The sequence below is a fragment of the Aphelocoma coerulescens genome, chromosome 6 (assembly GCF_041296385.1).
Source record: "Aphelocoma coerulescens isolate FSJ_1873_10779 chromosome 6, UR_Acoe_1.0, whole genome shotgun sequence".
In the NCBI taxonomy this organism is placed as follows: Eukaryota; Metazoa; Chordata; class Aves; order Passeriformes; family Corvidae; genus Aphelocoma; species Aphelocoma coerulescens.
The window spans coordinates 36,149,714-36,291,094 of record NC_091020.1 but is presented as its reverse complement, the minus strand read 5'-3'; the positions used below and the strand labels follow the sequence as shown (position 1 = coordinate 36,291,094).

Sequence of the window (141,381 nt, the reverse complement as noted above, 5' to 3'; positions counted from 1 at the left end):
AGGCTGGAATAACGCTCCCATTGGAATGGTGGGAATTGCACACTGGGGGTGAGGCTGGACAAGCTGGATAAGACAGATGAGTGAGGAAAGCTTTAGCTGGGGTTCTGTCCAGCCCCCTCACATCCAAATACTTAAAGTTCATCAGGTTTGTCCTGAACAGCAGTTACAGTGATCATAACAGAGCCACAAATCCCTGGCGCTGGCTGCAGACCATCCATACTCATCCCATTAAAATTCAAATGAAGGTAATTTGAATTTGGCGTTCTAATGCAGGTAAACAAAAGAAACGCCCGCGTTAGGTGGCAGCCCCTACTTGTTTTTAATGGATTTGGCAGTTACTGAGATGGATGGGTTTGTACAGAAGGGCTGGGCTGAAGGGCTGTGAAATGAAGGCTGGGGATGGGGGATTCCGAGGCCTGAGCTGGCTCCTTTCATCCTGCACCTCAGCTGTCACAGCAGGCCCTGCACAGCTCCTGCCCCTGCAGCCCCGGGAGGATGGCAAAATCCCGAGCTCCCTCCTGCCCAGCTGCCCCGAGCTCAGCAGGGCAGTTCTGAAGGACAGGTTGTCATTGTCACCCAGCCTGCTCCATGCGACACGCGGCGTTTTCCTTTGGAGCCCGTGGTGGTCCCAAAACAACCAACCTGACCTGGCACAGGGTGCCCAGAGCAGCTGGGGCTGCCCCTGGATCCCTGGCAGTGCCCAAGGCCAGGCTGGACACTGGGGCTGGGAGCAGCCTGGGACAGTGGGAGGTGTCCCTGCCATGGCAGGGGTGGCACTGGGTGGGCTTTGGGGTCCCTCCCACCCCAGACCATTCCATGATTTGCTTTGTCCCCAGGCTTTCCCAGGCAAAACCCTCCAATTCCATTCTGAACACCTGGCTGAGTTTAGCAGAGCAAGGCCTCAAATCCAGGCTGCTGCCCTTTCCCAGGGCAAGGACACAGCTCAGCTGCCAAACAACAGAAACGAGATCTCCAGTGATTTCTTGTCCTAAATTCAAGCAACCCAGACCGTGTGGGGTAAGCACCATCCTTCATTCCTGTGCTCTGCTGTTCCCTTCATGCAGCTCCAGCCCAGTTTGGGTTTGGCCCAGGGCATTTTGGCTCAGCACATCTTGGGTGGGACTGGTTAAACCCTGCCTGACACTGAAAACTCAGTTAGAGGGAGAAAAACTCTCAGTTAGAGAGACTTGGGTAAAAGTACAATACTGTAGAGCACGAGGCTCTCACCTGTATAGTTTGTAAGGCTGGGGAATCCGTTTAAAAGATGAATTATTTAATATTAACACCACCCTTGCCCTATAAGCAGGAGAAGTGGGTAATGTATAGCAAAGACTCTGCCTTCCCCTCCAGCCAGAATTGCCAGTGTTTATTTATTGCCAATATCATCAGCAATGTCCTGAGCCTGTGTGAGGCTGCTGCTCACAAACCACTGGAATGTTTCTAGATGAAATAGAAGATGGATAAAAAGGATCTTTATCCTGTCAGTTTGATGAATAATTACAGTATGGGAGCAGCTAAAGAGCTGTGCTTGGTGCAGGTTCCATCGTCAGAGTTAGGGCTGACAGAGAAATGGGGTTTTTTACTAGATTAACAAAAGCCGTGTTTACAATCCAAAAATTGACTGGATGGCCCCAGTCCTTTATGGGAGTATTAATGCATGTTTAATTCAAATATATGGCATTGATCTGGGTCGTGCTGAATATAATGGAGCTTCCAGCATGATGGGCCTCTCCTAAAGCCTCAGACTCCAAGTGCTTGCCTGACTCCGCTCCTTCTAAGTCTGTTTTTCTGCAATTAATGACAATCTGTGAACTTCCCTCGGCGCAAGGGTTGTCATTGGAAATCAGTGTCTGTGATGAAGCTGTTCCACACCAGGAAAGGTCCCTTTGGGGCCACAGCTCCAGCCTCGTGCTGTGTCCGTGTGCGTGTTCCTGGAGTTCCTCTGGGTGACTGAACACTGAGATCCCGATTGGCACCCCGGGAGATCCCAGCTGTAAATACAATCCTGGAAATGAGCGTGTGCTTGGAATCACTCAGTTCTGTAGGGAAGGGCTCTGTGCAGTCAGGGCACAAAACCCCACTGAGCTCTCCCTGGAGTGTGGGAGAGCACAGGGCCACGTCGGGATGGGACAGGGGGCACGGCCTTAAGCTGAGGGAGGGTGGGTTTAGAGTCTGTATTAGGAGAAATCCCTCCCTGTGAGGGCGAGGAGGCCCTGGCACAGAGCAGCTGGGGTTGCCCCAGCCCTGGAACGTCCAAGGCCAGCTTGGACAGGGCTTGGAGCACCTTGTGAAGCAGAAGCCCCAGGGCTGGCCCAGTCTGTGCTCCTGAGTGCTGTGACCCACCAGCTCTTTGCTGAGCTCAGGACTTTGCTCTCATGGTCCAAAATCGGCCACCATCAGATTAGAAAAACTATGGGCAAAGTGACCCCACCAAAGCCTCCAGGATGAGGTGGATTTAATGTGATGTGTGCTAAGTGCCTCCTCACTTTTTGAAGAACATTTAGGTTGGAATTTAGCCCAGAAAGTGCATCTGCCCCAGCAATTTACACCTCATTGGCTAAGCCTAAGGAGGGAGGAAATGAAGGTGATTAATTAAGGAAAAATAAATGAGTCTCACTTTGTGTGGACCGTGGCTGATTTGCCTTTGTACAGAAAAGCTGTTTGGGGGCTGGTGTGGCCCTGGATTGTGAACTAAAACTCCGTGTGTGTGATGGACTGCCAGGGACCAGCTCAGGGGAGCTGAGCAGGGTTGTGGTAAGGAAGGAAAATGTGCAACACAGCTCAGAAGGGCTCTTCCCCCGTGCTGCCATTTGTCTTTCCATAAGGTTTTGTTCTCACTTCATTCTATGCTAAGGATGATGCTAAATTTGCTATTTTCGAGATGTAAGAGTCCAAAGAAAAGTTAATTGCTCCTGAGAGTGGATAAAACGTCTCTGAAAGTATATTTATTTGGGAAAAAAAATCTTCTAGTGGTGCTTAGGCTCTGGGTGTGATTCTTTCTTGATGCTGGTGTAAATCAGGAGCAAATCAAGACAAGTCTGGTCTGCCCTCCGGAGCTGCTGAGGGGAGGTTCCTCAAGTACTTTATATGAACCCCTGTGTTGAAAGTGGGAAATGCACTGGTGTCACCAGAAAGAGGAAACAGTCCTTTGTCATGGATTATTTGTTGTTTAGGTGCTGCTCTGGCAATGTTTAGACTCTGCATTAGCAATAAATCTGACCGGGATCATCCCCATCAGCTCCGTGTCCCTCATGCCTGGCCCAGAGCCTTCCCTCGGCTCCTCTGCCACACTGGAATGTGGAACTGAAGCAGCTCCTGCACATGCAGGAAAAGCCAGATTAAAGCAGGAATGGCACCAGGATCTGTATTATGTGCAGCAGCTGAAGAATAAAGCTGTGGTCGAGTGAGAAATGAGAGGTTTGGCTGGGTTTTAGTGCCAGCACCGAGACTTTGCTGCAGTTTTCTAACAGAAATGGGTGGAAATCCTTCTCTGCTGTCTGAGCAGCCTGAGCAGGGCCCGTGGGCTCTGGTGTCAGGTGTGGGTGGGCAGGGGCTGCCAGCCCTGAGGGGTGGGCCAGCTCTCCCTGGGCCCTGCACAGGGATCTGTGCAGTTCCCAGCTCCCGTGGAGTTCAGGGAAGGAGCTCCCACTGCCTGCCCAGGGCAAGCCTTGGGTGCAGCAGGGACACGGGCCCCGGCTCCCTGAGAGAGGAGAAGCCCTGCACCCCGCAGTCCCTCCCTGGGTGCTCCCGCTGCCCCGTGCCCACCTGAGCGCCCATCCCGCTGCCCCGTGCCCACCTGAGTGCCCATCCCGCTGCCCCGTGCCCACCTGAGCGCCCATCCCGCTGCCCCGTGCCCACCTGAGCGCCCATCCCGCGGGCTCCGGGCACTCTGGGGGCTCCACGGCGGCCCTGAGTGTGGTCATCTGAGTGTGTTCATCTGTGATCTCCTGTGGCTGTCAGGGCCTGACTGCCCCAAGGCACCAGCCCTGACTCTTCAGAGGTGAGGACATTTTATTCTTAACAAAGCACTCACAGTCTTCTCTTCTCATTTTAGATTTTAAAGGGGCTGGATTCTGTTGGTGGTTGGTTATTCTGTGCCCCTCATTACAGGGAAAAACTCCTCTGGAGAATGCATCCAGGCTCTCCTTTGTGGGACACCAAAGGTTTGAGTTCATTTTGATACATCACAGTTAGAAAAAAAAAAAGTCATGAAGATTAAAAGACTTATGACAATCTCCTTTGGACTTTGCTCTGCCTTCAGCAGCAGCATCTTTATTGGCTCCAGGAGGAGGAAAATATTCTCTGAGCTAATGAGACTGGCAGCTTCCATCTAAATGTTGTGGCTTTTGCTTGGAGCAGGGCAGAGATTGCCTCATGCAAATGTCGGCAGTTTCACTGCCCAACCCTCAAACTTCACAGGAGAAGTTCTCACCCTCGGACGAGAATGAGCAAGAGATGTCCTGAGATGGGGAAGAGGAGCAGACTTGAAGCTGGTCAAGGCTTTTGAAATGAGTTTTGTTCTAGCTAGACTGAAACTTGTTTAAAAATCAGTCAATTAAGGTAATAGGCAGCACATTCTTGTGCTAGGGAGAGCCATAAAGCAGCAGCACAAAAAAGAGAAGTATTTCCTTCTGTGAAGCCACTTAGATGAAACAGATCAATAACACACCTGTATCACGGGAAAACAGCCATAAATGACTCAAAATTCCTGGGTTTGAAGAAATCTTCGGGCAGATGGGCACAGGCAGAGCTGCTCTCGCTGCTGCTGGAAGCTGTCCCTGCACACGGCGGCGTTAATGACCCCGGCTGCTGTCACCAGGAAATGAGGGATGGGTGGGAAATGGGCACACGGGGAGAAAGCCTGGAGGTAACACAGAATGAAGGAAGTCAGTAGCAGTGTGCCATGCAGTGGATTTAAAATCCAGCCTCGACTCCGGGTGGGAGAGTGGGAAACTCCATCTCTCAACACATCAAACACCTCCACCGAGGGAAACACCGGCTCTGAATCCATTCACCTCGGAAATCTGGGAATGGCAAGTGCTGTCTTCCTTCAGGTGGAGGGTTTATTGCTCTGCCATTCCCGGGCCTGGGTGGGTGCCGAGGAGGGATGTGGGGGCAGTGGGCCAGGTGCCAGCAGCTCTGATTTGGGGGCAGTGGGCCAAGTGCCAGCAGCCCCAGCAGCAGTTCCGTGCTTTCCCTAGGAAAGCCCATTTCCAAGCAGAACTTGGCCGGGTGCCTGCCATTCCTTTCACACTTTCCAAACGAGCTAATGGGAATTTAGAGCAGCGAGCTCGGCCCTTTGTCCCGCTGCCAGGCTCTGTGGCTGTACCAGCCCGTGCTGACAGCTCCGAGGGTTTTCCTGCCGCACGACCCGCGCTGCGAACGGGAGGGAGCGCGGAGAGGAACACGGGCTGCGGGAACGATAGCAAAGCACTCGGGGAAGCAGAGCTGGTTTTATCTCCCCTGCTCTCCTCGGGATAACAGGAGCTGCTGTTTGCAAAACAAACGAGGGCTTGCTCAGGTGTGGATTCCCTGTCCCGGGGCTGTGCAGCTTCACTCCGCTCCTTCTGGAGCAGAGAAGGCTCCAGGGAGAGCTCAGAGCCCCTTGCAGGGCCTAAAGGGGCTCCAGGAGAGCTGGAGAGGGACTGGGGACAAGGCATGGAGGGACAGGACACAGGGAATGGCTTCAAACTGAAAGAGGGGAATTTCAGGATAAATATATGGAAGGAATTGTTCCCTGGGAGGGTGGGCAGGCCCTGGCACAGGGTGCCCAGAGCAGCTGGGGCTGCCCCTGGATCCCTGGCAGTGTCCAAAGCCAGGCTGGACAGGAAGGTGTCCCTGCCCATGGCAGGGGTGGCCGTAGGTGACCTTAAAGGATCCTTGAAGGATCCCTTCCAACCCAAGCCATCCTCTGGCTCTGTTCCTTCTGCTCTGCAGCCCAGCCTGAAGAGATGCAGAATTTTTTCAATCTGACTTCTGCTAAATGAAATTTGATGGCAATACTGCATCAATGAGCTCGAAGGGTTTCTGCTGAAGATGCTTTGCAGAGCTGAATGATTCCTCGGGGGGATTGCTCCGCACTTTGCAGACTCCTCCTTGAATCTCTCCTGTGGCTTTAAAGGGAGAAGCAGCAAAGGGGAGGGTGGGATTCTCCTATCAGCAACTTTATCAGTTACTTCCAAAGCCATACAAAGAAAATGTTTTAGAGGTGGCTCTGTTATCTGCTGCTTCATCTTCATATTACAAGAAATTTCTTCACAGGATATTTTAATATCACTTTTTCTTTGCTTATCAGGAAGTCTAATACCGGGCAAACAGGCCCCAGCTGCTTGGTGGGGTTTATCTGAGCTCAGAAATGCAGTGTAATAACAGATCTTTAATAATGCAGCACGGGGCTGTGCCTGGCTGATTTATAAACTTCATAGCCACAGCAAGTCCCAGCTAACAGGGATTTACTGCTCCCTCTGCACCAGCATCCCAGGAATAATGGGGGAGCAGATGCGGAGTTAAAAGAGCGTCACCATTTGTTTCAGCAGGGCTTGGGATAAATCTGTCCTCCCGTGTCAAGGATCTCAGCTTTGCTCCTGGGCCAGGCAGAGCCTGGAGACAAGAGATAAAACACAAGTGCTGGGAGGGGCAGGACAGTGTTTGCAAAGCAGCTGTGGGGTGTCTGTTCAGAGCTCAGTGCCCAGGAACTTCTCGTGTCCACCCTAAACCTTGTCCCTTTTTCATCCCAGCACGTGAGAGCTTGGTTTAGCAGTGGGACACAAGTGCCAGGACCCCTGGCTGAGACAGAAAGGCCACTGGGGTCCTCTGTGCCTTATTGGTCTGGGCTGGACCACCCTGCAGAGCCCTTCCAGAGCCTGATTCCACCCCAAAGTGCTGCCCGAGGCTCCCACCCAGCACTGACCCTCCCTGGCCAGAGCCTGAGTGAGGGGAGGCTTTGGGTGGGCAGAGGTGTCACCTGTGGAGCTTCCAGAGAACACCAGGAGGGGTCTGGGGAGGGAAGAGGCTTTGGAGCAGCTCTGGCCTGGAGCTGCAGGCTGAGCCCTGGGAGTGCCTGGGAGCACCGAGGGGCCCTGTGGGACCCACCTCACTGCAGCCTCGCTCTGCACAGTCCCAGCTCCTCAGCCCTGCTTTACAGAGCCTGAACGTTCTGGATGTGTGCAGCCAGCTGGGCTTTCCCTGTGGGATCATCCATCATCCCCGTGACACTGCTCCTAACTGCCTAATAACAGCTCCAGATGGCACGGAGGCTTTGTGGGAGCTCCTGCCCATGCAGTGGCAAAAAATCTTCAATATTGTCTTTGAATATGCCACATTCAGTCCTTTCCAGAGAAGGGTCAGTGAGGTGAAGGGGTTAAATGTCATGCAAAGCTTGGAGATCTCAAGATCTTGGGCCTTTTCCATCTGAAGGGGAAGGAAAGCTGCACTTGGAGATTCAGGACAAACCAGGGTTTGGGGGTTTTCCTGTAAGGAGGTTTTAAAACACCTTGGATTATGTTAAAGCATTTGTATAAAGTGATGAGTGGGGAGGTTTGTCAACATCTTCAGTCTCAGCTGCCTTCAGAAATCCAAATGTCACAGCCAAGAAAAACACAGTGAGAATTGGCTGAAAACTTTGAACTTTTCAGGGAAAAGAAAGCAGTGACGACATTATCTCCAAATTCCCCTAAAAGAGACACTCCCAATGCTCCCAGGGCTCTTGAGAAGGAGGCATCTTTCCCTACACTGGAGCAGAAAGGAGTTAACTGCTGAGGGGGTGAGCAGAGCTTTTAAACAGACTAGGGAGAGAATTCTTCATCCACCTCTTTTCATTCTTCAAATGAACAAATGGCAAAAAGCTCCATGTTATGGTTTCTCAGCCCATTATTCTCCCCTCGTTGTCAGGGCAGCTGCTCGCTCCATTACAAAGCAGGGGAAGGGCTGTGCTTGCTCTAAAGGGCATCCTTTCACTTCTTCTGTTCCTGCTGCCACTTTAAAGAGAGATAAGGAAAACGAGGTGCTATTTTTCCCTGCGAATACCTGTTTATCCTCGTTGTCATGTCTCTGCTCTGAACTTCGGAATGCGGTGGGAGGATTTCTCTCGCTCTCCCTTGGGCTGTTGCACAACTAAATCACAGCAGAAGGCAGAGGGTTCTGGCACAGCCTCCTCAGCTCGTGTGTGTCTCTGCAGGGAAAAATAGAATCGTGGAATCGGGGAGCCTGGAAAAGACCTCGAGGATCATCACAAAGAGGCAGGGTCCTGGGGAGGAGGGGTCATGCTGAGCCTGGAATTTGGGGAGTCTGGAATGGGTTGGGTGGGAGGGACCCCAAAGCCCACCCAGTGCCAGCCCTGCCATGGCAGGGACACCTCCCACTGTCCCAGGCTGCTCCCAGCCCCAATGTCCAGCCTGGCCTTGGGCACTGCCAGGGATCCAGGGGCAGCCCCAGCTGCTCTGGGCACCCTGTGCCAGGGCCTGCCCACCCTCCCAGGGAACAATTCCTGCCCAATATCCCATCTCTGTCTAATCTCTGGGTCACTCCTCTTCCAGAACCCCTTGGCGGTGGCTCTGCCAGCATTTTCTCGGGCATGTGCCTGCTCCTCTCCCTTCCCCAGCCCCAAACCTCTCCCCTGTTCCTTTAAAGGCAGCTTTATGCCCTTGGTTCCAGCAGGAGGGCTCATTCTCCCTGCTAGGTTGGCTTTTCTCTCAAATACATGGTTGAGAGCTTTAATCTGCTGCAAGCAGGTGCCACTGCAGGTGAGCTCTGCTAAGAATGTATGTTTAATTATGCTGCTGAAGTCAGAAAAAGCTGTTATTTTAAAAAACTTCCTTTAATAGTCTGGGTAAGTGTTGGCAGCCAAACATTCTCAGCTGCAGATGCATTCAGCTTATTATTTCAAAACAAATTTCAGACTTGCAAAAATATTGAATTGAAGGAGTTTAAGTACAAAGGAAAAATTAGAGACGTTTCATTCAGGGAGCTGCGGTCAGCTCCCTGCATCCCCCAGTTCCCAGGAACTGAACTGAACAGGGAAGCCTCAGCCCTAGAGGGAAATCTGGGATGAGAAGCTCTGGGTAAGTGGGCTTTAAGAGGTCAAAGAATGAAGGTGTGTGCTTGGAATCAAAGAACCCACGGCTTCCATGTCCCCAAGTGCCACAGCCACACTTAAATCCCTCCCGGACTGTGGGATGGGGACTCCTTGGATAGACTGTGCTAATGCCTGACCACCCTTTCCATGAAGGAACTTTCCCAATCTCCAATCTAAACCTCCCATGGCACAGCTCGAGGCTGTTGGCTGTTGTCCTGTTGTTCCCTGGGAGCAGAGCCCGGCCCCACCTGGCTGCCCCCTCTGTCAGGGAGCTGCTCTGCCAGAGCACCACGGCTGGAGGGGTCAGGAGGTGATGGGGCTGGGGGGACAGGACACCCCTCCCTCCAAAGCAACTGGAATTTCCAACAGTTCTCTGGGAAATAACAATTCCCAACTGACTCTCTCAGTGAAACGTGTCTGTGCTTCCCAGGCAGCCTTTGGATGGAGCCTTTGGATGGAGCCTTTGGAAGGAGCAGCAGCCTTTGGAAGGAGCAGCCAGCCCACGGTGGGAGTGCTCCAGCAGGATCCCATTCCAGCTGCAGGGAAGGCTCTACTGTGCACCACTGCAGACTCAGTGACTTCAGGGGAATTTTATTTATGGGTGAATAATCCTCAGCATCGATCTCCCCAGCATTAATCTCAAAGCAAGGGCTTTACTTCCACATTTCCTGCTATTGTAAAATAACTGCCAGGTGGGATGCAGCGGAGGATGCAGCAGAGGATGCAGCAGAGGATGCAGAGGGCTGCTCCACTCTGCAGCTGTCTGGGTTTGCTGTTTACAGCCACAGCTGCGCTCCCAGACCTCTCCCCAGGCAGATTTCCTGGGAACCTTCGCTGTCTCTGAGTTCAAGCCATAACAACCAGGTGCAAATCCAAGGTGATGTTTCAACTGTCTCCTCTCCCACTGAATTAGAGCCCTCTAATGATGCAACACTAAATCCATCCTGAAGGCTTCCAGCAGGCAGAGTTTCACTGGGAAGTGTTGAATCATCACACCAGGAAAGTTTTGCTGGAACAAAAAAGGTGATTCTGTCTCTCTGAATGTCAGTGACCTCGTTGCTCCCAGTGCAGATGGATCAAATGTCTCCTGGGGGTGTTGGGAAAGGAATTGCCAGCAGGGCTGGGAGGGGCAGGGCCTGAGCCCAGCAATTCCTCTGCACAGGAGGCAGAACTTCTGCCCTGGGCAGTGCCCAGCCCTGAGCAGAGCCCAGAGAAGGGCTGGAGTCTCCTCCTGGGGATATTCCAGACCCCTCTGGACACAGTCCTGTGCCCTGTGCTCTGGGATGGCCCTGCTGGAGCAGACGCCCCACTGGGGTCCCTCCCAGCGTGACCCAGTCTGGGATTCTGGGAAAATGAGCACTGCCAGCCTGCTTGGTGGGAATTCCCTTCTGGTTCTCATTTTCAGGAGAAAGTGTCACTGAAATGCCACCGTGTGAGCAAATATCTCCATTCACCCTGCTCCTGCCTTCAGGGCTGCTCCTGGACTGCAGGGTCCTGCTGGGAAATGCCCTCCTGCCAACGCTTCATTTCTGTCCCAAACCCCTCATTCATGAGTGTCAACACTTGTGGAGATCAGGAAGTAAAAGTGGGCTCTAAACCTGAATTTGACCACCTAATGCCATTTGTGATGTTCCAAGTGCCCGGTGTTGAGCAGTTTCATTGATTCTCAGCCCAAATCAGCAGTGATGGGACAACTCCCACCCCTGGCATCCTGTCCCCACCAGTCATGGGAAGTTTCCACCTCATACAGACCCGGGGTTCACAGCTCCCAGACCCACCCATCCACATTTAGAGATTTACTGGGCATTAACCTGTCTCAAAATGGCTTTTAGCTATAAATGTACTCATTTACCTTTGTGGTGTGATGTGACATTTGCTTGATCCTGGTGAAATAGGGAAGACTTCCAGAGATGAATCGAGCGAGGGATAAATTATTCATATGCAGTGTCTGGAAATCTTTCCATTGGTTTCCTAAATCGGAGACACAAGGAAAATTGGAAACCTCAGCTAATACCCTTGTAATAATGTGTCATCCTGGAAGGAATTAGAGCTCAGCTTTTGTCACTTTTCAGCACTTTCTGTGGGCGCTCCGTGCTCACGGAGGGAAGGCTCTGCAAGGCACAGGCTGGCCCTTGTGGAGATTGCAGGGCAGGGAATATTGCAGGCTCACATCCCAGAGCCAGCCCGGGAAAGGATTCCTGGAAGGGCATCCTCACCCTCAGAGTGGGGGGGAAACCAGGCCCCGGTGAGGGGCAGGAGGAACTCGGGAAGGGCAGGAGGAGCTCGGGAAGGGGCAGAAGGAGCTCGGAAGGGGCAGGAGGAGCTCGGGAAGGGGCAGGAGGAGCTTGGAAGGGGCAGGAGGAGCTCGGGAAGGGGCAGGAGGAGCTCGGGAAGGGGCAGGAGGAGCTCGGAAGGGGCAGGAGGAGCTCGGGAAGGGGCAGGAGGAGCTCGGGAAGGGGCAGGAGGTGCTCGGAAGGGGCAGGAGGAGGTCGGGAAGGGGCAGGAGGAACTCGGGAAGGGGCAGGAGGAGCTCGGGAAGGGGCAGGAGGAGCTCGGGAAGGGGCAGGAGGTGCTCGGAAGGGGCAGGAGGAGCTCGGGAAGGGGCAGGAGGAGCTCGGGAAGGGGCAGGAGGTGCTCGGAAGGGGCAGGAGGAACTCGGGAAGGGGCAGGTGGAACTCGGGAAAGGGCAGGAGGAGCTCGGGAAAGGGCAGGAGGAGCTCAGGAAGGGGCAGGAGGAGCTCGGGAAGGGGCAGGAGGAGCTCGGAAGGGGCAGAAGGAACTCGGAAGGGGCAGGAGGTGCTCGGAAGGGGCAGGAGGAGCTCGGAAGGGGCAGGAGGATGCTCCGGTGCGGACCAGGGAGAGCCCCCGGGGAGGGAGAGCTGAGCTCTGACCCTCCGGGCTGGGGTCATGCCCCCAGGCTGTCGCTGTCCCAAACGGAACTGCAGGCAGTGGCACACCGATGTGAACCGGGGATTTTGCCTTTGATGTTCTCTTCTCTGCTTCCCTCTTGTAACCTTTCTGCAGACGCGGGGAGGATGAGGGGCCCCACTGAGGGTGTTCCTCAGGGCACGGGGATGCGCCAGGATGCAGAATGGAACTGGAGCTCTCTCTTTGATCTTTCCCTCGCTGTTCCCTGCAGGGTTGGGAATTAGCGTGTGGGGATGATTCCACAGGCCCGTTGTACTCCAGGGATTACAAACGCAAAGCTCCATGTTTGTTATCCATACCCTGGCTGCCCTCTCCGGGCAGAGCTCAGCGGAGATTCCACCCTGGCATTGGGAGGCACAGGAGCAGCAGCGTCTTTGTGGAATCACAGTTCTGTGTAGAATCAGAGAATCCCAGACTGGGTTGGGTGGGAAAGGACCCCAAAGCCCACCCAGTGCCAGCCCTGCCATGGCAGGGACACCTCCCACTGTCCCAGGCTGCTCCCAGCCCCAATGTCCAGCCTGGCCTTGGACACTGCCAGGGATCCAGGGGCAGCCCCAGCTGCTCTGGGCACCCTGTGCCAGGGCCTGCCCACCCTCCCAGGGAACAATTCCTTCCTAAATAATGCACCTGCAGTGCCTCAGGAGGAAAAGGCCCCGTGTGACCCCCCAGTGTCACCTCAGGTGGCAGCAGTGACTCGGGAGCAGGCGGGGCAGGGCTGTGGGAGCAGCTGGAGCCTTTTAGCCGCAGCAATGATTCCTTTAAAGTCCAGTCTGTCCCTCCAAGCCGCTGTTCAGGAGAGCCTGAACCAGATGGAAGCTGATGAAGTAAACATGGAAGTAAAAAGCTCAGAAATGGCTTTAATGTTTACTTTGAAGCAAAGTTATTTTAATGAATTCCAATTAACATTAAAAAAAAAATCACTTTTGCTGGATGGTCCCTATGGTTAACAAGGGATGCAGATGTTTTTTGCACTAATTGTTCTAATCTAAGTGTTTCCCTACTTTGCATTCTGAGGGCACCAGCTCTCATTGCCCCATGGTATTTAAATAGGAGAAAGTGATTCCATGATGCTTTATTTCCCCAAAAAGCAGAAAAAAACCTGTTATACTTTTCATTTTGACATTACCTGGCAAATCTGATGTCCTTCTGAATTGAAAAAAAAAAAAAGAACCAGTATTTCAAAGATCTTTTGCAACACAGAAACCAAGACATTCCAATTTAGAATTTTGTTTATTGTCAAAAAATTTATTTCATCAAACTCTTGTACTGTACCCCAAAAACTCCTCACTTGGATCTCCTGTTAAGTGAGGTCATCAAAGATATTTCATGCAAAGAAAAGGTAAACTGGAGGCCTGGATCTTTAGTTGTTGAAAAGCCATTGTAAATCAGAGAATTATGGAATTGGGTGGGAAGGGACCCCAAAGCCCATCCAGTGCCACCCCTGCCATGGGCAGGGACACCTCCCACTGTCCCAGGCTGCTCCCAGCCCCAATGTCCAGCCTGGCCTTGGGCACTGCCAGGGATCCAGGGGCAGCCCCAGCTGCTCTGGGCACCCTGTGCCAGGGCCTGCCCACCCTCCCAGGGAACAATTCCTTCCCAATCTCCCATCCAAACCTGCTCCCTGTCAGTCTGAAATCATGACAACCAGTCAGGAATTAAACTCCTGTGCTGCAGCAGAAATTTCTCAGCTTCACTTGACATCTTCAGTTGCTGTAGACAGGCGAATGTTCCTGGGGAATGTTCCTTAGCTAGAGGGAGGTGGTTTGGCTGCCGAGCCCCGTGAACCTGTCAGGAGCGCCGCAGTTCCACTCCTGGAAAAGGGAACGTTCCTGGTTTGTCTCGTTTTGCTCAGATCAGTGTCAGGAAGGAGCAGCTCGTGCTGCTTCCCTCGGGCTCCCGTTTGTGCTGGATGTCCTACAAATGGCATTGCTGAGGCTCCTCTGGCAGCTGGGGAATCAGGGAATGCTGGAGCTGGGAGCGACCCACGGGGACCCTCTGGTAAAGCATTCCTGTATTTACAATAATCCAGTCGGTGTCTCCTCTGGTCCTGGTCCCAGTTGTCCATAAAAGCCTGGTTAAATAGAACCTTAACCTGCATTTGCCCATAGGTGTTCATTTACAGGTGTCTGTTTATGTATTGTAAGGTGCTGCTGCTGGTGACCAGAATTTCAGAGGAAAACCTCTCTAAGCACAGACACATGGGATTGTTTAGGTTGGAGGAGCCCTCTGAAACCACTGAGCCCAGTTCTTAACCAGTCAGCCCCAACCCCCCTTGCATGTGTGCTACATGTATCTATCTATCTATATAACAAATATATATACCATATATATATAACAAATATAGATACCACATCGATATATATAACAAATATAGATACCAGATAGATAAAATAAATATATATACCAGATATATAACAAATATATATACTCTCTATATATGGTTATAAGTATGTGTGCACATAAACACACATGAAGTGGGAGCTGGTGGCTCTTTTCACATTAATTAATTGCACTGATCTCTCCATTATTTACAGTGGAGTGTCTGGGCTGGTTCATGACTCCAGGCCTCTGCTCTGCCTGTGACTCCAGGGGCTTCCTGCCACACTCAGTGTCCCCTCACCTGCCCCAGAATGACATTTCCAGGAGAGCTCACGGGGTGCTGACCCAGAGCACTTGAATTTGTCACTGGGCATCAGTGTCAATTAGGGTGTGCTGAGCTGAGGGCAGCACTGACCGGTCCCCAGAGGGAATTAGGAGCAGCCTGAACAGACAGCTCAGAGCTGTCCCTGCCTGGGCTCTGCCCCCGAGCTGGAGGGCAGCACTTGGCCCCCAGCACCCCCCCAGTGACAAAGTACCAGGCAGGGCCTCTGCAGGGTCCCCAGCTCCCTGGGACACACGGATGTCACCGGCAGTGCTGCCAGCTGGGCTTCCTGCTCAGCTCCATGGGGTCTCTAATCCATAAATCCCTTTGTTTTCTTCATCTCCTGGTTCTTTATGGTGTTCTAACACTGTGCCCAGGGACATGGGGATGATTCAAAGACCTGCAGGCATTGTGACAAGGGCACGTGGAATCATGGAATGGGTTGGGTTGGGAAGGACCCCAAAGCCCACCCAGTGCCAGCCCTGCCATGGCAGGGACACCTCCCACTGTCCCAGGCTGCTCCCAGCCCCAATGTCCAGCCTGGCCTTGGACACTGCCAGGGATCCAGGGGCAGCCACAGCTGCTCTGGGCACCCTGTGCCAGGGCCTGCCCACCCTCCCAGGGAACAATTCCTTCCCCAAATCCCACCTCAACCTACTCTCAGTCTGATGGAGCACTACAGTTAACTCTAAAAGTAGGGAATGTACCTGGAATGAATGTGTATTCCTGCTTTTCCCACCTAACGACACAGTCAGTGCATGAATTGTTGCCATGACTCAAGAAAAAGCTAAACCCACCTTAGACCTCTGCTTCTGCTGAGCCAAATTCCTTCCAAGAGCTCTGAAGGCTGGGTTGGATGGGGCTTGGAGCAACTGGGGCTAGGGGAAGGTGGATGGGGTTTCAGGTGCCTTCCCAGGCGGGCAGGCTGTGATTCCATGAGTTCCCTTCGATTCCATGAGTTCCAGGCACGCTGCCAAGCCCGGAGCTGCACCCACCCAGAGAATTCTCTGTGCTGCGCCTCATTAGCACCGAGCAGCTGCTGGTTCATTCACAATTAATGGCAGGGATAATGAACGACACCCACCGCAGGAAGGGCTGGAGCTGCACAGGGCTCCAGGCAGGGCTCTGGCGTCAGTCGGGAGCTGGGCTGCAGCCAGCCAGGCTTTGGGAATGCAGGAGGGATGATGGTAAAAGGAGGGAAATGTCCATCCACGCTCCTGACCCGGCAGCCCGTGGCCACAGCACGTGTTCAGCTGGGAATTAATGCAGCAGAGGAAACTGAGGCCATTGCTGGGATGATTTCAAACATCAAAACCTAAGAGATATATATTTTTATATATATTTATATATATGATGCTGTTCATGCGTGAGACAACCTGACTCTGCTGCTGCTGCATCAAAATTTTGCCCCGGGGAATATTTGCAAAAAACAAACCCTCCTGAAATGAAACTCACTTCATTTGTTTTCCACTTCTGAAAATATAGGAGAGGAGTTTACAAATCCTTAACCATTTTTCTGCCTTTTAGGAATTCAGAAGGAAACAGTGGATCTGCAGTGGGGGTGTTCATTGTGCTTCAAACCCAGAAAACATAAAAGCCAAGCAAAGTATTTGCTGGAGGAAATGTGTTTTTGTACAAATCACAATGTCTATACAAATTACAACTCCTATACAAATTACTATTTTGATTCAAATTAAAATATTTTGCAGAGATAAACAGTGATGGTGCTGCTGAATGGAGGGCAGGAAATCTGAGCAGCAGCCCAGGGTGAAGGAGAAAAGGCCTGTACACAGGGGTGGGATGGGGAAGGAAGGAGATGGAGCCATGGGTCAGGGGGCTGGGAGTGCTGCACAGGCTTGGGGGGAGCTGGGGGCTCCAGGGTTAATTTTGGGACCAGCTAAGGCTTTTAAATGTCTCCACTCAGCCCTGCAGAATGATTCTTTTGAGGTCAGGCCCCCATGAGAGCACTCTCTTACTCCTGGGACACTCAGCTGTTCTTAATCCAGGTTTAGAGAAATGTGTGGGTCGTTGGAATCACAAGAAGCAGCAAACAGCCAAGAAACCTTTAAATTAAAGCTGTAAAAGGACCAAATCCTGCACACACAGCCCCAGCCTGGTGTCATGCTGTGCCCTAGAGCCACGGTGACCAGTGTCACACTGCCTGGCACCCTGGTCTCTCACCCTCCTGGCTGCTGACAGCTGTCACACCGTGTAAAGGAAAAACAGATTAAAGCAACAATGACTCTGCCACTTAAAAACCCATTCTGAACAGAAAGGGGGTTGGTTTGGGTTTTTTTTTCTCTGCCAGCTCCTCAGCTCAGGCAATTAAGATCCTTTCCCTGCTCCAGGAGCTGAGAGTTCCTAAGGTAGAACAATTTCCATGAGCAAAACCCTTCCCACCTTTCCCTGCCAGGGGCCAGCCCCAGTGACACCCACAGGGGTGACAGCCACAGGGTTCTGGTGCTGATTTTGCCGCAGGATTCCGTGCTGGAGGGATGCTGGATGCCGCCTGTCTGAGGTGCCAGGGCGGTGTCAGCCCCTCCCGGGGCCTGCTGAAGAACCCCCTCTTCTCCCAGCGCCGGCTGTGCCTGGCCCGTGTCTGTCACTCTCGTGGGAGTGAACTGGGACCAGTTCTGGCTCAGGGCTCTCTGAAGGGTGTCCCTGGTGCTCTGTGCTGGGCGAGGGGCCCTGCAGTGCTCCCTGTCCCTGCTGCTCTGGGGCGTTTTGCTCTGTGGTGAAGGAAACCACTCCCCAAATTCGGGGTGTGGGGGAATTTTGGCCACTCAGTGAGTGCTGTTTGCTTTTCCTTTCGGGTACAATGCTCTCATGAACTCATTAGCATTAGCTCCCGCCACATATTTTATGCAAATACTGGATTAATTTATAAACTGCTCTTTCTTTTCAGTTTAGGGTGGGATAGTTATAAATACCCAGACCAAAAATAGGCTTATTACAAAAGCTCTGGGCTCATTAGGAGACTCAAAGGTGTGTTGATTTTTCCTGTACATATATTAACTTGTCTGGTTTCAAGGATTCTCAGGGAATAATGTTATGGCTGGGTTTAGACCGGGGATCACAAGTGATGATGGTGGTGGAAAAACCCCAATTTTTTTCTACATTGTTAATATGATAAGAAATTAGAACGTCATTTGAGCATGCAATGGGTTTTTAATTTTAGTTTTCTGTAGCTCTGTGCGTTTTCCTGACGCCCCAAACCCCTCTGGTTTTGGGAGAGGGGATGAGGTGAGGAGGGTCCTTTCTCAAGTTGTGTGTTCAAGCTTAATGGGAAAAAAAAGTTCCAAATGAGAATGATCTCTGCACTGCTCCAGGTGAAGCACTGACCCCAATGACCCTGATTGGACATTAAACAATGAAGATGTGGTGAAATTCCTTTTCTGCTGCGTGTGTGGGGAGGAGCAGGGCAGGCAGGAGAACAGTGGGAATGGCAGCATGAGCCAGGGGGTTCTGGGCCTCACTTCTGGCCCATAAAAATGATGCTGTGTGGAGGAACAACACGAGGATGGTGCTTCAGCAGCAGCTGGTTGGGATTTTATTGGCACAAGGCTGGAGCTGCCCATGGCTGCCCGTGTCAGGTCCAGCCTGGACCTGGCAGAGTGGGGAGAAGCAAAAAAAGTCAAAATACAGTGAACAGTTAGACTGGGTCTGTGCTCAAGGGTACAGGAGATGAATCCCATCCCTGGCAGTGCCCAAGGCCAGGCTGGACATTGGGGCTGGGAGCAGCCTGGGACAGTGGGAGGTGTCCCTGCCCATGGCAGGGCTGGCACTGGGTGGGCTCTGAGGTCCCTTCCAGCCCACAGCAGTGTGTGAAGAAGGGCAGCAGCAGTTTGGATACTGAGTCACAAGTTTCCTAAAGATGCCCAATGCTGGAACTGGACTGGAAGTTTTAAATTTGCCATTTCAGGAACTTTGATGAGTTTTCCTCCTGAGCACGCCCTTGTGTGGCTCGGGCTGTGCTGCTGAGGCTGCAGCCGTGGCTGGGGGGTGCAGTGCAGTTCCCTCTGATGGAGCCACAGCCACCTTTGGTTTCTCTGCGTGAGGCCCCGTGAAGGCTCCGAGGTGCCTTCGTTGGCGGCTCCATCGCTAATTAGGTGCCATCAGGTAATTATCCACTGGCTGATCTGTGCAGCCGGCTGTGAAGCGGTGCAGGAAATGCAGCGCTGAGAGGAGACCTCAAGGTGGGTGAGCTTTGCTGGGAGTCCCAGGGAGAGGGGCTGCGTTTCCCAGGGAAATTCCCTGTGCAGGTGTGTCGAGGGGCTGCTCTGTGCCCGATGTGCGGGAATGTTCCATCCTCATCGTGGGCGAGTGAGGAAGGTGAGCCCCATGGGCAGCAAAGGCTCATTAGGAGGGTCCCGCTGCTGTCGGGCTGACAAAAGCGAGTGGAAGGCTTGAGCAAAGCAGCCGCGAATAACAAAAGGTAGCAGCAGTCACGGCACGCGTGAGGGAACCTCTGTCATTGTGAGACTTCTGAATCGCACAACTTCCAGAGCACAGATGGTTTTTTCATCGATCCAAGGCCTGTTTTACTCATTCCTGCTGTCTCTCGGTGAGAGAGAGCACCGCTGCAGTGTCTGTTTGGATGTGCCAGTTTTACGTCTGCTCTTCCTGCCATCCCCACCCCGATGGCTCTCAAGTGATGGGGGCAGGCAGTGGGGCCGGGGTTCTTTTATTTTCCGTGTGATTGCCGTGATCTGCTGGAGCCGTGTGGGGCAGGCATCCTGCTCGGCATCTGCAGCAGCTCTATTAGCACCAGGCAAATAAGTAACAGGTATTAACGCTGAGGGGGACTCCTAAAAACTCTTTCTTAGAGAAGGACAGCAAGCCCTGGGCGCGGGCAGGTGTTGGGACTGAGCCAGAGGGTGGGGTGGGCTCGCTGTGGGATGGGGGCCCTGGGCACAGGGAGCTGCGGTGGCTGCTGGAGGTGAGCTCTCGCTCCCTCCCATTCCCATCTGTCACCCCACATCGAGCAAAGCCCCGTGTGTGTTTATCCCCTGCTCGTGTTGCGCTGTCTCGCCTATTCTGAGATGCTCTGTGTCTCCCGCTGCTTTTGCCTGGGTGTCCCACTGTGAGTTAAACAAGCGCGGTCGGGGTCTGCGGGGATCCTCGGAGCCGCAGCCCTGGGGCATCCCCAGCCGGGAGATTCCTGGTGCTGTTTGTTCTATTGACTTGCCGGGGATTTCAGTGACCGGAGAGACAGAGCAGAGGCAGGGACTGAACTTGGCAGGAATCCTCTGGAAGCCGATGCCTCACAGTAAATAATTCCAGTGTCCCAGTTACCCCAGAGGGAAGGCGAGGGGAGGTGTGGGGAGCCTGGCAGGCTGTGCACCTACACTGGGTTCTTCCAGGTTGGGAACCTATTTCCACACACCTCAGGAACTGGCTACATCGAGGTTTGTGTGAAGCAGAGCTATCAGCACTAACAAACTCTCTCCTATCAGTGTATGAACATCCTCCCTCCCAGCCCGGCTCCTCAGCGAGCGTGGGCCACAAACCACGGGCTCAGCAGGCTGCTCCCTGCCCCACAACCAGGCACTGATTACCTGAATGATGCCTTTCCACAGCCTGCCCCAGTGTCTAATGAACTCCTGGATAATACTGATTGCAATCAGTCCTCTGTCCACAGCTCCCAAAGCGATGGCTCTGTTCTCCTGCAAAACAACCCAAGATGTGAGCATACATCTTCTGCCAACTGTCCAATGAATATTAATCTGCTCATAATAAACTGTCTCATAAATAATTCCAGCTTCACAAAATGAGGGAGTTTAAGATATTGCAAAGTTAAATGAACCATTAGTGATGTGTCTCTTATAAGTACCAATGATTGGATGTTGTTTCAGAGAGTTTTCCATCATGTACTTTTATTCATTTATGAACGTGTGACAAAGAACCCTTAGCTTTTGTTCCTTATCTATCTTTTTATTGTTTCGATTGAAAGGTGAGATGGGTTTATTTGGATTGCAGTGGTTATGGCCCATTCTAAGTATGAAAAGGCTGCAATGCTGCCAGGCAGTGAGGAACACAAAGCAGGAGATGGCAAAGCAGCTTCATAAAATGAGGGCTACGGATGTCTGAGTGGAACTTTTTGGATCTTAAATTCCCTGCCTTAGCCAGGACAAGACTTGCAGCTATTCTCAGTTCCCCATATTACAGACTAAGGATGCCATTCCCTATTATGTTTGAAAAATCCTTTCTTGCTGAGAATTCTTGGGCATGCCTGCCCTTTCTGCACGAGTGTGGAAGAACTCAGGGCAGGAAGTTCTGTTGTGTGATTTTGTTAATACCGAAGAGTTGGCCAAGTTTAATCAACTTAAGCTTAGATAAGTAAAAAATGAAATAAAAGCCAGAATGGTTTGGGTTGGAAGGGACCTTCAGGACCATCTCATTCCACCTCTGCCATGGGCAGGGACACCTTCCACTGTCCCAGGCTGCTGAAACCCCATCCAGCCTGGCCTTGGACACTTCCAGGACTCCAGCCCTGCCCTGGGCAACTGTGCCAGGCCTGGACAGCCCTTTCCATGAAGAATCTTTTCCTATTCTTCCCATGTTTCCATTGTTCTCTTATTTTGAAATAGAACACGTTGTTGTAGGTGAGCGTCAGGTGGGCGAGATGAAGATTTGCCTTTGAAATCACAGGAATAGTCAAACCACACGAGCTTAATTATCAATCACTGAGAAAAAATTGTGAAACTGCCTCCTCCAAAATAAAAGGTCTAATAAACTGTGGAAAAAGCAATTTTAAGGGAAATGTTTATCGCAGTGAGATGATTTATTCCCTGGGAACCACTCTCAGCTTGACTTTTTGGAAGCTCTCAGTACAAAACAATAAATTGCTACTTTAAGCCATGAAAAATTTTGAAGTAGACAAAGTCACAGTGACAGTGGCCTACTTTAATCTGCCATTTAAAGCAAATTAAAAGCTACCCTCTTTGTAGGTATAGGTTTTAAAGCTGTTGCCATGTCTGGTTCCAGGAATACCTCCAGGATTGCTGGGATTCTCCCCTTTTTTGCATGGAAGGACACGGTGTCCATGTGGGGAAGGAAATGTTCAGGGTTTTGTTTGCAGGGTCTGATCCCGGGATGGAGAGAGGTTTTCCTTGAGTGAGCATGGAGCAGGAAGGTGCTGTGTCAGCACATTCCCTCCTCTGTCTGTGCTGCCTGGGATTCCCAGGGAGTGTCAGAGCCTGGCTCTGTTCTACTCACACCTGGAGAGTCGATATTGTGGAGAGTTCATCAAACCCAGCTGGCTGAAAACCTCACACTAATTAGGAGGCAGCTGTACAGTGGCCATAAATCCATTTCCTCCAGGAAACGAGGTGAGACACGAATCTCTGGGCTCCCAAACCGTGAGTGGTTAAGGAATTCAGTTATTTATAAAAATATGCAAGCTGTACTGAGAGAGATAAGCCTTGCTTATGAATAACATTACCCTAAAGTGCTCAGCTGAGCTCTCATCCCTTCCCTGCCACTGCTACGCAGATTGGAGAGGAGATAACGACCATTTGTAAGCCCAAGGAAAGGGTTTGTGTAAATTATTCTAACATTTCAGCTTGGTTTTTCCTTTCCCACGTTGTGTTAATTTGGACCTTTTCCCAGCACTCTTGGTGAGGTGCCCATCTCTTGGTGCCACCTGCCAGGTGCCCATGTTGGGGGTGCCATGTGTCCAGTGGGCTGTTGGGAGTGACCTCTGGAGAATCTGGGCATGAACAGCAGTTCAGGGTCAATCCCTCTTTCCAGAGGATTGGAACTTTATCCTCATTATTCCTCCCTGGGAGGGTGGGCAGGCCCTGGCACAGGGTGCCCAGAGCAGCTGGGGCTGCCCCTGGATCCCTGGCAGTGCCCAAGGCCAGGCTGGACATTGGGGCTGGGAGCAGCCTGGGACAGTGGGAGGTGTCCCTGTCACTGGCACGGGGGATGTGAGATGGTCTTCCAGGTCCCTTCCAACCCAAACCATTCCAAGATTGACCTTGGAGGATGCTGGTGCTGGGCCTGAAGAAAGAACAGGTCACAACTCCATAAACTCTGCACAAACCCAACCCCTGCAGCCCAGCTCTGGCCACCTGCCCTGGCCTGGGGTGTTTGTCCATCCTCCCTGAGCGCAGCCATGGGAATGCTGGGAAGCAGCAAAGATGGAGTTGGTTTGTGGAGGTGATTTTTCTACTTTGTTCTCTTACAGAAAATTAATTAGGCCATTATCAGGGCTCAGCAGCAGCAGGTTGCCATGTGGCTCTCGGGTGTGTGGGTGTAGTCCTGGAGGTTTTCTGAATCTTTTAATTACCAGTCATGAGTGTAGCAGAGCCTGGAGGAGATTTGTGCCCATGGAGGGAAATGTTAACGCTGTCTGCATGGGGGGCTGTGGGAATGTCTCCGTGCCTGCAGCCAAACCTGCTCCAAACAGGCTCGGGGAGAAATAAACCCAGAAAGAACAATTCCAGGGCTTTGAATCATCATTACAGAAGCAGTGGGGATATGTACATTCTGCTTTTAATTTTAACAATCCTATCAAATCTGCCTTCCACACAGGGGGGTTCACAGGGCCTTTAGCACTGCCAATATTTTTTCTCCACTAAAAGTAAACTTTTATGTGTTCCTTCCCGAAAAAAACCCCTTCCTGTTTTCACTGGGCTCATCTGATTTCTTATACAGATTTTAAAGGTTTGTTGCTTGTTTGGATGGGGCTTGGAGCAGCCTGGGACAGTGGAGGGTGTCCCACCCATGGCAGGGGTGGCACTGGGTGGGCTTTGAGGTCCTTCCCTGCCCAAGCCCTCTGGGATTCCATGATTATCCCCTGTAGTGTTCCCTGTCGTGGTGTGGAGTCTCTGGCAAATCCTAAATGCCACAAAGATTGTTGAAGTTGGAGGTTTTGAACAGCATTTGCTGCCCTGAAAACCCCACCAGCTCTTTTTGTTTCTTGGCAATCTCTAGATCATCCCTGTGCAATTGTGGAGAGAAATTGCTGCATATAATTTTGATTCTGAGGACAGGCATTAGTTAACAAAAGAAATGAAAAAAACCCTCCTCTAATAGCCTGTAATAACTCATAATGTCAACCCCTAAATTGTGTTTCTGTGGCATTGAGATTGGCATTGAGATTGCACAAAGGTTTTCTCCAACAGAGGCTCTGGGAGACCTGAATATTCCATTGTGTTGATGAAGACAAATCCTCCCCGTGCTCAGTTGCATTAGGTTAATGTCTGAGTGTGTTTCCTCAGCAATATGATGATAAATTAAATGGGTTGGTGTTGGGCAGGCGTGTGCAGCTGATCAGGGCAAGGTTCTGGGATCACACACAGACCTTATCTACCTGTAAATATATTCTGTGTTTAACGTGCTGCTGCCATCACCTCTGCTGCTGTTCCTCTCTCTCCCAGTTCAGCTGTGGGGTTGGAGCTTTTCCAGACCTGCCTTTGCCCAGGAGTTGGGCTCAATCCTTGTGGGTCCCTTCAAACTCAGACATTCTGTGATTCTGTGATTCACCCCTCCTGTGCAGAGCTTCAACTGACTTTGAAGATTCCTCTGGAACTTTCCAGTTCTGTCCAGCCTGGGTTTCCTCATGTAAGAAATGTTCATTTGTGAGATGGTTTAAAACTTGTTTTTCTTTTAACTGAGTTTTCTTGTTCTCTGTGTTTCATTACTTTCTTCCCATCATCTCTTCTCGTGTGTTTTATTCATCCATCTTCCCCCATGTTTTACTTATCCTTTCTGTTTCTTACCTCTCTTGATGATAGGACAGGACACAGGGGAACGGCTTTAAGAGAAAGAGGGTGGGACTAGATTGGGTTTTAGGAGGAAATCCAATCTAGGGTGAGGGTGGGCAGGCCCTGGCACAGGGTGCCCAGAGCAGCTGGGGCTGCCCCTGGATCCCTGGCAGTGCCCAAGGCCAGGCTGGACACTGGGGCTGGAAGCAGCCTGGGACAGTGGGAGGTGTCCCTGCCATGGCAGGGCTGGCACTGGGTGGGCTTTGGGGTCCTTTCAAACCCAAACCATTCTGGGATCTCCCAGCAGTCCTCTCTCTCTGCCTTTTCCTATCATTGCTCTCTTTGCATTTCCTTTTGACACCATTTTTCCAGCACTACTTTCTGGATACACAGTTGGAAAAGCTGGGAGAGCGCCAGGGTGGAGGGAAGTCCTTGGAATGAGGTTTCATCCACTCCCTTTTTTCCATCCAAGCAAAAAGCCAGTTTCTGCTTCCAGCCTTGAATCCAGCTGTGCCTTCCACAGCCTTGCAGCCCCCCCCAGGGTTCGAATTGAGAGGTGAGCCTTGGTGGCAGTGAGGTGACCTTAGTCCCATCCAGGCTCTTGTGGGGTTGGAAGCAGGGAAGGGTGGCCCTGGTGCTGCTCCTCTGCACTGGTCAAGTGCTGGCCAGATGTTCATGGAATAATTTCTCCTAATGCCATCTCCTGCCATCAAAAGGAGGGAGAGAGGGAGAAAAAAAGTCATTCAGAATGGGTTTTACTCAAGAGAATGCTGCTCCTGCCTCAAACACAGCTTGACCATCTATGGAAGAATTATGATCTATTTAGTTTAATATTTCAGCCTTCTTCACTTTCAGTGAGTGCAGCAGTAATGAGTCACTGACCCTGGAAAAATATCACTGATTTGATTAATTAGCACTTAAAAAGGACTCCTCAGAAAGGCAACTTTCAAAGGTTGGCAATAATGCTGGTATTTTATTTGTCTTTTCATTAGCTAGAGCACTAAGAAATTCTGACAGGAGTTTTATGTGATTACTTTCCAGTTGGTGCAGTGCAACCCCTGAAATATTCCTACATGTAGATCAGAAGGAAAATTCAAAGGGAAAAAGATTTAATGTCTCTTTAAATTCAACTTTTTAAAACAGGGAAGCAGAGGATTATTCAGGGTGGGTAATGGACACTTTTCTGCTCTGCTGCCCCGCCAACCCTGGGGTTGGTAACATTATGGACTGGTTTGGGTTGGGAGGGACCCCAAAGCCCACCCAGTGCCAGCCCTGCCATGGCAGGGACACCTCCCACTGTCCCAGGCTGCTCCCAGCCCCAATGTCCAGCCTGGCCTTGGGCACTGCCAGGGATCCAGGGGCAGCCCCAGCTGCTCTGGGCACCCTGTGCCAGGGCCTGCCCACCCTCCTTGTAAAACACTTCCCTGGAGAGTTCCCAGAGTCTCATCAGTGGATCCAATGACTCAATGAGGTAGGAAAAGCTTCCTTTGAGTGTAACAGCAGCTCTGCTCCGGGGAGCCCGTGGGCCTGGCGTGAGCCCATCACCGCGTGCCCCGGGAGTGCTGCTGGCAGGGAAGCGTCTCCCGGAGCACCTCGGGCTCTTCCCCCGGGCAGCGTGGCTGGCCTGGCAGTGAGATTTAGGTTTTTCTTGCTTTCCAGTAGAGCAGAGCAGGATTTTAAAGGGATCAGTGCTGGGGATTTGGTCACCCTTTAGGACACTGGACTTGGATCGGGTCTGATCATCCAAGGGGGATGAGCCAGGGAGGGCCGAGCCCATAACCAGGCCTGGGGAATATTCTCATGTCCAATTCCAAGCACTGGTATCAGCACTCAATGATTCAAGAAGCCCACAGATGGTCTTGGATTAATCAACACCTCTGGATTTCACGAAATCCATAAATTCACCTAATGAATTCTGATTTCCAGCCGTCTGCCTGCGCCTGTTCTTGGAGGTTGCTCGGAAGGAAAGGGAGAAGAGCAGCTTTCCCTTTGGTTCCATCTAGGCCTGGCTGTGCTCTACACTAATTTAGGATTTAATCTGAAAACACGTTACAGCGCTATCATTGCGTGATGTAATGTTATTGCCTGTTAATTAAATTAATTGGAATGTGCTCCCTGGTGATTAGCCAGGCACTCTAATGGGATAGATGGCGTGGGGGCACAGGGGATAACGGGGCACAGGCGTCCTGCAGAGCCCTGCCTTGGGCTGGCAGTGTGAGCAGGAACAGCCTCGGCATTTGCTGCGCTGAACTTTACCCGAGCGTTCCTGTGCCTCTGGGGCCTCCTTTGATCCGTGCTGTTTATGTTTGATTGGATTAAAACTGCTTTAATAACTGTGCAAAGCCCTGTTTGGATTAAGGAGCGAAATTAATGCTACGAGGAGGGAAATAATGAGACTGATCCCACGCCTCGTGCCTCTGCCTGCAGCCTCCTCGCACGAGGAAACGGGGCTGGGGAGGGATGGGTTTGGAGGGGGCCGGGGTGCTGCTGGGTCACGGCTGCTCTTGGAGGGCTCTTCTGAGCTGAACAGCTCCCGGATCCTCTGCAAGGCTGGGCAGGCTTGCCTGGCTCCTGCAGGGTGTCACAAATCAGCAGGGAAAAACGAGCTGTTTGTTAAAGTTTTCTGAACTCTGCAGAGTTTGTCACTTGTCATGGGGGCAGGAGTCAGGGCAGGGTCTCTGCCTGTCCTGGGCAGCTGGGCCTTCACCCAGCATCGCTCTGTGTTTGGAGAGAATGGGCAATTTCCAGATGCAAACTGTACAAACTTACATTTTCCACAGTGCTTGGGTCCAGCAGGTCCCAGTTCTGTGTGCTGCTTGAGTGGAGTTCAACCTGGGGAAGAGAAGGATCCAGGGAGACCTCAGAGCCCCTTGCAGGGCCTAAAGGGGCTCCAGGAGAGCTGCAGAGGGACTGGGGACAAGGCATGGAGGGACAGGACACAGGGAATGGCTTCCCAGTGCCAGAGGGCAGGGCTGGATGGGAGATTGGGCAGGAATTGTTCCCTGGGAGGGTGGGCAGGCCCTGGCACAGGGTGCCCAGAGCAGCTGGGGCTGCCCCTGGATCCCTGGCAGTGCCCAAGGCCAGGCTGGACATTGGGGCTGGGAGCAGCCTGGGACAGTGGGAGGTGTCCCTGCCATGGCAGGGCTGGCACTGGATCCTTCCAACCCAACCCATTCCATGACCCTGTAAGTCTGGAGGAGCAGTTTGAACTGCTGTCAAGCCCAAGGCTGATGTGAGATGCTCCATCACGGGATCTATCAGGATCAGCTGCTCCAGGGACAGACTGGCCCCACACTGATGCCCACCAGGACCAGCAGTGGAGCATGGGGGGCTCAAGGAGCTCGTGGGAAATCCTCCTGCTCATCCCCATCCCATGGGAAAAGAAAAATCCCCCATGTCCCCTGTGCTGGCCCATCATGGCACATCCTGCTGCAGCAGGCAGTGAAAAGTGTTTTTTTAAAGCTTTTATTGGTATTCAACAAACAATAATAATGTAATCAGAGCGATCAAATCCTCAAGTACTGTCAAATTATTTCTGGGAGATGAAAGCATGAAATGTTCTGTGCTCCTGGCAGTTTGTGCTACAGAAACTGAGCAAACTGGAGAGTTTGATAATGCATTAATGGCACTGGTTTTAAGAGGAGCTGCCCGAAATGCCACATTTCCCTGTCACAAGAGTGCTGGGGGTGTTTTCCTTTCGTTTGATGTGTTGGGGGTTTTCTCTCCCGTCTCTGACCAACATTCTCAGCCCTGGCACAGGGCCCTGAGTGTTCCCAGCAGTGCTGCAGCACCCCCTGGTCCCCTCGCCCTGCCCCGGGCAGGCTGAGCTTCACTCACAGCCTGGGCAGGCACAGAAACTGCCCCTCACAGGGACACCTGAGAGACCTGGGGAACCAAACTCTGCTGTGGTTGAAGGTTTGGGTATTTTTTATATTGAGTTTTCTCTGGAAAAGCCCATGGAAAACCTTAAAGGAACCAAGAAAAAGCCCCAAGCCAAAGCCCAAAAGAGCCCACAAAAGACTGCGATACCTCAGGGACCTTCCCCCCCACTTTCTCGAGGGTCACAACAAGAGACAGAGAACTTCATTACTAAGAAGAATTCCCGTGGCAGCTGGAATTGTCATCTGCCAGCAGGATCCTCTGCAATTGATTCCCTTTTCCCTTTAGGACTTTGCTTGTCGATTGAGCTTTGCCTGCATTGAAACACTTCTTTTTTCTTTCAATTTTCATCTGCTCAAAAATACCCTAAAAAGAAACTCAGTTGTTTTTTTCCTCTCTAGTAGAATGGCACTACCAGCAGTTGCTCAGGCTATTTTTAAATTAAACAGAGCAGAGGAATTTTCTAATAGGAAGGGAGGATTTTAGTCATTATTAGTCCCCCTTCCAGCCCAGGCCCAAAGCAGGCAGCTTTCCCCATCCCCAGCTGTTCCATTTGGAGAGGGAAGGAACAAGTCTGTCATGCCATGGTGTTGGCTTGGGGTGCTTCTTATTGTAAAACTTCTGTCTTAAATTTGCAGAGTTCAGGTCTGGAGAATCCAATGCTTGAGGTCAATCACGAGTCTTTGCTGAGCAGTAACAGTGACATTTTTAGTGGCTTTAAGGGTATTTCCTCAAAAAAAAAAGAAAAGCAGTAATTGTTTTTTAAAGTTGCTTAAAAATCACAGAACCAGAGAATGGTTTGGGTTGGAATGGACCTTAAACAACATCTCATTCCAGCCGCTGCCAGTTGGGACTTCCAGGGATCCAGGGGCAGCCCCAGCTGCTCTGGGCACCCTGTGCCAGGGCCTGCCCACCCTCCCAGGGAACAATTCCTGCCCAATCTCCCATCCATCCCTGCCCTCTGGCACTGGGAAGCCATTCCCTGTGTCCTGTCCCTCCATGCCTTGTCCCCAGTCCCTCTGCAGCTCTCCTGGAGCCCCTTTAGGCCCTGCAAGGGGCTCTGAGGTTTCCCTGGAGCTTCTCCTCTGCAGGCTGAAAGTCCCTTCTCCTCATGGCTGAGCCCCAGCTGCTCTGGAGCCATTTCCTCTGCCCAGCTCGGGGCTGTGCCCTCCTGCCCATGGCTCTGCACGGCTCCACAGCAGTTTGGAGCGGGGGTTTTGATGCAAGTGTTTGTTTCCAGGAGAGCTTTGAGTCCTTCCTAATTCCTTGATGGATGGCTGAGCCCTTCCCAGGTGTGCAGCCCCGGGCTGGGGCAGGGGACTGCCGTGTCCCTGTGTCCTGCAGCTCATCCTGGAGCCCACCAGCCCCTCCAGGACCAGGAAAGCTCCGGTTCAGGGGGAGGGAAAAGGCAGCGTCCAGCCCTGCTGCAGGGCTTGCCAAGCCTGGATTGCAGGAGAAGGGACTGGGGTGGGATAAATGGCCTAAGCCAGAGCGACTGCAAAGGAAAATCATCCCTGCAGTGGGTAATTAGGCGGGGAGGAAAAGTGGCTGCAGTGAGGAGAGGCCGGGAAGCTCCGTCCTGGAAATGCTCCTGCGGGAACAGAGCAGAGCCCATTTCAGCTGAGTGGCTGTGCAGCCATTCCGGGGGTTTAGTGCTGGGGAAATGAAATGGGAAGGGTTCCAGATGGAATAATTAGTTCTTGGTACCTTTTTTTGTAACTTGACACTGCTCTTCCCACATTTGGTTCCTGCAGTGGTTCTGGAGGAAGTGTGGTGTGTGATTTGGGGCCCTGAATCCAGAGTGATGGTGATGTTACTTAAGAGCAATAATCTGGGAAGGGAAATAATTAGGAAACAAAAGTGTATTAAAGTTACTGCAAAGAGGATAAAGCCCATAAAACTGTAATTGCTCGGCTGATAAAGTGAAGTTTAAAACTTGCAATCAGCTTTGACATAATCGCGTTAAAGTGGGGAGGTAAAAACACCTAATTAAGGAGCCAAAGCCATGTGTTCTACCTTGGGATAACGGATGAACTGCAGAGGTGGGGATGATTTCCCTCCACTGTGTGAGGCACAAGTGCCCATGAATCCCCTCCCTGCACTCATGGATTTAATTCCTGAGGCTGGGTCTGGGATCCTGGGGCAGCTCTGGGCCCCTCCTGCCAGGAGAGTCCTGGAGGGGCTGGAGCGTGTCCAGGGCAGGGAACAGAGCTGGGAAGGGGCTGGAGCCCCAGGAGCGGCTGAGGGAGCTGGGAAGGGGCTGGAGCCCCAGGAGCAGCTGAGGGAGCTGGGAAGGGGCTGGAGCCCCAGGAGCGGCTGAGGGAGCTGGAAAGGGGCTCAGCCTGGAGCAAAGGAGGCTCAGGGGGGCCCTTGTGGCTCTGCACAAGTCCCTGACAGGAGGGGGCAGCCGGGGGGGTCGGGCTCTGCTCCCAGGGAACAGGGACAGGAGGAGAGGGAACGGCCTCAGGCTGGGCCAGGGGAGGCTCAGGGTGGACAGCAGCAGGAATTTCCCCATGGAAAGGGTGCTCAGGCCTTGGCAGGGGCTGCCCAGGGAGGTTTGGAGTGCCCATCCCTGGAGGTGTCCCAGGAATTCCTGGAGGTGGCACTCAGGGCTCTGGGCTGGGGACAAGGTAGGGATGGGGCACAGCTTGGACTCCATGGGCTGGGAGGGCTTTTCCAGCCTCAGGAATTCTGGAATTGTGATGACATGACCATGGCTCAAGGAGCAGCAGTCCCTGTCCATACTGGAAACAGCAGGATGTCTGGGGCTTCTCACACAAATATTCTGCTGAAATTCACGAAAGAGTTAATTTCCAGATGAGTTATTTGGAGTGAACTCATTGATCTGACTCCACTGAGAAGCTGCAATGCTCAGAATTTCTTCCTTAGCTCCCTGAGGTTCCTGGAATGCTTATGAGAGGAGTGGTGGTGCAGAGGACCAGTTCTCCAGGCTTTCAGGGATGGCTGGAGAATGTAAATGAGGGAAGCATCCCTGGAAACACCCGGGGCTGTAGCAGCTGCAAACTGTCTTTTCCTCTTGATGCCACACTTGTGTCTTGCTGTTTTGGAGGGCTGAAAGGTGCAAGTCTGACTCTGAGAATGCTATGTTTCTGCAGTGTCTCCTTGGAGATCCACAGAGCCCTCCAGACAGTCTGTTGGCTCTGGAAAGATGGGAGGGAATGAGGAGATTTGTCTCTTTCTGCTGTGGGCAGCAGTGCCTGCCAGGAGTGTCTGCCATGGAAAGGAGAAGTGTTGGCCCCAGGGAAGCCCTGGGGGCCCTTCTGGAGCACTGGACCAGCCCCAGGGCAGCAGATCCATGGAATCAGGGAACCCCAGACTGGTTTGGGTGGGAAAGGACCTCAAAGCCCATCAATCCTGCCATGGCAGGGACACCTCCCACTGTCCCAGGCTGCTCCCAGCCCCAATGTCCAGCCTGGTCTTGGGCACTGCCAGGGATCCAGGGGCAGCCACAGCTGCTCTGGGCACCCTGTGCCAGGGTCACTGGCATCAACAATGCCCGTGTTCGAGGGAGGCACCCACCTCCCTGGCATCTCCTCCCTGAGGGCATCCCTGGGTGTACTTTGTGAATTCCAGGTGGGAATTCAGGGCAGGTTTAGCCATCTCTGGCTGTAGAGAGGAGCTGAGTTGCTGCATCTACTGATTGCTCAGCCCCCACTTGAGCATGGAAACTTTTCTGGAGTCTTTTAAATGGATGCCCAGATCCAAGAAAGCTGTGTGTGCTCTCAGGAGCGCTCTAGCACAAAGGGGGGCAGAGGCAGATATCTTTATCCTGGTTTTCTTTGATCCTTTTGCTGCTGTGGAGTGGCACTGGGACTGCCTCCCCAGAAGGGTTAAATCCCTGGACTGGAGGTGTGTTCCAAGGAGCTGTTACAAAGCAAACCCTCCCTGGATTGACTGTGCTCTTTATTCTCCAATTCACAAAGAGAATGTTTCCAGCCTCTCCGTCTCTCTCTCATGCACACACAAAAGATGCCTTTTTTTTTTTTTTTATTTCTTTTGGTTTGAATGTTTTCTGTTTCTTCTCACAGCTACCGAAGTGATCTTCCTGTGTGCAAACCCTGCCGAGCCTCACCCTGCGTCTGGACTGGTTTTAAAGAAGAAAAGTGCCTTTGACTTCTGCATCCAACAGGATTAGAAGAAATTCAGGGTCTGAGTGAATGAATTTAGATGTTGCCCAGAGCAGCTGTGGCTGCCCCTGGATCCCTGGCAGTGCCCAAGGCCAGGCTGGACATTGGGGCTGGGAGCAGCCTGGGACAGTGGGAGGTGTCCCTGCCATGGCAGGCCTGGCACTGGGTGGGCTTTAGGGTCCTTTCAAACCCCAACCAATCTGGGATCCTGTATTTGCCTTTGCCTTCTTGTTCTGCCTTCAGCTGACCAGGAACTGAAGGGCAGTGATCCCTCGATTGTTTTTCCTTCCTAAACTACCAGAGGTTGAAGTTTTGGTATCAATAACTCTGACTTTGGATAAAACCAGCTTGTGAATATTGTATAAATACCAGAAAACAAATTGATTGAAGTCCAATAGAATGGAAACAGATATTTTACAGAAGGAATTTTACAGGAGGAATGCTGCTCCATCCTTTTCTCCACCCAGTTTGCCAGAGGTCACCTCCTGCCACAGAGGTGGGAGAGGCTCCCGAGGAGCCCAAGGCAATTCCCACCATCCCAGAGACTGAAAAAGGGCTCCTGGGGAGGCTGAAGTCCTGCATCACACAGGTATTCCTGCGGTGATTTTTATTGCACTGAAGCTACTCTTCATTTACCTCCTCTTTTTTTGGTATCTGTTAATGGGGTTGTAACAGGGCTCGTGGAAATCAATGGAATTCAGCAAAAATCACATCAAAGACTGGGTATTTCACACGCCAGGAGCCAAAACAAGGGGTCATTTTATGTCAATCTTTGATTTGATGTGTTTGCCTGGGGCTCTGCTCAGTGGAGGCTTGACTTGTGCTCCGAGGAGCAGCGGGAGCTGCTGCACCACCCACCAAGGACACCCTCAGCAGCCACGGATCCCACGGGAACCCCGGTGCTGGCACCTCCAGGCCCTTCAGAGGCTCAAACGTCCCTGGCCACAGCTGCGCCTGCCCTCAGGGTGTTCCACGGGATGCCTTTGGAATGCGCTGTGGGATCTGGGCTGTTTGTGCCACCGCACCAAATTACAAGGATCCCTGTGGACGGCTGCTGATCTACAGCAGCCCTTCCTTGAAACAGCTCAGTGCACCAACATCAGCAAGTTTGGTCATTACCCGAGATTGTCTCACCACACAACGGCGGCGTGAGGAAAAGTGGTTAAGAATGTCCTCAGGGAGGGAAATCTACAATGCAGATATTAACAAAAAGGATGTCTCTTTGGAGTGCTCAGACCCATTTTTTTAAACTTAAAAATGAAGATGATGGGTCTAAACCTTTTATTTCAGTGCTAAATTGGCTTTTTGGCTGCCTAAAGTGCTCTTTGCAGTATTCAAGGGCCAAGGTGTGCACCAGAGGCGATGCTGATGAACTCTCTCAGGTGCCTTTTCCCCCCATTGCGTTCAAACCCAGCTTCTCAAGCACCAGTGCATTTCACAGGAAGCAGCCCTTTTCCTGTTTGTTGGTTTTTTGCTGTTGATTTTGTCATTGTGTTTCTGTTCCTCTGCTCAGTCCCAATTACCAGGATGTGGTTTTGAGTTGTACAAACAGCCACACACTAAAACGTTTAGCAGTGATCCTCTGCTCATCAGATTTCTGTCGCTTTGTGCTTTACTCCAGTCTCCATTTCCCAGTGTCTCTCAGGGTAATTATAAGCACTGTATTTCCCTGATCTCGTGCTTAGCCGCAGATCATCATCATTTGATTCCAAAACTTCTTGGCTATTACCTTTACTGAGGTATTACCTTTACTGAGGCTGTTTGCTGCCATGGGAGATCCAACTCCTCTGCAACGATTTTAAACCGTGAAGCTGAAACATTTGTGAGTTCTGTGAACTCAGGCTCAGCCCATTTTGCTGTTATTCATCCCTTTAATTTTTTGCTGGAGCTGCTGGAAGCTGTGATGCCGTCAGCAGAGGCTTGCTCATCTCCTTCATTTCACAGTAGAGAGGAGACGGCAGCAGAAACAAACCCACAGGTTGTAAGGGAACATTGCTGGGCCTGGGGCGCTCAGCCCGGAATCACCTGGGCTGGGCTGGGCTGGACTGGACAAGGGAGGTGCTCTCAGGCAGCAGCAGCGGCACCAGGCTCCTCTCCTCTGGTCTGCCAGGAAATTCCCAGGATCCCAGACTGGTTTGGGTTTGAAAGAACCCCAAAACCCACCCAGTGCCAGCCCTGCCATGGCAGGGACACCTCCCACTGTCCCAGGCTGCTCCCAGCCCCAATGTCCAGCCTGGCCTTGGGCACTGCCAGGGATCCAGGGGCAGCCCCAGCTGCTCTGGGCACCCTGTGCCCCAGCTCACAGGGAAGAATTTCCTCCCACTATCCCACCTAAACCTGTCCTCTGGCAGTTTAAATCCATGTCATTTTCATTGACGGCAGAAGGGTCTCGGCTGAGGGGCAGCCGTGGGATACCCGACCCTGCTGCTACTCTGACTCCGTGGCACTCGCACGGCCTGGGAAAGGGGGAGACTGGGGGGGTCGGGAAGGTTTGGGGGCTGCGGCTTCTGGGGACGGCGAGGAGGTTGGGGAGCTTTGGGGGTCGGAGGTGTTGAGGGGGTTGGGTGGTCCGGGGAATTTTAGGGGTGAGGGGGGCTCCGGAAGGTTGGGGGTGTCGGCAGTGCCGGCGCACCCCAGCCGTCTCTGCCCTCCCCACGCGTCCCCCGCGGGCAGGGGCTGCCTCCCGCACCTGCGGCCGCTGGGGATGACGCCGAAAATCCCACTCGTTCCTCCGCCGACCCACAGCGACCCTGCCCCGGGGCCGGCGCCCCGTCCCTCCGCCCGTCCCTCCGCCATCCCTCCCCTCCCCGGGGCGGCCCCGCCGCGCCCCCGCCCCGCTCCCCCCGCGCCGGGCGGAGCCTGCCCGCGGTGCCGCGGGCTCGGAGTTGCGCCGGGCGGCGGAGGCGAGCGGAGCGCGGCGCTCCTGGCCCGGGCCATGCAGGATGCTCCCGGCCGCCGCCCCGCGCCCGCCGCCGCTGCTGTGGCCGCCGCCCGCCGAGCCCCCCGCTCCCCCCTGGGCCTGGGTGCTGCCCGCGGCCGCGGGGCTGCTCCGGGTGGGCGCTGCCGCCGCCGGGGCCCCCCCCCCCTCCTCCTCCTCCTCCTCCTCCTCCGCCGCCGCCGCCGCTGCTGCTGCTGCCGCCCCCCGCGCTGGTGCGGCCCGGGCCGGGCTGGCGCGGCCCCGCCGAGCCCCCGCTGCTGCCGCTGCTGCCCGCGGCCGCGGAGCCGCTCCTGCACGGCCAGGTAAGGGCGGAGCCGCCGTGCGGGGACACAACTTTCCCGGAGCCGCCGGCCCCGGCACCGAGATCCCCGCCCGCGGCGGGGACGCGCCGGGCGGGATGGGGGCGGCGGCGGGACAGACCCCGCGGGGCAGGGGGGGCTCCCCGGGCGCTGCATTCTCCCTTTCCGAGCTCCGCATCCTCCCCTTCCCCGGGCGCTGCATCCCCCTTTTCCCGGGCTCTGCATGTCCCCTTCCTGGGTTCTACATCCCCCTTCCCCGGGCGCTGCATCCCCCCCTTCCCAAGCTCTGCATCCCCCCTTCCCCGGGCGCTGCATCCCGCTTTTCCCGGGTTCTGCATTTCCCTTCCCCGGGCTGTGCACCCCTCCCTTCCCAAGCTCTGCATCTCCCCTTCCCCAGGTTTTACATCCCCCTTCCCCGGGCTCTGCATTCTCCCTTCCCCGGGCTCTGCATCCCCTTCCCCATGCTCTGCGCCCCGCGGGCTCGCTCGCCGGTCACGGCCCCGCGCGTGTTGGAGCGCGGCACTTCCAGCGGCTCTGGAAACGTGCGGCGGGCATTTCTCCGGGAGGAGAGGGGCTGCCAGAGGTGCTGGGGGTCCGTTCGATGCGGCCGGGGGGTCCCTCCGGCGGGGCTCGGCTCCTCGCCGGCTGCAGGATGCGCTTTCCGCAGATGCAGCCGGAGCGGGAGGGATGCTCCGGGCGCGCTCCGGCAGCCGGGGCAGCATCGCCGCTGTGCGCTCTGTGAATATTTATAAAGACGAAAGTTTTGAGCCGTGTCACTGGAACCAGCGTGTCGCGCCAGTGCTTTCCCTGATGAATATTTCAATTATTAATTGCTGCCATGAGGCTGCTCGCGGTAGCGGAGCCTGCAGCAGCCGGGTGTTCGTCCCGTCACAGCGGAGGGGTCGGAGCTGTGCGCGCAGTTTTGCCTCGGCTTCATGTTTTTTTGGTAGACAGTAAAAATAAACGCGAGCTGTGAGCGCTGTGGTGTCCGCTCGATTCGGTGTGATGATTTCCAGCCTTTTCGAGCTCGAGCGTCTCTTGTGGTTCGGGAGAAAACAGTCGGTGCTGCTCTAATGAAACGGGAGCATCAATTATTCCCCAGCGGGAGACCACTCGACGAACCTGCAGAGGTGGTTTTGCTGTGGGAACCCACTTGCCAGGCGAATTTAAGTTGAGAAAAAAACCATTTCTGCCGTTCCCTTTGGTTCTCCAGACGCGTTTTAAGGCACCTCCTGGTGCTGTTTTGGGTTCGCGTGTGAGGTTCAGTGTGAGCAGAGGAAGCCCCGCTTGCCTGGCGGCTGCAGCCATTGCCGGTGCTGCCCTGCTCCAGGTTATGGGTTTGTGGCTTCCCGAACCGCTCTGTGCCGCCAGTGCCGCTCGCTGCTCACCCTGCGATGCCCAAAGAAACACAAACCCTTGGGCTGAAGGGACATTCCTGACATTCTCCGTGCTCATCTGTCACGTAATTAGGAAATCATGGAAAGCATCGGTTACTCAGGGTAAAAATCCTTTTGTTAACTCCTCCTCCTGTGGTTTTTTTTCCCCTCCGAAGTGGCTATTTGGAGCTCACTCCCCGGTCGTAGGATTTTCCCCTTCTTCCAGCGTGGAGTTTGTTCCGGTTTTGCCGCCCGTGTACACAGCCACGGTGCCGCCTCACGCCGGGAAGAGCTGGATTGATAAAAGGCTGCCCAACTGCAAAGTAAGTGCGGTCCTGGCGTGCTGAAGGGTTTTTAAGGCTGGAGCATATGAAGTACATAAGCTGAAGAGTGTTGTGGGCTCAGTGAACTGGGGAGGGCTGTGAGAGGTCGGTGTTTGTCAGGAAAACCCTGCGGAGGAGGAATGTTGGAAGGGGCAGGTGATGGAGCAGCAGTTACAGCCTCACTGTTCCCGAGTTTTAATGAGACTGAAATGTCTTTAGTATTCATTCCTTTGAGTAGAATGTCTTCATTTTCCTACAAGATGTGATTATGGGGGTTTTCCATCTCCCCTTTCTCCCTGGTTTTCCCACTGCTTGTCCCTAAGGGGTGCCACAGTCCAGCGCTGGCAGAGCTGCCACACCCCCGGTGCTAGGGTGTCCCTCGGGGTCCCGTGTCCCCATCCCGCCTCCATTCCCCACATCTGCCCATTTGCCAGCTGTGTGCTGAACAGCTGGTTTTGTCCTTTGTCCCCTGCTGCAGCTCAGCTGTTTTGTGCCTTTGTCCTGCCCTGTCCCTCATCCCCATGTCCCGGTTGGGGACGTGACCCTGGTGCCGACGGGGTCACTCGGAGCGGCTGTGTCAGGACAACACTGCCCTCAGTGATTCCTTGCCTCCTGTGCTGCTGCAGCAGCTGATGAGTCATGTCAAAGCCAATTAATTTTTAAGTGGTCTCTTCGATTCAGCCTCGGCAGGGAGGGAGCAGAAACCCACCTGGTCTGGGAAGTTTGTCCCCAGCTGAGGCACTGCCTGTTGTAATATTGAGTAAAAGACGCTTCGTTCTCACTTGTATTTCTGAATTTTGGATCTCAAACTGTAACATTTTTCTTTCTTTCTGTTGGACAGATCTACTTGAACAATGCCTTTGCCCTGGATTCGGCCTGGATCCAACCTGAGGAGTCCAGGCTGTTCCAGGGGGCTGAGAAGCCTCTGCTGCTGAGCAATCAAGTAGCCATGGCTGTAGCCAGGCCAGCTGCTGCCTCCAGGCCACTGCCCACGCTCATCTTGGCCCCTCAGCTGATCCCAGGTCAGGATATAAGCGCATCAATAATTAAGTACCTGCCTGTTTCTTGGTGTTTTTCCCTTAATGCATCCCCCAGAGAGGCAAAGCTGCTCTCCAAAGTGAAGGTTTGCTTCCATTCAGCTGAAAATCTCTTGCTTGAGCAGACCCTTGATGGCCAAGTGCAGTTCATCCTCTGAATGACTCTGAGAGAAGGAAAAGGCCGCGTGCAATTATGGCAGATTGTGCCAGGCTGTTCTGTAGCTGCTTGGTGACCTCTGCAAGGAAGGGACCAACCACTCCCCATCTACTGAGTTTGTTTTTTAAACAAGAAATCGCTGACAGCCTGAAAGATCCTGTGATTCTGTGGCACAGCCCATGCAGGATTCTGCTGTCTGCTCATTTTAAGAGTTTGGTGGGGTCTGTGCAGACAGCCAGCAGGAGAGCAGAGCAGTGGATCCGTCATCTCATTACGGCTCAGTCATTTGTGAAATAAATTCCATTAATCTGCGTGACTTAACAGAAGAACTAAAAGCTATAAATATAAATATTAACTGTGTAAATATTCTGTGATGCTTTAGGTAACCAAGATTTATACCTGGAAAAGAACATTTATCCTTGGCCAAGAGCAGACCATGCATTCCAGTAGGGTTGGAGCTCTGTTTTGTTGCTGCAGGAGTAAATTAAAATAGCAGTTGTTCTATACAGAAGATTGAGGAGTAAAGTGTCACTGATGCTTCAGCCCCTAAGTACACTCTTAAACTGGGAATTAGAATTACTGATTGCTGCCAGTTGTTCCTGCCCTCCTCAGAAGGTGCTGTCCCTGGGGTTGAGAGCAGAGGGGTTGAGGCTCCCTTTCCGTGGCCTTTCCCCAAAGTAGTTTGTATTTCAGAGCTGTGCAGCACTCAGGATGTTGTGTTTGCCATCAGTGCTGAGGTTTGGAGTGTGTTGGAATAGATCCTGGCTCCTGGGCTCATTAGCCAGCCTGATTAATTAGCAGGGAATACCCTGGAACGTGTTGGCCCATTCAGTCTGGGTCCATGTTTTGGTGTTTTAGCAGAGCTGTGGCTCAGCTGTCCTCTCCTGCTGCCAGGACTGCCTGGGGCTCAGCTGGAGGAGGCACTGCTGTGACAGGGGAGACCCTGTCATTAATCCATTCCTATTTATTAGAGTATTTATTGGTATTTATTACCCATAAAAGCAGCTGTGTGCCCAGGCTGCCTGGGGAGTCACCGAGCTGTGCTCCCAGGCAGGAGGAACAGGGGCTGTAAGGATGGGTGTGCTGGTGAGGGAGGGGGTCTGGGCAGGGGAACCACAGCCCCTCCTCTTTCTGCATGTTTAAAAAAGTCAGTATTTTAAGATATTTCTATATTTTAAATGTGCACAAGCATATTTTATCACGTGCAAAGTGTCAGATAGAAGGCAAGAGCATTCCTGGGCTCAGGGACAGTGCCAGGCAGAACAGGGACACTGCCAACCTGGTGCCACGTCTGTGGGCTGCAGGGAGCACCGGAAGGGAAGGGTTTCATGCCTGTGCCCATGGCTGTTTGCTCAGGAGCCCTGCAGCTGGATCCTGCTCTTCCCCCAGCAGCAGGTTCAGTGCTGGCTTCCACCTCTGAGGTGGGAGAAGGGCAGGGAGAAGCATAAATCCCCCCAGCCATCTCTGTAAATAATGGAATCACAGAATCATGGAATCCCAGACCTCAAAGCCCACCCAGTGCCAGGCCTGCCATGGCAGGGACACCTCCCACTGTCCCAGGCTGCTCCCAGCCCCAATGTCCAGCCTGGCCTTGGGCACTGCCAGGGATCCAGGGGCAGCCCCAGCTGCTCTGGGCACCCTGTGCCAGGGCTAGTCAAGAATTCCTTCCCATCCTTCTTGAGATCTCCTCTCTGGTTGCTGTGGTCAGTGCCAGTCCAACATCCCAGGCTGTCAGGGGACTCCAGAGCTCGTGAGGGACAAGTGGCCATTCCTGCAGGGTGGCCTGGTCCCTGCCCTGCAGCCACAACCAGGAGCTGCTTCTCCAGGTGTTATGGCAGCACTGGAGGTATTTCCTGTGGAATCCTTGCACTTAATGTGAAGAGTAATAAAAATTGCTCGGTTAAGTGGGATAAAAGGGAAGTTAATCAGGTTTCTGTGCAGGATTCATTTCGGGAGCCGCTCCTACGGCGGCTCTGCCTTCCCCAGTTATCAGTAATGATATAATTGTTTTCTCAATGGAGCTGCAGCGTTCCTCAGATAAAGGAGTGAGCACGGAGGCTGGCGAAGGGTAATGTGCATAATTTAACAGCTGCAGCTCCAGCTACTCCAAGGTGTTATTTACTGTGAGAAGCAGCAGTTATTATTCTCTCACAAACTGCAAAACGTGAATTTATGTACTCTGTGTTGAGTGTTTCTGAGAAGGGTGGCCTTTTGCCTGGCAATGATAGCCTGGTTTATGTGTGCGGGGGGCGGCGCTTTGGGGAGGAAGGCAGCATTTAGATGTTTCTGCAGAGAGAAGACTGTGACAAAGGATTCAGATTGCTGTGATTGGTATTTCTGTAAAGAAAGGATTCAGATTTCTGTCTCCTGCACTGCGCTCTCGGCTGTGTGGGTCAGGGCTGGCCAGGTGTGTCCCTGTGCCCCCCCCCGTGTGTCCTGCACATCCCTGTGAGCTCAGGGCTGCTGGATGGGGTGAGGGAGTGCTGGCAGGACCCCTCGGTGGCACCCACCAGGTGAAAGCAGGAGCCCTGTGGTACAGGACATTCCGTGCTTTCCCTGTCCCTGATGTCATTCGGAGGTGTGCTGGTGCAGTTGGGCACTCCTGGCTCTCAGGAGCATCCCCACCAGTGCTCCCTTGCCAAGGGCGTGTTCCTGTGCGTGTGTTTGGGAAGGGTTTCACGGAACCATGGAATGGTTTGGGTTGGAATGGACCTTAAAGCTCATCTGGTTCCATGTCTGTCCTGCTTAGAGACACGGATGTTGTGTGGGACGTCCCAAGGACATGAACATTTGGATCCTTCTCATTAATGTCTTTTCTTTCTCTTAATGCCAGTACCCTTTACAGAACCGAGCCAGTGTTTCTTGCAGCCAGCAGCAGCACTGGCTTTGATATGGAGATACACATCCAAACACAGAAAAAACCAGTTTGCTCGGTGATTCCAGTTTGTTAATTCCAGTTTACAGATCTATGAATTAAATAGGGCTGCTCTGTGTTAGATTTGGGTTCTATTTTCTCATGAAATAAGTGACCCAGGACCTCTGACCTCCTGTACTTCCTAAGCACAGCTCAGTGTTTGAAGCACATCTGCATTTACAAGCACTCAGGTTTTGGCTTCCCAAATTGGATTATCTTGTAGTTAAGTGCGTGTGCTGCTCCCTGTTTGGGGACCAAGAATAGCACAGCAGGACCCCATTCATGTCCCTGCAAAGCCATCAAACCTCTCTTTGTTTGTGGAGCATTCAAGCACAGCCGAGCTGAGCACTTTATTAGGTCTGGGAATGCTTGGCTTTAATCACAGCCTTCACAAAGTTTTTGTTTTGCTTATTAAGTTTATGGGGTTTTGGTGCTTTTCCTGTTATCTCTCCAAATCAAGAGAAACTTTGAGTGACGGTTGTTTTCCCACTTAAATGACATAAATATACCCACGAGCAATGTCTTTATGGGCTGGGCTGGTGGTTCTGACCTTTCCTTAACATGATCCTACCTGACCCTGAGACCTCCTGGTGAATAAATCCAGCTCTCCCGGTGCTTCCAGGGCAGGGGGTATTTGTGAGGAGCCAGGGATTTGCATTTATTGCCTCGGAGCAGAAAAGTGAGCGGGGCTGTTCCTGGGTTTACAGTGGCACTGCCATCGGCTGTTTTCCTCCTTGGAAAGCAGGGATATCCAGAAAGCAGGGGTATCCCTGTGTTCTCCTTTGCAGGGACATCGGGGTGTTCTCCTCACAGGGATATCGGGGTGTTCTCCTCACAGGGATATCGGGGTGTTCTCCTTTGCAGGGATATCGGGGTGTTCTCTTTGCAGGGATATCGGGGTGTTCTCCTCACAGGGATATCGGGGTGTTCTCCTTTGCAGGGATATCGGGGTGTTCTCTTTGCAGGGATATCGGGGTGTTCTCCTCTCAGGGATATTGGGGTGTTCTCCTTTGCAGGGATATCGGGGTGTTCTCCTTGCAGGGGTATCCCTGTGTTCTCCTTTGCAGGGATATCAGGGTGTTCTCCTCTCAGGGATATTGGGGTGTTCTCCTCTCAGGGATATTGGGGTGTTTTCCTTTGCAGGGATATCGGGGTGTTCTCCTCACAGGGATATCCCTGTGTTCTCCTCACAGGGATATCGGGGTGTTCTCCTCGCAGGGATATCGGGGTGTTCTCTTTGCAGGGATATCCCTGTGTTCTCCTTGCAGGGATATCGGGGTGTTCTCCTCACAGGGATATCGGGGTGTTCTCCTCACAGGGATATCCCTGTGTTCTCCTCACAGGGATATCGGGGTGTTCTCCTCACAGGGATATCCCTGTGTTCTCCTTTGCAGTGGGATGAAAATCCAGATTGATCCATTGAAACTCCGCACACCCTCCTGTCTAATACATCATTATTACATCACCTGCCTCCTGCAGAATCGTGTCACTGGTACAGGCTCACCGAACACGTCTCACTGCCCCTGCCCGGGCCCTGTGGGGGTCTCTGGTGTCGTTTGGGAGGTGCCTCCCTCTCAGTTTTGAGCCAGGTTCAGCTCAGAACCCCAGGTCGGTGCAAGGAGGAGGTGCCATGTTCCCTCGGGCCAATGCCAGTGTCTTGAGGTGACCTTATGATGTGTATCCCATATCGCTGCATAGGCAGCGATATGGGATACACATCATAAGGTCACCCCAAGACAGCCAGGCAGGTTGTGAAGTACAAGAACTTTCCATAAACATTGAGTTTGACACCCCTGGGAACATCTGTTTGCATTCAGAAGGGGGTTAAGGGTGACAGAGGCACCACCAGGCTCCATCTGCAACCAAGGTCAAAGGAAGGGACAGCGAATGCTGCTTTAAGTCCTGGAGCTTAAAAATACAAAGAATCCTACTTGAAAATACAGAAAATTCTGCTTAAAGCCATCAGGTGGGCTGGGGGGGCTGTGGAGCTGTGAGGAGCTGGGCTGGGTGCAGGCACACAGTTCCTCCCAAGAGGCTCTGGGAGCTGCTGCAGGCAGGACTGCTGTCAGGGGGTGCTGGTGACGTTGGGAACAGAAACACTGGAAGTGCCCAGGGAGGTCTGGAGTGCCCATCCCTGGAGGTGTCCAGGGAATTCCTGGAGGTGGCACTCAGGGCTCTGGGCTGGGGACAAGGTGGGGATGGGGCACAGGTGGGACTCAGTGATCCTGGAGGGCGTTTCCAGCCTCAGTGACTCTGGGATTCAGAGGACAAGTTTTCACCTCACTGCCAGGATGTACCATGGCCTGGCAAAAACAGATCTGTGGAAAACACCACTGCTAGAAAAAATCCTGCATTTTCCCCCTCATTGGAATATCAGTGATAGTATTTTACTCCTCTTTTCATGGCATTTGACTTTTGAAATTCCCCCTGTAAATGCAGGATGATTAATGGTAACTCAAATCCTTTCAAAGCCTCTTTGAAAAAAAACTTACAGCAAGACCTGGTTTGTTTCTGAGGAGAACTTCTCACATGGAAGCCCCCAGCTCTCAAGGAGTCCTGGGCCAGCTTCCAGAGGCTTTGGCAAATCCAGCATTGTGTTTGAGTGGATGAACTGTGGGATGCTGTTGAGCTGAGGCAGAGCAGGAGCGTGGCCCCGCCAGCCCCTGCCCGTGCTCCCTGTCCAGCACTGACAGCCACAGGGATAGTCCTTCCTCCCCAGAATTATTCAGCAGGAGAGAAGGAGAGAGAACTTCATCAAAGGAGGGGAAACCACCCAAACTTCTCTTTCAACTGAGTGATGAAACTTTAATAAGGGACTGATGAAAGTTTAATAAGGAAGCCCAGCTCCAGGAGTGTTGCTCATCGCAGGCTCCGGCTGGCCAGGCAGCCCAGGCTCACATTATTTTCCTGTTTTCCTGCCCTCTTTGGGGAAATCGCATCCTCCTCTCCAGAATAAAAGAATCAAATGAGAAATAAACAACCTTTCTGCTCTTGTGCCCTGCAGGAAGCCACAGAAAAGTCGTGTTTGCAGACAGCATTCGTTTTCACAAGAGCTACAGGAGATGTTTTGTGGGTTTTTCCCAGCAGCAGACAGCTGGAATTGGGAATGAGCACAGGCTCTGGGAGGGCAGGTGTTTGACCTCACTGAAGGATTGTTCCAGCTCCCAGGTGAATGAACAAGAAGCTTCTATTTGAGCTTGGATTAGTTGGACACTGATCATATTTTGTTCTTTTAATTTCCATTGTCACTCTGGCAGAAAATCTGTTGTCATCTATCCATTTCTGAATGATGAAAACTTAAATATTTGTGGGTTTTTGTGGCCTGTGTGCCTGTTATTTAGTGCACCTGCAGGTGCTCCTTGGCATGGAGGAATACTGGAGAAATAATGGACTTTTTTGGTGACACTGAAAATACGTGACTTCTGTTTGGCTAATGCAGGGCTTATTGTTGGGAAATAATTGTTTGTAAAGGGTTGTGACAAAGCTGGGAGAGCTGGGAGTGCTTACCTGGAGAAGGGGAGGCTCCAGGGAGAGCTCAGAGCCCCTTGCAGGGCCTAAAGGGGCTCCAGGAGAGCTGGAGAGGGACTGGGGACAAGGCATGGAGGGACAGGACCCAGGGAATGGCTTCCCAGTGCCAGAGGGCAGGGCTGGATGGGAGATTGGGCAGGAATTGTTCCCTGGGAGGGTGGGCAGGCCCTGGCACAGGGTGCCCAGAGCAGCTGGGGCTGCCCCTGGATCCCTGGCAGTGCCCAAGGCCAGGCTGGACATTGGGGCTGGGAGCAGCCTGGGACAGTGGGAGGTGTCCCTGCCATGGCAGGGGTGGCACTGGGTGATTTTTAAGGTCCGTCCCAAGCCAAACCATTCCCTGATCTTATCCAAGGTCTCTGCTGTGGTTCTCCTCCCTGGAGTTGTTGTAGGGGGGCTGCATCCCTCACCCCACAGTCACCCTTCCCAAGCAGCCACTCCCTGTGCTCCTTGCCAGGACACACAGGGAAAGAGACACCTCGGGGTGATGAAATGCCTGGAGTGACGAGTGGGACCAGATGGGGATTTGTGGGGCCACAGTTGTCTCCTGTTGCCTGCAGGACCTGCACCCGAGCTGGGAGCTTTGCTGGATGCCATAATAAGCTGATGATTGCTTAATTTTTGAATCCTGAGCTCAGCGTGGAGGGAGGAACAGCTGCTGTTTGTCAGATCTGCTTTGCTGCTCAAGAGTTTCACAACTCCTGTTCTTGTTTATTTAAATATTTAGCCAAGATTGAGCTCTGAAGGTCTTCCCTGCCAGTGTCAGACTGGGGAGTGAATGGGGCAGGGCCTGAAGGGTGTTTGAGCTTTGAATTGGGAGATTCCTGGGTTCCATTGGCAGGGGCTGCCCAGGGAGGTTTGGAGTCCCATCCCTGGAAGTGTCCAGTGAGGGTCTGGAGGCGGCACTCAGAGCTCTGGGCTGGGGACAAGGTGGGGATGGGGCACAGGCTGGACTTGATGATCCTGAAGGTCTTTTCCAGCCTCAGCGATTCCATGAAGTGCCCTGTTGTGTTTTTGGGATGAAGGAGATGAGATGTAGAGCTTGGTTTGTGTGCAGGGCACGGGAGAGCAGCCAGGCAGGTGAGGGAAGAGTGAGTGCCTAATACAGCAAGGAGTTAATTCAGATTTGACATCAGACAGTTACAGTTAGGAAAGTTGAGAATAATTGTGTTCCATGTGTTCAAATATTTGGCTTTTTTATTAAGTTTTTTCATTTAAATTTAATAATCCTGCACAGTTTGTGTGTGAGTCACTGCTGCCTCGTCCCTCAGGGTTGTGGTGATGTGTTCACATCTGTGGGGTTTAATGGCTGAAAATGCTCCAGCCACGAGCTGGGGCTTTGGAATCACAATTAACAAAGGGGCTCTGGGAGTCCTTCAGAAATATCTCAGTGACACAATAGCTGGGGTTGGAGGGGACCTCTGGAGATCACCCGTCCATCTCCCTGCCCAGGCAGGGTCACCTGGAGCAGGTGACACAGGAACGTGTCCAGGAGGGTTTGGGATGTCTCTGGAGAGGGAGACTCCAGCCCCTCCCTGGGCAGCTGTTCCAGGGCTCTGCCCCTCCATGGAAAGAAGTTTTTTCTCATGTTGGGCTGCAACTTGCTGTGGTTTAGTTTCTGGCTGTTGCTCCTTGTCCTGTCTCTGGCACCGCTGAACAGAGTCTGGCACCATCCTCTGACAGCCCTTGAGGATATTTGTATGGATTGATGGGATCCCCTCTCAGCTTCCCTTCTCCAGACTGACCAGGCCCAGCTCCCACAGTCTCTCCTCATCTCAGAGATGCTCCAGTCCCAAAATCATCTCTGGCCTCTGCAGGACGCTCTCCAGTAGCTGCTTGACTTCCTTTCTTTGTTTCTTCTCCCAGGCAACCAGTGACAGGATGAGAGGAAACAGCCTCAAGATGGGGGCCTTCAAGGGAAGGTTTAGGTTGGACATCAGAAGGAATTTCCCCATGGAAAGGGTGCTCAGGCCTTGGCAGGGGCTGGGCAGGGAGGTTTGGAGTGCCCATCCCTGGAGGTGTCCGAGGAAGGGCTGGAGGTGGCACTCAGAGCTCTGGGCTGGGGACAAGGTGGGGACTGGTCAAGATTTAGACTCAATGATCCTGGAGGTCTTTTCCAATGTAAATGATTCTGTGGTTCTGTGGTTCTTGAGCTCTGGAGACCAGAACTGAGCCCAAAATACAGCTATATTCTCTATAACCCCTGCTCAGGCTCTGGTGTCTCTCTGAGGGGGCACACAGGCCAGATGGGACATGCTGCATCTTGTTCCATTTTGTGCCAAAATTCAGCATGCTGAGCACATCATTCTCCCCAAGCCTCTGCTCTCCCCTCCAGCTCACACTCGCTGTGTCTCTCTCCCACAGGTGGTTGCCAGAACAGCCTTAAAGCAGCGGGTGGCACTCAGAGCCTGGCGCTGCTGTCCCTGGAGCCCGAGGCCCCCCAGGGCCCCCCGGGGCCGAGCCTCCAGCCCTGCCACCTCCTCACCTTGTCCCCCATCAAAGTCCCGCTCCTGGCCTCGCCCTTCCCAGGTAAGGTCCCTGCCGTGGCCCTGAGGAGCGGCTCTGGGCAGCTCAGGGCTGCTGTGTGTGGGTGTTGGTGGATGCCGAGGGCTCGGGTGGCAGCGCTGCAGCTGGGGGTGAAGTTGGGGTTCTGGAGGGGTTTGGAGGCGTTCTCTGGGATTGGTGTCAGGAGTGGGTTCTGTGGATGTTTGTCATGGTCGTGTCCCTGTCACATTTAAGGGGCAGTCAGTGAACTGAGCTGGTTCCTCCCTCATCTCCGGGGGTTCTGTGGGAAAACCTTCTCTGAGCCCCAGCAGCACATCCTCAGCTGGGACGGGCACTCACAGGCTGGCTGCTCAGCGTGGTGAAGTCCCAAGCAGATTCTCTGGGTGTTTGGTGTTACAAACGTGCCGGGAGAGCACAGCCTGGGTCTTTTCCCAGAGGTTGAGGTGTGGTTGCTGCCTGGAAAAATCGCTCTTTTCTGGGTGTTGAGTGAAAACTTCCTGAAGGTGGCAGCTGAGGAGGCACTGGGGCATCCCTGCCTGGCTGGGCAGCTCTGGCTGACTGGAAGCCTTTAGGGTGATTGTAACTGTGCTTGGAATGCTTGAGGCTATTTTTAGAACAGTTATATGCCAATTAAGTTAAAAATGTAAATGAGGGTGCTTGTTCCATCTTTTTGGTAATTGAAGCGTAGCACAGCAAGGCACAGGGAGAGTGAATTCTGCAGAAGGTGCAGTTCTGGCTTGGTGTTCATGGGAGAGCTTTTAATGAGAAATGGGTCTCAGGGATTCTTGTTCCTGCCGAGGAGCCACCCGGAGAAATCCCAGGGGTGTGAGCAGGGCTTTGGGATCAGGGCTGGGAAGAGCAAACTGACCCAGAGGAGTGAGGGGCAGGAAAAGGAGGCTCAGGGGGGACCTTGTGGCTCTGCACAAGTCCCTGACAGGAGGGGGCAGCCGGGGGGGTCGGGCTCTGCTCCCAGGGAACAGGGACAGGAGGAGAGGGAACGGCCTCAGGCTGGGCCAGGGCAGGCTCAGGGTGGACAGCAGCAGGAATTTCCCCATGGAAAGGGTGCTCAGGCCTTGGCAGGGGCTGCCCAGGGAGGTTTGGAGTGCCCATCCCTGGAGGTGTCCAAGGAATTCCTGGAGGTGGCACTCAGGGCTCTGGGCTGGGGACAAGGTGGGCATTGGGCACAGGCTGGACTTGGTGACCCTGGAGGGCTTTTCCAACCTCAGGGATTCTGTGGAATGGCTGAAAATGTTTTGTACTTAGTCAAAAAAAGGCTGGTGCTGAACTTAGAGCAGAAAGCAGAATTAATGCTGCTGTGGGACAGGGAGTTGGTGCTGCTTCCCAAAGAATATCCTGTTTGACCCCTAGAAAACATTTTGCCTGTTTAGGAGTATTTTAGAGGAGAAACCAAGGGAGGACAAAATCCTTGTTTATCTGGAAAGCAGGATTCCATGTGAGACATGTTCTCAGTGGGGTGTGGGGAGCAGCTGATGTGCAGCTGGGGGAGCTGGGCACGGCGAGTGTGGTGATTCCAGGAATCTCTGTCCCTCCAGAACCTCCTGGGCTCTGGGACAGTGGTGATTCCAGGAATCTCTGTCCCTCCAGAACCTCCTGGGCTCTGGGACAACAAACGTGCCAGGCCAGGAGATTGTCCCGGTGCTGTCCCTGGGTGTGTGATGGGCCATCAAACACTGCACCCTGAATGCCTCAGCAGCCATCCCATTCTCAGTCACTCACAGCAAACCCACGCTGGGGGTGTTCTGTCCTGCACGATGGAGAGCAGCTTTTTAGGAAAGAAAGCTTGGGAGCGCCCGATCCACGAGCAGTAAACCTGAGACTTGGCTCCTGGTTTTTCTCTCTTACCACATCTCTGGAGGGAAGGCTGGGGCCTTTGCAGAGCTGCCATAAAACAATTTTATAGGATTCATTTTGCTGTGCTGGAGGACAGGATGAAAGGTGTTAGGGTTGGATTTTGTCACCACCAGCCTGAGGCACAGCTGCCCTGGCAGGCTGGGCAGGAGCCTTGGGGTGCCCTCGGGGCAGGGACCTCTGCGGCGTCCTTGGCCTGGGCAGGTCCAGCCACAGGACCTGGCAAAAAGGGCTGAGGGTTCGGAAGGTCTGGGGAAGGGACCAGGGTTGGGACAGGGAGGGAAAAGCACGTGCAGAAAGCCTAAATCCAGCCTGGGCTGCATCCCACACGCACAGTTTGGGACAGTGCTGAGGCCGGGTGTGATGGGACAGGGGGATGGTTTCAAACTGCAGGATGGTCCGTGTAGATGGGAGATTGGGAAGGAATTCCTCCCTGTGAGGGAGGGGAGGCTGCATTTTCCTGATCCACGTGTGACTCAGAATGTGACATTGGGGTTAATGATCTGTGGCATTGGGGTTAACGACCTTCCCACATTCCCCCAGCCTAAAGTTCATGAAAGGCCATGTTCACACAGTAGCAATGAACTTCAAAACCCCAAAATTAAATTATTTCCAACTTCAGTCTCCATGTTTATGGGTGCCTGGAAGGCTGAACGCTGTGTGTGTGATTAATTGATTCCATTAGAGACCAGTGTCCCATTCCTACCTTGTGTAGTCCAGTGTCTCTAATCACAGGGATTTGCTCAACCAATAGTCTTAGAAGTGAATACTTATTTTTTAGACCTTTGATTATGGTCAGTTTTGCAGCCTTACAATTAATTTCTGGCAGCCTAATTAGTAACCCTGGGAACAGCAGGGCAGTGCCACAAGGGGGGAGGTGTGGGAAGGGCCCTGGGCAGGTGAGGATCCAGGCTCTGCTGCTTTGCCCCCTCACAGAGGAAATTCCTTGGAGCTCCCTTGAAGCAAATCACCAGGAATTCAGGGGAACTGAGAGTGTGCACAATGCAGTGGTCATTTTTATAAGTTCATTTTAATACAATTTATTTTACATTTTGTGAAGGAGAATCAGAAGAAAGCTCTATGAGAGAGCACAGGATATTTAGGGAATTTAAAGCCACGTGCAGCCTTTCCCTGGCAGGATGCTGTGAAGGATCCCAGCTGGATTCCTGGGAAATGGGGCTGAGCAGGCAGGGGTGGGATGTGCTGGCTGGTGCAGGTTGCTGTGCCTTGGCTCTGCAGTCAGTTGTGCTCCTGGGGATTATTTTGTCGCTGTGCTGATCTTAGAAAAACCTGTAATGATGAAATAAACGTATGGGAAAGAAGCAGCATAAAAACCCCGGCTTTAATGGCAACATAAAGCACTGTTTTATATGGAATAAAACATTGAAGCTTGAGGAACCTGTCCATGGAGTGATGTGTGGCTGGACATTGGAAGGCTCCAGCTTAGGCTCTGTGCAGTGAGAGGGCCCTTGGCCCAGCACTTCTGTGCTCTCTGCTCTCCCACCAGTGAGGCGACTGGAGAAGGTTCCAGCACTGCTATTTCAGCCCCATTTTGGGTTAGTATTGCTTTTATTTCCTTTCTTCATTTTGCATCTACTGGTGGTGCTGCTTGTGCATCTCCCAGGCAAATGTTCCCTTAAATATTTAATGGCAGCCTGGCCGTGAGTGTGGATTTTGTGCCAGGTTTAACATAAAGACTAAACAGGAGCTCGTGGAGCTGCAGCTCCTGACTGTGCTGCATCTTCCTGCGCTCTGCTGGGGGAGGAAACTGCATTTCCCAGCACTGCCACGCCAAGGCTTTGAAAGCCTTCTCAAAGAACCCCTAAATGCATTAAACTTTGCGAAAGCGAGCACTTACCTGCAGTAATTAAGGAATGGAGTGTCTGGTAATCTCTAATACCACTTTGCAGCTATTGCATAAAGAAGTGGGTATTTATTTTGTTCACATGCAGGTTTTTAGTGATAGGAGTGAAGAAGGTAAGAGATGAGTCTGTGGTTATGAACTCTGTAAATTAGCAGTGAGCACAAATATTAAAAAAGGCACCATCTGCCATATAATCCATTTGCCACCTGTTCCCTGGCTCTCAGCATTATTTAAGGGTTTAAATGTAGCAGTTTAGGCTGCCACAGAACAGCTGGGAAGTGGCTGAGCCTTTTTCCTCTCAGCACCTTAATGCTGTGTGTTGACCCCGGCTCTCGGTGCCAGGGTTGTGTCCGAGCTCTGTCCAGTGACTGTCAGTCCCTCGTTAGCAGGAGCTGCTGATTGAACCACGGCTCAGAGCACAATTAGTGATGGTTCAGGTGGGGTTGGGAGCAAACAGCTCCTCTTCCCAGCAAAGAGAAGCAGAGGCTGTCCCAGAGTGGCCACAGAAGCTGGGAAGGGGTTGGTGCTGCAGGAAGGTAACGGGGCAGTGGAGTTCTTCCCATTAAATCCTTGAGCTCAGCCTGGGATCCTCATGGAATCACAACGTCCCAGGATGGATTGGTTTGGAGGGACCTTGAATCCCATCCAGTGCCACCCCTGCCATGGTAGGGGCACCTTCCGCTGCCCCAGGCTGCTCCAAGCCCCAATGTCCAACCTGGCCTTGATGTTCCAGCATTTTCCCAGATGTTTCCTGGCCAACCTCTTCCCTGCCAGTTCATTACTGGGAGGGCTGTGCTGAGGACATTTTTCCAGCCTCTGTGGGAACTCCAAGCTCTTTCCTTCCTTCCTTCTCTTAATGAGATTAATTAAAAGCTGCAATCCAGTGAGTAAGTGCTTGGGAAGCTCGTGCAGCTCTGGGCACTGGGATGGTTCCTGCTGGCTCTGCCAGGCCGGTCTCTCTGCTGGGCTCACTCCCATCCTTTAAGGATGCACTCTGTGGGAATTCTCCTGGTGCAGTTCTCAGTTCAGATTAGTCCAGCCCTTCTGTACACCAGAATTCCAAGATGTTAGGGGAGCAAAAAATAACAATTTTGGAAAGATCGCCAGTATTCCGAGCAGGAATGTGATGTTCTCTCCTGAGGAGGCTTCTCCTTCACCTTGCTGGGTGTCCCACGTGCCTGGCACTGAAACAGCTTGGCTTGGAATGCTGAGTAGCTGTAACAAGCTCATTGTAAATGATCTGCCCAGCTCTAATGCTGGGTAACGAAGCAAGTAAATGAATGTTTATAGTTATTAAAGTGATAACTTCCTACCCCAGCTAATATTCAGCACAAAATCACTTTTTGGTTCCCTATCTGTGTTGGCATGTGTGAGGGAAGGTGAGCTCGTACAGGGGGCTCAGATAATGCCCAGAACCACACTGAAATGGTAACAATGCCCTCCTCCCTGCACAGTGAGTCTCTGCTGGAAGCTGCAAGTGCTCAGCTGCCCAGTTAAGACCCTGTAAGGAATGGGATGATGGTTCTCAGAGTGTGAAAACTCAGCTGTTTCTGGGTTACCCAGGCAAAGTGCAGGAGCAGGACGAGCAGGGTGAGATCAGGCACAGCTTTGTGATATTGCACATTTTTGCACCATCCACGTTGGAAACTCATCATGGAGAGTTTACTGATGCAAATACATGGATGGACCAGACTGGATTTATGGATCACGGTGCACTTCATACAAACAGGGGAGTTCCCAAGGCTTTGGGATGTCTGAGGAGCAGGGACAGGACCTGAGGGTCGGGCTGGACATCAGGAGGAGGTCACACCTCAGTCCTGCTTCGTTTGGGCCACGCTCATGGTTAAGGAGCTGCTTTTGTGGTGTGCACCGCAGGAGCCTCTCAGTGCTGGGATGTAATAGCAAGGTATTGACAAAGGGAAAAATATCAATACTTCAGTGGCAGTTACAGAAGACAAACAGCCCAAATCCTTTCAGTCGTGCCCAGCTCTTGGTAAATGTCATGAAAGTCAGAGTTAATTTACTGTATCCTTAACTGCTTCTTAAAACACTGAGCTGGGTTTTTCTGTGGGAAGTGCAGTGCTGTGCAGTGCTTAAATCAGGTTTCACTGTTAGGAGCAGCAGTTCCACTGTTAAAATCCCAGGTGGGTTTTCCCCAGCCAGGAGCCAGGCCAGGTGTGCAGGCTGGGGCTGTCATCACTGCTGGGACTTGGGGGGTAACACTGATACGGGAGTTTATCATTTTCCTGGTGTCCCTTTGAGGAACTTGGGCTGGATTGGGCAGATCAGGCTCTTTCTCTTTCTGTTGCAGACTCAAATTTAGTTGAGATTTGTGTAGCTTAAAAAGTCTTCACTAGACTGGATATATTTCCTGTTAGTGGAGCAGAAGTCTTAGAAGGAAAAAACAAATTGAGTGAAACAAAGGAACAAGCCCTGGAAGGATGATGGGATCATTCCAGGAAGAATTCTTGCCTGTCCCTCTCCAGGAGAAGACGAATGAATGAGAATTCCTGTGAGAATTCCATGAGGTTTAAATCAGAGCTGAGGGAACACCTTGTTTTGGTGGCTGCTGCTGCTGTGTCCTTAAATTTATCTGTGCAATTCAACCCTTAGGAGCTCTGCACGTGTGGCCAAGGCTCAATGGAATGGTGCTGGGATGCAGAGAAATTCCCAGTGGATGGTCAGACCCAGCTTTTGTGTCCTGCTTGGGGGTGCCCACAGAGTATTGGGGGACTTGGAGAGGGGAACAAGGGAGCAAATCTTGCTGAGGTCCCTATAAAAGATGGGAGTGGTGTTGCTTTGTGTGCATTTGTCTTGCTTGTTACCAGGGAGAAAAAAAGCATCTTTTATAACTATTTTCTGTGTGTTCAGCCAAGTTTGTGTTTCAGCTATTTAGGGGCTGGTGTTGATACTGTAAAACAAAGCCACAGAGTGGATTTCAACCAGTATATTCCCAATGTTTGGCCTGAATTTTAAGTCCTGAATCAGGGCTGGATATGAGGTGGATTCAGTGCAAAACTAAACCCGATGGAGGAAGAAATTCCCCAATCTCCACTTTCTGGACTTGCATCTGCAGGGTCCTGTATGTGCTGGTGACAGCTCTCAGTGTGGTGTCTTAGGCAAGGGAATCATCTCAGCATTCCCTGGAATAGAAGGGGACCCTGGAAGGCTGAGGGCTCCGTTTTCTCCAAACATTTCGTCAAGGGGACTGAGAGCTGAGCAAACCCTGTGCCACAAAACATCCTTGGAATCATTCAAAAACACTGCTACACTTCATCTTGGAAATTAAAATGGATATAGAAATACCTGACTGGGAGTTTATTATGAAGGAATGGAAATTCCAGGGCACCATGGCACAACATGGGGGGGTCTGCAATGCTGAGAGCTCAGGGTTTGTATTATTATTATTATTATTATTATTATTATTATTATTATTATTATTATTATTATTATTATTATTCCAGTCAAAAAGCTATTCCTGCTCAGCTCCTTGGATGGTGGGAACCAAATTCACAGGGATTTTCCTGGTGTTTGTACCCAGTTTTGCTTTGGAGGCTGTGGATGTTTCCTGGGTTCCTCAATCAGGCCCCACTAAAGTGTAAATAAATGTAACGAGGTAAAATGAACCTTCCTTCTTGGCCAGAATATAAATAAGGGAAATTAATTACATTTCCCAATTTTAAGTGTGCCGTAGATGTTCCCCAGAGCACTAAATGGAATTTCTTGGATTTTATTGCAATTGCAGCTCTGTTGGCACATGCAGGATGTGGTGATGGTGGAAGGGGGGAAAAGGAGAAGGACTTGGGGGTGTTGGTGGCTGTCCCATCCCTGGAAGTGACCAAGGCCAGCTTGGAGCACCCTGGGATAGTGGGAGGTGTCGGGGGGGGGGGGGAATGGGAGGTGCTTTAAGGTCCTTCCAACCCAAACCAGTCTGGGATTCTGTCATTCCCAGAAAATCCCTTCTGCCAGCCCCTGTTCCACGTTGAGTCCCCTCTGTGGTTTCAAGACCCCAGGACCTTAGACCTCCACTCAGAAACCACCATAGAAATTGAGCACGAGAGGCACATTCCTGGTTTCTGCTTGAGTGGGTTCAAAATTCCACCTCTAATTTCTGGCTCAAATCCTCCCAGAAATGAGCATGTGAAGATTTCACTCTGAAACACAAAGGATTGGTTCATGCAGAAATAATTACTCTGCTACGACGGGGAGCGAGAGGGAGTTCTGAGGGTTTGATGCTGCATAATTCAGTGTATTCTCTCAGAATTACGTCCCATCCAGAGAGGAGATTGAAATTTGGTGCTGGAGCCTGCATGAGGCTGGAAATGAATCATAAAAGTTTGGGAAATGGGACTGGATGGAGCAGTGAGAAGGGCTGTGGGAGATGAGGGGTGTGGGGTCATCATCACCATCATCCCCTTTTCTCCTGGTGTGGGCAGAGGCTCCCTGGCCCCGTGGTACCCTCGGGTGCAGGGTGGTCCCACCTCCCCCTCCCTGGGCTTGGGAAACCTCTGCTACAGCCCAGGAGAGTCCCAGCCCCTGCCAAACGTGCCCAGCCACACTCAGCATCAATTCCTGCTGTGGCTTTGGGGCCCTCCATCCTTATTTTCCAATTTTCTGTGATGGCTCCATGAATAATTCAAGAGGAGTCTTCTACCCGGCGCTGGCTGCCCCCTTCCCTGCTCAGGAGGTCCCTGTGTCTGGGAGGTCTCCCGGGTCAGGCGCTGCTGCTCTCAGGAACTGGCCAAAAATCCAATACCAGCTTTTTTCCCCCAATTTGGAGACTCCATTAAGGTCTGTAATGCAGCAGGGCCTGAGGAGAGCTCGGTGGAGTTTTCCACACCCAGAAACCACAGCTGGAGAAATGCTGCAGTCCCTGCTCCGAGCCATGGGCTGTGTCCTGCTTGGGATTTACTGGAGAGGGAATGCCACAGCTGTGCCTGGGAAAATGGGAATGGGGAGGGAGGGATCCTCCAAACGAGATCCCAGAAAAATTGCAATTGTTGAGACTTTAATACAATATTAATAATGACTTATATTGCTCTGCTCCCTGGGCCAGGGACAGCACCCAGGGAGCAGCTGGAGCTGGGCCAGGGAGGTTTAGGTTGGAGAGCAGGGAAAGGTTCTTCCCCCAGAGGGTGCTGGGCACTGCCCAGGCTCCCCAGGGAATGGGCACGGCCCCGAGGCTGCCAGAGCTGCAGGAGCGTTGGGACAGCGCTGCCAGGGATGCCCAGGGTGGGGTTGTTGGGGGGTCTGGGCAGGGCCAGGGGCTGGAATGGATGATCCTGTGGGTCCCAGCTCAGGGTATTCCATGATCCCAATAGCATTTAACACAAAGCCCAGAAGAGGATCAGTGTTTTTAGGCAGCAGGATAAACAATCTCAGGATTTTTCCCTCAGTGAACACCAGAGCTTGGCTTTGCTTCACCCAGTGCTCATATGGGTGGTAAATCCAGGGGATGATGGAATTCCATGGGCTCTGCCAACCCCACACCCTGAGCAGCCTGGATCACTCCCTGGACCAAGGGAGGGTTCTCCCTGTCCGTGCAGTGTCCCAAATCCAGCTCCAGTGTTTCCATGCCTGGCAGGAGCTCTGTCTGTCCTGCTCTGTTTGTGGAGGCAGAGGCTGGAGAACAGTGGGCTTTGGTTTATTTTTTCTGAATTCCCACAGTGTTTGCTTTCCAGAGGATCAGATCCACTGTGCTGCTTGGCTTTAGAAGGCTGCAGGGGCTTTGGGAAGGCCAGAGCTCCGTGACCTTTCCTTTGGGGGAGTCGCTGCCATGGTGAACGTTTCCTCTGCAGTGTTCCCAGGGAATTGATTAATTAATTGATTAACTATTACCTGGTGGTGATCTCGTCCCATTTGTGGAGATAACTCAGGCAGTGAGGCAGGGACCTTGGTTTGACCTTGTGTGGTGCAGATCCAGGAGATGTCCAGGCTCTTCCCACTCCTGGACCTCGGGGACATGATGGGCTCTGTCCTGCTGAGGGGGATTTCTTCCTGCTGGAGACTTTTCATCATTTTCCTTCTTTCTTTTTGCCTTTTCTTGTGCCTTTGCCTTCTCCAGCCCAGGTCAGCTGGGGGAGGTTTCAGTGTTTTTTGTTTCAGTACTGGTTCTTAGTGTGCAAAAAGTCACTGTCATTGTCATCTGGGCATGGGATCCAGGCCTCAGGTGGAGAGATTTGCCTCCTTTTTGGGCACAGTTCTGGCAAGATTTCTTTTTAATGAGTAAAACCACCCTGATACTTCTTTCTCAGTGCAGACTTTTGAAAATCAGGAGCATATTCACTAGAAAGGTGCTGATGCAAGAGGAGCAGCAGATGCGAGGCAGGGGCTGTGTGGTGATAACTGGTGAAAACTGGTTTATCCTGGGAAGTGATGGATCCCATTGAGGGAGCACCATTCCCACCTTGCCAAAGCAGCTCAGTAACTCAGAGAAACTTGTTGTAATTCCAAATAATCCCAGAAGTGTGCCCAAAGGAATGGTTTGTTTGTGCTTCCCAGTGTATATTTTGATGTCTGCTGCTATCCAGTCCCTCTTTGCACAAACCAGGCTCGAGGAGAAGCCATCCCTGGGGGCTCTCTACTTTTCCCTGGGCTCCCAGTGTAGGAGTTCAGCTTAGTGTCTGTGCAGGAAAAAATCAGTGAGTAAAGGTGAGTTTTACTCTGGGATCACAGAATCACAGAACATCCTGAGCTGGAAGGGACCCACAGGGGTTGAGCCCAGCTCCTGGCCTGGCACAGACACCTCGGGAATCCCCCCACGCCTGAGAGTGTTGTCCAAACACTCCTTGCCTGTTTATCTTTCAGAATAAGAGCAGTGAGAGAGAGCTGCCAGCAGGAGTTGTATTTGCAGCCTGAAGCTGTGGGATCTGAGCCCAGGCAGAGTCTGGGGCAGGGGGAGCAGGGCTGAGGCAGCTCAGCAGCCACCCAGGGACACGAGCTGAGCCTGCGAGGATTTGCATCGTTTGCTCTTCCAAGCAAGGCTTGGATGGTGTTTAATAATCCTGCTCTCCTTGTTATTAAATGTGTCGGGTTTAATTCCGTCACTGTGAGCCCTGCTCTTACAGCTCTTGTCATCGGAAAGCTCCCTGAAAGCGGGGAAATGCTTTCTGTTGGCTTTTGCTGCTCACAGAGCTGCAGAGTTCTCGTGGCACTTTGGGCTTTTTTTCCAGTCAAAGCCAACGCTGGGGTTTGGCACAAAGTGGGGAGTTCCTGCCTGGATCTCCAGGCTGCAAGGGCAGCACCAGGGAAGGTGCAGCACGGTCAGGGCTGGGCAAGGGCTGTGCTGGGGTGGCCATAGGGGCTTGAACAACCATTTCCCCCCAAAAGGGAGGAGATGAGGATGCTAAACCCATCTACAATAATTCCTCTGAGGAATCTTTTAGACTGGGACTCGGCAGGTTTCCCAAATGCAGCAGCAAGGCATTGAAGAGCAATCAGAGCCATGGCTCCCCGTGATTGTCCCTGTCTGAAGGCAGAGGGGAGCAGGAGACTTCACAGGGTTTTGGGGGATATTTTGTGCCCCTGAACCCAGCAGGTTTGGGGTGTGGGGCTGTCACTGTCATGGAATCACTGAATAGTTTGGGGCTGAGGGACCTTCAAAGGTCGATCCTGTCCAACCCCTGCAATGTCTCCCTCCCTCAGGGCAGGGAGCATTTCCCTGGCTGATTATGATGTTTCAAGCATCAGTAGCACAGGACAGAACTGTAAAACGTGGCTGAATGTGACACTTCAGCTTTCAGGGGCTTTGATTTGTTTTGATTTCACTTTGCTTTTCAAGCTGGTGTGACTTTCCTCGTTTTGCTGCTCATTTGGTGGAAATTGCAAAAGACCAGGTTGTTAAGAGAAGAGAAACTGGAGAGGGAAATTTTCCCCCAGCACAGCTCATTGCAGAAGGTGCTCGTTGTCACTTAGTCCTGACTCTGCAGATTTTCAGGAATTCTTGCTGACTTCCTATCTCCCATCTTCCCTTCCCGCTCCAATAAGCAATTTACTCCAGCATTTACCAGTTCCTGAAGTGGTTATGGCAATGCATATTGAAATGAAAGCTCCAAATTATCCTGCAGAAACAAAAGTGCAGCTCCTGCTTGTGCTGGGGAGGGTGCGGGGTCGGGCTCGGAGCCAGCAGGATTTGGGATTTGCTGGAGATCACAGAATCATGGAGTGGTTTGGGTGGGGATGACCTTAAAGCCCACCCAGTGCCACCCCTGCCATGGCAGGGACACCTCCCACTGTCCCAGGCTGCTCCCAGCCCCAATGTCCAGCCTGGCCTTGGGCACTGCCAGGGTGGGAAATATCCTGTGGAAGAGAGAGGTGATGTCTCTCCATATTGCTGTTCTGCTCTGCACTGATTTATCTGTGCATATATCCCTACCCAGCTGTAGTTCTGTGTCTCATGCTTTCATTTTGCATTTCACCAAAGACAGAAGACCCTTCACTAATTTTCTGACCTCCTTCTAGGGCAATTTATTCCTCTGATGGATGGGGTGACTTGGCTTCTACACCATCAGTTTTAAACTAAAACCACAAAGCATTTCTGTGCCAAAACCCAGAAGCAGCTCCTGCTTCTCCCAGTCCTTGTGATGGCCTCGAGTCTCCTGTGCCAGTGCCAGGCTGTGCCATCCCTGCTGAGAGCTCTGCCTTTCTAGGAACGAACATCCACACTGGTGTCACCCCTCACCTTCCAGCTCATTGTCATTCTCCTGTGCTCCACCCCAGGTCACAAATGGATTATTTTTGTTACTTTCCAGTGCAGTAGAAAAGGAGCTCTTCAGTAGAAATTCACATACTGTTTTTTCAATTTAAAAATAAAAAAAGCCCAAATAAAAAAAAAGCCACAGGAAACATGGATGAGGAAGTGCAAAGCAGTTGGGGTAATTCTGCCAAAACCAGTGATGCTGCCAAAATTTCGAGGGTTGTTTCTGTTTGGGTTTGGAAACCAGAGAAGTCTGATTTATAAAATTCTGCTCCTCTTTCCCACTGTTGATGGAAGTGGTCCATGGGACTCCCCATCCCTGGCAGTGCCTGAGGCCAGGTTGGGCACTGGGGCTTGGAGCAGCCTGGGACAGTGGAAGGTGTCCCTGCCCATGGCAGGGGTGGGATTTAAGGTCCCCCCAACCCACAGCAATCTGGGACTCCGGGATTCTGTGGTGTAAATGCTGTTTGTGTCTGGTGTGTCCTTCTCTCTAAGCAGCCCAAACCACCCCTGTCTGCCCCTGCCACGTTTGTTCAGTTTCCCGTTTCCGGCTGGGATCGAGGGGCTGTTGGCAGGTGCCAGCTGGGACAGAGCTGTGCCCACCCGTCACCCCTGCCCTGTGACCCCCTCTGGGGTGGGTCCCAGGAGAAAGGGCAGGCAGGGATTGCCGTTCCCAGCCCCAGTTTGGGCTGGGAGGTCACAGAGCGTCCCAAAGCACTGCAGGGTGCTGGGCTCTCTCCATCACCCCGGGAGCACCAGCTGAGCTCCAGCTCACCCAGTGAGCCTGGGGCTGAGTTTGGGGTGGCAGCGAGGGCAGGGCAGCTGTGCTGAGCCCTGCAGCAGCTGTGCCAGCTGTGCCAGCTGTGCCGGGCTGTTCTCCCCAGCAGCCCCTGTGCAGGCAGCCAAGGGCAGCTGCTGCTCAGGAAACACCACACGTTCCCAGGTCTGAGGCAGAGGGAAGGGCATAATCAGATTCAGAAAGTGCTGAATATTTTTAATGAACGTGTCTGGGCCTTACAAAGAAACAGAGGAAGGAAGGAAAATGTCTCAGAGGTGGCTCCTGGGCAGCCTTGTGTTTACCCAACAAGAACTGCCTTGAGGAGGAGCGTGCTGTGTCCTTGAGGGGAAGGGGGAGCAGAGCTTGGGGGCTGCGTGTAGCTGAAGGAGGCTGCCTGCGTAGTAAAAAGTCGATTCTTTTTTTTTTTTTTATTACTGCTCAATTCTTCCTTTTTTTTAAGCAAAGAGACTTCTTCTGTCCTTTGCAGATAGGCAGGACTGCCCCAAATGATCTCATCAGGACAGACAGTGCTTCTAAATGAAGCAAGTCCCTGGGCCCTGATCTCCAGTAACTTCTGGGGTCAGGAAATGCTAGCAATAATAAAAATGATGGGGTGCATTTCTGGGCCAGGCTGTTGGACACGGTGGCTGCAGTTGCTGATTTCACTGCTCTTTTCCATGAAACAGCCTGTTCATGGCCCAGGATGTCACAAACTCCTCCCTGGGGCTCCGAACACTTTGGTTGCACCGGGATGAGCACAGGGGGCTCCTCATGAGGGGCAGGGCACCCACAGCAGGGGAGGTTTAGATCAGATATTAGGGACGTTTTTTCGTGGAAGGGGGTGTAAAGCTCTGGAACAGGGAATGGTGGAATCACCACCTCTGGAGGGGTTTCAGAGTCCTGTGATGTGGCACTTGGGGACATGGTTTAATGGTGACCATGGGGGTGGTGCTGGTTGGACTTGATGGTCTGAAAGGTCTTTTCCAGCCTTAGTGACTCTGGGACTCCCTGATCCCAGCTGGTGCCGGTGTCACCCACCTTGGGGCTGGGAACGGGCACATTCCTCCAGAGTAATGTTCCAGTGGTGAAAGAATTGGACAAGATCTGGATTTATTCTGATTCCTTCTCCCCACACCATCCTGTATATATATATATATATATATACCATCCTGTATCCCGGTCTCTTCTGCCTGGAACGTCCCTCACCAGCACAGAGCTGGATTTCTCTGCTGGGCTTGGCTCACCTCGGGCAGGAGCTTTGTGCTGGTGCTTCTGCCCGACCTGCATCACCCTCATCACACAGTGCTTAAGGTTATTATCTTCTCTGGCAACAGCTCTGAACTCTACCCCTGGTTCTTTCTCTCAGTTCAAGTCCAAATCCCACGGGAGACATGGAGAGGCAGCAGGAGTGAGTTAAGTGGGAAATGCTGGCAGTGGTTTTTATGAGGAGCTGTGGTTTCCCTGCAGCACTGGGCAGGGGATTTTCACTCCCGGCGCTGGCTCCCGGAGCTCCCCACGCAAAGCTGGGAATTGCAGGCATTCCTCACATCCCACGGGGGCTGGGGGAAGTGCCCAGGAGCAGATCCCTCTCAGACATTTCAATGCCTTGAACTCAGTGCCAGCAATGGCTGGACGGGGTTGGAAAACAGGGCAGAGACCGGAGTGACCGGGGGATAAATCTGTGTCAGGCATGGAGCACCCTCCCCTCCTACCCTCTCCTGGCCCTGCTCGCCCCTGGCCCTGTCACCTTTCCCAGCTCTGCTCACCCCTGTCCCTCTGACCTCTCCCATCTCTGTGTTCCCAAGGCTGTTCCCACAGGCAGGGCAGCATCCTGCAGCTCTGGGATGAGGCTGGTGCATGCCTGCCCTGCAGCCCAGCCATGCTCATTACCCACTGCTGGGAGCTGATTAGTGCCTGGCTCCACTCCTCTCCTCAAGGTTCTGTTCCTTCCAGCAGTCTCCAGGCATTTGGGGGAGATTCCTCTGCAGAGGAATGCGTTTCTTTATCCCAGTTTTGTAATTTGGTGTTAAAATGGAGTTGTAGAATCCCAGAGTGGTCTGGGCTGGGAATGACCTTAAAGCCCATCCATCCTTGAATCACACTTGAGAAAAGCTGGGTTTAAACCCTTGCTGAGCTTTAATATGAGGATGGAAGTGCCTTGGCTTAGTTGGGAAAGGCACGAACTGAAATTAACTGCAGGAGCTCTCCATGGCTGGAATCAGCTGCAGTGCAGTCCAGGACCAGCATCCCATTGTTTTTCCTGTGCAGCGATTCCTGTTAGCAAAGGTGGGAATGCTGGTTTTCTGTTCTGGGAAAACTCTACTGTCCAGTTTAGTTTGTGGGATTTGGCTCCTGGTTCCTGCTGGAGCTGAGGTACATCCAGTCATTTACAGGATGGGGAATTTCCCATTTTCTTCTTCAAGTGCTGAAGCAACTGTGCAAAAATGCCACTTCAGCTGCTGAGGGCTGGGTGTGTCCACTGCACCCATTCCCAGTCCAGCCAGTGTGGCTGTGGCCATGCCCAGCTTGGCCAGAGTGGCATCCCCGAGCTGCCCTTTCCTGGGAGCAGGGAGGGGACATTCCCTGGGGCTCCAGCAGCCTCTTGGCTGAGCCCCCTGTCCCTGTGGAAGGTTTTTGCTGCCAGAGGGACAGAGGAGGTGGGGCTGTGGAGCCCCAGTGCCCCGGGCAGAGGGGCTGGGGATCCCAGTCCAGCCTTGGATCTCCCCTCTGGATTCCATCATCAGACACCAATCAGGGCAGTGGATCATTTGCAGTAGGATCCCCAGATTTCTTGCCCTTCCCCTTCTGCCTTCGTCTCCTTTGTCCCTGTGGCAGTTAATGGCAGTGTGGGTGGCTCTGTGTTTGGAAAATGCTGGGAGATGACTGAAATCATCTCAAGAATGGGCAGATGCTCTCCAAGGCCCCGTGCTCGTCAGGCCTCTCAATCTCTGCATCTTCCAAAACTTCAGAGGGAAGAACTTTCCTCCTCCCTCCCCTCCTCAGGATTATTTTAGAGTAAAATTGGCTGGAATTTAATCATGAAGCACTCGGAGTGTGGGTTCATACTCAGGTGTAATTCCAGCCCAGGTTATGTTCAGTTCAGACCAGGGGCTGATATTGCATCGTGACATTCAACTCCATCCAGGCTTTATTTGTATTCCAAAGCCATCCGTTGCAAAGACTGCTCTTTATAAGCACAAAGAGCTCCAAAGCATAAATATTTATTCCTTAAAGGTTAAGATTGCCTTAAATCATTCCAGCTTATTTGGTGAGCAGCAGTTATAATTAAAATAAGCAGTTGAACTCAATCTGCATGTATGAAATGCATATATATGTGTATATAAATATATATTTATATATACTTGACTCCGATGCGGATGGAAGCCGTGGGATAATTGCTTCCATCACATCAAAAGATGCACTGATATTGTTCCTGGATTGGATAATAAATCAACATAAAGAAGCAGCTGAAATTATATAATGGCAAGTCACGTTTGAACAGGCGGCAGAAGCCGAGGAGGGGAACGAGCCGAGCTCGTCTCGAGTGCTGGCTGGGATTGCGGGAGATAATTATGCAAGTTATGGAAATGATTCCAGTTCTGGGTGTGGAGAATTCATAGGGCCCAGACTCCTTTGGGTGGGAAGGCACATTCGAGTTTATCCCATCCCACCCCTGCCATGGCAGGGACACCTCCCACTGTCCCAGGCTGCTCCCAGCCCCAATGTCCAGCCTGGCCTTGGGCACTGCCAGGGATCCAGGGGCAGCCCAGCTGCACGGGAATTTCTCTGATGCTGGATTAGTGTTGGGGGAAAAAAAAAAAAAGTAATAACAAAATTATTTTCTGATCATCCTTTTCTCATGTTTTTCCTGCAGAACTGCTTGTAGTTAATCTCCCCTATCCGAAGGAAATCCTCACCTGGGAGGGTGGGCAGGCCCTGGCACAGGGTGCCCAGAGCAGCTGGGGCTGCCCCTGGATCCCTGGCAGTGCCCAAGGCCAGGCTGGACATTGGGGCTGGGAGCAGCCTGGGACAGTGGGAGGTGTCCCTGCCATGGCAGGGGTGGCACTGGGTGGGCTTTGGGATCCCTTCCACCCAAACCCTTCTGGGATTCCATGGCTCTGTGCTGGAATGTTGTGCTTTGGCACCTGGAATTGTAGGGACACAGATCTGTGAAGGGGTTCCGAGTGTGTGAGTTTTTTTAACAGACTGAACGTTTCAGAAATGATCCATATTATTCCAAAATGTGGAGAAGTTGGGGTGGGAACTGTTTGACAGCTCATGAATAGCTGGTGAAAGGAAGGGGCAGGAAATCTTGCAGCTTGGATTGTGCTTGGGAATTGTGTTACTGCCAGAGTCTGCCTTAAAGCAGGGATGTGTCTGCACAGTTTGGCAGTGGAGGCTTGTAAATGGGACGTGGGGACTGCTGCTGGGACACCTGGACTTCCCCTGGCAGGAGATGGTGTTGGGTGGCTCAAGCTTCTGAAAAACTTGTGCCCAGTTAGTTGGAAATGAAGGCTCCAGGTGTGACCTCGGATGTGGCGCCAGCCAGGAATTGTGCAGACTGAGGAGCCTGGTGTAACTGGCCTGGTCCTATAATGCACATGAGCAGAGCAGTGGGTTTCTGCTCTGGGCCTTGTCCGAGCAGACTGTGAACCCCTGGGTAAAGCTGCACTTTTAAATTACTGGCAAAATCATTTCCCATGGACAGAGTGGGACACAAAGAAGTTGTGATGAATAACAGTGGAAACCAGAGGGGTGTTACTTAAAATGAGAACACTGATCTTGCTGTGACCTGCTGGGAGGGCATTGATCTGTCCTGGCAAGTTCTTATTTTGAGGGCTGCAATTTAATTAATTTTAAGTTTCTGGGACTGTTTATTGGCTGAGAATCCGTGGGCATCATAGCCAGGAACTGAGCTGAACACAAACCTTGTTTTAACCCTGCAGTGGGGGCAGGGAGCTGTGTTAACAGATGAATTCACTGAATCATTCAGGCTGGAAAAGCTCCCTGAGATCCCCAAGTGCAGCTGCCAGTGCAGCACCACCGTGTTCACCACTGACCATGGCCTCGAGTGCCGAGAGCTGGGGAAAAAAGCTGAGGGTTTTAAGGGAATTTTTGTTTGCTTAGCGAAAAATGCCATTCTCTCCTTGTGGTTTGCTCCCAGGTTCTGCCTCCAGGCTGGACACTGCCGTGGGCCCCTTGGTGCCAGCACAGGTCACCCGTGTCACCGCCGTGTCCGCGCCCGCCGTCACCTTCATGGCCACCAACCTGATGGATCAGGCACGAGCAGGTGGGTCCTGGCCCCATGTCCTGGTTCTGTGGCTGGGGACTCTGTGGCGTGCCTGTGTCCTGCAGGGATGGGGTCCCCGAGCAATCACCCCGGGTTTGATGGGTTTGCTGTGCTGGGGTTGTGCTGGTGCTTCCTGTGCCTGACCTGGGGCCACTCAGCCAAGGAGGGGCTGCCACCCTTGTGGCCTTTGAGGCACCGTGGGGCCCTGAGGGCACCTTCCTGGCACTGTTCTGTGGAAAAAAATGGTTTATGAGGAATTGCTAGGGATCAGTTCAGACATGACCTATCTGATCCTTCACCCCGGGGATTACACTTTGTTACCCAGAGAAGCTGTGGCTGCCCCAGCCCTAGAAGGGTCCAGGGGTTGGACGGGGTGTGGAGCAGCCTGGGATGGTGGAAGGGGTGGCACTGGATGGGCTTTGAGGTCCCTCCCAACCCAAACCAGGCTGTGGTTCCATGATTTCCAGGGCAGTGGCAAACAGCACCTCTTGGGCAGTGCTGGCTGTGTGCCTGGAACACCCAACCATGGAATGAGTTTGTCCTTGAATCCACACCAGCAAAGCATTTGTCTGTGTTGCTCTCCTGTTCCCATTACAAATCCCCTGAACAATAACAGGGAGGGTGGGGAGTGATTGTTGCAGGGAGGAGAAAAGCTCAGCTCAAGAGTTGTTCTGCGAGGGGAAAGGAGCACTTGGAGGGCGGCAAAAGTGGTCAGAGCAGCAAACAAACACCAGTTACAGGGGAAAGCAGCATGAGAAGGCAGGGGCTGGAGTGGGAGCTGTGTCCCTGGAGCCGTGGTGAGGGGGGAAGGTGGGACCCCACTGCCTGGAGCAGGGCAGGGGCTGGCTGATGGGGCCAGCACTGGAGTCCCTCCCTTGGACTGAGTAAGAGCCAGCAGAGGAGGAGCTGGGGACCAGCCAGGGAAGGTTTTAGGCTGGTATCAAACACCAGAGCAATGAAGTTGTGGGGAGAGACAGAACTGACCTGTGGAGATTCTGGGGGAGGGTAAACCCCACAGTGCGGGATGTGTGCACTGAATAAATCCAGTTCTCAGGAGCACTTAAAATCAAAATTTTAAACTTTTTTGAAATTAATGGATGTTTGGCCTCTACATATTTTTACAAAACAAATTTTTATTATGCCTTGTCCACAGCTCCTCATGGCATGAATCCATCTTCCCTCTTCCCCTCCCTCTCTAATTCTGCTTTTATTGAGGTGTTTGTGATCACACCAAACATCCTCTGTGCTATACCCAAGGTAGCTTTGCTGCTTCACCTTTCCTTGCCATGCTGTGAATTATTCATGTCCCTGCACCTGCTGTGGAGCCTGGGAGAAGCCTCTTTAATCAGGAGCCTTTATCTCCATCTCCCACTCATCCTCCAGCAGCCGAGCAGGAACTCACCAGTGCTGATTGAGCTGCTGAGTTTGGGGGCAAAAAAAGGGGTTGGGAATGTGTCGTGGTGGCTTCACTGTTGGGCTGCAGCTTCATTGTGCACTTAAGAGGGGGGAAAAGGTTAATTAATGAGCAAAGAGTAAATCTGGGTGAAGGTGTGCCCCAGTGAACGCCTCGTGTTGGTCCTGCCCAGCGTGGGCAGAGGAGGGGAGGTCTCCCCTGGGGCTCCACGGCCCCGTGGCACAGCCAGCCCCACTCCAGGGCCGGGAGCTCCTGCCCTGGCCTCACTGGGAATTCCTGAGCCTGGGGAAGGAGAAACAACCTTGGATTATTTTCCTCTTTACGTTGTATTCAGGGAGAGCACTCAGTGTTCAACTGCAGGTGTAAAACTAAATGGCTCCTGCTATGCACAGGGGCTTTCAGGAGTTTCCTTTGTTATTTTATTTTATTTGTTTGGGCTTTTTTTATTCCCATCTTCTTTTATAGGTGCTGACTGCCCAAAATGCTGCAGCAGTGTGTTCCACATGGGAATGCCCAGGGAGCTGCCTGCTGCAGGAGCTCACCCACGGGTGCAGCGAGGGCTGCAGCACCCAAGGGTCTCCCTGGGGCCTTGGCTTTGCTGGGAGGGTGCTGGGAGGGAGCTTTCACAGGAGGAGAAAGGAGAGGAGCTTTCAGGAGGGATCAGAGACTGCCTCGGGTGCTGCAGCTCAGTGTCTGTCTCCCTCTGGAGCTGTGGGAGGTTCAGGGGCAGAGTGGCTCTGTGCCCACACCAGCACCTCCCCACCCTGAGCCTCAATCTCATCTTCATTAATAAATGACCAAGGCAATTACCTTGTGCTGAACCCTCCTTTGCACAGTCCAGAGCTCCTGGACTGTGCTTTGGGGTCTCCTCCTATTTCAGTTTAAATCTGGCAGTTTACATCTGTGTATTATTGGCTGGGAGGGTGGGCAGGCCCTGGCACAGGGTGCCCAGAGCAGCTGGGGCTGCCCCTGGATCCCTGGCAGTGCCCAAGGCCAGGCTGGACATTGGGGCTGGGAGCAGCCTGGGACAGTGGGAGGTGTCCCTGCCATGGCAGGGGTGGCACGGGATGGGCTGTGGGGTCCCTTCCCACCCAAACCCTTCTGGGATTCCATGGTTTGTATTAATGCTTCCAAAGCCAGGGAATGTTTTCCTGTTCCTCATGCCTGTGTGCCTGTGCCTGCATGTGGATGGAATATCTTGGCTGCTTCTCAAACCAGCAACCAGTGACGACTATAAAAGTACCAACATCACCTCTGGCCATTGCCTGTGGCCTCTGCAGGTGCTGGTCCCGGGGCTGGCCCTGGCAGTGGCCCTGTGCCACCCCTCTGTGCCAGGCCTTGCTGAGTGCTGTCCTTCCCTTCCCAGGGGCCAGGCAGGGGGAGGCCAAGGTGGGCACTGACACTGAGTGTGACTTCCCTGTGTTCAAGGACCAAAGTGCCCAAAAAGCTTTGATTCCCAATTACCAGATATCCAGGGAAGGAAGATGAATTTAGAGCCCCTTTTGATGTGCATCAGCGGCTCCCTGCTCCTGGCTCCTTTAATGTGGAAATTAATGGCTCTGGTTTGTAAATCTTCTTTTTTGCTCCCCATAAAAAGGGAGAAGTCATCTTCTGAGCAAAATGCCATGGATTTAATGTTTTATTATTCTGAGATATTCAAGGGAAGCAGAGTCAAATGGGGGCCTGTTCTGTACCTGGAGTGATTTTGAAGTTAATGGAGTAGCATTTAGAGGTGAATCTTCCCCACAGAACCACAAAATCCCAGACTGGTTTGGGCTGGAAGCTCCTCCCATTTCCCCCTGCCATGGGCAGGGACACCTTCCACTGTCCCAGGCTGCTCCAAGCCCCAGTGTCCAGCCTGGCCTGGGACAATGCCAGGGATGTCCAAATTAAGAAAATGCCATCTTTGTTAATGTCTTGCTGTGCAAACTCCTTTTTTGGGATGGTTGGGTCTCTGTCTCCCACCTGCTGCCTTCTTGCCTTTCTGTGTTGTCCCTCAAGGCCTCTCTGTTATCCACACACAGTTTTTGTAGGCAGCAGACATTTCAGGGTTTGGGATTTCAGGATGGTTTAGGGTTTAGGATTTCAGGATGGAGACAGCTGTCTGTAACAGAGAGGGAAATGTTCTTTCCCTGCTTCCAGTGGGAATCAATCCAGCATTCCCTGGGGATTCCCACAGAGGTTACCTGGAGCACAGCAGGATCTGGGGGCTGGGAGCAAGAGGATGTCTGGGGGTCGTGGTCCCCAGGGGGAAGAGGATCAGAGAATTGGGGAATCCTTTAGGCTGGGAAAACCCTCTGAGATCCCTGAGTCCAACCATGAAGCCAGCCCTGCCCAGGCACCTCTGCCCGTGTGCCCAAGGGTGTCCCGTGGGGGCTCTGGGGAGGCAGGACACCACACTCAGTGCAGTAAAAGCCTCTCCCTGAGGTCTGGGAACGGGTTCCACTGAAATGTGGTGTTTGGAGAGGAGATGCATCCCGGGCACAAGGGGTGTGCGAATAAAGGAGGAAGAGGTGGCAGGAGGAGGCTCAGAGCCACAGGCAGCAGTTTGGGTTTTCTTCACCAGTTTTGGCTTGTTGTGGGTTTATTTATTTCACATTAAAAGAGCTCCTTTCCCCTCACAGATCGTGGCAAGGAATCGAGCAGAGCCTCCTGCCCCCCGACGCTGATTCTGCACACGGAGAGGAAGAGTGTCCCCACGGGCAGTGACAGTGACAAGGTCTGTGCTGGAGCTTCTTCCAGAGCCTCCTGGGACCTGTGAGCTGCACAAATCCGGGTCAGGGTCAGGACTGGCCTGGCTGGAGCTGGGCAGGAGCCCTGTCACTGTCAGAGGACAGGGGAGGGATGCTCAGGGCTGGTTTGCTCCCCATGGAATCTCAGACTGTTTTGGGTTGGGAGGGACCCCAAAGCCCACCCAGTGCCAGCCGTGCCATGGCAGGGACACCTCCCACTGTCCCAGGCTGCTCCCAGCCCCAATGTCCAGCCTGGCCTTGGGCACTGCCAGGGATCCAGGGGCAGCCCCAGCTGCTCTGGGCACCCTGTGCCAGGGCCTGCCCACCCTGCCAGGGAACAATTCCTTCCCAATATCCCATCCAGCCCTGCCCTCTGGCACTGGGAAGCCATTCCCTGTGTCCTGTCCCTCTGTCCCTTGTCCCCAGTCCCTCTGCATCTCTCCTGGAGCCCCTTTATGCCCTGAGCTCTCCCTGGAGCCTTCTCCTCTCTCCAGGTGAGCCCCCCAGCTCTCCCAGCCTGGCTCCAGAGGGGCTCCAGCCCTGGGAGCAGCTCTGTGGCCTCGTCTGGACTCTGCAGCAGCTTCAAACATGTTTTTGCTGTTTAATGGGGACAGAGGTGCAGCTGGGGGACAATCAGTCACCCTGGCAGTGGTGATATCCCTGAGCAGTCCCAGAGGAGCAGGAAAGGAGCAGAGCTGGCACAGGGCCCTCCCTGGGCTCTGGGGAGCCCCCGCTGCTCCCAGGCTCGTTCCTGTCCTGGTCAGAGCCACACTTGGAGTTATCCCTCATGCCACTCTCCCAAGGGACCCGTTGGTGTGGACAGAAGGTGTTGGCTGCTTTGTCACTTACACTGCTCTAAGTGGGGAGGCATTTTTAGCCCTTCCCGTTTATCTGGGCTGCTCCAGAGGCAGCTGGCTGTCCATAAAGCCTCTCCTGGAATTCTGGCCGTGAGGTGACCCACTCCAGGCCGAGGGGTGATTTGTCCACCAGGAACAGTTCTCTGCTCCAGCTTTATTTGTTAACTCATCCCTCTCTGTGTCTCTCCAGGATCACTCCTTCAAACTCGTGAGTGAGGCTGACAGCGGTTCCAACGGGAACAAGCCCGTGGCGTCCACCCCAGTGCCGGGATCCCCATGGTGAGGAGGTGCCAGAGCCCTTCCCCAGTGCCACCCCCTTCCCACAGTGCCTTCCTGGGCTGGGGCATGGGCAAAACACTGCCAGGGCTTCAGCAGCAACGCTGGGTTCCTGGTGCAGCGCCTGGCAGAGCTTTTCCTCGTTAATCACGGCCTTAGGGAGACTGGGGGGGGGAGCCACGAACACCAGCCAGATCCCTGGGATCTGCAGGCTGGGCTCTGCCTCGCTGTGTCTCAGCTTGGGCGGTGCTTGGATTGAGCAGAGAGGAAAACCAGGATTTAAAAGAAAAGGTGTTGCTTTTTGGGGCCAGATCCTCTCTCTCCCAGTTCTTTCTTTGCCACCCAGTGGCAGGGGTGCCTCTGCCTGTCTTGCAGAGCTGGTGTTGGCTGCAGGCTGTGTCTGACACAGGCTGTGTCTCATGGTCCAGGTTCCCTGAGCATGTTCCCCATCAGGTGACAACATGAGCTGTTGTCGTGTCACCAAAGCTCTTGTGACATTTCTAAGCAGATAAACCCTTCTGCACTTTCTGCCCTGAGAGGTTTTGTCTCCTTCACCCCTATAATAATTAGTTTCTATTTAGGGGCTGACATCCATGGGATCTTTGCTCCCAGCCCCAATGTCCAGCCTGGCCTTGGGCACTGCCAGGGATCCAGGGGCAGCCCCAGCTGCTCTGGGCACCCTGTGCCAGGGCCTGCCCACCCTCCCAGGGAACAATTCCTTCCCAATCTCCCATCTATCCCTACCAGCCAAGTCTGTCTCTTCACCTAAATGCCTGGATTTTTCCCTTCCTTCTGGAACAGCTGTGGTATTTCTGGAGCCTTGGTTTGGGACTGTTCCTGTCCACCCCCTTGGTGTTCTCCAGGGCCTGCTGGGTCGGGGTTTCTGGGAGAACAGAGCTTCCCACAGTCCCATAACTCTTCCAAATCATTCCAACTCGAGGAAGAACCTCTCTTGTGAGATAGATACCCAGTGGTTTGTGATCCACACCACTGTGCATGAAAAGAGACGTGGAGTATTCATGTAGTATTTATAGGATGTGTACTGTGTATTACATAGTTACATAGGCAATATGTCAGAAAGGTTAGTAAAGATATTTATCATGTGCATGTCACTGAATCAAGGATGCCAAAACTTCCATGGGTTTGTGCAGCCAATTTTATGGGATCTTCCCTGTCCTACACAGGGTGTGTTGGGTTATTTTATGACAGTACCCTGCAGTGATGGAGCACTTTTCCTGTTTCCAGTCTTTTACCTGGACCAGACCCTTTTAAACCCAGCTTTGATCCCTGCTTTTAATAACTATTAAGCATTAGAGCTTGTAATTATGAGGTTGGTTCCTTCTAGGTAATTTTGCTTCAGAGACAGCAGCATTTTCCTCCCAGCAGTGTGTGTGTCTCAGTCAGAGTGGGTTTAGTTCTCATTGGGATTCAGGAAGCGCCAGCCTGAGATGGAAATTCTGTTTGTTTATTTACATATAAATTTAGGGACGTACATCTCCAGGTTTTTGAATGTCTGTTAAGGATGGTGCAATAGTTATTTTCATATTATTTTGGCTGATTCCAAATGAATGTCAGGACAAGGAGCTGAACTGCTGCCGTGCATATTTCCCTGGCCAAGCCCAGGGACCGCGGCTGCTGCTGCAGAGCTGGGTCACGTTCGGCAGATCCCAAACAGAGCCCTAAAAATCATCCTAAAGATCTGCAGTAGCGGGGGGACCTGTCAGAGCAGGTGGGAGCTGGCTGGGATGCCATGGGGACAGCACAGGGATGCTGTGGGGATGCCATGTGGAAGCTGTTGGGATGCCATGGGGTTGGCACAGGGATGGCACAGGGATGCTGTGGTTGCACCTCTCCCCACCAGTGCAGCAGGTGAGGCTCCCATGGCCACCTGCCAGCCTGTGGCATCGAGGCAAGGGCCACACAGCCCCACAGCCAGAGCTCCTGCCCCTGGCTGCTCTCAGCCACGGCTCCAGAACCCGGAATGTCCTTCCCTGGGGCTGCTCCTGCTGGGAGCACCACGGCCTTCTCCTCACCTGGTCCTGTTGCCCTTCCCTGACAGACTATTTCACCTGCTGCTTTTGGGGCTGTTTCAGCCCTGTCTGTGCCCGTGTGTGGGTGAGAACAGCATTCCCTGCCCGGGGTGCCGGGGGGCTGGCAGGGCAGGGCCAGGCCGGGGTCCCCGCGGTGTCCCCGGGGCGTCACTCAGGGCTGCAGTGCCCCCGCTGCGGGCACGGTTCCTGTCGCTGGACACGCTCTAAGGCTGGTTTATCGCTTGGAGCAGGTGTGTAGTCTGGACTGGAGATGACCGCGTGTTCTTCTTCAACCCCACCATGCAGCTGTCAGTGTGGGAGCGGCCGCTGGACCTGAGGCACCGCGGGGACATCAAGCGGCTGCTCGAGGACCCCCCGCACAAGCGCAAGCTGGAGGCTGCAGCAAGTAACTAAACCCTGGCACTGGGGGCCTCTCCCTAAACTCCAGTAGCCCCTGGAACCTGGAGCTGAGTGTGGAGGTGGAGGTTTGAGACCCGGAATGAGAGTGGGTGTCCCGGGGAGATTCCCGATGGAGGATTGCGTGGAAATTGATGTGCATTGCAAAATCCTTGTTTTCACTGGAATGCTGAGCTGGGGATTGAGCCTTCTCCTTCCTGGCAGTGAAGAAGCAGGTGGCTTCCTTTAGGAGATGAATCTTTGATGGATACAATCCCTCTCAGAAGGCACAGTGTGTTTTATTGCCCGAGTCAGGGTGTACATTAGGAATGCATTAGCAGTGCATTACTCAGCTGCTCCCAGAGCACACACTCCATGGCTAATGATCATCCAGCCAAGCTGTGGAGGAGGGAAAATCCCAGCAGTGAATCTCTAATGGGCACTGAGAGGCTTGGTGCAAAGGCTCCCCTGCTACTGGGAGCTGCTCTGTCCTGTGTCAGTGCTCCTGAGGCTTCACACTGGCTTTACTGGGACTGCTGTCCCTTACTGGGGGACATCAGTCATGGCAGTCTTTGGAATTGTTCCTGGCCTTGGCTGGCTGCTTGGAATTCTTCAGTATTCTGGTTTTGGTGGAGAAAGAACAGTCACCATCCTTCAGCTGCTGCTTGGAATTCTCTAGTGGTGAGGGAGAAGAGTGGAGGGGGAAAGAAGCGAGACTTTTGTCATTGTTTGCAAGTGCAGTGTTTCATAACTGAATCAGGGTGGTGGCACTGCCAGGCAGCATGCTGCAGGACCTGCCTGTCCCCTCAGGCCAGCAGGGCTGGGCACTGGCTGTGATCCACAGGCACCGCTGCCAGTGAACCGCTGTAAACCCCCAGTGAACCACTGCAAACTCCTAATTAACCACTGCAAACCCCAAAGAACCACTGCACACCCCAAAGAACCACTCCAAACCCCAATGAAGCATTGCAAACTCCCAAAGAACCCCTGCAAACCCCCAGTTAACCATTACAACCCCGTGCCTGCAGGGAGATAAAAGGGAGCCATTATCAGCTTTTCTGTCAGAGAAAAGCAGCTCCAAGGAGGGTTCTCTGTCTGTGTCCTCCTTATCCACACAGCCTGTAATTCCATTTTTCTCTAGGAATTTCCATCAGCAGGTGCCTGTATATATATTGCTGTACAATTTTTGTGCATGGCTGGAAGAACTTTAGCTGTGTATCTAATTCCTCCAAAGCCGACCTGCTGGAATTCATTCTGCAGGGTGGAAACAGAGCTTTTATTGCAGGATCTATTGAAAGCGCAGTGAATTCCTGCCAAGGCATGGCCAGAGACAAAGCTGAGGGTCATTGTTCCTGCTCTGTAATTAATTAACTGAGGAGTCTAAAATCGGGGCTGATAGGTGCCACTTCAGAAATCTATTTTTTGCTGTGTTCCATCCTTCTTATTTATTATCTCTACCACAAAGATTTGATTCATGCTCCTGTTTTTTTATGGCCATGACTTTCATTGTTGTTAAATAGTCTTAATCTTCCTTGCTGTAATTGGGCCTTGTGGTTGCTGAGTGCTGGAGCAGGTTATAATTAGTGTAGATCAGCTCTGAGGTGAGGGGGATTATTTGTTACCTCTTCTCTGAGCTTGTAATCTTCAGTAAATAAATAACACCAACGAGCTGAGTGTGCCCAGCAATGCTTCCCACATTTATTTAGCTGAGTGGCTGCTGCTGAGTTTTAATTAGAATTTTCAAATCAAACATCTGAAAATAAAAGATGTCAAGCAAAGTTATCCATGGGATGCTCTGGGCTGTCTCCGCTGAAGGATCAAGTGCTTTTTAAATTTGGGCACAAATGAAAAATTACTCATTTATCAGTTACTCCTCCTCCACCAAGTGTTTGTTCCAGGAGGTTGATGTGGCTCTTCCCTAATGGGTTCCCATCAGGCCATCCCATGGGGCTGGCGGGGAGGAGCAGCTCCTCCCAGGGCCCAGAGCAATTTATCTGCTTTGGTCTCTTCCTTCAGCTGCTCCTGGCCTGTCTGGGTGCTCAGGCTGAGGAAGTTTTTCCAGCTAATTGAAAGAAAACAGACATTATGGAGTCATCAAATCATGGAATGGTTGGGTTGGGAGGGGCCTCAAAACCCACCCGGTGCCAGCCCTGCCATGGCAGGGACACCTCCCACTGTCCCAGGCTGCTCCAAGCCCCAATGTCCAGCCTGGCCCTGGACACAGTTGGTAGAATTCCTACTGAAAACCAGTGATGATGTCATTTACTGAATTCCTGCAGATACTTTGGACCCTTTGGCATTCAGACAAGAGTCTGAAGCCCATCCCTAGAAACAGCACATGAATATTTCTCAGCCCAGGTGCTGGGGACCCTTCAGTGCAGGCACTGCAGGGATGTGACTGCTGGTGTCCCTTGGGCTTTGGTGAGAGCTGCCGCTGGTAGGGGTGAGGAGAAGCCATTTCAGAATTCAGTGTTTGTTCCCCTTGTCTGTGACTGGAAATCCAGGCTCTGAGCTCAGGTCAGACCAGGGGCTGACACTGCCTTGGAGCTGCTCTGCAGCCTCAGGAGTGTGGAGGGTGTTGGATCTCCCCAGGTGCTGCTGGAATTCCTGGGAAAGCAGCCTTAGATTGGCTGATAGGAGGAAGTGGGGAAGGAGGGAAGCTCTGCTGGGAGTCACCTCCAGTGAATCCTTCAGTGCCAGCATGGAAATGATCTTGCAGGAATGTCTTTAGCTGCGTTTTGAAGGGAAGGGAAGGGAAGGGAGGAGAGAGGATCAGGTGAAACAATAACAAGATTTAAAGCAATCATGTCATGAATGAAAAATGAGGAATTTTGCTGACTGAAAATGGTCACTTTGTTGCTGTTGCTTTCATTTGGATGAAGGCAATTCCGAGGATTTTATAAAATACTTGTTATTTTTAAAACCCTCTGGGGGGAGTGAAAGCCAGGAAATACCAGAGCTGCAAAGACAAGGGAAGAGAAGTCAATTTGAGGAATTTGTACTTCCATTTATCTTGTTCAAATCTGATAATGACTTCCTTCTTTTCAGCAGACAAGTGTGTTAGCTCTTGTCCAGGGGATGAAAACGATGATCTGAGCATCAAAACTAAGAGAAATAAGTAAGTTCTGAAGTTTTCTTGTCTAATGGTGAGAAGGGTTGGTACAAAGAAGGGCAATTTAAATGCAGATTTTCTTCTGTGTGGGTAAATGATGGGAGCCATTTTCAGGTGTCCAGTCCTCACCAGAGCCAGGATTCTCTGTAACCTCTGTTTCCCATTTTTGTCGGGATAACTCTTCCTTTGCAATGGTTACAGACAAGGCTGCCAGGCTGTGGAGTTACTCCAAAGGCACTGGATAAAAGCTTTCCCTCACTGAAGTGCAGCAGTTTTTTCCCTGCTCCCAGGTTTGCAGGCCCAGAACCAGCCCCAGGTGCTGCTGTTACTGACCTTTATTACCACGTGTGCTTCAGTTCTCCTGAAGTCACAACTGAAAAAGCAATTCTGAGGCGTGCAGACTTCCCAGATCCATTCCGGATGTCCTTCCGAGTGGGCAGGCACAGGGTTTGTGGTGGATTATTGTAGATGTGCAGAATCGAATCCTTTATTGTCATCTTTGGCATGAGAAAAAGAGCCCTTTAAAGTCTGCCCTCCTTGGCAAGGGCTGTATGAAGCTGTCGCTTTGCTGCACCTTGAGTTACGGTGTCAGAGCCCTGCGACGGCCCCGGTGACCCTCCTCCCTCAGCAGGAGCTGCCTGCAGCCCACGTTTGGTACCCAGCCGCAGCTCTGGGGCCTTTCCCATCTGGGAGCCTCCACTCCACGCGGGGAGGGCTCTGCGAGGGCCCGGGGAGGGTTGAAAGGACCAAGCCCGGTGCCCCAGTGACCACCGCTGGCCTCTCGTGTGTGTTGCCCCGCTCAGGACAGAGGAGTGCCAGGCCGCGGGCCCGGGCGGCGCCGAGGCGCGGCAGGGAGGGGAGCGAGGCTCGGCCGCGCGGAGCTCGCCGCCGCTGGAGGAGCGCATCACGCACTTCAGGGACATGCTGCTGGAGAGGGGGGTAAGGACGGTGCCCTTCCCTTCCCGGGACGCACCGCGCTCCTGCAGCCAGCCCCCGTCAGCAGGCGGCGGGGGGGATTCCGTCCCCGGGCCCTGGGCCTGGCTGGCGCTGCCGCTGGCGCTTCCCCCGCTGCCACCCGCGGGAACTGGGAGCCCTTTCCAGACGGATTCCCAGAGACGCGCCCAGGGATACCCAGAGGCAGCAGCTCTTGCAGCGGGCAGTGGCTCAGCAGGGCACGGGGCTGTGGGCACAGCCCATCCCAGGGCTCCACAGGAACCCCAAAGAGCAAAGGACGTGTCCTGGTCAGCACCTCACACATCAGGAGTGGTCCTGGGCAGCTCCTGAGTGTCCGGCACCACAAATTCCAGTGATTCCAGCAGTGGGGAGCCAATTTCACGTACTGGCTGTCCAAAATCATGGAATCATGAATGGTTTGGGTTGGAAAGGATCTTAAAACCCATCCAGTGCCACCTCTGCCATGGGCAGGGACACCTCCCACTGTCCCAGGCTGCTCCCAGCCCCAATGTCCAGCCTGGCCTTGGACACTGCCAGGGATCCAGGGGCAGCTTCTCTGAGTTCTCTTCTTCTTCTTCTGTGCCAGGGCCTCACCTCCCTCCCAGGGAACAATTCCTTGCCAGTGTCACATCCATCCCTGCCCTCTGGCAGCATAAAGCCATTAATATTTACAAAAATCTTTGGGAAAGGATGTTCTGGAGATGGTTCCAGCTGTGCTGAGCTGCAGGAACAGAGAACGCTCTGGGTTTGGGCTCAGTGAGGACAGGGAGGTGTAAAATGAGCAGTGGGTGCAGATGTTCTGCCTCCCCCCACGCTGCCACATGTGTTCCATAAAGGGAATGTCATTCCTGTAAGGAAATACAGCCCAAGGTGGCTGTTGTCAGGCAGTAAAGCCTACGAAATTTATCCCAGTAATCAGCAGGCTTTAAAGGGGGATAATTAGAGCTTCAGCAGCAAATTATCTCCATGCCAGAGCTGCTTTATTAATACATCTTGTTATTTGTGCTTCAGAAATGCAGAAGGGCCATAAACGAGCCCTGGGCACAGACTTTGCTGGCAGATTTGAACTCGGGGGCAGTAAGTCAATATTTGGCAGGATTAGGGATGGTCTAGAACAGCATCCTCAGGTGTTTCTATGTGAGATTTGCTCCTAAAATTAAGAAATTTGGGAAATTCAGTGTTTGACTTTGCTGTTGTTTAAAAATGGGGAGAGAGGAGGTTAGTTTGCTCTTGCCCTGGGCATTTTTGAACTGTCCAGCTCAGCAGCAGCTGCTTGGCATGGCTGAAGCACAGGGAGACCATTAATGCCACTTTAATCTCATTATTTAATGACCATCCCCTGCCCTTTCCTCCTCGTGCTGTTGTCTCTCAAGGAGTTGCTGGATGGAATTGCAAAGAGCCCGGAGCAGATGGAGTTTGCCAGTGGAGTTCTGCAGCTTCCTACAGAAATTATGTCAACAGAAGAATATTGATTGTAACATTTTAAAAAGAGATGAGGGTTTGGGGCAGCTCCAAGAGACAGGCACTCTTTATTCTGAAGTCTGGGGCAAGTTTTCCTGTGTCAAAATGTAATCTGGATATTCTTCTAGAAGTTTCAAAGTTTCCACACAATTCTAAGAGAAAGAGGAAAATTTAAAGTTCTTCCTGGCTCCCTCCCCTCACAGCATCAAAATATCCACGTTCTAAGCCAGCATTTCCAGGAAAGTCTCCTTCCTGCTGGGCTGCTCTCCAGACTTTTGAAAGGATTCCATGGGGTGTTTTTTCTCAAGGTTTTCCCTTCTCAGTCCCGGGGACAGAGGGGAATTTGTGTGTGAAGTGTAACTGGAATTCAATCAGAAATACCAGGTTATTTTAGGTGATGTCTGCCAAATGTGCAATGTAATAATTGCTGAACACAAAATCATCAGCTGAAACGGTTATGTGATGAATTAGTCTGAGCTTAATTAGCTTGGAGCTCAGAGTTGGGGTGTGGGAACAAAACTGATGTCCAGGAGAGTGTGAAAGATACCAGGAAAAGAGGATTCCTGGTGCTGGGGACTCCAGAGCTCAGGACAAAGAGGGCACCAGGAGGGGACCTCAGGCTGTGGGAAGGGGATGTTGGGGGGACATGGCCTCAAATCCCCAGAGGCAGCCAGAGCTTTGGATTTTCCAATCTCAAACCACTCTGAGAGGAAAACGAGTCCACTTAAAGTCAACTTTGCTTCATCAGAGCTTTCCTGCTGGAGTGTTAATTACTCTGTTTAATTATACTTCACATCCTTGTTTTTCTAGTGAATTCACTCTTTTGTAATTAGATGGAGTAATTAGAATATTTTATTTCCTTCAGATTTTTCTGTAGCCAGCAAATTACCAGACATGCTGTAGAAGCCTCTGAAATAGTGGGAATTGTCCCTGCCCAGGCAGGGGATAGGTCTGGGTGGTCTGTGGGGTCCCTTCCAACCCAAACCGTTCCACGATTCCATGACTCCACGAAGCTGGCAGCAGCCCTGCAGGATGTGATGTTCCCATCCCAGTGGCTGTGGGGATGTGGTGCTTTGCAGACGTTCACTGCCAGCTTTCCCCAGGTGCCTCAGCTGGGTCACAATTCCAGCTCTGGAGTGAACGTTCCTTTAGTGGGAATCGGTGCCTCTGCTGCACAAACAGCACCCCAAACCAACATTTCCCTGCCTGCTGCGGATTCCTGCCACCACAGATGTGGAGGGGCCTCTCCCGGAGCCTCGCTGAGGTGTCCTGGAGCGAAGCACTCCTGCTCCTGGAGCCCTGCCACAGACATTCAGATTCACCTTCAGCCGCCCCGAGAGCCCTGCCCAGGGTTCCTCAGCTCTCGGAGCTCCTCTCTGGCCTCCCCTCGGAGCATTTGCTCCTTCCCCACCCTCATTAAAACTCCGTGACGCCGCTGTCTGTGCTGCCAGGTGTCGGCGTTCTCCACGTGGGAGAAGGAGCTGCACAAGATCGTGTTTGACCCGCGGTACCTCCTGCTCAACCCCGAGGAGAGGAAGCAGGTGAGCGAGCGCTGCCCAGCCCGGCCCTGTCTGCAGCAAATGCTTTACCAAGATATGAATATCGATCTCATATCGATATCCAGCTGAGACAGACAAAAGCTCTCTAACAGTTTAGAGTTAGAAAGGGAATGTTTATTTGGCACCAGGCACTGCGTGGGATGGCTCCCTAAGACGCAGGGCCCCGATCCAAGCAAACATGATACCTTTTATTTCTAAATATCATGAATATCCAAAATACAAATGCATATTCATAACATTAACACCTCCCATTCTCCACTTTGTATGGAAATGAGCTTAAATGTCATTAAGCATGCACAGTGTGTGTCCTGAATGGAGTCGGTGGTCTTGAATTGGGTCAGTGGTCCCAAGAAAGATGAAGTAACTCATCTTCCTCATTTTGACCTTTTTGCCTTTCTGAGCTTTAACAATCCTAATTACTTTAGTGACCTCTAAGTTTCTTTTTGCATGACTTTTGAACGGGTTCCCACCAAGGGAGGAAATTGGTAATTGTCCTTGTTCCCTACACCAACTTATCAAAGTTTCTGTTCCTCGTTCTAAGCACAGCTAAGCAAACATGCAAATGACAGAGCATCAGTTATTTGGCAATCAGTTACTAACATCTTAAAACCCGTTTCAGGTCCAGCTCTCCTAACTATTTTAATTAACTCTCCCTGGGCCCAAGTTCTTTCCTATTCCAACTAATCTCAACACAGCTAGCCTATAACTAAAATCTTTGTGTTTCTTCTAAATCTCTGATTCACAAACACCTCCCACACTGCCCAGGATCCCGGAGCAGTTGTTTTGGGAGGATGAAAGAATTCCATAAAATCAGGACTCCCTGGGGACACCCATAGGTTTGGCTCTGGCCAGTGGGAGTGATGCTCAGCAGGCACAGGGTGGGATTTTGGGGTGTCTGGGAGTTGGGCTCCAGGATCCCTGTGGGTCCCTTCCCACTCGGGCTATCCTGGGATTCCCAGTGCTGTCTCCTTGGACAAGCAAGTGCTACAAGGAGGTTGGAACACAGGGACAGGCTCCCGTCCTTTGGGATGCAGGAGCAACTCCTGAGCCTGGGAAACCTGGCAGTAGGGAGGGACATGGCCTCAAGGCAACGGTTCTACCCCGAATTACTGGAATATTGTAGAGACACTGCTTAATTTTCATTGTTCAGGACATTTTCCAGGAGTCTGGCAGGATTTAGGGCTGAGGTTTGCAGTAACAGACCCCACTGGACAGAGCACTGGGGCCTGGCTGAGGGCTCTGTGCAAGGCTTGGGTTTATCTGGGGATAAAGGGATGTGGAGTTGTGCTGCCTGGATAATTTGGGCATTAATTTTCACCAGGGATCCCAAAGTCTGCAGATGAGGCTACAAAATTCAGGGGAGATGCAGGGATCTTGCAGTGAACACTGCTGTTCTGTGGTTATTTCTCTCCCTTAAAAGTCTTTTGTCATCCTGCAGAAGGAATAATTTTGAATACAGAATTGTCCATTTTTTAAATAAACAGGATGAAAAATGGACTTATTCCATATTGTCCCGTGGTTCTCCAGAGAGCTTCCTGTAGGTATTTACCAGAGGACTGGGCACATACATCTTCATTTACTCCCTTTCCAATATTTTCCTTCCTAAGGAAAAAAAAAAGTGAAATGAAATAACAAGGAAATACAGGAATGAAAATGTATGAGGAGCTGCCAGGATGGAAAGTGCTGCTAAAGAGCCTGAGCAGGGAGTTTGGGATTTATGTCAGGGAATGAGCAAGGACAACACCTGGACCATGATGAGTCAATCAAGACACATTTCTTGGAATCATGGAATCGTTTTATCAGCCTTGGAGCAGCCTGGGCCCATGGGCCATGGCAGGGGTGGGACTGGGTGGGCTTTAAGGTTCTTCCAACCCAAACCAGTCTGGGATTCTGGGATTCTGGGATTCTGGGATTCTGGGGCTAATATAAACAGTGTTACCCTTTAATTAAATACCCAATTACAGGCAGGACACAGACCCTGTCGTGCCTTGGAGGTGATGGAATGAAAACACCTCCTGGACACGTGGGGAGGGCAGGTGAGGACTGCAGGCGCTGGGGTTGCAGCTCTTTGGTGAGGCAGGAGCACCCCAAAGGCTTTGTCAGTAACTCCTTGTCTTGTGTCCCTTCCTTGGCCAGATTTTTGAGCAGTTTGTCAAGACCCGGATCAGGGAGGAGTACAAAGAGAAGAAGAACAAGTTGCTGTTGGCCAAGGAAGAATTCAAGAAGCTTCTGGAAGAATCCAAGTTATCCCCAAGGTGGGCATTGCCTTAGGAAGGGTTGGGAAGCTCAGCTTTGTCATTTAGGCTGAGCTTTTCAGTCCGGAACGCTTCACAGCAAGTGGAACATGCCTGTTCCAATGCTGGGATGGCATTTCTTCCCTGATATTCCCCAATATTTTGTTGTATTCCTGGGAGAGGAAATGTTCCATCTCTCTGTCCATCTCTCCCTCTTTCTGTCCCTCTCCCTCTCCTCTCTCCCTCAGGATGTGCAGTACTTGGCACAGCATGTTTATTTTGTGTTCCTGTGTATGCTGTGGTCATAGAACACACATTACTTATGGAAAATCAGTACCACAATGTTCAATCTCATCTGTATCACACATGCAGGTGAAGTTACTCAAAGATTATATTTAGTCCTGGGGTTTGGTGGAAGAGAAATACAATTTTACAAAGTTCCTGTTAATACCACGCCATTAAATTCATGGAATGTGTCCCTGCCCATGGCAGGAGGTTGGAACAAGATGATCTGTGAGGTCTCTCCCCACCCAAACCCTTCTGTGACTCTACAGATCTGTGATTAAATTAAAATACAGTGTGCAAGGCACAACTTACTTTTCACTTTGTTGTTCAAGTGATGGATCCAGACGCACACAGGGGCAGGGGCAGTGCTTAGGGCAGTGCTTTCTCATTTGTAAATCACATGAAAATAAGGGGTGTATATTATAAACATTGTTAAATTGCTGGAACACAGAAATTAGTTTTCCCTACTAAAACATGCAGATAATTACTCAGCATGAGCTGTGTGGGTACATGGATACCAACAGCACGTGGGGCTGTAATAATTGTAATGGGAAGAAGCATTTTACAACAAAACCGGGAATATTCTGGGCTGATGTCCCACGCAAACACTGCTTCCAGCACTGATATTCCCAGTCCCCAAGGGAAAAGCTGTGCTGGCCCAGAGGCCAGGGAGCATTTCACCCCTGAAGGGTTTTGGGAGCTGCCCGTGGCACCAAAGCACCGATGAAGCTCCTTTCCCTGCCTTGATTAAGGCACACGATGAGAGAGATAAATCCCAAATATTTCCAATAAAAAGCAAAGAGTCACCTTGGGGAAAGGAGCTGGGAATGCAGCCTGAAAGGAAATGAAGGTAGAAAACCCTGCTAGGAGAGAGCTTGCCTTGGAAATACAGAATATCCAGGAGTTCAAATAAAGCTCCTTGACACTGGTCTGTGAGCATGCTGTTAATGGCTCAGCAGCCTCCTGCCAGCCATCAACCCATTTCCAAATCCCAAAGTTAATCCTTGCTCACTGCAGGCTGCTCCAGGTGTCCAAAGCCCTGGCGTGGTCTGGCCCTTCTTCATCCCAGATTTACCATCCCACTCCTGTCAAACATTCCCAGAGCCCCCCCAGTTCTGGTGTGGATCCAGGTCCAGGAGCCTGGGGGTGGCCTGGCCGAGTCCCAGCTTCCCAAGGTCTGTTTTCCACAGGACAACCTTCAAGGAATTCGCAGAGAAGTACGGCCGCGATCAGCGCTTCCGCCTCGTCCAGAAGAAGAAGGACCAGGAGCATTTTTTCAACCAGTTCATCCTTATTCTCAAAAAGAGGGACAAGGAAAACAGGATAAGGCTACGGAAAATGAGATAAAAGCAACTGAAACTGGCAATAAAGACACAAGCCCGGGCTGTGGCTGTGGGAAGGGATTCCGAGGAAGGATGAAGCACTTGGGGCCCAACAGCACCACCAGGAGTGGGAGATCCCAAGGGAAAATGCCTCTAAATGGAGTTTATGGGCCATCCATTGGATTTGGGAAGGCTGTTCTGCAGGAATGGGAAGGATATTTTGTTCTCAAAGAATTAATGTTTCATATTGAAGCTCTCTTTTGTACAACATCCAGAGTTTGATGCATTTCTAATTGCCATGATACGTCGATCCCTTAATTGTTTTAATTATGCAAATTACTTGTAATATACACAAGTTATGACTCCAATGCAGGTTTATAATTAAGCAGAAGCAGATGCCATCCAGAGCAATCTCAAGGCATTTCCATCCTTTAGGGGAATTATCTCAAGCAATCTTTTGGCAACTCTGCATTTCCACCAAGTGTGTGGGGTCTGGTGGTCTGCAGGATCCACTCCCGCTGCTCATCTGTCTCTGTCCAGTCCTCTGAGTAGTAGTAATCAGCTATTAATTGTTAATCTTGGTGAAGAGTGTGAAAATCTTGGCACATGTTCCATAGGAGAACTCTCCGATCCAGAACTTCCCGTGGGCGGTGCTCCAGGACAGCGCCACGGCCCCCTCAGCCTTCCAACCCCAGTTCTTTGGTGAAGCCATCCCAGTCGGATTTGGGTTCTGTTCCTGTGTGTGAAGAGTCTGCATGAGATTTTTCTCATCATATTTGTATAAATAAATATTTAACTTTTGTAATTAAGGAGCATTTCAAGCCTGTTTTCAGGGGGATCTCAGGGGTGAAACTTTTTGAAGCGTTTTTTTTTGCCAGAGCCCAAGTGGAAAACACTCTCAGGGACAGGGTGGGACTGTTGGGATGTCTGTGCAGGGTCAGGGGTTGGACTGGATCCTTGTGGGTCCCTTTCAGCTCAGGATACTCTGGGATTCCATGAAATAATGGGTAAAATAACACAGGGTTTGTGACTTTTACTGGAGAGATGGAAAAGCAGAGGGGGCTCCTTCCACTCGGGATTTGTGTGCAAATTCCATTGACATCCATCGGAAATCCGAGGATGCTGGGAGCAAAAGAGTCATGCTGGCTACACAGGTAGGATGTCATGGCTGGAGGAACATCAGGACATCTCTGCCTTTGTGCTGCTCCAAATGTGCTCTGTCTGTGATTGTCATTTTTTTCTCAGGAGACCTAAATTTTAAGTTATTGCTCCTTAAATCTATGGGTTCCTGCTTGCTTGGAGTGAGTGGGATATTTTCTCTAACTCACAGTAATTTTTATTTAGGTGTGTGCTGGGTATTTTTATAGTCACAGAGATAAAGGAACTTCCTGCTGCTGTGGAAAAATGAACTCGGAATAATTCACAAGACACAGGGAATGGCTTCCCAGTGCCAGAGGGCAGGGTTACTGGGATATTGGGAAGAATTCCTGGCTGTGAGGGTGGGGAGGGGCAAGGAGAAGGGCTGACCCAGGCCTTGCCACCTGTCACAGGCCACGTTTAGGTGCTGCTTTCCTTGCTTCCCGCTGGAGTCTCCAGTTGCTCCGTGTTTTCCATCGGTGGCTCCATGATTCCATACCCTGACGGATCTCCTGGATGTTCTCCTGCTCAGGTAAGTGCCTTGGGGGTTTTGGACGTCTGCTCTTTTACCATTTTCAAGGTGGAAAAAGAAAACATTTCAAAGACTGGGATGTTTTTAATGGTTTTCAGTTCAACCAAGAGCACAGAGAGAACAGCCCTGAAACCTCTGCAAATACCCAGTGCAGGGCACGGAGAGCGGCTTCATCTGGAGCTGGTGGGATCACTGGGAAGGAGAATGAGCCCTGGCTATCTCCAGATGGAGCTCGGGGTTTGCCTGCCCGAGAAAAGACATTGGAAATGAGGGGAGTTGTAATTAAAAGCTAAATTAAGGTGGAAAGGGCTGCCAAGGGCTCGAGCTTGTTCATTTTAGCTTCACGTGCCAATAAAATGCTGATAATGACTTTGCTTGGGTAACGCTGTGTGAGCAAGGAGCAATTTGTGTGCTTACATCCTTAGCTGGATTATATTGGCCTGAACCCAAGATAAATAGGAGGAAAAATCAAAGGTGATAATGTTATGTGGCTTTGTTTATTTAGGAAAAAGGCAAAATCCTTAGGGAACAAATTCCAAACAATGTGGGCAATGGGAAGATGTACTAAAGATGATTTTTGGGAGGGTTTGGTAAGTTTGGGATGTCTTTTTCTCTCCTTTTCAGTCTCCCAACAAGGCAACAGATTTTTTGGTGGTTCAGCAAGAGTTAAAGCCATTTTGGTTCTCTTTTTTAAGTACTTTGTGACTGGGTTTGTTTTAACTTAGTTCTTCATATTTTGATTTCTTTGCTTGGGCTTACTTTGGTAAATATTGCTTTCATCCCATCCCCTGGGAGCAGGTTTCCCTATTGCTGTGATCATTGTTGGGGGAGCTAATCCCGAGCAGAAATGAAGAGAAGTCAGAGAAATGAAAACAAATGATGGCAAAGTTCCCAGGAGGCTCCGAATTTACTCTTCTGGATTCACAGCGAGATGCTTTGGGTTTGCTTCTGTGAGCAATTTCACTTGATTTATGCCCCGAGTGTCAATGGAATATCCATCCATTGCATCTCCTCAGCAGTGCTGCTGGCACCTGGAATTGTTGCCTCTCCCCTGGCTTTTCCCACTGAATTCACTTCTGGCAACTTGGCTTTTCTCAGAGCTCTCTTGGATCCCGGCAGTTTTCCATGGGTTTCTTCCATGTGCTTGTCTTGAGGCTGTGGTGTTTAAAGTCTCCACACAAGGAGGGAAAACAGGGAGAAACTGGGAATGCAGAAATGATGTTTTTCCTTGGAAAGGGGATGGAGTTTTTCTGCAGGGAGAGATCTGGAGCTGGCTGGGAACTGGGCACTGGGTTCAGCCCTGACTGGATGCTTCATATTTGTCAAAATTGCTCTAAATTGGACTTTTTTTCCCTCCTCTCCTGTGTGGGAGGGAGGAGCCTACAACTGCTTTCTGATCTGCTGTATTTCCTTATCCTGGTGCTCAGCAGGGTTTGGCTTTGGGAGAGAATCAAGAATATATTTTTTGTTGTTTTTTTTACAGTTAGAGAGCTGATCCTGTCCTCTCACCTTCATTGCAGACCACAGCCCCATTCCCTTTCCTTCTCCTCCTCAATGTAAGTGAATAATTTGCCAATATTTAACTCTGAGAACAATTTTCAAGGTAAATCATCGAATGGTCTGGCTTGGAAGGGACCTTCAATATCATCTCCTTCCCCCAGTGCCTTCTGTAGCTGATAATTCTGGAGGTAGTTGCTGGTAAAAATGAAGGGTTTGATTAAAAAAAGGCAAAGAAATCTTTGCCAATTCACTGAACATCCTCTGAACACTCCTCTTCTTCCTGAGCTTGTTATTTATTTAGAGAGGAAAAACCCCTGTCCTTGTAAATTCTCCTGCTTGTTTGAGGTGCACATTTCAGGCAGCTTTTCAAGGACACTGGAGTCCCCAGTCCTACTGGAAAGTTTCTGAGCTGGAAGGACTCATCTAAATCTTTCTAAATGAATTTTTCCACATTTACCGGTTGGAATCAATTTGGCCATCATTGGTTTGGAGCCAATGACACCAGCTGGGATTAACCATCAAAATGCCCAGAGCCCTGTGGCTGCCCCTGGATCCCTGGCAGTGCCCAAGGCCAGGCTGGACACTGGGGCTGGGAGCAGCCTGGGACACTGGGAGGTGTTGGGTTGGAACTGGATGGGCTTAAAATCCCTCCAACCCAAACCACTCAGTTCTCAGGTCAGGCTTTACCCCACAAAACAAAATATCTTTTAAATATATTTCTCCTTTTTCTCCTTTGAAGAGAGAAGCCTTTCCCTGGAATCACAGCAAAGCTGTGCTTCTGCTTGGAACAGGCACTGCCTACAAAACAAGAATATATTTAACTTTAAAGAGCATTTTTAATAAAGACCTTCTCCATCTGAGGAGCTGTCATTGTAGGCACAGTAGGCTGAGACTTTCAAGGCCTGTGTTTTGTTTGTATTAAAAATAATTTTCCCCTCAGATGTGATGTTTTTCCTCCTAAAAGAATAAAATATTGATTTAATAATTCAAACACAGTCAGCTGGAGGTTGATGTGTCTGGATCTTCTGCACAGATCTTACAAATTGCAGCCGTGTGTTTTTATGGTTTTATTTTGAAACAAAAGCTGCCCCTACGTTCTCTAAAATATCCAGTGTAGCTGAGGTGTTACAAACCCAGGGAAAATCCTCGTCCTGCAGCAGCCACTGGTGATTCCCAGAGCGAGGAGAGCTGGGAGTGGAGGGAGCTGTGCCCAAACCTGCCCGTGGCCAAAGGAAGCAGGTCTGCATGGTTTGTGGTGAGTGCCCATCCCTGGAGGGGTGTGACAGCCCTGTGGGGGTGGCACCTGGGGACACACTCGGGGCAGGGGTGTCCTGGGCAGTGCTGGTTGGACTCGATGGCTCCGAGGGCTTTTCCAGCCTCGCCGGTTCTGGGATTCCCTGGCTCTAAGCAGCTCGCAGCCCTGGCCCTCCCCGGGTGTTACTCTGGCCCCACAGCAGTCCCTTTAAGGGACACTGCAACTCTTCTCCCCTGGGATAATTTCCACCCCCACATTGTCCAGGATGGGGCTGGCTCAGGGCTGTGGGCGCTGGGGAAGAGCTGCTCTGCCCTTTCCTTTGCAGGGCAACCTCAGCACATCTGAACACAGCCCTGAGCCTTTCTTGGGTCTCTGGTGCCCTTGGAGTGGGATCTGCTGACTTGGAGCACTTCCCCATGGCCCAGGCTGGGGAACCCCACTTGGTGAAGGTGAGGTGGCGTTTGGAGTGCTGCCACTGGGGCTGCTGCTCCTGCCACCCCTGCTGGGCTCTCACCAACACCTGGGACTGCTACTCTGGAAATAAAGGGAATTTCTGGAAATAAAGGGAGTTTCTGGGTGCTGCAGTCCCTGGGTGGGTGTGGGCTGTCAATGATGAGTTGAAGAGCCAGGAATGGTCTCAGCACAGCAGAATTGATGGTCCCCCTTTTCTGGCACTGACAGGAGAGAAGCCCAGGTGAGGCACTGATGGGGCTTTGGCTTCTCACTAATTAAAAATGAGTAAATCTTTCAAATCACTGCTGCTGCTTTCTGTTGCTGAGGTCTCAGCAGTGAACAGCGAGAGTTTGCTCCATGTCAGCCTCTGAAATTGCTACACCAGAAACTCCATTGCCCTGGGATGCTTTGGGGAAAGCAGAGCAGTGAACTGCTTAAAAATTAAAGTATTTGCTTTGGGCAGTTTTTGAAAAAATCCATTTTGACTTTTAATTTAAAAAACAAAGGAAACTACAAATTCCAGTCATGAAACGAAGAGCAGGAATATCCTGCTCTCTGCTTCCACGAGCTGCACGAGTCAGGTTTTTCTGGAAATTATTCTGTGTATTGGGAGTGGTGAGTCCAGAACTGGGGTCCAATATCAGCAGGACTTGGAGCTGCTGGAGAGAGCCCAGAGGAGGCCACGGAGATGCTCCCAGGGCTGGAGCCCCTCTGGAGCCAGGCTGGGATAAGGGGAACATTCACCTGGAGAAGGGAAGGCTCCAGGGAGAGCTCAGAGCCCCTTGCAGGGCCTAAAGGGGCTCCAGGAGAGCTGGAGAGGGACTGGGGACAAGGCATGGAGGGACAGGACCCAGGGAATGGCTTGCCAGTGCCAGAGGGCAGGGCTGGATGGGAGATTGGGCAGGAATTGTTCCCTGGGAGGGTGGGCAGGCCCTGGCACAGGGTGCCCAGAGCAGCTGGGGCTGCCCCTGGATCCCTGGCAGTGCCCAAGGCCAGGCTGGACATTGGGGCTGGGAGCAGCCTGGGACAGTGGGAGGTGTCCCTGCCATGGCAGGGTTGGCACTGGATGGGCTTTAGGGTCCTTTCCCTCCCATTCCAGGCTCCTCTGGACCTGTGTTATCCCATGGCTTGGCCTCAGCTCTTCCCAAAACCACCTCTTGCTTGGACAGCTTTGTGAGCCTCCCCAGGGTTATCCAGTGAGGAACATTCCATGAAAAGAAGGGATTGTCCTTTCCAGCAAGGCTGTGCTCCCCACCACGCTCATCCTGGGGCCCGCCTGGTTTGTGTTTGTCCCTCTCTTTTCCCTCTCAACTTTGCTGTGTCTTTAAGTATTCCACACTTGTCCTCTGCCTGGAGAAAAGTTCTGCCCTGGGAGGGGGATCCTGGGGAAAAGCAAACCAGAAAAGCTGTGAGGTTGTTTGCTTTGTACCCTGGGAGTTCTAGGGGAGATTACGCAGAGTGCCAGGAGAGAGCTCAGGAGAGGGGATGTTGGGTTCCCATCCCAGCACCAGCCACAAACCCGGATCCTCCTGCTCCTCCCAGAGCCAGTCACACATTCCTGGGGGCTCGGGCAGGGGTTCTCACTGCATGAGCCCCTGTTCCCAGATCTCTGGCCCTGTTCCTCGATGCCTTTAATCCCACGGGTGAGGCTTGCTCTCGGAGGATTTCATTTCCCTCTTGGAGTTGTCAGCTGCTGCCTGGGCTGTGTAAGGAGCTGGTGATTATCTGTCCATGATAAAACCTTGGTGCTGATAAAGCCTTTGTGTTCTCCAGCTGGTGTTGGGCAGGAGAAGGGTTTTTCTCTAATATGTTTATTTTGAAGCAGCAGACAAGGTGAGGAGTGTTCCTCCACTCAGGAACACAAGGCTTTACGTGTCTAATCTCACCACCTTCCTCCCAGTGGCTCCTTGATGTTTGTTTAGCAGTCCTCTCCCAGCAACGGGAGCTGGATCTTAAGGAATAGGAAAAAGCAGTATATTCCTTGACTGGGACATGTTGTGGGATCAGCCCTGGGTGGGGCACCGAGGGCCACACTTCCATATGAGCATCCTGAGGGTTGCCAGGGAAACCTGCTGCACCAAGCTGCTCCCAGTCCCAGGGAATCAGAAACATTCCTGGTTAGTGCAGACAGCTCCAATCTGATTCCCAATTAAGTAAAAGCCAGCCAAGGAAAACAAACGAAGCTGGGGAGCCCGTGGTGGCTGCTGCCCTCGATAATTCCTGAGGCAGTGGTGCCAGCCCGTGCTGGAGCTCAGGGTTGGCAGCCTGGAGTCACTCAGCCCCTGTGACAGTAATGACACAAGCAGATGGTTTGGCACATGGCTCTTATTCCTATTTCTACAAACAAGCATTTATTCTGACTGTGCTGAACACATGGGGTTTATGGGGTGGTCTGAGCTGCTGCTGGGAGGGATGGGAATTACCCCAGCCCTGTGCTGGGTTTATACCCAGTGTGACCCCTTCTCTACAGCAAATGGATATGGGATCCATAAATCCCATAAATATCTGAGTGCAGTGACATCACTCCCAAATTTAACAAATAGTAATAAACAGAGCCACCTTCAGCTGGCACTCCACAGGCAGAATCATTCCCAAGCCATCTTCCCGCTGTCTCCCGTGCTGCCGAGGGCTCTCCCGTGGAATATTCAGCAGCTCTGCTTCTGCCTTGTGCTTGTGACACGACTCTTGTAATGGGAAAATAGGCAGTATCCCTTCACAGCACATCCCTGCATCTTCCCAGCAATGCAGGGAAATGTTCCAGGGAAAGAAGGTGTTCTTAGCTTCCATTGAGCTGTGCCCTGATCCAGCACCAGCTCCCTGTGTCCCACAGCCCATCCCAAAGCCGTCCCCACGCAGGGAAGCAGCACAGCAGCCAAACCCACAGGAGAACAGGTAACAGGGCCCAGCAGATTGTCTGTGCTGTGAGCCCAGCACAAACCCTGCCAGGGTGGGATTATCCTTGACTCAACTTTCCTGATCTCTTTGTATTCTGCCCCGTGGATGTCCTTCTAAACTGCAGCTCCTGGTTTTTCACTCTAATTCCTAAACTCGATTATCCACTCTCCCCAGTGTTTAAGCCAGTTTTGGTTCATTTACTTCACACTTATCTTTTTGAAAACCTGTTCGTGTTTACAGTTTAACTCATTTAAATTTTGTTTTCCTCACTCTCTCACCACCATTTCCCTGTCTCCCCACAATTATGTGTTATAGCTGATAATTTATGCTTGGGGGACACAAAAAGGGAGATTTTGTTCCAAACCCGCCTGGCTGTTCAGCAAAGCCCTCTCCTCCCAACACTGCTGGTAAAGCTCCTGGAGAACCACCTGGAATTCTGCCCCAGTCCTGGCCCAGCACTGCAGGGACCTGGAGCTGCTGGAGCCAGGCCAGAGGAGGAACTCAAGGATGATCAGAGGGATGGAGCAGCTCTGCTGGGAGGGAAGGCTGGGAGAGCTGGGGGTGCTCAGCCTGGAGAGGAGAAGCTTTGGGATGACCTAAGTGTGACCTTCCAGTGCCTGAAGGAGCTGACAAAAACCATGGAAAGAGACAATTTCCAAGGAATGGAGTGATGGGATGAGGGGGAATGGCTTCCCAGTGCCAGAGAGCAGGGCTGGATGGGATATTGGGAGGGAATTGTTCCCTGGGAGGGTGGGCAGGCCCTGGCACAGGGTGCCCAGAGCAGCTGGGGCTGCCCCTGGATCCCTGGCAGTGCCCAAGGCCAGGCTGGACATTGGGGCTGGGAGCAGCCTGGGACAGTGGGAGGTGTCCCTGCCATGGCAGGGCTGGCACTGGGTGGGCTTTGGGGTCCCTTCCCACCCAAACCATTCCGGGATTCTGCCCTGCCTTTGCCCAGTGCAGCACCCAGCATGGGGCTGGGGGGTTGAGGAGCTCCTTTCCCACATCCCAGCCCCTGCCAAGGAGCTGCCCCCAAACAGGGATAACGAAGCCTATGGCTGATGTAGGGCGGATACACATCTCTCATTTCCCAGGCTCATTGAGCAGCCCCGTGTCCTTATCCATGTGTGCAATCAACATCTCCTGCAGCTCCTGCTCCCCTCAGCTCCTGATGGAAGGGGAAGCATTCAATTAGCAAAAAGAGCTCCAAAAGGGTGATTAACCAGAGCTCGGGAAATAATAAACCCATATAACGAGCAAGGGCTTTCTCAGCCTGCCACTGAAGCTACTTCTGTTCTCTGCAAGCAGGAGAGCTCCAGTCAGGAAATGCCTCCGAGCTGTTATCCAGGGAGCTCTGTGTTCCCACGTGCGCTTCTGGGACCATCCCAAAGCTGTTCCTGGATATTTACAGTCCCTGGTGGGTTCCTGGCTGGGGAATGGTTAAATGCCAAAGCAGAGGATGCTGAGCAGGAGTTCCCAGCTGTTGCAGGGGGACAGGGGAGGCACAAGGCAAATGGAATTCTGCCTTTGGACTCCTTTCCCACAGCATTTCCAGAGCTGGTTTTCCCTGGCTGCTGCTGGGACACGGCTGTGGCAGCAGCTGGGGGCTCCTGGGTGACTGAACAGGCCTGGGAGCAGCAGGAACCCTGCTCGGAACCTTCGGGGGAACGGCTGAGCCTGGGCTGGAATGGATGTCCTGGTTCGTGTCCCTCCTGCCCTTGCCTGGGAATGCCGGGCTCTGGGAATGCCGGGCTCTGGGAATGCCATGGAGTGGGAATGCCATGGAGTGGGAATGCTGGGCTGTGGGAATGCTGGGCTGTGGGAATGCCATGGAGTGGGAATGCTGGGCTGTGGGAATGCTGGGCTGTGGGAATGCCATGGAGTGGGAATGCCATGGAGTGGGAATGCTGGGCTGTGGGAATGCTGGGCAGTGGGAATGCTGGGCTGTGGGAATGCCATGGAGTGGGAATGCTGGGCTCTGGGAATGCTGGGCTGTGGGAATGCCAGGCTGTGGGAATGCCGGGCTGTGGGAATGCTGGGCAGTGGGAATGCTGGGCTGTGGGAATGCTGGGCAGTGGTCACTCGGCTCGCTGGCAGTGCCCAGTGCTGGGACAGAGCTGGCTGAATCCTGGGGGCCTCTGGAGCACGTTCCTGACACCTCCCACACGGGGCCGAGGGTGGAAAGCACCATCTGAGCTCACGGAATTGTGGAATGGTTTGGCTGGGAAGGGATCTGGAAGGTCACCAAGTTCCAGCCCCTGCAGTGAGGAGGGATCCTTCCCCTGGGTCAGGTGTCCCAGTCCTGTCCAACGTGGCTGTGAATGTTGCCAGGGATGGACCTGCCCAGAACCATCTCCATGTGGATTTCTTGTTCTTTCACACACATCAGTGGAGTTTGTTCCATCCCAGAATTACAGTTTTTCTCTGTAGCTGTCGGCAAGTGCTGAGTTTGGGGTCCAGTGCAGGCTCAGGGCAGAGCAGCTGGAATGAGCAGAGTGTTGATATCCAGGTGCTGGGAGAGGGACTCTTCTCCTCCTTGAGCAGGAACCAGAAGGGACTGAGTTAAGCCTGGGCAGGCTTGAGCAGAGGTTTACACCCCCCAGCCTGCAGTCACTGCTCTGCAGAGCCAGATCAAAGGAAATTGGATTTTGTTATCGCTGAAAAGTCTCATTTTTGCAAGGAAGTGTCATTGTAAAAGTTTCTTTTTAGCAGGGGAGAGTATTCCTCCCTGATTGACTGTGTGGCTAAGCCAAGCCCAGCAAGGGGAGCAGATCATGCTTTATGGAAGTAATTTCTTTAATCTTGTGGGCTGCCAGAAGACTCCGGTGTCTGTTGCGAGGATCACAGGAGCTGGTTTATTACTGCTGGGATTGCTGATCTGCTCAGGCTAGGCTCTGCCTAATGGAAATCCCTGTGCCTTTTCCTGGCGATCACACCTCCCTCGTTAATCTTTTAATGTGCTTCAGTGAGAAAGGAGAACAAGGCTGGGCTTTTCCCCTTTGTAGCAGAGTGTTTGGGATTTGTGTTCTGCCCTTTCCATGCACTGGCAGTGCCATGCAGCAGGGCCTGGGCTCCTTCCTCTGCTGCTCCCCTGCACCCACACAGCTCCAGCAGTTTTCCAGGGCATTTAACCAGGAAAAACCCTCTGTTTCAGTCTGCAGCAGCACAGAGGGCTCTGTCCCAGCCAGCTGAGAGGGGCGGGTTCACCTGGCTCAGGGTGCTCTCAGACAGCTTGCAGGGAGCTCCAACCCTGTCCAGCCTGGCCTTGGGCACTGCCAGGGATCCAGGGGCAGCCCCAGCTGCTCTGGGCACCCTGTGCCATAGCTTTCAAATGAAAAATACAATATAATATAATATAATATAATATAATATAATATAATATAATATAATGCAATGCAATGCAATGCAATACAATACAATACAATACAATACAATACAATACAATACAATACAATATAATATAATATAATATAAATACTGTAAATAAGCAAATGGGAAATAGTTTTAATGCCCCTCCCCATTTCTGAGTTAAGTAAAGGGTCATAAGGGTTTGGCAATAAACCAGATTATCTTGGAGCCGTAAAGGAGAGTCAGCAAGGTCTGTGCTCCCTCAGCTCAGCAGATTGTTCAATTGATCCCACAATTGATTGGTCTCAGCTAATGAGAATTGTGCCTTCCTTGCCCCTTTCCCCATGGGCAGAGGGGGATTTTGGACAGTGCACAGACACCAGAATCACACAGAGTCACAGAACTCCAGAATCCCTGAGGCTGGAAAAGCCCTCCAGGACCATCAAGTCCCAGCTGTGCCCCATCCCCACCTTGTCCCCAGCCCAGAGCTCTGAGTGCCACCTCCAGGAATTCCCTGGACACCTCCAGGGATGGGCACTCCAAACCTCCCTGGGCAGCCCCTGCCAAGGCCTGAGCACCCTTTCCATGGGGAAATTCCTGCTGCTGTCCACCCTGAGCCCCCTCCTGTCCCTGTTCCCTGGGAGCAGAGCCCGACCCCCCCGGCTGCCCCCTCCTGTCAGGGACTTGTGCAGAGCCACAAGGTCCCCCCTGAGCCTCCTTTGCTCCAGCCTGAGCCCCTTTCCCAGCTCCCTCAGCCGCTCCTGGGGCTCCAGACCCTTCCCAGCTCCGTTTCTTTCCTTGGACATGTTCCAGCCCCTCCAGGACTGTCCTGCAGTGAGGGGCCAGAACTGGGCACAGGATTCCCGGTGCCCTCTCGTGTTCCCAGTGCCCGGGGAATGTGGTGCATCCTGCCCTGTCCTGCAGCTCCAGCGGGTTTCACTCACTCCTTGGAGAAGGGAGAAGGTGCCCAGAATTCCTGTGCAGGCTCCCGTATTTTTCAGGAGGCATTAGAGGTGTGCCCAGCACAATGAAAGGTTTGTTAGTGTGACTGGGAGCTGTGAGGCCCACAGAGCCTGATCCCTGCACGGCACATGGAGAAATGTGCCTGGAAGAGATTAACTCTGCACACCCAACCTGCTCACACTGAACCTGGGACAGCTCCGTGGAAACCCTCGGGGTTAGGATTTGATTCCTCTGTGGAATAACATCCCCTGCAAGCCCTGGGGAGGGGAGGGGCAGCAAAGGGAAAACGCAGGAGGCAGAGGGGACAAGGGCTGGGATATTTAAGGACTGGGAAAATCTTAAAAAGAGGTTTTTAAAAGTCTTTGCACAAACACACTGGCCGGGTGTGACACTCGCACAGCACAAACATGGAATCATGGAAGGGTTTGGGTGGGAAGGGACCTCAAAGCCCACCCAGTGCCACCCCTGCCATGGCAGGGACACCTCCCACTGTCCCAGGCTGCTCCCAGCCCCAATGTCCAGCCTGGCCTTGGGCACTGCCAGGGATCCAGGGGCAGCCCAGCTGCTCTGGGCACCCTGTGCCAGTGTTTAGATCAATCTCTAAATTAATTAGCTGTTAATGTTTAACCCTTGTCTTTGGAAAACAGGAGAGGCTCTGCTGCATCTCCGGGTGTGGGGGAATGAGCTGCTCCTCCCCTGGGGCTGCAGGAGCTGGAAAATCGTGGAGAAGCATCATCCCGGGAAAACCAAACTGCAGGAACAACGGTGGGAATCAATCTTTCCAATCGGTCAATTGATCAGTGGAGTCCCAGTCCCTAATTCAAAACAAGGCAAGAAATTATTGAGAGAAAGCCACTAATTGAGGAAAAGCTTTTATTGAATGTGCTGCTGGGTCGTTCTTGCAGATGCTTGGGGGCTGTTGCTTTGTGTGTGAGATGAAGGAAATCGCTGGGAGGTCCCTGGGAGGAGTCGTGGGGATGGAGCAGGTCCCACCTGAGCATGGAAAAGTCAAATTTGATAAAAACACAGATCTGAAATATTTAAAAAATAGAGTTTAAGGCCAGGCTGGTTGGGGCTTGGAGCAGCCTGGGATAGTGGGAGGGGTCCCTGCCCACGGCAGGGGTGGCACTGGGTGAGTTCGATGTCCCTCCCAACCCAGACCATTCTGGGATTCTGTTTCTGGCTCATTGCCCAGGATGCCCAAAGCACATGGACCTGAGGGAAATGGGCACTGTAGGGCTGCAGGAGGGGTGGGGTCCTCCCCTGCTGTATCCTGCTGTGCCCTCCTTCCAGCACGGGCTTTCCCAGCTGGCTGCTCCTGCTGGGCACAGCTGGAACTGGGATCCATGGTTTACACTGGAGTAGGAAATATTTTACACTTTTGCATCCGTTGGAGCTCACCTGGAGAGGCCTTTCCAAGCCTCCAGCCTGTCCAGGTGACACAGGGAGCACAAAGGAATCTGTTCTGCCCACTGGCCACTCCTCCAAAACCAAAATTCTGAGGGAAAGAGCGATTTTCTCCTCTGTGAATAAAAGGAATGAGAGGATGAAACAACCTCTTCTCTCATTCCAGCTTCATCTGTCTGGGGCTTTCTGTTGCTGGGCTTTGTTATTGAGACTGAGTTTATTCTCTAATTATCAGCTCTGCCTGCCTCCAATCCTATTTTGTTCCAGCTGATAGAAAGCACTGAGTCCTCCCTGTGTCTGTTCAATCCCTCACTGCTGCAGCAGCTGGAAAGGCTGGGAAGTGTTGGAGGCAAAGGTGGGGTCTGGCTGCAGCCAGGGCTGCTCGGCTCTGGGGAACTCCCTGGGCAGTGGGATCCCAACCCCTTGTTCCTGTGGGAAGCAGCTGGGATCCCAACCCCTTGTTCCTGTGGGAAGCAGCTGGGATCCCAAACCCCTCGTTCCTGTGGGAAGCAGGTGGATATTGCTCAGTGGCAGAGGTGGAAAGAGGGATCTCCAAAGGTTGGTGAGGAGGAGCAGGGAAATCCAGATGTGAGATGGGCAGTGGGGCATTGGCCTCGGTCTTTGGTGTTAATTGGGGCTTTCTGATTAAAATGGAACTGGGCGAGTCCCCATCCCTGGGGGGTTTCACAGCCCTGTGGAGGTGGCACCTGGGGACATTGGTCAGTGGTGGCCTGGGCAGTGCTGGGGAGCAGCTGGATTCAATCATCTTTAGGTCTTTTCCTAAGTGATCCTGTGCTTCTGGGACTCTCCTGGTGAGGCACAGAGGTGTGGGGTGACAGGGTGTTGTGACCAACCCCCCCAAATTACCCCATTTCAGAGGGAGCAGCTCCAGGTGCTGTGCCTGGGCAGTACCCGAGCACCTGTAATTCCTCAGCCCTGCATTCCAGGACACAGCATCCCAGTAACTGTGCTGGGAGGATCCTGGGGAGGAGCAGCCCCTGGAGCAGCAGGATGGGTTTGTTTGTGTGACCCCAAACCCAGCCAGGGCTCAGTCTGGCTCCGTGCTGGGAGACTCCTTGGGGGATGTTCTGCTCAAGGTGGGTTTAAAACACAAAGAAATCCATAACAAACTGAACAACCCAAGCAGCAGCGTGAGCAAAGCAGCAGGAAAACACTGAGTTATGAACAGGCTGTGTGGGATCTCTGGCTCTGGGGCTGAGAAGGGTTTCCTTTTCAGAGGGTGCTGAATAAGGAGGCACCAAAGCCCCTCAGTTTGTGTTTCCAGCAGCCCCAGTTCTGGTCTGCATTCACTCTGTCCATGGTGCTTCTTTATGTTGATTCAAGCTCTACCTGCCTCTCCTTGCAATCAGTAACATTAATTAATGAATGCCCCAAACTGAAAAGTTACAGGAATTTATCCAGGAGATTGATTTAGGCTGTGATCAGGTGATTGATCCAAGCCCCCCGTGGCAGGGAGCTGCTGCCTGCCCCCCGTGATTGCAGCACTCTCTTCCCAAAGTGGGTAATCAGCAGTGGCACCACAAACAAACGAGCAGGGCTGGGAATGGCAGGGCAGGCACGGAGCTGATTAACATAAATATTCCATCCTTCCCAGAGCACTGCTTTATCCGGACTGGGGCTGCAGAAGTGAAATCATTTATTTCCATGACTGTAATGGCGAGAAAAATGACATCGTGAGCAAAATGGAATAAACAGCAGAATGTGATTTAGTGATGGTTAACTCATGCTAATTCATGCACTGGCAGTTTGGGGCACGGGCACTAATTTGGATTTCACATTCTTTTGGCTGAAAGGGAATCATTTCCCAAGGCATGGATAAAGGAATGTGTGGCAGGGTGTTGCCAGGTGTCCTGAGGGATGTTTTCCCCCTTGCTGCACCGAGCTGAATTCAGCAGGAATTTCCCCATGGAAAGGGTGCTCAGGCCTTGGCAGGGGCTGCCCAGGGAGGTTTGGAGTGCCCACCCCTGGAGGTGTCCAAGGAACGAGCTGAAATTTCCTGGCCCCTTAGTGGGTAGGGAAGGTGTGGCAGATGCTGCTGACACCTCCCAAATAAAAACTGATCAAAGCAGAACCTTTTGGTTATTCTTTCCATCCTGTGATGCTCCTGCGACTTCCCCAAACATGGAGCTCCTAAACCTGTTGGGCTGTACAGCAGCCCAGCCAAGCTCTGTTTGGCAAACACATTTCTGTGTGTTGATCTCCTCTGATCATCCACTCGGCTGTGCTGAAGAAAAGCCTCTTAGCTGGCATTAGTCCTTCCAAACCCAATTAGTTAATCATAGAATTAGACTGTGGCACGAAGGTCTGTGTGCCTTGTTTGCTTTAACCCAGCCCAGCAGGCTGGGACATTCCCAGGGCTACAACAGGGGATGGTTTAATGGCATTTATTTATTTGTTTGATCTTGTGGAGCCTCCGTGGTGCCCTGCTCCAGAGCGGCCCCGGGCCCAGGCCTGGCACATTCCCAGGGAGGGCAGTGGCTGCAGGCAGGAGGCAGCACCACCTGTGGGCTCCCAGGATGTTCTGTCAGGTCCTTTTCCATGCATAGCTCACTGCACGATGCTGCTTTGCTCCGTGGAAAGCTTTTTCTTCAGTCAAAGTAAGTCAGAAGGAAAATCAGTTCTGTGTTAGAAATTGGTGTTTTATACCCAGCAAGAGAGATCAAGTGTCAGGTTTGATGTCTCTTGCTCTTCTCTTTGTAATTCCATGAATCTCTACAGAATCCCCTGTGATTTTTGTCCTCTTGAATAGAGCTATCCCATCTTTTTGATTTTTCATATCCTGACTGATCATGGCAACTTTCTGCCTGCCCCGCTCTTCTGAGGCTCTGAGAAATACTCAGTGCATTCTCCAGGCAAGGCCACTCTGGTTTGAAAAATACAAATTTAGGCTGGGACAAAGATTCTACACCAGGTCGGATGCAATCCTTGGTATTTGCAATCAGCAATGCCACACAGGGAGCACATGAGCCTGAAAATGATTCCCAGGTCTAATTCCTACAAGGAATCTTCCAAAATTCATACAGATGTGTCTTTGGCATGCTGGGTTCCTCCAGCACCGCCCTGCCCAGTGACCTGGACTGGTCCCTTCTGAGTGTCCCGAGTTTGCTCTTCCTGACCTTTGCCTGGTTTCAAGGGATTCGTGGCATCAGTACTTTCCTCACTCAGACCTCTCCAGAGCTCACACAGCAAAGGCACAAATTTAAACCACAGAAAATCTTGGCCACTCCTGCCTTGCCCTTGATTTGTGAGTGAGGAGGAGTAAAAGGCCTGGAGTTTCAGATGAAATGCCTGTCCATGCAGCTTTCAGGGCAGCTTTCCAAGGCCTTCAGGGATAGAATTCTCAGGGAATGTTCCCATGGAGTCACATCCCACCGGCACTGTTGATCCATCTCTCCTGCCAGGGCACTCCTCAAACCCGGCCCAAGCTGATGATCAGAGCCCAGGGCAGGCAGGGGCTCTTTTGTGATCCGGCAGGAAAGAGCTGCTATAAAACCTTCCCCACTTCCAGTTACACTCCAGGCTGATACCAAACACTCAGGCAGGCCTGGACTTCCTTTTTTTTTATTTTTTTATTTTTTTTTCATTTGGAACTCATCCCAAGTAAAGAGAATATTGTGCACCAATTGAAATTGAAATCAGGAAAATTGGAGTCCCTCTGCTCTGGAGCCAGGCTGGGAGAGCTGAGGGTGTTCATGTGGGGAAGAGAAGGCTCCAGGGAGAGCTCAGAGCCCCTTGGAGGGCCTAAAGAGGCTCCAGGAGAGCTGGAGAGGGACTGGGGACAAGGCATGGAGAGACAGGACACAGGGAATGGCTTCTGTTCCCCAGCATCAGCCCTGGAACATCACATTTCATGTGAGACGTGAGAAAGAAACTCTTTAATTAACCTTGGGACACTTCTGAGTCTGTCTGATTCCCCATTCCCCTTCTGTGGGATATTCCTCTTCTCTTCCCACCCACTGGCATTCCATTCAAGGATAACAAGGATTAATCATGCAGCCATTGGTGGCTCATCGGAAGATTTATCTTGTTTCCCACAGAACAGAGCTCAGCCTTGTGCAGCTGAATAGCCGTGAATCACATCAGTGTCACTGCCCAGACAGCACAGAATTAATGGGTATTTTCCTTTAAAATCTGATCTTTGGAAAAGGAAATGCTTCATGCATTTTATGGAGTTATTTTTATTACCCTTGCCACTCCAGCATTTAGCTGCAATGAGGTTTCTGAGGAGGAGGAATTCGGAGCTGGAGCCAGAACTATGGGATGCAGGTGGGTTTATGGGGTTGCACAAGGTGTTGATTCCCTCCATCCAGGGAAAAAAAACCAGGCTGGAAACATGGAATTGTCAAGAAAATTCTAGAAGATAATCATAGAATAACAGGATAACTTGGGTTGGAAAAGACCTTTAGGATGCTGAAGGCCTGGAGCATCTCCGTGCCTCGGACAGGCTGAGGGAGCTGGGTCCCTTCCAGACTAACCCAGTCTGGGATTCTGGGACCACCACATCCAGCCAGGAGCAGCCTCGTGGTTTTGCCTCCAAAGAAGAGTCCCCCACCGTCCCCCTTTGGGCTTGTGCCCAGCCTGAGCCCTGCCCTCACTGGTGGGAGGTTCCATCCCAACCCACAGCCCCCACCCCACCTTTTTGGGGCAGTTTTGGTGACAAAGAGAGGCTGTCCCAGCGCAGTTCACACTCAGCCCTTTACAACGCTGTGTAATTTGCAGTAGGAAGGCAGAAAAAGCTCAGGCATTGAGCTTTGGGCTTTGTCAGGTTCCCAAACTCATAAACACAAGGATTCAATAATGTCTTAATTCAGGAAAACTAATTTCCCAAGCCATTAAACGATCTTTAGCAAATTAGCTTAAATTTATTTTTCCAAACTTGGAATTAAGGCTGCCGTACATCTCGATCATGGTCTGGTTTCCCTTCCCTCTCCTACCCACATTTTAGCTGAGCTGCCTCCCTCCGTGCCAGGGCTGTGGGCTGGAATTCAGCCGTGGGCTGGAATTCAGGTGTGCTCACCGTGCTCCTCTTCATGGACTCACAGAGTTCCCATTCAGCAGCCCCGGGTGTCCTGGGAGCGATTCCCAGCTGTGTGCAGAGCAGAGCTCCGTATTTCAGAGCTGCTGCCTGAGCCACTGGTCAGGTTTCTGGCCAGGTTTTGTGATCTCTGCGTTTTCATTGTGATCTGAGTTCGAGCAGAGCTTTGTCTGCTGCAGCAGAGTGACGGGAGGAGCGTTATTGATGGTCAGAGCTGGGCTGGACCAGCTTTGTGCTGCCGCGGGGCAAACCTTGGACAGGAATTCAGCTGCTCTGCAAAGAAACACGTGAACCTCACCAAAAGAACAATAATAATGACTTGAACTTTAAAGTTTCCAAGATTAATCCGTGTTGCTCATAAATTTTCCGGATTCCTCCACACCTCAGGCAGCAGGGATAAATGCTGCTGTTTCCTTCCCCATCCTTCCTGGTTCAAGGGCCCTTTTGCCTGCCCAGGCTGAGTTTCCCGTGTGCCTTTGGGCCCTGGGTGGCAGAGTTTGTTCCAAACTGGCTCCAGCTGATGGAATTTCCACTGCTGACCTCGGGGTGGGCAGGACAGGCAGCTGCTGCTCAGATTAGGATGGAGAAGATGGATGATGAGGATTAGGATGGAGAAGATGGATGATGAGCTGGCCCCTTCTCCTGCTGTAGAGAAACAAAGACCTGCATTGCTGTTCTTCTCCTGCACCCCTGCAATGGCAGAATCTGTCACCACAGAAAGGTTGTTGGCTGATCTTTCCTTTGCAATGTGCCCAGAATTAATTTGCTCTGTGTTTGCTGCCCAGCTCCTCCCGGGCAGGTGCTGGAGGACGAGGGCACTGAAAAGCTGCTCCCTGCAGCTTGGGTTGCTTTGGGCTTTTCAATTCTGAAGGCAAATATTGTGTTTTCTGTGGGGAAGGCCTGAAATTCCCATCACTTGTCCTCATCCCATAGTCTGAGGAGAAGGAGTGAGGTTTCTCTGCAGAGCTCCTTGTCCAGCCAGGCTGCCCGTGCCCACCAGCAGCTGCTTTGCAAGTGCTTCATGAGGGGCTCCCAGCACATTCCCAGAACATAAACTGCTGCTTTCCCCCTCTGAGCTCCCTGGAGCTGTCTGTGTCTGGGAATCTGGAGAAACCCTGCTGAAATTCCTGTATTTCCTGTGCCTGGGCACAAGCTCCTTTGCAGGAATCCTCCCTCAGACACAACCACACAGCTCAGGGTTCCATCCCGCTGCAGGAGCTGGGCAGGTTCAGATCAGGAAATCAGGGACAGAGGAGGGTTTGTTCATCAAAGCTGGTCCCTGTCACCAGTCCAGGGCTCTGAGGCCCCTCCCAGCCCCAACCCTTCTGTGATTCCATGATCCTGTTCCACTCACACCGATTCCCATTAGGCTGTCACTGGGCTGTATAAATGACTCCAAATAAAAACTCAATACAAATTCTCAATGCCCTCAAAGCTCGGGAAATAAATCCATCACATTGAGCAGATGGAAATATGGGCAGTTCAGTGAAGGGCTGTGTAGCAACAAGATATATTGGCTTACTCCAATTTTCTCCTTGTTATCAGAGGCTATTTTGACTGGAAAACTCCTGACCCTTTGAGTAGAAACTCCTCTCCCAGCAATTCCGAAATGTAACAGGATTCTCTTATCAGCACTCCTGGGGTGGTGGCAGTGCTCCTCTCCCAGGTGGCACAGACAGATAGGCTCTTATCCATGCTGGAACCAGAGGGGAAAATGCAGGAAGGAGCATCCTGTGGAGAAATCCTCTCCAGAACCCTCCTCTCCTGGGCTTTCTGCTCTCAAGCAGTGCCTGTCACACGGAGAATCTTTAGCACCACCAGTCCTGCCTGGCTGCTGTGTCCGTTTTTTAATGCACTCTACTGGAAAAATCCAGATGGGATTTGTCTCCGAGTGCTTTCCAGTCAGCCAGCATTCAGGATGGAGACAGCTGACAGGTTCCAGTTTTTCTCCACCATGAAGGATGGCAGATCAAACCTGGCCCAGCGGTGCAAGGTGAGGTTACCCCTCTCCCACTGATGCCATCTCTGAGCACAAGGAATGATTTGGGGTCTGGGATACGGCACCAGGGAAAGGTGCCTGGAGTGCTCTGGGTTCCCACGGGGACTCTGTGCCTTCCCTGGAAGTGGTGTCGTGGGAGTGTTTATGCTCCAGAAACTGCAATAATTGTGCTTTAATCAGGGAGCACACGCAGTGTAAATCTCCACATGGAACACATTTGATATCTGCTTTTTCCTCACAGGGTTGTTTTATCCAGTGATTTCTCCAGGCTCCAAACCTGCACTTATTTTGTGTGTTTTCAGGCCTAAACTCTTAGAGCCAAACTGCTCCAGAAAAGGTGTTTGCTTCTGGAGAGGTTCAGCTCTGAATGCACCCAGGTCTCCTTCAAGGCACTGCAAACACTGACCCCCATCCCAGGAGCCGGAGATCCCAGAATCATTGAGGAATCCCTGAGGTTGGAAAAGCCCTCCCAGCCCACCGAGCCCAAGCTGTGCCCCATCCCCACCTTGTCCCCAGCCCAGAGCTCTGAGTGCCACCTCCAGGCCTTCCTTGGACACCTCCAGGGATGGGCACTCCAAACCTCCCTGGGCAGCCCCTGCCAAGGCCTGACCTGAAGAAATTATTCCTGAGTCGAAGCTTTCCTGGAGTTTTTCCTTATTACAATGATAATTTAATGCACAGCAATGATCCCTGGCTGTGGCTACCAAACTTCCTAAAACCCTCCCAAATGTCTGTTTATGAGCACACCATGCTGGACATGATGATGCTGCCGCATCTCAGTGCCTTTTGAAGCTTTTTCCCACTTCCTTCCATCTTCCCAAAATGTCCCAGACTTGTTCGTGTGCTGGCACAGAATCACCACCCCATTATTCCAGTGCTGCCAGTGCAGGTATCTCCATGCCAGGGATAACAGCAGGAAATATAAATATTAAATCTTTCCAAATTAGCTGAACCCAAAGTTCCCAGCAACATCAAAGCAGGCTCTCTTAAAAAAGAAGAATGTTTCACTTTAGTCCAAGGAGATGAGAGGGAATGGGAATGAAATGGAAAATTATCAATCACCAGAATTTCCTTCAGAGCCTGAGAGTGAAATACTCCATGATCATGTTCTCATCAGAGAGGGAAAGTCATGGGTTTAACCTGGCCAGAGCCAGGCCCAGTTGGAGCTGCACTTTGATCGAGGATTTCTTTTGAAGATCCACTGCTTGATTTGAGAATATCAGATGGAATAAATAAAAAGAGCACCAGTCCAGAGCAGGAGCTGAAAGATAAATGTCAGAGGATGCAGAGGCTGAAATGCAGAGGAGTGGGACTGGTTTGGAACAGCAGCATGGAGAGGGACAGTGGGATGAGTGATAGGAGCCACCAATCATCTTTATCTCTCACCAGGAGAGTGGTGTGGATTAACCTGCTCCTGCCCAGCACTAATTACAGCCCTCCCATTCATTACCTGTGAGTATTAACCTGCTCCTGCCCAGCACTAATTACACCCCGACTGTCTGTAGCATTACCATATTTCATGGAGCAGAATCTCGCCAGGGTGGCCTCATGACCTGAAGGAGAAGGAAGATGGACCTTGGAGAAGGCAACTTGAGAGGAGTCCGGGAATATTTTCTTTAGTACAAGCCCCTGAAATTCCCTGCATGGGTTCCCCTGGAAAAGGGGACCTGCAGGAGCAGAAGGACAACCAGGAAGCTGAATTTTTATGGACCACACAACTCCCCCAGTCCCCTCTTTAAACAGATGAAAAGGCCTAATTGGTTTCCCTGGAGAAGAGCTCAGGCTGGTTACAGAGCAAACAACAATAAATTGCTTTTCCCCTTTTATTCAGGAGAACTCGATCCAAACATTACAAGAGCACTCTCAATTCCTGTTTATCCTCCTCATAAACAAGCTCTGTGCTGCTGTTTTTTCAGGCTTACAAAGCACAAGTCCCCTGCTAAATCGGGCCTTACTAACTGAATATATTAGAGGGGCTTCCCACGGTGCTGAGAGCGGGGACAGGAGGCTGCGAAGGGGATTCGCTGCTCATCCCATTTGTACCAGCTGAGGAAATCACAGGGTTCCTGCTGGACACAGATTGGAAACAGGCCCAGCTCTGCTCAGACCTGGCTGAGGGCTGGGCTGGCTCTGAGCTCAGGGATGGATGGAGCAGGAGGGGCTTTTGGGACATGTGCCAGAATCCCAGACTGGACTGGGCTGGAAAGGGCCTTAAAGCCCATCCCATCCCATCCCATCCCATCCCATCCCATCCCATCCCATCCCATCCCATCCCATCCCATCCCATCCCATCCCATCCCATCCCATCCCATCCCATCCCATCCCATCCCATCCCATCCCATCCCACCCCCTGCCTTGGGCAGGGACACCTTCCACAGAGCAGCTTTCCAAGCTGACCTTGTTTTATCCTCTCCCCTTTTCTGCAGGTGCATTCTCTGCAGCTCTGCATCTCCAGCTCTTCCTGGAGCTCCTCCTGGCACGGGGTGGAGTTGGATGGCACCTGCAGGCAATGACACCACAGTGTCTCACCACAATGACACCGTGTCTCTCCTCATCACTGAGCCCCAGGAGTGGCTGAGGGAGCTGGGGGGGCTCAGCCTGGACAAAAGGAGGCTCAGGGGCACCTTCTGAGGTGGGTACAGACAACCACTGTGCCAGTTCAGACGTGCAGCGTTCCCAATAATAATCAGGAATAATGGTTGATTTTCTTACAAACAGCACTTTTTTTTATTGCAGGGTTTCCTTTTCCCCTCTCCACTTCATTCCCTCAAGCACCACTGGTGGGTGGCCTCGTTCTGCTCCCCAGCTCCCGACTGGAAACTGGTTGGAATCCTTGGAGAATCCCTGCAGACATCACTGGGTGATGTGGGGGTGTGAATTTACCTTTACATACATTGTGTGATTCCTGCCTGGTCATTAGAGATGTGTCAGGAGGTGCCATCCCAGCTCAGTGAGCAGGGAAAAGAGGGAACACAAAGCAGTGGAGAGCCCTGGAAGTTGCTTTGCATCCATAAATAAATAGTCCTTTTCGGAGTGTTCAGGAGGTCCTGGAGTCACTGGAGTTTCCAGCCCTCCAGCAGCAGTGCCTTTCACACAGCAGAATTTATTTCTCTTTCAAGATCCTGACATCTCCCGGAGGCTGCTGGAGCACCACATCAAAAGCCAGCCTGGAGAGCTGGGGCTGAGCTGGGAAGCCCCAGCGGAGCGGGAACAAAGCCACCAGGTAACAGGAAAACAGGGGGGGAGGTGTGGAAAAAGAAATCCCTTTATTAACATTTCATTCCAGGGCCAGGGGTGCAACACTTCATCCATTTTTTGTGATACCAGCTGACTCTTACAGCTACCAAAATTCACATCAGGTAAATCCAGATCCTTTTTTCCTCAGCTTTTGCTGTACTCAGGACTCCTCAGAACTTTGGATTTTCCCCATTTCTGAGTGAAGGATTTTAAAGGAACACTCACACAAACCATGTTCTTCTTCATCTACCAACACACTCTTTGGGGTGCCTTCACTTCCTGCAGGATGATAAAATTTGTTCCAAGCAAAGTGATGGATTCCTGTCCTCATCACTGCGTTGTTTCCCCTGAGTAAAGAAAACCTCTTGGGTTTGTTTCCAAGCAGGGTGGTTGCATGTGGTGTTTCTCTTTCTGGAGATTAAAATGAGCAGGTTCATCCTCCTGAATTTCCAGGCCCGGTGAATATCTGTCTGCTCAGATCTGTGGCACGCTCCAAGGAATCCAGTGATTATTATGGAAATCCTGGATGAGGCAGCACAGCTGTCGGATGTGAGGTGCTTGTGGGGAAATATCAATGTACACAGCCAGGAGCCTTCACCTGGCTGCATATTTCCTACAAAAAGTTCAGATAAATAGGATTTAAATAGGATTTAAAGAGGATTTTACAAAGGGAAATCACATTCAGTATTGCTGCATTATAAGAACTTAGGTTAAATCCCTTTTATTGAATTAATACACAATTTATGGTCAATGTAAGTAACACACGGTCAGTTTGTGCTGCAGCTGCTCTTCATAGGGCATCCAGAGGGCAGGGGTCGGTGGGATATTGGGAAGGGATTGTATGTACTTTTTGTATATTCCATATAAAATAACAGCTCCAAACACCCCAGTTTGCTGTGGAACTTATTGAATATCACTGATTCTTTTTTTAAGCCACATTTTAACTATTTTCTATCACTTTCTAAAGCTTTAACTCCAGTCTTAGTTAGGTCCTGCTCTGAAATGTCAATTAGCCTTATCAAAAATGACATAATTGTCTCACAGTCTCAATTTCCCCGTAACTTCCAGGGAAACTGTGGCCTCGTTATCCAATTTCAGAGCCTCAGCACTGGGTTGAGAGCTGAGGGCTGGATCCAGGCACAGTCAGAGCTGTTCTGTCGTGTCATCAGAACTGTCAAAGACATGCTACAGCTCTTTCCAGACATTGATTTTTTGCCTGGGAATGGGGATATTCCCCTCATCCCTCCCTCTGTTGCCTTTTTGTGCTGATCAGAAAAACCTGGGATTTATTGCTGCCTCTCTGTTGAGGCTCTGCTGAAGTGCTTTTATTCAATTTACTTATTCAAATTGGAACCACAGGTCAGTTCCAACCAAAAGTGTCTCAGCTTGGGTGAGAAGAACCTCACAAAGTGCGTGGAAGTGCCTGATAAGGTAATCTTTGGGAAGAGCCCTGGAGCTGGCACAGGGAATCCCCAAATGCCCTCATTATGGCTCAGACTTTTTTATTAAGCCTAATTTGGGGAGTTTTCTTGTCATTTGTCTCACGACTGATTTAGAAAATGTCTTTATTAATCTGCTGTAACAAGAATTGTTCAGGCTGAGGAAATCCACTGAGCCAGCTGTACCTGTAAATAGGGAGAGACACCAAAGCTGAGATTTAGACTGCACTCAAGCAGGTCAGAAAGGCACTGCTCAGATATCCTTGGGGTTTAGTTCTGAAGTGCTTTTGAGAGTGTTATTTTTCATTTAAAAATACTAATTAATTATACTTAATTTTAATCATTTTTTAATTCTCCTGGGCACTCACAGGAATGGAGCTGGGAAGGGGCTGGAGCCCCAGGAGCGGCTGGGAAGAGCTGGAAAGGGGCTCAGGCTGGAGCAAAGGAGGCTCAGGGGGGACCTTGTGGCTCTGCACAAGTCCCTGACAGGAGGGGGCAGCCGGGGGGGTCGGGCTCTGCTCCCAGGGAACAGGGACAGGAGGAGAGGGAACGGCCTCAGGCTGTGCCAGGGCAGGCTCAGGGTGGACAGCAGCAGGAATTTCCCCATGGAAAGGGTGCTCAGGCCTTGGCAGGGGCTGCCCAGGGAGGTCTGGAGTGCCCATCCCTGGAGGTGTCCCAGGAATTCCTGGAGGTGGCACTCAGGGCTCTGGGCTGGGGATGGGGCACAGCTTGGACTCGATGGGCTGGGAGGGCTTTTCCACCCTGGTCATTCCATGATCCTGTGATCCTGCTGCACAGGACATTCCCTGTAGTTGCCCAGGTGTTCCTGATTTGTTTTGTTCCAAGGTCTCTGCAGCACCATTCCTGTGGGGGAGGTACCCCAGGTAAGGGGGACTCACCCATGAATTCCTGCCCTGTTCTCATCCTGGGTGGGGGCAGGAATCAGAGTTATTTCAGCCCAAGCAAAAACCAGTCCCTGAGTTCTTTTTAAAGCACAGAATCTCCCTCAGTAGCCACATAAACATGATCCAGAAACAGGGAAAGCCAAAGGGGTTGGTGCTTCCAGATTCCCAGAGACCAAATCACCCATCCTGTCTAACAGGCAGGAGGAACAGCCTTGGACCTCTAAACCACTTGGATTTATTGACTGGCAGCCTCCTAAGCAGCCCAAAGTTTAATTTGGAAGCTGTCAGGAAGCAGGGCTCAGCTCCTCAGCACTCATCAGACACAAACTGGCAGCTTGTCACGAGGGACAGGTTCCTTTTTAACTTGGGTTTTTTGGCTGCAGGGGCTCAGACTCTGTGTCCCAAATGCCCCCTGGGTGTGGGCAGACACCTTCCCTTTCTCTGTGCTCACACACAGCTCCGTGCTGGGCTTTGATCCATGGGAAGGGTTGGATGGGATGGGGAACCCAAACCAGCCCAGCTCCAGCTCTGCTCCCCGGGGTGCTGTGACAAGGGGGGAGGAGGTGGCTGTGGTGGCCCTTCTGTGGCACCTCGTGGCCCAAAGCCAGCAGAGTGGCATTCAAGGACTTCCTTCAGAACAAGCAATCCTATTTCTATTTCGCCTTTGGCTCTTTCCCATCCTGTTTCCCGAATCTTTTGGGCTTGTTAAGGAGGCCAGGGAGAATTTTTTAGCTTTCTTTTGTCAGGCAAGGACATTTTGATAGATACCAAAACACTTCAGCTGCAGCAAAAATCAGGAGTGTTAATGAGCAAAGACCTCCAAGATCATGGAGTCCAGCCCAGCACTGGGATTTTGGGACTGGGAGGAGGTGCCTGTTCTGGGCTCTGGCCCTGCCTGGTTGCCCTTGCCCAAGCTCCAAACTCTGGAGCAGCTGACCTTAGGAACAGGAGGAGATCCCTCCTCAGAAAGCTGCAGGGAATGTTTGCATAGAGCAGCTTTTACCTGCTACAAGCAATCCCATAAATCCTCTCCCGAAAATAATAAGACCCAGTAGAATACCAGTGCAAGGCTTACAACTCCTGCCCAGGAGCTGTTTTCCATGTGAAAATACACAAAGCCCATCAAAGCCTCCATTCCAGGTTTTATGGGAAGGTTCAGTGTCGTTTAACAAAGGATAACAACAGCAAATCCATCGGGGGGGGGAGTGCAGCAAGTTTGCTGTGTAATATAAATTACCTCGTTGTTGAGGTAATTACCTAAATTACCTGTGCAATATAAATTACCTGGCATGAATGATGCCTTTTAGCCTAATGAAACCCATTAGTTTACAAAAAATGTAGGATCTTTATTGAGTTATCTCCCATCAGTCACTGTCAGGGCTTTGCTGGGCTGGAACTGGGAACTGCCACTCCTGCACAGGGAACTCTTCTGTCCCACTTTGGGGTTTGTTCTCTGTCTCTCAGGGCACGTTTCCCTCTTGCTGTGGGTTTATGTGGGGTGGATGAGTGCGAGGAGGGGATCAAACAAGTGTTTACATCCTCCCCCAGCCTTCCATCACCGATGAACTCCGTTAATGGCATCAGCAGTGTCCCCTCAGCTCAATCCCTCTGCCAGGGCTGCCACGGGGCTGGGGCTGGGCTCCTGAGCTGCTGCTGGTGCCTTCATTAACCCCATTGCTATAAAAAGCTCAGGAAAGAGAGAAAGGGAGCCAAGAAGGAGCACAGGTGGGAAGGTGAGTGGGTGGTGCCTGGTTTGCAGTCATTTCACTTGGATTTAGGGGAGGAATTTGGATCCAGGGAGTGTTGCAAGTAAATTCATGTGATGCCAGGATCACTGGGGTTGGAAAAGCCCTCCAGGGTCACCAAGTCCAAGCTGTGCCCCATCCCCACCTTGTCACCAGCCCAGAGCCCTGAGTGCCACGTTCAGTTTTCCTTGGACGCAATAAATGCTCAATATCCACGTTTTCCATGGAAGCTGCTGTCAGCAGAATGGGGCAGAGGGAATAAACCTCTGCCAGAGAAAAAGCCCCCAATAAATCCTTTCCTCGTGCTTCAGCTTGTCTCTGCTGACTGTGCTCAGCGTGGAACAAACACTCCAAATGTGTTAATATTTAAAGATGCTGTAAAATTATGTTTGCTTTAAAGGCAGAGCATATTAGCAAAGGAAAAGCCTCCTGCTCCTTAAGTAGTTTCATCTTTATTGACTTTGGTTTTTTAAGTGAGCTGACAGCACGGGGAGGTGACAGTGGCAATATGGGAATTGGTGGGGATCCAGTCATGCCTGGATTTTGAACAATTTGGGGAAAACAGCTTTTTTTTTTATTTTTCAGGAGAGGTGTCAGTTAATATTTGAGCAGGGCTGTTTAGAGCTGCAGTGGGCTGAGGGCTGCCAGACCTGTGGAGGTCTGTGGCAGTGTAACACACGGTGCTGGCAGCAGGTACAGAGCCCATGGGCACTTTCAACGTTATTTTCCTAAGATGACAAAAATATTGCTTGATTTGGCATAAGAATCTTATGGGAGCTGTGGGAGGTGGAAGTGATACTCCTGCAGGCAGGGTTTAAAAGCCCGAGGTCCTTCCCCATTGTCCATTTGCTTCCCCTGTAAAACACTATTTATTCATTCTCATTTCCATTTATTCCAACTGCAGCTTCCCCAGCTCGTGGGTTGAGCTGTCAAACTGCATCCTCGATGGCCATGGATAAATCACTTTAACTGCTCCTCCCCTGCTGCTGGGACTCACTCTGCTGCTGGAATTCTGAACACATTCCACGGAATTTTGTGCTGCTCTGCCAGCATGGAGCAGGGGGGAGTTCCAGCTCCTGCTTCCCTTCACAACAAATTCATCCTCAGCCAGGACAGCTCGGGCTGGAACAGAAACCCTGTAATTATCAATAATGCACTTTGAGATAAGCCCAAAGCCACTTGGTTTTTCTGCCTCATTTTAAGGCAGTTTTTTTCAGAGCAGATAAAGCAATGCACAAAGGAAAGGGATTTCTCCGATGGGATAAGTGAGATCACTTTTGGGGCCTGATGTTTTTCTATTATTTGTGACTCCTTGGGTGATTGCTTGGAATGCTAAAGGGAATAAAAGCTGGCATCAGTCATCAGAGTGGAAGTGAGTGGGGCAAGGCCTCTATGCGCTTATATACACCCACATATTCAGGAGACTGTACATCTTTCAAGAGAGTATCCTGCTGGAAATGTGTGTTGAAAAGAAAATCAGAGCTTCTACAACCTCTGTTTGTTCCTAGAGCAAGATGTCAGTTTGCAGGCAGACAAACCTTCACTCCTGGAGCTGTTCCTCTAACACTTCCCACCACTGCAGCCTCCAGGTGACACAGGGGAAAAACCCAAGCAGGGAATAACTGGGGATTTTTACCTCCTCGCTCCAGGGAAAGGCCTCCAGAGACCCAGCCCTGAGCTCGCACCCAGGGGCTGCCACAGGCTGGGGGTCCCATGGGGTGTGGGGGTCCAGGACCCGATAGGGATCCCCCCCAGCCCCTTCCCCATCTACCCCAGGATCATGGAAGGGTTTGGGTTGGAAGGGACCTCAGAGCCCACCCAGTGCCAGCCCTGCCATGGCAGGGACACCTCCCACTGTCCCAGGCTGCTCCCAGCCCCAATGTCCAGCCTGGCCCTTCCCTGCTGGCTGAGGCAGGAGCAGCGGTGGTGTCCGTGGGCTGAGGTGTTCCCAGCACGTTTCCAGCACTGCCACAGCTGCTCCTTGTGCTGTTCTTCCCCTGGTTTGCATCCCAGCCCCTCCAAGGCCCATATTTCAGTTTTACCCAGACTAATGAGTGGTTTAAGGATGCTGGCTATGGAAAACAGGGTCGTTTTTCTTCCTTCCTTCCCAGAGTGCTGCTGATGGGCATTAATAGGGACTTTGAGCCGTTTCTCTCTCTCTCATTTTAAAAAACAGCTGGGGCTTGACTGGGGGAATTAAAAGGCTGACACCCAATTGTGTTCATTGATCACGGCCTCCCTTCATTAACTGTGAGTGGCTTTCATGTCCCACGGTTCCCGTGGCTTTTGCAGTGCACAGATTAGTCAGGAGGGGAGCAAAGAAACCTGGCTGGAAATAGATCCCATGGAATGCCAGACTGGGATCCCTGGGGTGAGACTGGATGGGCTTGAAGGTCCCTTCTAGCCCAGACCAGTGTGGGATTCAGTGTCTCTCCCAGTAAAAAATCCAGAGAAACCATTGGTTAGGATCATATTTTATATTTAATAACCGAGGCCCCACCTGACCCACAGCGAGAGCAGCATTCCAGGCAAAGTCCCTTTCCTGATGGAGAGAAGTGGGAAGGGACTTGGGCCTTTGGAAGCTGCAGATTCCTGCTGTGGGGCTGCTCTGCAGCACAGCAATCCTTCACCTCCTCCTGGCAGTGTCCTGTGCAATCTCTGAGCAAGGAAAATCACTTTTTATTCCCATATCCAAGTCCTGGAATACCTGGAAGCTCATCCAAGCCCCAGGCTCACAGACAGAGTGGAACTGGCAGCAGGAGAACGAGGTGGGTGTTGTGGGGCAGCACTGGGACAAATCCTGGCTCTTGGATAGAATTCGAGTGGAGACTTTTCCATTTTGGTCAAGTCTTCCCTAAAATAAACCAGGGCTCACCCAGCCCCAGCCTTGAGCACCTGCTCCCACCTGGGAGACCTCTCCCCTGCCCTTTGGAGTTTCCTTGGGAAGGACTGTGAAACCGTAGGGAGGAGAGTTTGGAAGCAGGATGCAGGTCCCCGCTCTGCTCCCCAAAAAGCAAACTCCAAGGATGCAGGAGGTTTGTCAGGACCCTGCCAGATGCCCTTGGAAAATCTCCAAAAATGCTGAGTTTGGCCAGTCTTTCAGGGGAGCCTCTTGCTCTCATTGTCCAGTGCTTTATTCCTTGTGCCCAGTTGGAATTAACTTTGCAGCTTTTGGTTGTTGCCTCTCATTCTCCTTTGCAGCTTTGCTTCTCTTTTTAAAGCTTTTCAGGGGATCCTTTGATTTCTTTAAATCCAAATCCAGAGTTCGAGCAAAAATACAAAGTTAGAAAAGGCAAAGCTGCTCCATAATGTGTAAAATCTGATTTAAAGTCGTGCTCCAAAGCAGGTGTGGGGACTGCAGGAGCTCCTATAGATCCAGGTGGATTTTGGGATCTCAGGGGTCCTGCACGAGCTCCAGGGGCTGTTCTGGTGACTGTGGCTGCAGGAGGAGGTCGGGGATCATTGGGTGTTATCAGAACATGCACATCCAATGACCATTCAGAATAAAATTATTAAGTTGCCTTAAGTAAAATCCCAGTGACATCCTTTATTTCCTAGTGGGAAATTAAGGATTTCTGGTAGTCACAAGGTTTTATTGGGAGAGGTAACATTTGCAGGGCTCTCATCCCTGAATCCCTGTGTCAGAACGAGGATGGAGCAGATAAGTCCTGGCCATATTTGTGGAGATTAAAGATCATCATCACCTCAGTGCCCTGTGCTGGGGCCTCCTGCTGCTCCTGCACAGCAGCTGTGGGGAGATGGGGAGGAATGGGGACAACTTCCAGCATGGAATTCCATGGGCTCGGGCCTCCAGGCAGATTCCTGCAAGGGAGCGGAAAGGTTTCTGTGTGGAAAAGTTCTGGGATGGGCAATGAGCAGGGAAAGGCAGCAGCTGGAGTCAGTGGCAGCAGAGAGGGAGGAATTTTGGGAAACAGTAGCTCTGGGAACAATGGAAAATCCCTTATCCTGTGCTGTCAGGAGCCACAAGTCCTGCACATAAAGGGATTTGTTGTATCCTGGGTGTCAGAGATAATCTTCTAAGGAAGTTTTCCTTTTCCCAGCCTGCCCAGCTGTGCAGAGGGAAGGGTTCAGCCTGGGTGGATGCTGGGGGGCCATGGAGTGCTGGGAAGGACAAGGGAGGAGGGATCTGTCCCTCCCTGCTCTGCCTTACTCTGGTGCTTGCAAGAAAATGTGCTGCTCATTGATTATATTTCATTTCATATATCTATTATGTGGAATAGATTTTATTCTAACGTATAATATTCGAATATATTTGATTATATTTAATGGGAGTATTTGGCTCTAAGCCGGAGCTCTCCTGAGCACGCTGTCACTGCTCTGCCCTTCCCAAGGGAATCTTAAGGATGATAAACCTCAGGAAAATACAACCTAAAACATTTTAAAGATGACAAATGTTCCCGTTGATTATGATGAGACTTTAAGGGATTTTTATCAGAAAATCCTGGTGGTGTAATTTTAATTTTTCATAAACTCTACCCTGGGTGCAGCTTCCTAAACCAGAGCGTTCAAGCCCCGCTGAGGTCTCTTTGTATTTTGCAAGCTGTTGTGGGCAACAAACAATATTTAAATTAATATTGGAACTATTACACTTCTTTGTTTCCCCCTCCTGAGGGACAGAACACATTTCTTGTTTCCTCCTGTATCAAAGGCTGTAATGTGAAATATCTCCGTGTGTGTGATGAATGGGTTTCAGCTCCCAGCCGCGGGATCTGCCTTGGCACCATCTGTGCACAGATTTCTCTGCAGTGTGGGGTTTGTGTTGGAGCAGGATCCAGGGAAGGGGTGGAGTCCCAGCCCGGGAAGGGTTCAAACCCCTGGGGATGAGGCACCTGAGGCCAGGGTTTGGTGCTGGCTCATGGTTGGGCTTGGTGAACCTTTCCAGCCTTAACGATCCTGGGATTCCTTCCCCTGGACCAGGGACAGGAGGAGAGGGAACGGCCTCAGGCTGTGCCAGGGGAGGCTCAGGGTGGACAGCAGCAGGAATTTCCCCATGGAAAGGGTGCTCAGGCCTTGGCAGGGGCTGCCCAGGGAGGTTTGGAGTGCCCATCCCTGGAGGTGGCACCCAGGAATTCCTGGAGGTGGCACTCGGAGCTCTGGGCTGGGGACAAGGTGGGGATGGGGCACAGGCTGGACTCGGTGACCCTGGGGGGCTTTTCCAGCCTCAGGGATTCTGGGATAAGAAGATGCAAACGATGTCCTGGAAAGGAAACCCAGCCTTTTATAAGTCATGGGGAGAATTCAGGGTCTGCCGAGGCTGGCAGGGAGACCTCGCCCAGGTGAGGCCGATGCTCAGCTCAGCTCAGCTCTCACTGGGTGTCTGCTGCAGTGTATCTCCGGGTTTAATTGCTGGCAGTAATTAACTATGGAGGCAGCTGCCGTTAATTATCCCCTGTAATGAGGCAGCCTGTCCCGCAGGCTCCTGCCAGCACGATCTGCACATCTGGGAGCTCCCTGCTCACCTCTGGCACCTCCTGCAGCAGCTGCCTGGTGCCAGCTCCGGCCCCGCTCCGTGTGAGACAGCCCCACCTCCCCCAGCCTCCGCTGTGAGGATGCAGAAATTCTCCCAGACTTGTCTGGGAAAGCAAAATTGCTTGGGAATCATTTCTGGAGCTGTACAAGAGCTTTGAGGAGCAGAGAGGAGGCAATAATGCAGGTAGAGCTTTGCCAGGGAAAGGCTCAGGGCTGCAAAGTGATTGTAGGAACAGCCCAAGTGCTCGGTGCTGAGGATGTGTTACTTGCCCTAAAAAGTTTTGGCATGTTTGGCACGTTCTTCCAACAGAGCTGATCCTTCCTTTTTGCAATTTTATTCCATGGAATTCTGGTTGGCATTTGTTGTGAAACACTGAATAACAAAGTTATATTTCCTTTAAATTGGCTTTGTCCAATGATGGTTTGTCCAAAGGAATGTTATTCAGGGAGATGCATTCCCATCCCTTCACAGAACCACTGTAGGAGTTAATGCTCTGTGTCGGCGTGGTACCCCCCAGTCCCCACACCAGCAAAATCCTGGAAATTATGGATGTATGTGTTTAACAGGTGCAACTAAACCTGCAGAAACCAGAGTAAAATCCATCAAACCCATCAACCCTTCTGCTTTGTGAAGATGCTAAACAGAAGTCACTTTATCAAATAAAAAGAAATGGCATTTTCATAACAGAGAGTAATAGGGAATTATTTTATTTGCTGCAGGAAATGACTGCCCGTCTCCTGCAGGAGGCTGGAAGTGATCTGGAGTTGTAGAACACAGAGCAGCCAGAGATACAATCACATTACTGGGGCTTGTCAGAGCATTTGTTCCAATAAAAGCAGCGTGGGGCTGCCATCGATCACAGCTCAGAGCTCGGTGACACGGGCTGCTCTGTCACCTTTAGGCACAGCAAATGATGCTGTTAAATAACTGCTGCTCTCTCCAGAGCTGGGCTTTGCTCTTCATTAGATCAGTGTCTGAGCACAAATCCCCCTTCTGATGGCTCTGTGCTGCGCTGGGGGCTGAAGGCGATTTATTGTCTTCAGTTCCACGCCTGGAAATGAATCCTGAGCCTTGGGAAGTGCTTGGAGCGGCTGCTGGGGAAAACTTGGGATTCAGCAGCGCTTCAGTTGCCTTCCTGGGGCTCTGGTTTGACAGCTGGGCTCTGCCACTGCCTCCACATGACTTAGGGAATTCTGCCCCTGTGCCCAGGTGAGCCCCCACCTGCAGAGCTGCCCCAGCCCTGGCCCAGCACAGGAAGGACCTGGAGCTGCTGGAGCCAGGCACCAAATGAGCAGAGGGATGGAGCAGCTCTGCTGGGAGGGAAGGCTGGGAGAGCTGGGGGTGTTCAGCCTGGAGAGGAGAAGCTCCAGGGGGATCTTAAAGCCTCTTCCAGTGCCTGAAGGAGCCAACAAGAAAAATGGAGAAAGACTTTGGACAAGGGCTGGAGGAACAGGACAGAGGGAATGGCTTCCCAGTGCCAGAGGGCAGGGCTGGATGGGAGATTGGGCAGGAATTGTTCCCTGGGAGGGTGGGCAGGCCCTGGCACAGGGTGCCCAGAGCAGCTGGGGCTGCCCCTGGATCCCTGGCAGTGCCCAAGGCCAGGCTGGACATTGGGGCTGGGAGCAGCCTGGGACAGTGGGAGGTGTCCCTGCTTGTCTCTGTCAGAGGGGGCACTTGGTGAAGTGGCATCATGGCTTTGAGTCACCATTTTTTAGGGTGAAATAGGAAAAATCCCCTAAAGCATGTCGCTGTTACAGATAGGACTGCTGTGGAAATGAGAATGTTGTTTTAGTGCAAGGTAAGGTTTGTGTTATTTGGTACCAAGAGGGGGCTCTGAAATTTAATTTCACAGACTGTCCTGAGCTGGAAGGGACCCACAGGGATCATCCAGTCCAACCCCTGGGCCTGCCCAGACATCCCAACAATCCCCTCTGTGCCTGAGAGCGTTGTCCAAACACTGTCTGAAGGAAGCCCAGGTCCTTGTGCTCAGTGCCGGGCTCGGGCAGGTGAGGCTCGGTGCAGACCCCGCAGCCTGTGCTGGGGAGCAGCAAAGCTTCCTACTGGAACAGAAATAGCTCCCAGCCAGCCCTGTCACTGCCTCGTGCTCCCTCCTGCCCCAGATCCCCATCTGCTCTGGCAGCACAGGGACTGGCAGGGTGGGAAGTGCTGGGACACCGAGATGAACGCAGCCAGGCCCGCTCCGTGCTCTTTGAGGGGACTGCGGGCACCTGGCCTTGCTCTGTGTCTGCCCCACAGCGAGTGTGGGCTGAGAAACCCCTCGTGGAGCCAGGTTTGGGATCTCACCCCCCAGCTGGCTTCCTCTAATAGAGAACTGACTTTGCACAGGACTTGCTGAGCATTTTCACAGCGGGGATTTTGCATTCTCACATTTGTCAGTTCAGGTGTTGACAGCCACACACTCGACAGAGATCCCGACATTAAAGCTCCTCAGTTCAATTTTTAATTGCACTTTATGGATAAAAGAAGTCCCTACATCAGTGCAGTCTAATAGCATTGATTTCAGCATGGAGTTATCCATTATTATTCAGAATTCTCTGTCATCTCACTGCAGTTCTGCAGCCTGAGCTGATAATTCAATGTTTCCTGTGATAGCCTTTAACTACCATCACTGTCAGGAGCCAATTCCTGGGTGAAATCCTGGTTTTTTCCAAGTGTGCTCCCTGGGTAAATAAGGCATCTGTTGCTTTGACAGGGAGGTGATGCACTGAGAACTCACTTGTGATACCATTTGCAGAATCAGCTGATCCAGAAATAACAGCTTTGAGCTGTTCCTGGGCTGCAGGAGGAATGTCTGCAGTTATCCCAGTACAGAGAAATGGGAAAAGCAGGAAAACTCCACCATGGCTGGAAAAGTCACACCTGAGGATTAATGAAGTGCTGAACATACAAAGTTTATTCTGTAAATCCCCTGGATCCCTGGCAGTGCCCAAGGCCAGGCTGGACATTGGGGCTGGGAGCAGCCTGGGACAGTGGGAGGTGTCCCTGCCATGGCAGGGGTGGCACTGGGTGGGCTTGGAGGTCCCTTTCAACCCAAACCATTCTGGGATTCTGGAATCGATGCACTTCCCTTCTAGTTCTGCTCCACAGGGAGGAGGGGCTTTGTTAGAGCCAGGTGACAGTGACACGGCTCCGTGGTGGCTGCTGGTGACAACAGCCCGGTGGGACACTGTGCCAGGTGACCCCGTAAAGTCCTTCAGTGCTGGAGGAACTGAGCAAGTGATACCAAACAATAACAGGATGCCATTCATCTTGGGAATAGCCCCAGTGTCTCCAGCAGCTTGTCCACGTGTTTCTATCAGCTCCTGCACCTCTGGGAATGAGTGAAGCCAAAATTCCTCTCAGGTGGGCCCACGTGACTGCTGAGTGCGGGGTGCTCAGAGCAGGCACAGGTCACGGAATCCCAGACTGGATGGGCTTGGAAGGGACCTCAAAGCCCACCCAGTGCCACCCCTGCCATGGCAGGGACACCTCCCACTGTCCCAGGCTGCTCCCAGCCCCAGTGTCCAGCCTGGCCTTGGGCACTGCCAGGGATCCAGGGGCAGCCCCAGCTGCTCTGGGCACCCTGTGCCAGGGCCTGCCCACCCTCCCAGGGAACAATTCCTGCCCAATCTCCCATCCAGCCCTGCCCTCTGGCACTGGGAAGCCATTCCCTGTGTCCTGTCCCTCCATGCCTTGTCCCCAGTCCCTCTCCAGCTCTCCTGTGGCTCCTTCAGGCACTGTGAGGCCACAATGAGGTCACCCCATCCCAGCCTTTCCTCCCAGCAGAGCTGCTCCATCCCTTGGCTCATCTCGGTGGGATGGAGTGGTTGGGACATCTGGGAGCTGCCTGTGCTCCTGCACTGAAGGAGATCCAGGCTGACACGGAACTTCCTGGTGCTCTCTGCCTGAGCCTCACCATTCCCTGTGAGTGCCACCAGCCCCTGCTGCTGATTATTCACTGGCTCCGGCTGTTAGTGACAGTCATAAACCCTGACAATGCCTTGGGGGAATGCTTTCAAAAAGGCTTTTTAATAAACTGTGAAAACTGTTGTTTCAGCAATTGGAAAATAATTAAGGAGCAATTATGGGAGCAAACAGAAATCCTGAGCATATAGGCAAGCGATCAAAATATGTTCTTTAAGGAATTATTGCAGTCACACTGGAAAGAAAAGTGGCATTTAAATAAAGTTGTGGTTACAACAGACTGAAAGGAGGGAAAAAATGAAAGGAATAATTCATGCTGGAAAGAGGAAATATTCGCTGCCCTCCCAGCACACAGCTCAGCTGGGAGCTTTCCTTCCTTCATCTCCTTGTGCAGAAACACAACTCTGTATTTCTCTGGCAGTGTCCAAGGCCAGGCTGGACATTGGGGCTGGGAGCAGCCTGGGACAGTGGGAGGTGTCCCTGCCATGGCAGGGCTGGCACTGGATGGGCTCCATTCAGCCTGACCTTGGGCACTGCCAGGGATCCAGGGGCAGCCCCAGCTGCTCTGGGCACCCTGTGCCAGGGCCTGCCCACCCTCCCAGGGAACAATTCCTGCCCAATCTCCCATCCAGCCCTGCCCTCTGGCACTGGGAAGCCATTCCCATTTGTGCTCAGATAAAACTTTTATGTCCTATTATGACTTTGCAAAGTTCTGATACAGAGAAACATAATGAGGGTCTCTAATTAGATTAATTTTCTCCCTCCTCCAGCCCCATGCAGGTTTAAACAAATTACCTCAGAAGAGCGAAACAAAACTCCCTCTCCCCAGATCCCAGGGATTAAGCAGCACTTTCAGTGCTTGCTCTTCATTTTTCACTCTGGGGAAGAGTTATGTGTCTTTTTATTAGCTGGAGATGCAGAGATGCTTTACAGCCTCTTGTCCCAACCAGTTACGTGGAAATGGCCAGATGCAGCCCATAAAGAGGGGGATTTTAGGAAAAAAGGTGCTGTCTGAACACCCGGAATTGCTGGTGTTAAAGGACCAAACCCAGGGAATCCTCAGCTTTCCTGAATTCCCCCCTGTAGCTGAGGAGTTCCAGCTCTGCCACTCCGCCCGTGTCCCTTGGTGTTGCCTCCGAACAATCTGATACTCCCTGATAGAAACCACGAGTGGCCTGAATTCCTCTTTCCAGGGAAAGTTTGGGAAGCTGAGTGCCTTCAGGAATGAAGAGCGTTTGTCTTTAAAATGATCTCACTTTCTAAACCTCATCGTTTAAAACCCGTCCCTTTTCCAAAGATGCATTTGTGAAGCAGTGCTGCAGCTTTGGGATATTTGCCCCCGGCTGTGCATTTTAATCTGCACCGATGCCCTTTGCTCTGTGTGGGGGTGCAGCCCAGCAGCCGCAGGCTGAGGGAGGCTGTGCAGGAGCTGGGGTTTGTCACTGGTTTGTGGGATCGATTTTTGCCTCTCAGCTGAGCTAATGGGCACTTTGCATGGGGGATTTATGGGCAGAGCCATCCCCCCCTCTCGGCGCCTGGAAGGGCCCCGGCTCTGATTGCAGCAGGATTTGATGGATTTGCAGTGCCCTGCTCAGCTCCAGGGGCAGCAGGGCCAGTCCTGCCCCACCTGGGAGCAGGAGCTTCCCCGGGCCCCACAGCCAGGGTTTAACTGCCCAGAACCATTTCCAGCCTGGCGCTCAGAGCAGTTTTATGCCCATCTGACTTTGTTAACACAGCATCAAATGGACCCAAAGAAAGTGAAGAAGGCGAGCTCAGGGGCTGTAGATGTGTATTTATCCCCGGGCTGGGGGGAGGCAGCAGGAAGGACACTCAGGGTTTGAAGTTAATCAGTGTTTCTTTTCTGAGATGATGCACATGAAGGATTTGCTCAGTTCTGATACAGGAGTGACTTATTTAACATGGCAGGGGTTGATGATCTTTAAGCTCCTTTCCAACCCAAGTGTTCTATGATTCTAAAAACTCTTTGATTCTATAAACACCTCCAGGGATGGGGACTCCCACTTCCCTGAGCAGCTGTGCCAGGACTGGACAGTGCTTCCCATGAAGAATTTTCTTTTAATCTCCAATCTAAACCTCCCTTTGTGCACCTTGGGACAGTTTCCTCTCATCCTGTCCCTTGTTCCCTCCAAGAGCCCATTCCCCCCAGCTCCAGCCTCCTGTCAGGTAGGCAAAGGCTGATTTATCCCACTTGGAAAAATAAAATAAAATAAAATAAAATAAAATAAAATAAAATAAAATAAAATAAAATAAAATAAAATAAAATAAAATAAAATAAAATAAAATAAAATAAAATAAAATAAAATAAAATAAAAATAAAATAAAATAAAATAAAGCTCCCCACCCAGAGCTGCTGATTCCATTACATTTATTACAATTAAACACGAAGTGAAGTGCAGAGATGTGGCTCAGGGGAAGCAGAGGGCTCAGCCTGGAGGGCACCTACACCACAACAGGAGGATTCTGGAGTAAGCCCAGGGATGAATTTGCACAAGTTCAGAGAGGGGAGAATCGACCTCTGAAGAGGGAAAGTAAATTTTGTCAGCTTGGATGTTACTCCAGCACCCAGCAAGTCCTGCCCAGCCCCAGGTAAGGCAAAAGCAGAGAGAAAACTGCTCTGGTTGGCAGCAGGTACCCAAAATATTCCCCTTCCCAGCCCCAGTCCGGCTGCTGCCGCTGGCCAGGCCGTGGCTGAGCTGCTGCCTCAGCCAGTGCTGGATTTAGGGACAGCAGAGTGCTACAGAGATGGTCTGCAGGTCCACTGGAGCCCCACATCTGCTTTAATGCACTACAGGTAAAAGCTTTTCCCCACTCTTTGCCCTCTCTCCCATTAAATTCTGCTCAGCAGAGGAGCGGCTTTGTGGATGCTCCCGCTGCTGACTCAGCACCTGGGTTATCCCCGGGGCACTGCATTCCCAGTCTGTGCCCAGCCTTCCTTGGTTCCCCCGCTGAATAAATTACAAATGCTAATTCCTGCTCTCTAGAAGGGAAGATTAAGGCAGCAGAACAGACAGGGATGCCAAAACATTTATCGAATGAGTTGCAGGAGTGAAACAGAGCCTGTGGATTTCCCATTGAGCTCAGAGCAGGATTCCAACCCTGAATGTAAGATCAAGTCCTTTATTTACCCACAATCCAATTTAGTGCAAATATATCCTATCCAACATCTGTATTCTGCAGCCCACTGCTGAATAACCCTTGGAAATGTTATTTTCTCTCGTTCCTGTGTGTACCTGCACACGGCTCTTGCTAAATCACAGTAATGACCCTAATTCCACGTGAAGGACCTAAAGCAAATGGTGTCCCTGAACTGATCTCCGCTCCCTGCACAGCTGCTCCACGAGGTTATCGTTCATTTCCACCCCATTTCCAGCCGGCCTCTTGCCAAATGAGCAGGGAAACAACCACCTTCGAGCTGTTATACAAATATTTGCAGAGAACTCCTGCATTAATGCCTAGTGCCGTGCTGAACCTGGGGAATGGGAATTTCCATGGCAGTGCTCAGAGATCCTGGGAGATGTTTGCTCCTGGAGAACCAGCTGAGCTTTGTGGGTAGGGCAGGAACAGCTTCAGCATCTCTCAGCAGCCCTGGGCAGCCTGTCCTGGGCCTGACAGCCCTTTTGGGGAAGGAAATTTCCCAAATATTCAATCTAAACCTTGAAACAGCACAGGGAACTTAAATAACATCACTTGGTACCACAGTCTGTAGAACTTTCTGGTAATTCTCACCTGTTTTGAATTATATTTAGAGTGGCTTGTGAAATCCCATGTAAAATATAAATATAAATATAAATATAAACATAAACATAAATATAAATATAAATATAAATATAAATATAAATATAAATATAAATATAAATATAAATATAAATATAAATATAAATATAAATGCTGTATTTTATTCTACTTTTGAAAAATATCTTCTATAGAGTCACATTCAATTCTGCAGCCATTGGAGAGGTGATTTTACTGCCTGAAGCAATCAATCATTTCTGTATTAAATTACAAATATTTGCATTAGGCAGGTGATGATCACCTGAGATGATCCAAGGAATGGAGCAGCTCTGCTGGGAGGGAAGGCTGGGAGAGCTGGGGGTGCTCAGCCTGGAGAGGAGAAGCTTTGGGGTGACCTCAGTGTGGCCTCACAGGGCCTGAAGGGGCTTCAGGAGAGCTGGAGAGGGACTGGGGACAAGGCATGGAGGGACAGGACACAGGGAATGGCTTCCCAGTGCCAGAGGGCAGGGCTGGATGGGAGATTGGGAATTGGGAATTGCTCCCTGGGAGGGTGGGCAGGCCCTGGCACAGGGTGCCCAGAGCAGCTGGGGCTGCCCCTGGATCCCTGGCAGTGCCCAAGGCCAGGCTGGACATTGGGGCTGGGAGCAGCCTGGGACAGTGGGAGGTGTCCCTGCCATGGCAGGGGTGGCACTGGGTGGGCTGTGGGGTCCCTCCAACCAAAGTGGAATTTTTGTTAAAAGTAAAAAACGAGTTAATTCCTTTCATATCCTTGGTTTGTTCCCTTCCAGCTTGGATCACCTGGCACAGGGATGTGATCCTGAAACCAGCCCTGCCCAGTTCCACCCCCTTGCAGCTGAAGATGTAACTCGTGTAAATCTCATTGGTATCTCCACACATAAATGAGATTTCCAGTCTGATCATTTTGACCATTTCCACCGGTTTTCTATTTTGGTTCTGAGGTGGAAAAGTCCCTTTTATATCCAGGCTTAAAAGGCTGCGTTTCCCTGCTTTGCTTTTCCCGGAATAGGAAGGAGATGATGCTTAATGGCCACATTTACGGAGTGCTCAAATCACAAACCGTGATTTGCAGGGCTTTTCTCACGGAAAGAAAAGTTGTCATGGAAACAGAGCAGTCGGAGCTTTAATTCCACTTAAGTACCCGCAGAGGACGGGAGTGGAGCGGCTCTGCCAGGTCAGGGGGACCTGGCCCTGCTGCCTCCTCCGCCTCTCAGAACTTCGGGATAACATCCCTCATGGAAACGGCGGTAATTCCATGGAAGTAGAGAAAAGCAGGCATTATCCACTCATGATTCCTGCATTATCCATCCAGGATTCCATCATTATCCACCCAGACTTGCTCCTGAGGAGAGGGAAGCCGTCGTTGGTGGGGTTGTTCAGCTCGGGTGTGTGACTGGCATGAAGAGCAGCACCATGACATTCTCCTGACAAGTCCCATCAACATTAATTGGCTTCATTTCTCCTTCAGTGTCTGGGTCGTTAATGAGATTTGTGATCTAATTTCTCATCTCTTTGTCATATCAGCTGGGAATAATCTTCCTAACAAACATTTATGGACATAATATTCACACATCCATCGGATATGTCCTTTACAGCCCAGCCTTCTCCAGAAAGGATTTCTATTTTGACAGATGAGTTTAATAAAAAAATCTTGGAGCTGAGCATTCCAAAACTCGAGAATTCAATGATAATAAAAACTTCCCCCAAAGCAGAGTGTTCCTTCTAATGTGAGAGAGAGAGGGAACATCTTCGTATTTGGCTCCCATCAGCCCATTTCAGCCCATGGATGGGAAAGGGTCATACAAATATTATTCCCATTTTACCATGAGGCTACAAAAGGTACACAGGAGCAAAAGGGAATTGGCAAGTTTAGCTCTCAGTTCTCTTCGTAAATTTGCTTCCAGTTCACTGAAAAATTTAAAAAATAGAAGTAGAGTTGAAGGCCAGGCTGGAGCAGCCTGGGACGGAGGGAGGTGTCCCTGCCCATGGGGTGGCACTGGATGGGCTTTAAGGTCCTTCCAATCCAAACCATTCCAGGATTCTACAATGAACTCCAACGCCATGCTCCACCCCTGAGCACAGACTTCACCAAGCACAGAAGAATTTCTTGCAGGCACAGAGGGAAGACCCCGGGAATGTGAGGGGGTTTTTGTTTTGAGGTTTCCCCACTTTTCTGTGTCACTGCAAATCCCAGCTCTGGGTGCACACCAAGGTTGGTGTGGTTTGATTCCAGGGAGTTCCTTACTCCCCTCCTGGGAGCACAGGAATATCCTTTGAGGGCTTTATTTCCTTCTCATTGATCTTTTTTTAAGGCAGAACAAGCCTTACAATTCATGAGCAACATTTTCCCCTCTCTACCCCTCCTGACTTACGGACCTGAACGCAGCATCTCAGCAGCATCCCTTGATCCAGAGCTCTGAGGGAATGAAAAGCTTCTGCAGCTCTTCTGGAGCTCTTCTTCAGGTTTCACCTTTAGCTGCAGCTGGGAGAACCCCACAGTGCATGGACAGAGTGTGATTTTGGGGCTGTCCTGTGCCCTGTCCATCCCGTGGATGTTCTGCCCCAGCTCCCTCTGCTTCCCAGCAGCTCCCAGGTGCTCAGCAATATTTTCTGAGCCCTCTTGTGTGATCCTGGCCCAGAGTTCCTTCAGTCCAGTGGTGTGTGAGGAGAATATCAACCAACAGGGGAGTTGTGGTGGCTCAGGGGTAAAAAATTCCTGGTTTAACATACAGCAGGGATTTCTGTTTGCAGGGGACTCGGTGCTGAGAGGGTGAAGTGCCTGGAGCTCCCTGGACTGGCTGTTTCCTTGGGAACATTTTATGAGGGGCAGGGCAGAGGGAAGTGGCTCCGTGTCCTGCCCTGGCCAGCCAGGCTGTGCAGGAGGCCACGGGCACACCCTGTCACCCCCACCAGCCACGAGCTGCTTCTCTCTCAGAGCCATTTACAGTAATCAAAAAGCCTCTCTGCTTCCCAGATTGCCTCTAACGAGATGGATATACATTTCCACGGGAGAGGTAATTCCCCAAACGCACAGAGTTTAGAATAATTTCTAATTTTAGGATGCTAAGCTACTGTTAACCTTCTAATCATTTTCTCTAGGAAATCATTCCAAAATTTACATACTCTTCTGTCTCTGTGCCACTGCACCCTCGGTATAAATCACACATAATTACTTGGAGAAGGAGATCTGACCTATCAGTTTAGTCTTTCTTCTCAATTACCCCTGCAATTACAGCAAATGGAGTCGAAAACCACTTCCCTAACCCACACTCTGCCACTCTGCTGAGGAGCTGGCAGCATTCCCACCTCCCAGAGAACTCCATGGGAAGGCCCTTGGGAGAGCTCCCACCCTGTTTGTGTGGGAAACAGCACCAGCCTTGACGGGTTTGTTGGGAAGTGCTCGGAGCTGCTGTTACTCCACGGTAATGCTGGAAGGACTTTGCTGGAGTTCATGTTGGCTTTTAACGACCCAAATTCCCTGCTGTGGGTGAACTCTGGTGTCTCTGGTCAGAGGAGACAAGGCAGAGCTGCCCTGGTGAGGACAGATGAGCTGTGCCATGACTGCAGGACCACAGGGCTCAGTAATGGGGGTTTTCTGTAACAACAGAATCCAGGCTGGATTGGGTGGGAAGGGACCTCAAAGCCCACCCAGTGCCACCCCTGCCATGGCAGGGACACCTCCCACTGTCCCAGGCTGCTCCCAGCCCCAATGTCCAGCCTGGCCTTGGGCACTGCCAGGGATCCAGGGGCAGCCCCAGCTGCTCTGGGCACCCTGTGCCAGGGCCTGCCCACCCTCCCAGGGAACAATTCCTGCCCAATATCCCATCCAGCCCTGCCCTCCTGCAGCTGCAGGCCATAAATGAATGTTTCACTCCTGAACTTCCCGCAACTCTGTGTGCTTTAGTTTCTGTGTGTCACCTGCCTGCTCTGAATTCCCTTTTCCAGCACACCCAGTTATCTGTGGCTGCTGATTAATTGCTGACAAGAAAATGAGAACTTTATGTCTGTTATCAAGGAAATGACGGGCAGGGTTTGAAAGCTGCAGTCATATTTTCCAGAACATATTTCAAGTATATATTTCAAATATCTATAGAACGTACGTGGGAATTGTTCCTCCTTCAATGCCATTTCTAATATTAGTAAAACTGTCAAGTCTCATTAGCTGGTGGTTAATTCAGCCTTTCACAGGTGATTAAAATAGAGACACTATGGAGCAGATGTCACCTTTTCTTTGGGTTCTAATAAAAGGGGAGAAAAAACAACAGCACTGAAATGTGTATTTCAGAGATTTCTGACACTTTCCCTTTCAGACACCTCAGCAGTGTGGAAGCACCATGGACAGGAAAAGAGAGTTTCAGTCTAAAGGTGACATTCAGGGAGTCACACTCTAGGGCAGGACACAGATGGACCCACAGATTAATTATAGAATCTTTTAGGTTGGAAAAGACCTTTAGGAACATGGAATCCAACCATGCCCAGCACTGCCCAGGCCACCACTGCCCCACGTCCCCAGGTGCCACCTCCACAGGGCTGTGAAACCCCTCCAGGGGTGGGGACTCACCCCTGCCCAGGGCTTGGCCACCATTTCTGAGAAGGAATTTTTCTTAGTATCCACCTGAACCTCCCCTGGCCCAGCCTGAGGCCGTTTCATCTTGTCCCATCCCTTGTCACGTCGGCCAGGGACCAGCCCCCACCTGGCCAAAGCCTCCTCTAGACTTGCCCAGCCAGGAGTGATCAGTCTGGGCAGCAAAGGGGGAAAGTTCTGGGTGTCTTCAGCTATTTTTCTAGAGTTACCCATGTGTTTTGTAAAGGGACAAGTAAAGCTGGAAATGCTGCGGAGCAGGACCACAACCCTCAGGAAATTCTGGATCTTCCCATCTGGAGCCAAGAGCAGTGAGGACATTTGCTCTCTGCAGGCATTGCTGCCCCTGCCCTGAAGGGAACTTCTCCATCTCCAGTGCCCTGGGGGCTCGCAGACCTGGTGCTGGGGCATTTCCCGGGAGGCACCACCCCAGGACCTCCTTCCAGCCGGGCTCGGTGCTCTCCTCTGAGCTGAGGCTTTATGTCCTGCAGCGCTCCACAGATTCCCGGCCGAGCTGGGAGCTGGCTGCAGGGCCAGGCTGTGTTTCCTGAGCTTTACAAGCAGCCATCCAGCCCAAGGAGCTGGCAGCAATCCGGGCTCTGGGAGCAGCATTTGTAGCAAGGTCCGTGTAAAACCCTTCACGCTCCAAAGTGTTCCCCGCACTGCACTCGAATTTACAGCCAAGTGCAGCCAGAGGTGGCTCTGCCCTGAGGAAAAGGCTCCCCTGGAAACAGCCTGGATTTTTAATGTGAGAACTTTATAATCTTTTCACAGATTGCTGAATGACGTTGATAATAATAAATTAGAAAGATTTGAGCCCTTAAGGAATTTATTGTCCTGGTTCCAGGTGAAATAAAGAAGAATCAAGCACTTAAGTACCTTTGAACCCCATATTTACTCCCTAAAATAGAATGTGACCTAAACAAAGGAGAATACTCATGGCCCTGAAGCATCGACTGTGGATTGCAACTAATTTGAATTAAATTTAAACTTGTATCTTATAATTGAAATTTACATATTTTCAGCACGTTTCTCAAGGCACTGAGCTCCAGAGCAGTTATTGATGCTTGGCAATATTGTAACGGTTTCCAGTGGGGATGTTACCAAGAAAATGCCAATGTCATGTTGCACTGACTACAAGAAAAGGTTTATTTATGAGTCAAAACCCAGCATTTATTCTTTGTCTCTTGCATGCATTTCTGGAAGTGTAAATATGAGCCTTGCTTTGCTCTGCTAATAAAGACAAATTAGGTACATGCAAAGAGCAGACACGGAACTGAGAGAACACCACAGACAGAAAATTACAGAATGAGGAACGGTTGTTCCCTGGCTTGTGAGTATTTTTTACACCACAGTGACAGAAGGTTGTGTCCGAACAGCTCAGAGCCTTGTTCTGCTCGGATCACAGGGAAGGAGCTTCAGCTCTGTTGGGATTTCCTTCTGGAGGGGATGGTCCTGTCCTGGTCCCAGAGAGCAGAGACTGGAGCTGCCCCTGCGCTGTCCCTTGGGGGGTGTTGGAGAGCTGGGGAAGAGAAGGCTCCAGGGAGAGCTCAGAGCCCCTTGCAGGGCCTAAAGGGGCTCCAGGAGAGCTGGAGAGGGACTGGGGACAAGGCATGGAGGGACAGGACACAGGGAATGGCTTCCCAGTGCCAGAGGGCAGGGCTGGATGGGAGATTGGGCAGGAATTGTTCCCTGGGAGGGTGGGCAGGCCCTGGCACAGGGTGCCCAGAGCAGCTGGGGCTGCCCCTGGATCCCTGGCAGTGCCCAAGGCCAGGCTGGACATTGGGGCTGGGAGCAGCCTGGGACAGTGGGAGGTGTCCCTGCCCATGGCAGGGATGATTTTTAAGGTCCTTCCCAACCCAGATCATTCTGTCATCCTTCTAAAACTCCGCTTCCTCTTCCTTCCACAACCTCCCAAAGAGCAGTCATTGTGTTTTCCTTGCTTGCCATTTGTATTTTATTTCAAGCACGGCTGGAAATGAAGGCGAGTTCTGCAGAGCAGGACTCCAGGTGTGCTGGGAAGGGCTGCAGCCTGCGCTGCGCTCGCTGTGGGGCTGAGCAGGACATCAGCATTTCCACCCTGGGCTCAAAGGTGCTGACCCTGCCTGAGCTTTCTTCGGATTTGTGCACAGAGACACTGAGAAGACCAAAATAGCAGAAACAGAATAAAATGTGAATGACCTGAGGGCAAAGCCCTGGGCTGGACAGGGGTGAGATCGGGCTGAATGCCAAGCACAGGCTGCTGGACGAGGAAAAGGGACCAGGCTGGCTGCAGAGTCAGAGAAGGGAAATGCCGGTGAGTCAGAGACAGCAGCTCAGTGTGGGAGTGCCCAGGGTCTGGGGGAGGATTTGGGGGGCAAAGGGAGCTCCAGCCCTGCAGCTGGAAAATCCTAAGGGTTTTCAGAAAGCAGGAACGGAGCATGGCAGAGGCTGAGGGTGGAGCAGAGCCTGGAGGGGTCTGGACACAGTGAAGGCTGAGAGATGATTCATAAACAGCAGCACAAGCTCTTGCAGGAGGTGCAAACTGAGCATAAATAATTCACAGTTCAGGAGTGATTAAAAGAGACCAGAACTGGGATCTCACATCCAAACCCTTCTTTGCTTTTTGCTCCTTCTCCATGACGCAGGGGTGCCTCAGATGTCGAGGAGGATGTTGCACTGCTCGTGGCACAGTGAGACAACCCTTTGAAGCTGCCAGGGCCCTAATGAGGCCACAGTCATTAGGAGGAAGCCAGGCTGGTGCAGGGACACCACCCCAGCACCAGTTTTGATGTCCTGCCCATTCCCCCAAGATCAGCAGATCAGACTCGTTCTGCCCTCTGAGCTGGGGACAGAAGAGGGGTCCCTGTGCAGGGCAGGCTCGGTCCCTCACCCTGTGGTGATGGGGTCGTGCCCTCTGACCCCTCTCCTCTCTCCGAGCAGGTGCCCCTGGAGCCCCTCCTGCCAGCAGAGCAGCCTGTGAGTCACTAACAGATCCTTCCGTGGCTGTATCAGACATCCTCTTGTATTTGGGATGAAGTTTCTCCTCTCTGGCTCCCCTTCCTCCTCCAAACCACACACAGGCTTTAGGAGAGCCAGAATTAAAGCTGGCAGATGTCAAATTGCTGTGGCAGCGAGAGGAGCATTTCTCAGCTCATAAATTGGTTTATGGCTTTTCATGTAGCAGTCGGAGTAAAATAAATTTATGGACTCAAGAACAGCTTTTTAATGGAAGAGCAATGAAGCTGAGGCAGAAGTTCTTGGCACAGAGTGTTTGGAGGGTAATCAGGACTTGACTGGACAAGGCTCTAACACTGGCCGGGCAGTGAGCAGGACTTGGGGCTAAATGTCCAATCTGTGACTTTTTAATGGATTTTCATTGGTTTTTATTGATTGTCATAATGTCATTTGAGTAATTATCAAAACATACCTGCCTGTTAGAAACGTGCCACGAGAATTCAAGTGGCAAAACCTTCCAGGTAAATATCAGAAAGACAAGGACTGGATTATTTTGGGCCTGCAGGAACTGCTTCACATTTAATGGAGCCTCTGCCATGGCAGGGTCAGTCCCTGGAGATAGCACAGGGGGAGGTGAGGGGACTGAAACTGGAACCACCATGGGACTGAAACTGGAACCACCATGGGACTGGAGACTGGAACCACCATGGGACTGAAACTGGAACCACCATGGGACTGAAACTGGAACCACCATGGGACTGGAGACTGGAACCACCATGGGACTGGAGACTGGAACCACCATGGGACTGGAGACTGGGCCCACCATGGGACTGAAACTGGAACCACCATGGGACTGAGACTGGAACCACCATGGGACTGGAAACTGGAACCACCATGGGACTGGAGACTGGAACCACCATGGGACTGGAGACTGGAACCACCATGGGACTGAAACTGGAACCACCATGGGACTGAAACTGGAACCACCATGGGACTGGAGACTGGAACCACCATGGGACTGAAACTGGAACCACCATGGGACTGGAGACTGGAACCACCACAGGCACTCCCTGCTTTTCACAGCCTTCTCAGAGGAAGCTTTGGCTGCTCAAAAAGGCTTTTCCTTCCCACCCTTTGCACACCACAGCAGATCCCTGTAGCCGAAGCCAGGCCTCAGCCCGTGTCTGTGAGGAGCAGGTCCCAGCACTCTGAGACACAGAGAGAGGAGCAGATCCAACACACTGCTAAGAGGAAATGCACAAATGGTAATTGTATTAATTGGTCACCCGGACCGGCTGTGGCTATCCCTGGATCCAGGCCATGTTGGACAGGGCTTGGAGCAGCCTGGGATAGTGGAAGGTGTCCCTGCCCACTGGGAACTGGATGGGATTTAAGGTCCCTTTCAGCCCAAACCATTCCATGATTCCATGAGAATGAAGATTCGTAACCCAGAGGCCTGAGGGGGACAAGGTTTTGCCTGATATTTCAGGCAAAAATTGGGAATCAAAGCTGGAGGGAATACCTTCCCCACACACTGCCGTGCTTGCAAAGGCAGCTCCTCCTCGTGCCTGCTCTGGATCAGCCTCTGCCACGCACCTGCAGATGTGGTTTGGGTGCTCAGTTACTCAAAGCTGAGGAATAATGGGACTTCTGCAATTCCAAACCCCAAAGACATATGCTTTGGTGATGAAAGATCTGTCCATACAAATGTGACTCCTGATAATTAAATATGCCCTTCCATCAAGTTGGGAAAGACATGGAGCAAAGATTTAGGGGCAGCAGAGGGAATCTAAAATTAGATCCGCACCATAAGCTGCATTACTTAGGGAAAGCAGAATTTATTTGCTCCAGTTGTGAAGTCACTAATATTCCCAGAGAGAGACTTTCTCCTGCAATACATTGAGAAGATGGATCATGTTTTAAGCCTTCCAGGGTATTTGGTGCAAGGTGCTTTGTTAGGGAATGGCAAACATCTCAAAACAGGGAAATTACCCCATCCTGGAGTTATTCACGTTGAATACAGAAATCACAGGGGCACGGAATCCCTGAGGCTGGAAAAGCCAAGCACCACCACTACTCTTCTCTCTGGACATCTGTTTTCCTTGCCTAAAACATGGATTTTCCCCTTCCCCTGTGCCACATGAGCCCTGTGGCTGACCCCAGGCCCTGGCTCTCTTACCCCTCAGTACTTCCCTGGGTGTGAGTCCCTGGGGGTGACAGATGTCAGGAAACAGAGCTGAAGTCAGGGATTCACTCCTGATCTGATGGTGCAGATCCTCCGTGGGGGTCAGTGCTGGGACCGAGGCCATGCCCAGCTGCCTTTGGAGAGGTGTGGTGCCCTGCAGATCCCACAGCCCCAGTCAGGGCAGGAAATCCAGCACAGGTAACTGTGCTGCAGCAAGGGCAGTAAATCTTCACTGTCTCATCAGCTCCAGCAGGGTTTAATTTCGCCTGCCTGAAAACCAGGAGATGCTGGAGCATTACCAGCAAAGCCACGCTGCCTCTGAAGGCTGTTTCACACACCTGGCTGCCCAGGGCTCTGTGTCTGCCTGTCCCTCTGTGGCTGTGCTGGGCAGAGCCGGGCTCTGGGCAGGCAGGAGGAGCTGTCTCAGCTCGCTGATTGTACACCCTGCTGTGGCCATGGCTAAGGAGCAGCAGACCTGGCTCTCCCTGCTACACAGGGATCAACAGCAAACCTGGAGGAGAGAGAAAGTGCCCTCAGAGCTCTCAACGTGCCAGAAAAACAGCTCCTGGCTCGGTGGTACTTTCTGGAATGAAAGCCTCCAGTCCTGAATCTGTCGTTAATTAATTAAAGGTGATTAGTATTTACTCTGACATCGAGACAACGGGGAATGCCAATAGGTATCTGTGGTCCTATTGACAGATCCCTGCACATCGACCTTTCCATCCCCACAAGGGTTTTCCTTTAGGATCTCCCATTTTACCAGCGAATTTTAAGCAAATGATGAAGCTGAGCTTGTCTGAGCTTCACTGGACTTGTTGAGAGAATAAGGCTTTGAGAACAAGAGAAATCTCTGGAAATTAATTGGTTTTGCCCAAAAGTGACATGGATGAATCCAGCTTTTCCAACTCCCTGGGAGTTAATAGGAACAAGTAGCAAATCCCACCTCTTCAGCTGGGGTTTAATGCAGGTTTCCCCTCCCATCCAGGAGATTTTCTCCCTCTCACTCACTCCACCCTCATGTTCTAACACATGTAATATATTAAAAATTAATGTATTAATTCCAATTTTCTCCCAAGCTTCCCCTGAATCAGGCAAAATTTAGCTCCTGGGACAGTCTAACAGATCTCAGGAGCCAGCACACAAAATTATGTGTAAGAAATAATAAACTGGGGGATTCCTTTAAAAATGATTTAGTCATATGAGTGGATGCCATAGCTTGACTAATTTAAATAGTTTACCTATTTTTTTTAAATATAAATGTGCCTACAAGACTTTTAAATGCACACAATCATTTAATTTAATCACTGGAAGGTATTTCCCCCTTGGAGGATTTTTTTTCCCTGTTCAAAGCAGGAGCTAAAAGTCTTTAATGGCCGAGTCTGAACAAACAGAAACATTGAGCCTCATCCAGGCTCTGGAAAAAGCTGTGTTCAGTAATTAAACAATTAATTGCCTCAGACAGAATGGAAGAAAAAATTCTAATTCTCTATATTTGAACAGCAGCAATTCTTGGAAGCATTTCCCCATGAAGAATTAAATAAAGTTAAAACCCTTCCCTGAAGTGTCCCCTTAGGAATTGCCTGGTCTGAGCTCAGCCTTCGGAGCAAACAGAGGGAATCCCGCAGGGACTAAACCTCAGTTTAACCATAAATCCAGAACAAGAGAGGCCTTGGCCACAGGCACACGCCAGGCTTTGCTTTGCACAATAAATTTGGTGTTCTCTGCTCTGCTGAGGCTTTGCCAGAGAGAAAGGAAGGGGGGAAGTACAGAAAAAAGGAAATTAAAAAAGCAGGAGAAACACCCAAGGGAAATGGTTCATATGTCCCATATTTCACACTCAACCCAGTAACTTACATAAAAAATATCAATATGTACACGGAGAATAATTGCTTTATCCAGCCCCTTCCTGCTGTTATCCCTGCACAAGGCATAAATGAACCTATTCCTGGGAAAAGATGTTTTAAATCTCTCTCTTTTATTTGAGCCCTCATCCAGTTCCTGTGAGCTCTGCTATGTGCAAACATTAAATAACAATAATGGGGAGCACATTTGGAGAGCCAGTGTAACGCTGCTCATGCAGAAATCCTACATTTTCCATCCTTCCAACGGATGGGAGGAAAAAGAGCTGCCAAATCTCACACCAGGCCCGCTGGCACAGGGACTACAGCCCAGCTCATTGAGAAAATCCCTGAGCTGTTTCGAGACAATTTGTGAACAAAAGAATCAAAAATAGCTAATTTAGGAATTTCCAGTAAATGATTCAGCCAGCTCCTACATCACTTCAGTCTGTAAATTGTTCAGCTGACTTCAATACAGTGTTTCCATACTCAAAACTCAGCCAGTTTTCATAGGAAATGTCATTTTCCCACGTATTTTCCCATTTTCCCCACCCTGTGCTGTGGATTTCAAAGTGACAATACCCCAGCCCAGGGAAGTCAGGGGTTATTGCTGTTAAATTCCCTCTCACCAATGGAACCAGGGGCTCTCTGGTGGCTGCCTTTCCTAAAAAACACATTTTCAAATCACAGAGTCTTCAAGGTTGGAAGAGACCTCCAAGACCAACAAGTCCAACCTCTGAATTCCACCGTGTCCACTGAACCTCATCCCAAAGTGCCAAAATCAATGGACCAAAGTGTGGTAAAACAGAGCAGATTTCATTCCAAACTCCACAAAACTACAGGTGTGTGACCTGGGGGGTGTCAATATTCATATTTCTAGAGTAATTTCTTTTTAAACCTTCAGAAGCAGAGGCTGTTCCATAAAGATGCTTCTTAGGGAGTTTTTCTCATCTTGTGCAATAAATTAGTTAGAAATTGGTCCAGGAAACGCTGAAATCCAATATAAAAAGTGTCCTAAAGATCTGAGGGGCCTCTTGTCCTGGGTTCACTGTCGTTTCCTGTTCAGGTGTTGCAGACAAAGCTCCCAAGGTCCTCATTAATAACACCCAGAGCTCTGTCCCCCACAATAACTTGGGAATTAGGGCTATGCTGTGCTTAGAACATCGGGAGTGGCACACGGAATGCTGCAGGAGAAACCAAGGCGTGGCAGTGGCTGCTGGGACATCCCCCATCATGGAATCTTCGATCTCATCCCATTCCCATGGGCAGGGACACCTCCCACTGTCCCAGGCTGCTCCCAGCCCCAGTGTCCAGCCTGGCCCTGGGCACTGCCAGGGATCCCGGGGCAGTCCCAGCTGCTCCCGGCTGCATTCCAGTTCCAGCAGAGCTCCCAGCAGGGCCGGGACACTCGGTGAGCACATCGAGGACCTTCTGCTGCAGCAGGAAAAGCCAAACCCAGGCTGGAGATGGAAGGGAAACACCAGGACGGGAATTTGCTCCACAGACACTTCAAGCTGGGGGTGGGTTGGAACTGCTCCGACAGGGAGGGAGGGGATGGATAAAGAGATCCAGCCCCAAAGGGAGAACAGGGAACTCTGGAAGTACAAATCAATCACCGCCTGTTTTGACTTTGGTTCAAAGCAGCCTTGTTTGAAGCAGACAATGGGGCTGGGAGCGCTTCAGCTCTACCTCTAATGGCATCATGAATATGCATCGGTGGAGATTAAAGCAGCCCCGTCTCAGGCTCTGCCACACAAACCCCTGGAATGTGATTATTCCAATTGTTCTCAATTATCAATGCAATTATCAACCAGACAAAACAAGGGGATTATTATTCTGGGCTATCCTCTTTGAAATGAATGGAGGGAACAAAAGGAAAGGGAAAACCATCCTAACCTTCAAAAAGGAGCTCCCAACCCATGTCCTCTTCTCCTTCAGTGTTCATCTCCTCCTTGCAAGGTGAAGTCTGCTGTCCCCCAGCTCTCTGAGCTTTACTCACAAACATCTCTCTTTCCCCTGCATTTCCACACTGAAGGTGCTCACGGGCTGCTCTTAGCCCGTAAAACCTTGTGTGCATTAGAACCCAGGACCCTTGGCCCTGGAAGGGTGTCCCCAAGGACACCATGGTGTCACCTCCAACATCCCCATGCTCTGATGAAGCAGAGATGTCACCAACAAAGAGCTGAGACAGGTTCCCTCCCAGGAGACCCAGGTTTTCAACCACACAGCACCTCTTCCTTCATCCCAAAATGAGCCTGAACGGGATCACAGAATCCCTGAGGCTGGAAAAGACCCTTAGGATCACCCAGTCCATTACTGAACCTCCACCATACCCATGGTTCACAGTGAAGGTGAACAAGCTCAGTGTGAGGTTTTCCAGACTCTTCCATCCCACTGCACTTCCAAAGCCACCACTGGAGCCTCAGCCCAGACAGAGCCATGGAATCACAGAATCCTTTGGGCTGGAAAACCCTCTCAGACCAAGCCCAGCTTGTACCCATTCCAGGAGCCAGGCACCAGTTTGTCCCTGGAGACTCCTCAGATGGGGGAAGTGTTTGGATGGTTTGAAATGAACCCTTGGGAATTGTTCCCAAACCCCTGTCCCAGTGCCATGGCTGGGTCCCTGCTGTGGGATGGCACCAGCCAGGCTGGCAGTGGCACTGCCTTCATCACAGCACAGGGATCAGCCCAAATCCTCCTTGGCTCATATTGCCACTGAAATTCCCATTAACTTCTCTTCCCATCAAAGCAATTGTAACTGAATTTATTCCCATGATTTGCCTGAAGCAAAAGACCAGGCTGCCATCAGCTGCAGCAGCCTTTTAATGTATTTATTTAGTTATTTGATATGGAAGAAACAATAACAAAGAAAAAAGAGAGATAAACCCCTCCCAGCATTAGCCATGTCAAGCTTATCAGGCAGTTCATTAACAAATTCATTTCACTGATTAAAGCCAGTAATGGGCCTTCAGTAAAAACACAAAGATAACAGGAGAAAGGAATTGGTGCCAGCCCGTCCCTGCAAACAAGGAGTTTATGGCCAATGAGGGATGCAGGGCTGGAGCAGGGCTGGGATATTCCCCTGCTGGGGCAGCTCTGGGGTTCTGGGGCAGCTGCTGGGCCAGGACAGGGGGGTAGTGGCTTAATGGCAGCTCAGCATTTGGAATAGCTGCAATTGCCCAGAGAAGCTGTGGCTGCCCCTGGACCCCTGAAGTGTCCAAGGCAGGCTGGACAGAGCTTGGAGCAGCCTGGGATCCCTCCCAGCTCAGCTTATTCCATGATTCTCTTCCAGTATAACTCTTTGTGTTTAACAGAGAGAAGAAACAGTGAGGCAATGACCAGTTGAAGGCTGTGGGTTCGACCAGCTGTACCTGGGATGTTCAGGATGCAAAAGCCTGGCTGGGATATTCCCAAGGAAGCTCAGGGCCAGGCCCCACAGCTCCTACAGGGTCAGTGCCCCCCAGCAGCACCGGGGCTTTCCAGGAGCTCTGCCCTGAGCCCTTCCTGGAAAACCAGGCAGACACAGAGCTGACTTTCCTGCGTGTGAATCCCACCTAGAGCAGGGAATGCTGGCGTTCAATCCGACGGAACGCCCCCATTCCCAGCGCTGGTGTGCGCAGCGCTCCAGCTTTTCCAGGGGCACCTGGCAGTGAAGCCATCAGTGCCTGATTAGGATCCATCCCGGGAACCCCTCCCAGCATCGAGGCTGAGTTCCTTCAGCCATTCCAGCCTGAACAGTCTCTACCAGTGAACTGCATGGGAAACAAGATGGGAAAAAGCCCCGAGCCCGTTTGTGGAAATGCTAATGGCTGGATTTCCCCTGCCTGGAATCCGGGAGGCAATCAGCACATTTGCACTGCCGGGGCAGCCTGGTGCTGCTCAGCCTGCTCCGAGCAGCTCTCATACTTACAGGTGCTCTGTATCCGCCTTGTGGAGCTCATGAACGGAAGCAATGACCTGGAAAACTGGGATATGGATGAACTGGAATAAACCAGGATGGGAGCAGACAGTCCTGTGTTATCACAGGCAGCAGGGTGGAAACACAGGCAGGGACTCAATTCCTACAGAGTGGATGTCAGGGTGTCCCTGAGCCCACCAAACTGCTCTGTTTCCTATCCACACCATCCACATCTTTTTCCTCAAGTTTCCCCCTCCTTGGGGTGGTGGTGGAGGCACCCACAGCACAGCTGCTCCTTTAACC

General features: G+C 51.6%; 1 protein-coding gene and 1 long non-coding RNA gene across 2 annotated transcripts; both read left to right on the top strand.

The window, feature by feature from the left end:
* The first annotated feature begins 35,253 nt into the window (after positions 1-35,253).
* TCERG1L (transcription elongation regulator 1 like) lies at positions 35,254-85,393 on the top strand. Its single transcript, XM_069020295.1, is given in 14 exon segments — positions 35,254-35,453; positions 35,455-35,622; positions 37,172-37,318; positions 38,160-38,340; positions 47,316-47,480; positions 65,827-65,952; positions 69,991-70,085; positions 71,146-71,234; positions 73,513-73,667; positions 76,706-76,775; positions 77,573-77,708; positions 80,636-80,725; positions 82,880-82,998; positions 84,453-85,393. Coding segments are annotated over 14 exon segments (1,827 nt in total). The 5' UTR covers positions 35,254-35,324; the 3' UTR covers positions 84,610-85,393.
* Positions 85,394-109,513: 24,120 nt separating this feature from the next.
* On the top strand, positions 109,514-114,028 carry LOC138112891 (uncharacterized). Its single transcript, XR_011151900.1, has 3 exons — positions 109,514-109,794; positions 113,038-113,145; positions 113,357-114,028. It is a non-coding gene; the product is annotated as an uncharacterized lncRNA (long non-coding RNA).
* The last annotated feature ends 27,353 nt before the right edge of the window (positions 114,029-141,381 follow it).